Below are 144,179 nucleotides of genomic sequence, written 5' to 3'. Positions count from 1 at the left end.
ATTACTGGCGCCCATAGACGTAAATGCGCTACCCACCTTGAGATATAAGTTCTAAGGTCTCAAGTATAGTTGTTACATCGGCTGCCCCACCCTTCAAACCGAAACGCATTACTACTTCACGGCAGAAATAGGCAGAGCGGTGGTACCTACCCATGCGGACTCACAAGAGGTCCTACCACCAGTTGGTTCTTGCCTGCGGGATTCGAACACTGACACAGTCGCATTTATTAAATATATTATCTATGTCCGATACGAATGCACCGTGCGTCATATCCTGTAGATTAGGTTTAGTCTGTGGCGAAGTTCCCGCCAAAAGGCGACGACACTGTTATGCAAGAGGCACGCGCGCGGTGCGTTGACCGCTGCGGTCTGGGGCGAAAGTCAAACAAGCGGTCACCGTTTGCCACCGGAGCTACTGTCAACTTAACCTTACTTATTTACACTTGTCACTGCGTAAAACCTTTGTTTCCCTAATTATCTTATTTCCGTATTAAACAGAAAACGAAGTGAAACTTTAAAAAAACAATGACAAATAGTCTTAGCATTAAGAAAATCAGTCATGATGAATTTTAATTTTTTTTCTGTGTACAACGTTATCTAATATTGATAATTTATAAGACTTTTTACACGGTTAAAGACGTGTTAAAATTCAGTCGCCCGTGATCATCATAAAACTATAAATTATGCGATACGTTGGAAAATATAATGTAATAATTTTTATTACACAGGTGAGTAAAAACATAACACCTGGTGTTAAGTGATAGTCGGAGGCCATTGATATCCGTACGTGAATGGCGCATTCCACCTTGAGTTATGAAGCCGAAGTCTCGATTGTAGAGTGAAACCGCTGTTCTATCCTTCAAACAAGTTCGCTGATTGCTTTGCCGTAGAAGTAGGTAGAATGATAGCCATCCATGCCGGCTCACATGACGCTCTACCAATTACGCAAACGGTCTTTACGCAAATTATAATTTTTGTGCGGTTGATTTTGATTACCCAACGTTATTCCTCGATTTTGGAAGTGTTTCGCGAAATAACTTTACTATTTCGTTTTGTAAAATTGATAGAAATTGAACATCGGCACAGTCGCATCGGTCGATACGAGAACACTGACTGTCTTATCCCTTAGGCCACGACGACTTCAAAAGTCGTAATCTAAATTATTATTTATAAAAGCGGTCTCCATTAGAAACATTTACATCACTTTTATCTTCTTGCATCGATAACAACAACTAAGCACTAACAACGCCCTTCGCACCCATTATAATATATGCTATTAAAACATTTGATTCCAATTAAGATAATTAAAAATAGTGCTTATGAAATGTCGAGTTTCCAAAAATTATTCCAAAAATTTTAATACCGCTTTTTCTCTCTACAAACAAATGTTAAGTGTATAGTTATCTATGCCAGAAACAGCCACGTCTAGATGGCGACGTTCTTTATAATTTCATAAAATTCAGCCAGCTACTAGAAAGGTAAGAAGTATCGAACCATTTTAGTTCGATTACAGCTTGATCGAAGATTACAGCATTTAAATTTCCCATTAAAGCCTTTTTGCTTACAATGAGTCAATTGATATCAAATTGTCAGCTTAAAATGTGCTAATGTCAAGAAATTGTGATTATCTGTATTGGTTATTGTTTATGGTAATAACATTTTAACAGACAACGTCTATGTAACATAGTTACAGGTACAATCAGGGGGGTGCAACTCCCATACAAAGGAAAAGAACATTCAACTAGCGTCATCTTTAGGAACCGGCGAGGTCATTTTTGAAACGTTTTGGCCTTAATGAACTAATAAACTCACTAGATGGCAGATACGAGTTCTGACTCAATAAAAAAGGTTAGCGTACTTTGAAGCAGTGCTTCCACTTTTAGGGAATTCTCCCTTTTTTAGGGAAAAATAGCTGATATTTTGGATGATAAAGACAATTTAAAAAATACCAGGATTTAGGATATTTCGGGGTAAAAAGCAAAGCCTATACTAGTAACTGTTGTGAATTTTAAAATAAACGATAATTAAAGTAAAACAATGAACATTTTATTTTATGGAGAGAGAAAGACATTAAGTCGAGTTGACAAGTAAAAGAATAAAACAGAGTTGTGTATAAAAACCATAAAGAAGGTTTGATTCAACAGAAACCCTCTAGTAAAGTAAATCATAGATTAAGCCACTGCTTTTTTCTTAGGGATTCCCCAGAATCCCAATAAGTATAATCCGCCAAACTTTTATTTACCTATTTTCGTTGATGTCACCAGAACTTACTTGTATTGTAATATACAGGTACTTCATGTACCATGAAAGATTATCATGGTAATTTCATTTACGAAAACCTTGTAATTGTCATTTCACTTTTGCTAACAGTTCCTTCTTCAAAGACTGAGGTGGAAAGATTATTCAGTGTTCTCAAATGTAAAAACTGACAAAAGAAACAGGCTTTCTAATGAAACCCTGAACGGCTTGCTTCATAGAAAGTTCCCAACTTTGCTTCAAACAATTGCTCAATTTTAGAACCGAACAGTGTTAGGTTGCGTGCAGCAAAAGAATATAAAAGCAATGCGTCGACTTCCTTGAAAATTCTAATCCTATAGATCTATGATCTTCTGGGGGCGTTTATATTATATATACCTACATTAAATAATATGCTGTGGTTTATTTTCTGTATTTTATTTATGCTTTCTATATAAAGGATTTATGAAAGTTGTCTAGGAAATTTTAGGGATAAATTCAAAAGAAACTAGGGTAAAATGTGTTAAAAAAACGTAAGTGGAAACACTGCTTTGAAGTTTTCAAAATTCCAGGGCCGTAAAACAATCTCAAAAAAAAAAAAAAAAAGTTTTCAAAATGTCGTAACGATTTAATTTTTTAAATCGTTTTTTTTTGGTTTTGGTGTGAGTTATTTTACGTTGTAGTATTAATTTAGAGCATCTTTTAGCTTTATGAGAATATTAGACGATTAGACATTGAGAAACTCTGTTTTGAATTCTCTTTAGACATAACTTGGTTCCAATACTTTTTTCTTCGTTAGCGTTTCGTAAGCCTGTGTAACTATTTTCATTTCTTACAGAAAGTTTATTATTAAAAATCAGCATGCCTCGAAGATCGAAAATGAAATGCTATTTCGGATGCCTTGATAACGGTGAGTTTACACTATTTTCCCGGTATATTATTTGCTAACAGAATTATTATTCATAATATAATTAAATGAATTAGCACCAACTAATGGTCCTTCCTGTTTCTGCTGCCTAGCTATCATATATGTTAAGTTTGATCAAAACAGTCGGTGTTAAGTCTCGTACTATCACACACACACCTCAGATAATAAAATTGTCTCGAGTGGGTGGAAGTATTTATGTTTTGCAACTCAGCGTATTATATGCTTATTGTCAAGTGGGCCCGAACTAGTTTTTGGAATGATCAATCAGTCATGCTTTCCTGTTTAAATAAAATACAGCACAATTGATCTCACATCCAAAGTTAGATGATGGCATTCACGTTTTGTTTCCTGGTGTTTGATAACCAAGTGGCCTGTGACCACGTTCATCCTTCTACCCAATATAAAATAATGTTTTTATTTTTGTAGACAAGTTTGTTATTGACAAAATTTTATGGAAAAATTATAAGGGGCACTAAAATGTCTGAAACATGGAAAGATTGATGCACTATATTTGAACCAGAACGTGTTATGTAATATATTAATTTGTAAGTATGATTACATTAACACTAAATTTTTCATGGTCGTATTTTTTCAATATTTGTTACATACTTAAGATACTTTGTTTCTCCGTTTCAGAAGAGAAACTGATTCAGCAAGGAACGTGAACTTTCAAGGGATCTTAATTTTTTTTAAATATGTTTATAATTTATAAATTAATAATTGAAATAGTTCATAAGAACTAAATTGATGCCAATTTTGTTTTAAAATAGGTTGTTTAGTTCTTATAGTTATAGTATTACGTTTGAATAGTTGTAATTAGTAAGTTAGTAATATATGAAAATACTGATATAAATTTTTGTAAATAACCTTTTGTAAATTCTACGAGAAGATGATTTTAATTATTGATGAAAAGTCAACGGTCTTCAAAAGCATTATTTGCAATTGTTTAGATTAACCGTGGAATATATTTGCTAAGTTGTGTTTTCTGTATGAGCAGATATAAATGAAAATGCCCAAACATGATTATGTTTCTTACATTTTCATTATGTGAAATCAATATGCTTGTGACTGAGTATATTAATAATTTATTAAAACTTCAGTGATAGACAGCAACCCTTATGGCACTGCTGAAGTTTATAAGCACTGGTGACCACTTATCATGAGCCGGGTTGCATGCTCGTCTGCTGTTGAGTGCAATAAAAATTTTCGAAACCCTTTCTATTATTTAGATGTAATATTAATGTACATTTAATTTGGATTAAAAGATAAATTTACATTTTATGTTTGCATGTGTATGTTTATAATTCATTTGCATGTAACGAACATCAGTTTCTTTTGTAACAAAATGCAAACTAATGGTTTGTAATGAATGTAATTAACTTTAAGATGATTTTCTTTCAATCTGCTGTTTGTTTCATCTAGTATTACCAAAGCTAAAGCATCAGAAACGTCAGAATAGAAATAATTTAGATAGGGAATAAAAGTATAACTAATGTAATCATGTCTAAAATTACTATAAGCGTCGTTAAGTACAAACTATCAATATTTAAGAGTACTTTAAATCATCATTACATTTTTTAAACATTTTTTGTTTTTTTTTTGTTTGTCAAATCATGTAACAAAACGTTTGTGCAGAACAAAATGTCACATGTTATGAACATGATTGTGGGTTAATCGTTTCTTAAATTTCTAAATATTTATAAGAATGCTAAGATTAATTTAGTATTCACTTTAGTGTGTGTATTATCTCTACAATGCTAGTTTAAATGACAATTATTGTATGACGAAGCATAGGTAGTGTTTATAGATGTAATATTTTCATACAATCTGTCACGATCAACTTTAAGCAAGAACTGCTATCGTTAAGAAACAAATTTATTAAATTTAATTCAAATTGTCTACTATGTTTGTAATGGAAAGCTGACATGTTTATATTTCGCACAAATGACTTAATTGACATTGAATGATTTGATTATCTAGACTTAATTAACTTTTAGATAACTTTCGATTTAATGTGTACGCTAGTAGGATTAATCTAGAGGAGTTATTGTTATTCGAAATTTTATACAATTGTACGTTCATACAATCTTTTAACAGAAAATTGTTTGTAATATAGGGAAATTAAATAGCTTACAGAGAATTACAGCTTTTTATTTTAAAAAACTGTTTTCTCTCTGTATGAAAAGATCTTATCGATTAGAATGCTGAACATAATCAAACATTCCTTAATATCTCATAAGTACTACCGAGAATTTCAGCGATTCTAAACGATAAGATTTTTTCATAAAGAGAGTTATTAAAAATATTAAAATTACTAAAAAAGCCACCTGGTGGGGGGTAGGGAGACTAATAATCGACCGTAGCGACGCCTGCTGGACCGGGCTTTAACTAAAGCAAAAATAAAAATGAGAGTTGCGCATCTATCTCGAATATATTAAGTGTATAATCTATGGGTACAATTAACGAAATAATATATTTTCATTATTAATAAATAAATAAATAATAAATAAATAAATATTTACTAACAATCACACCACGTTAATTGGTCCCGTGATAAGTTCGTAAAGAACTTGTGTTACAGGTACCAGATAACGGAAATAAATGTAAGATTTTTATTATACACATACATATATTTAAGATACATCCATAACCCTGGAAAAGACATTTATATTTATCATACAAATATCTTCCCTTGACGGGATTCGAACCCTATTAATTATTTAATTATTAAGGCTAGAGAATCCATAATTCGTATCTTTTAGTAAGTAGTTTTATTAAGTACAATAAATTTATAATTGCTTATAATAACGAGCAACTCGACGTTTTTCTGTCGCCGAGCTGCATGCAGAATCAGACATTCCTATATTTAATTGACAGAACCACAACGAAACTGGTTTGTTATAGAAAAAAAAAATATATCAATGAATGTTTTCTTTAATTGAATATGTAGATTGTCGCATTACGAAAAACGGCTTGCTCGTTCTACGAATGTTTGTTAATGGCTGTGTGTGAGCTCGCCCACCCATCTAAGTAATATTTTTTTGAATCAGAGTTTGACATAGTTTAGTGCCCATGTGTGTCCATGGAGGTCCACCATAGAGGTACATAAATAAGAATACAAGAATGTCACAGTGTAAAGTATTAAAACAGGACATTAGTCTACCTATATAATGGGTTGGGGAAAAAGTTTCTTAGCATTTTTTAAGAAAATTCACAACATTTTTTAATATAGTTTATTTACATTTAACTAAAGTATGTAGGTACCATTTTGTTCGATAACTTTTTGCCATCTTGTAGGTAGGGACATGATCCCATTGCTATAGAAATTTTGGGGCTTCTGATCAAAATACCGCGACAATCGGTTTTGGCAGTCCTCTCGTGATGTTAACCTGACACAGCCTAAAGACTTCTGAAGAGACCGAAACAGGTGGAAATCTGAAGGTGCAAGGTCACGACTATACGGAGGATGCATTAACACCTCCCAGCCAAGCCCTCTTAATTTTTGCTGAGTGGCCGAAGAGGTGTGAGGTCTAGTGTTATCATGATGAAAAACCACACCCCTTCTGTTGAAAACCTTGATGTTGGTTCTATCTTTGTTGGTGGCTTACACGGAGTTATTAAGAATTTGTTCAACGGCTTTAAAAAGGCTGTTTTTTTTTAATTTTTTATTGGTTAAAATTTATATTATGGTACCTATCATAAATCATAGAGTTGTCAAACATTCGTGTCGTTCTCCCTATTGGTGGCAAAGGGATAATTAATCATACGCAGCCTGAGAGCTGTTAAAAACCACAAAATTGCAAGGTCACATTCTTACCAAACAAACATAGGGAATTGCTTTACGAGCTCCTATTAGCTGTCCGTCCCATGCCATTTTCTGGTGGGGTGGGGTGGGACAAACACATTCTTCTACTTCACAATACATGAATATAAGTTGAAGCCAGTGTGGCGGGTAGCCATCATACAACGCAAGATATTTGACAGATGCGTGAATCTCGCTTACGACATTTTCAAGATAAGTTTGCATATATACAAGTTCCGAACTTACAGCCAGCGTCGGCACCAGTGGTATCACAGTATGACAATTACCTCAGATTTGAAATCAAAGTAAAAAGCAGCGTACATAACTTAACCCCTACACATAATGTCTAAATCGTGACGTCATTACACGAAACGAGAGAACTCGACCACAAGTCATTAAGCGCGATGTAATTACGTAAAAAGACAATGGAGTTTTATCAAATTCACACGCGCCACGCTATGCAGGGGACGAGGATGAAATTAAATCTGCCCTCAAGTGCAGAGACGTATCGTTTGTGGTCGATGAAACATGTGAAACAATTACGCTACTTTGCATTGTGGCACTGTACATTATTATGAAGGAAAAATAAAATATCGGGAATAGCTCGGTTAAATGAATACCTTGTGCTTTGGAGAAACAATTATTAAGAATATAAGGTTTGTTTCTCTCAAGTTAAGCCTTGTGGGAATACATCGATGGCTTTTGTAATGTACGCGTCATTACCAATCCACCCGATCTACTAAAACTGTTATGTGAAACCTGCAGCTCTAACACTGGGAGCAGCCCTATAGGGCTTCCGTACCCGAGCTGGATGAGTACCAGTACGGTCCACGAACTTAGCCCATAATATCAATCCGCTGAGTTTCTCGCCGAATCTTCTCAGCAAGTCACGATTCCTTTGCATTCGCAAAGCAACTGCTCTTGAGCTGCTAGATCTCATTAGACGCTCGGGCAACTGTTAGTAAATCCCACGCCTACTGGTTGACTGCGTGCTCGTTCACGTGTCCTTGTGACGTTAAAACATCGGCAGCTCAAGATGTAGGAATATCCCTCTGTAAGGCAACGCCTCAGCCCTTGGAGCCCTACCGTATACTCATTTTGCTTTGCAGATCACAAATACTGTTATGGCATTGTCTTTAATGTATCCTTATTGACTGTTGTGCTTGGACCCCTCCTGACCAAGCGAAAAGGTCTCTAAACGGGCCGCGATATTTCTCTCTGAAAAAAATTGGTTCTTGGGGTTGAGACTGTCTAGAAGTTAAATTAAATATGAGCCATTATGATTGTGCGTAGAACCTATATCTCATTGTAATATTTAGCGGACCAATCGACAGAAGTATATCTCTCTTCTGATCAGAACAGCGGTCAAAGAAAACACGCTAGTACTTGCGTATCGTAAAACAAAAAAAATAGCTTTAATAAATTATAAAGTGCCCTATTATTAAATCACCTTCCAAGTTGTTAAGATGCATATAAATACATGATTTTTAATAAACGTCAATTGGCGTCACGTTAATTGGCTACTTTCGGTCACACGCTTGCATACCCGGCGGTCATTTTATTATCATATTTAATAATAGTGAAGAAAAATGGATAACGTTTAAAAACAGCGTTTATTCAACGTTGCAATGAATTATTCACGACATAATAACAGTTTAAGGAGAGAATTTATGTCAGGTAAGGTGTAGTGATAGAACAATATTTTATGGTTAAACTAGTAAGGTGTATTTAATTTTATTCAGAGGTTTACATAATTATGGCTGTTAGCAAATAGCTTAAGAGCACATACACAATTTTGTAGCTAAACTCCCAATTGTATTTATAAATTATTAATTAAAAATATAATGCAGATTCTGGCTTTTATCGTCATAGATTTGGACAATAATAAGAAATAGATCAATATTGAACTAGTCCCATGTTTTATTATTTGCATTGGTAACTTTCGTCTTCTTCACTACATAGTAGTATAAAACAAAGTCACTTTCTCTGTCCCTATATGTATGCTTTAATCTTTAAAACTATGCAACGGATTTTGAAGCGGTTTTTTTTAATAGATTGAGTGATTGAAGAGGAATGTTTATATGTATAATAACATCCATTAAATAGTGGAGAAATCAATAATAAATTACAGTTTCCGAAGCGAAGCGAGGGCGGGTCGCTAGTATTACGTAAAATAAAGCAACGGCGTCCGACGATTTCTTCCCGCCCAAATGAAAACGGTCGCAAAGAGTCCATTCGAACGACAACATGACAATAGGAAGAACTATATAAATGCTGGACCAACTCCACGGATACTGGTGGTAGGACGTATTGTGAGTCCGCACGAATAGGTACCACCACCCTGCCTATTTCTGCAGTGTAGCAGTAATGCGTTTCAGTCTGAATGGTGGGGCAGCCATTGTACTGTAAAAACCTTAGAACTCCTATCTCAAGGTAGGTGGCGGCATTTACGTTAAGGGTAACCACTTCACGTCAAGTGGGCCGTAAGCTCATCCACCCACCTAAGCAATATATATATAAATAAATAACCAGTATTTTTTAATTAACAAACACCTGGTACAATGTCGAAATGGATCATTAATTTTCCAAATCACGAAGACTTTTTTTTGACAATTCACGGCACATGCGAACATTTGATTTTGTCACACGATTGAGTAATTAACTGGGTATTTGGAGCGTAGTGCTGAACGGACTAGGGTCAAGTGAGAGGGTAATAATAGCTCTAATAATTATTAATATCGCGGAACTTTCAAGAGTAGAATAAATCAAGAAATAGCAATTGCTAGATTGGTTTTTCGCAGCGAGTATTCAAAGTCTTAAATAAAATTGTATAAATAAATTTTTAATATTTATTTACACTAAAACGACGCGTGAAAATACTGCGTAATTAGATATTTGACGAACTTACATTTTGTATTGTTGTTTTTTTGTATCTTGTACTGCTGTTTCCCAAATAAATAAATGAATTTGATATCTGGTCTAAATAGATATTAGATTAATTCAATTATATAAATGAATTGTAGGCAGACGATCATACGACCCACCAGACGATAAGTAGTTTCCGCCGCCTATGGACGTCAGCATTGCCAAAAGTAGAGTCAAGCCGCTGCCTACCGTTAATATTTTATTTGAATAAGGGCAGAACAAGTTATTTTGTCTCATTTTCAAACATTAGTTTTATTCTGTACTGACGGCATATGTACGTATTCTCTAATTCCATAACATCAAGTTTTGAGTCCCATAATTATTTATTTTATTATATTTAACAAAATAATCTTAAAGTGTTCTTTCAAACTTTACATTTTAAAATAATAACTGGCTGTTCCAATTATTATTATAATATTTGAGTTATTCCTGCATCGTTCCAGAGTTTGCTCCGTAATTTGTTCGAATTCAAATTTATTATGTATATTTTTAAATATTTCCTAAGTACGTCTCTGTGCGATTTTATCGCCTTTTGTCGCTGCCGAGCCGATGTTTGCGTGTTACGTTTTATGCACATTTTTAGCATACATAGTTCTCCAGAACACGATCTCGCTAAGAGGGGAAGACTCTAAAAACATTTCATGCATTGCTCAATGTTTTCCTTGCTTCGAATAAAATTGTTGCAGTAAAATTATCGTATCAAGCACGAAATAGCACATTCTTTATGTATTTAAGAATACAGATTTAGTTGCAGTAAAATATTAGCAAAGCGCTTGTTACCTTTTAATATTGGAACGTATAATTTTGACAATTTATTTGGAGTGACAATTAACATTTACAGCCTTCGAAATCTCATAGCTGTTGAATATTACCTATTTTTAATACGCTTTTATTAGCGTCAGACGCATGTATGTTTGTAACGGAATCTTTTGAACATGATTTTGACCCCCTTCAAAACGTCGGATTAACTCAAAATTTGGTATACTTATTAAGGATCGATGACAATTCAATATTAAAAAAATAATTGAAAATATTGAAATTCAACTAAAAAAATGAAAAATAAATAATAGTTTAAAACAAAACACACTTTTATAGAAAATCCAACTAAAAAATAGAAAATACATTTTAATAAATTTGAACTAAAAATAGTGTAAGAAAAAATGATTTTATTGTAAAAAAACCGTGGGGTGCATGGTATCAATAGTTATAAATATTTTATGAACAGATATGAAGGGTTATTTTGATAATATCCTGAAAAGCAAAGTTAATTTTTTTAAACTATTATTTATTTTCAATTACAAATATTATTTTTTTACATATTCAGTGTGTTTGTTTCTTCGTGTATATGTTCGCGAGTCGTCAATCTGAACAATTTCCACTATAACCTACAATTCACCATAAAATTTTACAAGATTTTCGTAAACAAAGCACGTTTGAAGTGAATATCTCGGAATGTCTTTTAACGCCGTCTATTGACGGTAACAAGAAAACACATTACATATTTTCTTGGTCTATAAGAGGAATTTTGCGGAGCGTGTGACTTGTGAACAAATTGTATTGAATATTGATCGCGCCTTTTTATGTTCAATTTGTGTTAAGATTTGAAAATACATCACTCTGTTCGAATATTTATTCGGCAATTTAGCGTTCTCCAACATTATCTTTTGATTGTTATTTGGAATAAGAACGTTTGGCCTTAATGAGTATAGTATTGTAACTGTATCATATATTTTGTATTCATTATCATTAAGAGCCCATTGTCTGGGCCATTTTAAATCAGTCTTAATTATAAAGTAAGATAAAATTTCAAGCTAAATATTGAGAAAAATCCAGAATGCTATGTACAAATCTGTAAATTTGTATATTTGGTGCCTTTTTACACTCCCTTTCCAAATAATAATCTAAAAAATACAAATACATAAATATAGAAAATAATTTATTGTTATTATTATTATTATTTTTCGAAATATCAGTTTCGAAACAAAAGAAAAATGTGATACAATCAATCGACTAGTTGTTACAATCTACTGATAATAAAATATGTTCGCGTGAAGACCCCGTTCAGAGCCGTTTAGTCTCGACCGAAGTACAAAACACGGGCATATATTATGGTTTAAATTAAATAAATAAGAAGGGGTGTTGTTATTAGCATAAAACACGATCTGGTATCGGGTGGAGTCGAGCCACTACGTTCCAATTAGCACTCAATCTTTGCGCCTACTCGATTTAGCGGCACAGGACCGGATATGCATGAATCCGCTTTTTTTTTGGATTGATGGATTACTGGTGGCCCGGAAGCCTTTCTAGATTTACCAGGACAGGTGGGCGAGCAAAGGCTCAGCCGGGAGGCGTGGGATTTACTAACAGCTGCCAGAGCGCCTCTGAAGGAGACCTAACAACCAAGAGCAGCTGCTTCGCGAAAGAATCTACTACCGGATCGGAATCGCGACCCGCTGAGAAGATCCGGCGAGAAATTCAGCGAGCAGATGTATGGGTTAGGTCGCAACTCGACCTCTTTGTCGAGTTCTACGAGTACAGTTACGGGTGTCCCAAAGCCTGCTCCTAGTGTTAAAGCTGAAGGCGTCATAAAGTCACGCTGTAACAGGCATAACTACACTGATTTTATTCTGTTCATTGGTAAATGTGATTTATTTGACATTTAATTATTAATCTAATATAGTTGAATATCATTGCCTAGCTAACTATACAGCGTAAATCAAATTGTTTTTGTTTTTTTTTTTGCAAAGAAGCAACAGTGAATATTTTCGAAGGATTTTGCCAAATGTATGTGATATGTTAATACATCGGATAAATCTGATAAAATCTTTAGAGATATTAATTTGTTTTTGTCTCTGTGTTTGAAAAAGGTGTCCTAACTTTTGACAGACGGTATTATTGTTAGCTAAGTGACGTATACCTTACATTTCGTCCAGATAAATACAGTGTGCTATTTAATTTCAAATTGTTGAAAAAAACATACGCATACCTGGGTAAAAACAAAATTAAATAAAACAGATTTTTTTTATTTTTACACGTAACTTTTATTTACACCTAATAAGTAGTGTACACAATTTTCAAAAAAATTTCCCCACTTTCCTAACTAGAATTCGGCCCTGTTACGATCTTAAAATAGATTTATATAAATAGTTAAACCGGCCGGCAGCATTGTTAATTGCTGTCTCGACGATGTTTTGTTTATTTTGCTCCTGTAATTGAGTATAGGTTTGTTCGAAAACAAACTTGGAAAAATTAAATAATTCGAAATGATTATTTCGAGAAAGATCTACAGTATTACATTTTAAAACACAATTTAATGTACTCACTAGATTACTGTGTTTTTTTTTATTGCCTTTGTAGGCAGACGAGCGTACGGCCCACCTGATGGTAAGTGGTTACCGTCGCCCATGGACTTCAGCAATGCCAGGAGCAGAGCCAAGCCCGCTGCCTACCGCTTAATAATCTCCACAAGCCTCGTTTGAAGAAGGACATGTCATAGCGCTCGGGAAACACCGTGGAGGGGAGCTCATTCCATAGCCGGATATGTGTTGTATAAATTTGATTTAAACCGTAATAAAAGTGTGTCTACACATCGAAGATGGTTGCAAAAAAATTGATTACTGTTTGTTTGATTCGAAATCACTTTTTTATCTGTCGGTTCGTTTATTTGCATATTCGTTCCAGCATCAATCAGAAACTATTTTGAGATCTTGTTGGCGTAAAATACGAAATCGCATTACTAGCTGACCCGGCAGACTTCTTAGTGCCTCAATCGATAAATAAAAGACCTAAACTTTTGTATAAAATAAACTTAAAACAAACAAAAGGAATCCGTCCGACGGGGGACACATCAAAGGAGAAACAAAATTGTTATTTCTATTTAATTCCGAGCATTTTCATTCCTTTATCTACCTTTTAAACCTTCTCTGGACTTCCACAAATAATTTAAGACCAAAATTAGCCAAATTGGTCCAGCCGTTCTCGAGTTTTAGCGAGACTAACGAACAGCAATTCATTTTTATATATATAGAAGATAGAAGATATTTGAATGGGACCAAATGAGCAGCACCACCATACAAATGAAAAAGATCTTCAAAATCAGTTCGCCTAAAAAAAATAGAGTCGAATTTTTAACTTAGTTTCCGATTTCATGTTTTAATATAAATTTAAAACAGTACTTATAATAAAATTGTAACTGACTTGGTATAGGTGAGTATAAAATAATAATTTCACGATTCTTCTCAGATACGAAGTTTATGAATAAGAAAATTAGTATATGGAATTGTGCACCATTGTAAATAATTCAAATTGAGTATTCATCTTCAAACGACAAACATTTAAAATTCGTTATAGAGAATTAGAGGCTCTATAGAGAGGACTACAGAAGTACATAATGCACTAGCAGTATTTTTCGTCACATACTTTAAGCGACATGTCACAGATTCTCTTCATTTCTGTCACTAAGATAGAACAGCCTTTTAAATAGCATTGGGACTTCGATCACATGTCTCAAGGTGATTGGTGAGAATCATGTAATGCTGGCAACAGTCATCTATGTAATAAACAATTAGGTCTGGCAAGGTTTACACAAAGTAGTTTATATGTTGTAATAAGCATAGATAATACACATAAATTAGTTAGTAATAAGCATGACAAACGTCAAAGATCGCATGGCCTTAATAAATTTTAAAAAAGAAACGTGAAGGAAATTCCTTTGGAAGTCATTGTGTGTTTGACAGTTTTTTTCCTTCGTCCCCGTCTACCAGACGACTAATTGTCAAGAGTCTGGCATCGCAAGCCAGTCTGATTATTCAGTAATAGCCGCCGCTGATTAACCGCAAGACTCATGGAATTCTCTGGAGTTAATTTATTTATAAAACTATGCGGTCTAGACGTTCCATTATTTTGTACAATAGTAATAGTTTAATGTTCAGAACCCATCATTTATTATATAAGCGATATTATTTATAAAATATTTAATATTTATTATACAGTATAGCATTGTAAATTGTAATTGGTCCCGAATTGTTATTTCGTCTTACGTCTTGTGAGTCCGCACGGGCAGGTCCAAGAAGCAGTATTGCGTTTCGGTTTGAAGGGTTGAGCAGCCGTTGTAATATAGAACTCGTGTCTCAAGGTGGGTGGCGGTATTTTCGTTGTTGATGTCTATAACCATATATCCCCAGATGGACCGTGAGTTTGATCACACATTTTAGCAATCAAAGAAGAAATATATCTAGGCAGCCAGTTTCAATGTGAGTTTTCATTCAATATTGATCGAAAATAATAGCCTACTTAAAGGTTAGCAACCAAAAAAAAACCTCGTATCATGAACAGTTACTATACTTAAAATTACAGTGGTGACCCACTGAGTTTCTCGCCAGATCTTCTCAGTGGGTCGCTTTTCCGATCCGGTGGTAGTTTCTGCGAAGCACTGCTCTTGCTAGGGCCAGTGTTAGCAAACCGTCAATTTGAGTCCCGTGAGCTCACCTATACGCTTGGTAAAACTACAATAATCCTAGAAGTTACCAGAAGGTACCAATCGTTTCGTAATATTTGACAAAATCGAAATAGTCGCCAAAGAATCGGACGTTATTTCTTGAAAACTTACGTAACGTATTTACAATGTTGTATATTGCAGATCATATTTGTGTGTGCTATTTCTAAATGTATCGCCTAACATTCAAAACATTTACGATGCGTTATTAAATGAGTGTTTTTGTTTAGGAAAAATAATCCCGTTCCCGACCGGGCGCGCGTGAAGGCAGTTAAAATAATAACCAAGTTCATAAATCTGTGTTTGTTTTTTTTTCTAAACTTGTATAGCAAATTGCTTAAGTGTCTTAATTTTAGTGTGTTATATTTTACTGCTTTAAAATTGTATGTGGTATTTGAGTATTTCAAAGTTTGAGTAGTAGAATTTTTGTCCTTTGAATATTTTTTTTGTTGCCTTTCTTTCTAGGCAGACGAGCGTACTGCCCACCTGAAGGTGAGTGGTTACCGTCGCCCATGTAATTCAGGAATGCCAGAGGCAGAGCCAAGCCGCTGTCTATCGTTAAGTACTCTCCACAAGCCACGTTTGAAGAAGGACAAGTCATAGCGCTCGGGTAAATTGTGAAATGAAGGATTGCTAATACGGATGGATGGATACACACTACGATCAAAAGCTAGTCTCGAAACGAAGTTTTTTTTTCGTAAGACGTGAGCTGACCTGACCAATTATATTTATACTTTTCTTCATAAATGGTGAATAAACCATCGACGGCCGGCTAAAGGTCGTGGGAATCCGCTAGATGTAGACCGCGTAGGATCGGTCATTATGACGAAGCTTAGAGAGATATGTCCAGCAGTGGACGTCTATGGGCTGATGATAACAATGAAAAATGAAACTCGTTCGTATTAGACGCGACGGAAGCTTTCGAAACCTGTGGTGACAACAATCTAAGCTAAAATAAAAAAAAAATTTTGAACCTTACATATAATATGATTTTCGTTTGCTTGAATTTACCACTTCCTCTTTGTTAAGCAGTGGAAACATAGCCAGTAGAAAAACGGACTAGAGTAACTAATATAATGTTAAGCAATGAGTTCAAATCATAACAAGTTCAATGGTTTCCAAACTAAGATCTTCTCCTTTATCGTGGTGTTCTAAGCTCATATACGAGACAAGATCGCACGCCAAATGTCCGACTAAGCTCCGCTGCGCCCGAAAATAATATGATATTCAAGGTTAAATTGCAAGCATACAAGTTAGTTCCAATAGTTGAACACTAAAAATGTTTGTCTACCTACATTTATTGTAAATTGGGGTCATCCATAGTATTTTTTTTTTTTTATTGCTTAGAAGTATGGACGAGCTCACAGCCCACCTGGTGTTAAGTGGTTACTGGAGCCCATAGACATCTACAACGTAAATGCGCCACCCACCTCGAGATATAAGTTCTAAGGTCTCAGTACAGTTACAACGGCTACCCCACCCTTCGAACCGAAACGCATTACTGCTTCACGGTGGAAATAGGCGGGGTGCTGGTACCTACCCGTGCGGACTCCCAAGAGGTCCTGCCACCAGTGATCCAAGAGGTCCTACCACCAGTAGTAGATTTCATACTTCAGTGGGGTCATCGATTTGTAATGAACTTTTACTTGTCAAGTTAAAATAATACACCGTATCGTAGCAATAGTACAAAAAGTATTCCTGTCGTATTATTTCCAGAATTTCTCAAGTTCAAAACGGTTTAATTGAAGCAGGGCCCAAGCTTTACTATCTCTAGTAAAGTAGAATGAAGTAGAGCTGTGTGCTTAGTGCTAGTTTCTTAACGTTCTCGATAGCGTAAAAGTTAACCCAATTTTGGATGCAGTTGGAACAGCGCCCCTAGCGGCAAACGTACAAAAAAGATCCCATTCCATACAAATATGTATTAGCAAACTTTTACGCTATCGGGAACGTTAAAAAACTCACACTAAGCATAGAGTAGTGTCTACTAAAATTCTGGATCACTAAAACCATATCGCGGGGCTATTATCTTATAAAACCCTGCGTCCACTAACGAACATTTGATTACAGCTATTGAAACAAAAGTGAGAGTTGCCTTGCACAAAAAACGACAAAATCGAGACACAGCAATTATATCGGACCGCAATCAATCGGAATCCCCCACAAAAAGTGCTTTTTCACGGCCAATCAATCGTCTTAATTACGATTAAAACTACAGCAGTTTCGTGCCAACGAAAGATCCTTCTGTCTGTTTTTTTTTTTTTTTTTATGATTGAAAGTTTACTGGTGGCCCGAAGGCCTTTCCAGTTTCACCAGGACAGGTGGGCGAGCAAAGGCTCAGCCAAGAGGGGTGGGATTTGCTAACAACTGCCCGAGCGCCTCCGAAGGAGACCTAACAACTCAAGAGCAATTGTTTCGCGAATGAATCTACTACCGGATCGGAATCGCGACCCGCTGAGAAGATCCGGCGAGAAACTCAGCGGGCTGATGCATGGGTTAGGTTGCACGTCGACCTCTTTGTCGAGTTCGACGAGTACGGTTACCGGGGTCCCTAAGCCTGCCCCTAGTATTAGAGCTGAAGGCATCTAATGCAAAGGTTATTGGATCTGATAGATCCGTAAGGACGTGTCTAGGGCGTCGACGGTGACTGGCTCCTGCATGATCAGGATTCGGGGAGTAGTCAGCGGCGGCAACGATAAGGCGATTATCATGACGCATAGCCTTATCGAAGTATCGTTCCGACGCTGACTTCATGTATTTCCGAATTGATTCGAGGCCCAGGTCGTCGTGTAGGTCAACGTTCCTCACGAACCACGGAGCCCCGACAGCTAACCTGCAAAAGCGGGATTGTAGGGATTGGAGGGTGTCTATGTGTGTGCGGGCCGCGTGAGCGAACACCACACTCGCGTAAGTCATGACGGGCCTTATGCAAGTTTTGTAAAGTGTCACCTTGTTCCGAAGGGACATTTTACTCCGCTTACAGATCATGGGGTAGAGTCTACCGAGAATAAACGCGGCACGGTCACGGACTGATTTTATATGCGGGCGGAATGTCATCGATGCATCCAGGGTAACGCCCAGGTACTTGACCTTCCTGGCCCAGGGTATGGGTTGTCTAAAGAGAGTAATCGGGGGTGTGAGATTCCTCCTCCTAATCCGGGAGGAAATCCGTGTGGAGCTTCCCCTCTGAAATAGCACCGCAGTACTTTTCGCTGGGTTGATGTCTATGCGCCATTTTCGGAACCACTGTCCTAGGGCTAGGGCTGCGCTCTGAAGCTTCTTCGCGATTAGGGACTTATTTCTACTAGAATAGTAAACAGTCGTGTCGTCGGCGAATAAAGCTAAATGGGTCGGCGGCGACCGGGGAATATCGTTGACGAATAAGCTAAATAGGAGGGGTGAGAGGACAGAGCCTTGCGGGACTCCAGCTGTGAGAGGTCGTGGGGAGGAGCGGGTTCCCTCGACTCGATATCGAAAAGAGCGGTTCGACAAGAAGTCCCGTATGATGAGCACGAGACTATCCGGCACGCCCATGTTGAATAGTTTGAAAATCAAACCATTGTGCCAGACTTTGTCGAACGCTTTTGCGACGTCGAAGAAGAGAGCTCCCGTGTATAACGGTTTTGGTCGATTAAGCCCCACAAGAATGTGCTCCGTGAGGCGGTGCACCTGTTGAACGCATGAGTGATTTGTACGGAATCCGAATTGTTCATCGATAAGAATGCCCTTGGATGAGACGAAGTCTCTGAGGCGTTTGTAGAGCAGACGCTCATACAGTTTGCCTAGAGACATGAGGAGGCTAATCGGGCGGTAGCTCGTCGGATGATTTTTTGGTTTACCGGGTTTATGTATGCCGATAACGTCCGCTTCTTTCCACACCGCGGGAAAGATACAGTTCGCCATAGCGGCATTGAAAATAGATGCCAACATCACGATGAGTTGGACGGGTAGAAGTTTAATAACGCGGTTGGATATACCGTCGGAACCGGGAGCCTTGCGAGGACGTAGGTCTTTGATCAAGTCTTTAACTTCCATCGGGGTGACGGGTGGTAACGCATCCGATGGTGGCAAGGAGGCTCTGCGTTCTACCTCACTGTCTACTAATTCTACATGAACAGGGTCCACGGATTGAGTGCTGGGCGTGCACTGGGTTTGCAATGTATCGGCCAGCAGCTCTGCTTTTTCGTCATCATCGAACGCCGCGAGTCGGCCTGAGGGGCCTACGAGGGGGGGCATAGTTACTACCGTATCCGATTTGAGAGTACGAGCTAAGCGGTAGTAAGACCTTTGGGAGGGCGCGAGTCCTTCTAAGAAATCAGACCATCTGGCATCTCGGACTTCGGCGATGCGAGACTTTACGTCGCGTTGTAGGGCACGCATTCGAATACGATTTTCCGCGGTAGGATACCTGTCGTAGGCGCGTATCGAGGCGTTCTTAGCTCTAAGGAGTTCCCTAATATCGTCGGACAATTTGAAGCGGTGAAGGAAGTCCTCCGCTACAACTTGTTTCGATGACCTATCTAATGTCGAGGTGATGTGTGACGTTAAGATGTCTATGGCTTCAGCGGTATCCTGAGGAGACGGGATAGAGTCCGGGTTAAACGGGAGCGATGGTGGATCAAATTCAGCCAGGCTGATGCCCAGCGTGTGCCAATCCACCACAGTCCTCGTGACGGGAACGGAATCGGTAGCGCGACCGAGCTTCATAACGACGGGACGGTGGTCTGAATCTAACTCTGAAACTACTTCGATCGAGTGTAAGCGCAGAGTTACGTTTTTTAATAACGCTATGTCGAGTATATCCGGGCGATGCGCGATATTTAGCGGGTAGTGAGTCGGGGTTAGCGGAGCGACGATATCGAAGGCGAGATCATCGACTAACGCGTCAAGCCGCCTGCCATTCGGGGTTGTGGTGTGTGAGTTCCACCTGATGTGTTTACAATTTAGGTCGCCCGCCAGAATGACAGAGCTCCCCATACCGAGCAGCGCCTCGATATCACTGCTTAGAACGATCTTATCCGGTGGAAGATAAACGGACGCGATAACGATCGGCGCGTGTCCCGTCAGTGAGATTCGGCACACTGATGCTTCGATATTAGCGAGCGCGGGAGGATCGAGCGGGACGCAATGCAGGGCTCTTCTATAGTAAATGACGGTACCACCACCACGGGCAGAGAGCCTGTCGTTCCTGACCATGTTATAGTTCGCGATTTTAGGGTCACGGCGCGCGGGCTTAAGTAGGGTCTCCTGCACTAAAAAGATATCAATTTGGTGGTCACGCAAAAAGTCAGAAACCTGATCACGTTGATTTGCGAGACCGTAAGCGTTAAAAAATCCTATCGTTACGGATAGGGGCTTTATTCTACTTATATACGCCATTGATTACCGGCGGAGTGAGGGGAGGACGTACGTATTTAATGACGCGTATACGTCGGCGTATTCCTGCACAACGGCGATAAAGTGTTGTGCAGTGGAGGCAGCGCGAATGGCGTCGCCCAAAGCGTTAACGCGCTCAAAGTTGATCGACTGAAAGAAGTCGATCGCTAAAGCGAGATTGTCGGACGCGGTCGGAGGGCAAGTCGCGGGAGAGGGACGAGTCGCGGGGGCGGGACGAATCGCGGAGGAGGGAGTTGTAGCCGTGTTCGTGTACGGCAGCGGTTTTGCCCAGGCCGAGACACTGGGCACCGCCGCCGGAACGAACGCTGGCTTAGCCTGCGACGCAGAGGGTGCCGAGGCTTTGATGTCTGGGCCGGAAGCTCGGAGGCGGTTTTGGCGGGCGACGCGGCGATTTATTTTAGGGGCTCGGGGGCAACCACGGTAATTCGCGGGGTGACCCTGTGTTCGACACAGGACGCAGCTAGGCGGTTCCGTCGCGGTTTTTTGGTCGCGAGCGCAGAGGGCCGTGGCGTGATCGCCCAAACACTTAACACATCGGGGGCGCGCGTGACAGTTACGGGAAGAGTGCCCGTACAATTGACAGTTATGGCACTGGCTAGGAGTGCCTTTTTTATGGGGGGCTTCGACAGCGATACCAGAGAGCCTACAGACGGTCTGTGTGTTAAAGATTTTCTTACCCTCGGGGGTAGGCTGGAGAGCGACTAGAACCATATTATATGGCTCCCTACCGCGACCGGTGTGCATACGGTGCACAGAATTCACTGGTAGGCCTTGTTCTAACAGGTCGGCTTTTACGAGCTCTACATCTAACTCTTTAGGGATTCCGCGTATTACAACGCGGAGTTCGCGCTCCTCCTGGAGCGTATACGTATGGAAACTTATACGCTCCTTACGGAGGTAAGAAGAGAGGGCCCTATGGTCGTCGGGTGTTTGAACCTTAATTTGAATGCCGTTCGCGAGATTACGGGCATTCGTGAAATTTATATTTTTGGCCTTAAGGGCCAGGCAAACTCGATCCCAAGCTGCCTTCTCCTGAAGGATAACCGGGGGAGGGGTCTGGGTTTTATTTTGTGCCACCGGACGCGGCGACGGAGTGGCACGGGCTGGGGGCGCAACGGGAGTCTGAGGGCGGGGGCGCGACGCGTTCACGGCTTTGCTAATTTTAGCGGCCGCGGGAGCTCGAGACTCCGCGGCACGCTTCTTACCCTTCTGTACCAGGGTGAATCCATCCGTCGATGAGGCGGGGGCGAGGTCGACCTCCATGTCCGAGTCAGAGTCGGAGCACGAGGAGGCGGGTGCAGGCGACCTACGAGCAAGTGTAGGTGTTTTAGAGGGCGCGACGGAGGCCGCGGATGATCGCTCAGCTGAAACGATGGTCACGGCGGACGACGCAGCAGCTTTTCTCGCCAGTATAGGCGACACGGGAGCGGCAGGCACGACAGAGGCTGCGGTGCTCAATGCAGAAGCTCTGCACGCAGGTACAGGCGACGCAGGAGCAGCGAGCGCGGCGGAGTCCTCGAGAGGGCTCGCAGTGTGATTGGCCTTGAAGGCCAAAAACTCCGAGGCGAGCTGTGGGTGGCGAAGTCGGAGGAATTCCGCGAATACAGCGTCCATGATCGCTGAGTACCCAGGTGGGGCGGCCCCGGGTCTTGAAAACACTCGCCTTGCGGCGAGGCCCCAACTTCTCGGACCTGAGCGGTTCTATTGAACACAGGTGGCAATGCGGCGCGATTACTACAGGACAAAGAAAAAGCACAACAAAACAGAAATTACGAAAAGAAACAAAACAAATAAATACTTGCAGGAAACCACTTTGTCGGCAGATGTACCACGAACACAGAAACAACAAAAGGAAACAAAACAAATAAAAACTTCCAGAAAGAGCACTTAGTCGGCAGATGTACCACAAACACAGGCCGCGCGAACAATGGCCGGGCTAATAAAAGCCGGGCGAACAAAGACCGGGCGATCGAGTGGACGATGAGCACGTCCGCACGTGACGGGTGCCTCTATCGGAATGGCTTCTGTCTGTTGGAATACTCTTTGATATGATGCAGTTTGCGGGTTCGGTTTTGATTGTAATTCCACAAATCAAATTTAATAACAGGGTCAATAAACATTAGTAAGTTCTTGCGTTGAATATTGTTTCGAATAAAACCAATTATTTATGAATAATGTTTCGAATTAAGCTTACATCAACTAGCAACTGCAGTTTGTGTTCTGTGTGATCATTGTGGTAAAGGACAAAGTAAACTTTTTACTGGTGGTAGGACCTCTTGTGAGTCCGCGCGGGTAGGTACCACCACTTGAACTTTTTCTGCCGTAAAGCAGTAATGCGTTTCGGTTTGAAGGGTGGGGCAGCCGTTGTAATTATACTGAGACCTTAGAATGTATATTTCGAGGTGGGTGGCGCATTTACGTCGTAGATGTGTATGAGCTCCAATAACCACTTAACACCAGGTTGGCTGTTAGTTCGTCCACCCATCTAAGCAATAAAAAATAAATAAATAAAAAGATAAATTTTAAGCTCTTCTAGGTTTGGTTTTTGATATGGAGAGTAGAAGTGAGGACCACCATCTCAGTGTATTAAAACGTGTCCGCTGACAGGGAGTAAATTAAGGTGCCCTCTTATCTCACCGAGACGGAATCTTGTCGGATCCCCTGGATCCACTCTCGGTGCTTTTAGGCCTCTCAAGCACTAGTTACCGTCCTCGTCAAACTTTCTGACAGACACAGAGTGACTGACAGATTTGGCTAATTTCGCTCTTGAATTATTCGTGGAAGTCCATAGAAGGTTTAAAAGGTGAAAAAATCTGAAAATACTCAGAATTATATAAAAACAAACAATTTTGTTTTTCCTTTGATGTATTCCTCGTCGGACGGATTCCTTGTGTTTGTTTTAAGTTTATTTTATACAAAAGTTTACTTAGTTTAGTTTAGTTAGTTAAACTTATCGATTGAGGCACTACGAAGTCTGCCGGGTCAGCTAGTATATAATAATTTGCTGTTTACAGGTAGACAATTTTTCAACTTGTCCTATACAAGATGGTGCTCCTTACCTCTACTCTCCATGGTTTTTGACAGATTATTGACATTTTTGTGAGTAAAGCCCACAGTATAGTCATTGTGGCTTCACGCACAACCATAGATTATACACTTAATATATTTGAGAGATTGAGATTGATTGCAAACAACGCTAAAAAATGTTTTAGTTAAAATGCATAGCTAATAAAAACAATGTTTTTGCCGATAATGCAACAAACATCATTAAGAGGGTTCGAAATGCATCGGAGAGATTGATTACTTCACAGCGCCTTTGTGAAGTTAACAGTGCGTTATAAAACGAACCATGCGAGAATATACACTCTCGTCGGCAGTCTCCTGTGCAATAAACCCACAATGCAAAGGGATGCCTTGCTAGTAAAAGGAATGTGAGTATAATGAGCAATGTACATATTTATTGTATCCTTTTCCGATTCATGTGTAATTTTTCTTTTTATAGGGTTTCGCTAGCTAAGCTAATGTTATCCTAAAAATGATTTTCTTTTTATTTTAATCCAGGTCTTTATCTCTAGACTTGATTGACTGACTACCATACTTCTCGAATGAAAACCGTTTTAAAATTTTAAAACACATTTGTACTAATTACAAATAATAAATGTTCTGTTACTGGTGGTAGGACCTCTTGTGAGTCCGCGCGGGTGGGTACCACCACTTTGCCTATTTCTGTCGTGAAGCAGTAATGCGTTTTGGTTTGAAGGGTGGGGCAGCCGTTGTAACTATACTTGAGATCTTAGAACTTATATCTCAAGGTGGGTGGCGCATTTACGTTGTGAATGTCTATGGGCTCCACTAACCACTTAACACAGGTGGGCTGTGAGCTCGTCCACCCATCTAAGCAATAAAAAAAATCAGTATTTATCAGAAGTAGTATCAGAAGAGTATTTATCAGATTCTGACCTCATAACATTTTTTTTTTATTTCGATCAAAGTGATACAGGTGCCAGAGAAAATTACTGGTATCAGAACGTATAATAAGCCTACGTATAGTAAGTAGTTCTTGTATATTTCTGTTGCAAGACAGCCATAAGTACGTCTCGGTTTTAAAGTTGAAGCAGCCTTTATAAAATACAAACAACTTATTTTTTACCTCCGAGTGTGGTCAGCAGTATTCATATATCAGTTATAAGCTGTTCAAATCATACAATCATAATCCATATAGAAAATTGTAGGTACATTACAAAGTAAAGATCTTCGAGTGAATGATTGTCGTCGAGAGATTTACGCTAAGCGTGTTTTTGCACGATTTTCTTTGAATTGACATTTTTATTTTTCATGAGTTTTTTTTATTTATCGTTATATCAGTAAATTCCTATTCTGTTACATGAAAAATGCCAAAATGAGATGATGTTCATTTAAATGAAACTAGTGGTCCCGCAGTAGTCGAAATTCGACTATAATTGATTGAAATTATAAGTTTGTACACTAATATGGTTCTATTGTCAAAGACTATGTTATACTTCTATAATCACAGATTTCGCCAAGACTATGTACACTTTAGACAAATATTAATAAAGACAAACAATATTTAACCTTTTCTTAATTTGACCACAGACTATAAGCAATAAGAAAAGTTTGACAATAAAAAAATAGTAGGTATGCATGCGTGTGTGTGTGTAATGTTTTTTTAATTGATTTAATGTATTTTTTATACATAAATTTAAAAAAATATTAACATTCTACACTCCTACTCTATATTCTCTATAAGTGTGAGAAATTTCATACTCGTCCGTCCACAAATTTTTTGATAAAAAGGGGTACAAAGTTCCTGCTTCAAGTATTATATAGATTACAATCAATTGCGATGAAATTAAATGAAACGAGATGAGTTGAATAGCAATGTTCCCGAAAAACTGTGGGAATTTCCCTTAGGAAAAAGTCTTAACTATAGTGGGCATTTTGAAAAAAATAATCGAAAGCGATGTCTAACTTTGTTTCATTTTCCACAGTTGTGCACTTTCGCAAATATTAAGCGGTCAATAAGCTACTATTATTACACGAAAGAAATACTAAATTAACAGAACAAAACAATTCACCTAAGTAGCTATGCTTCCGGGTGTTGGAAGGCCGGCTATCCTCGACCCACGCTGGTTCTGACCCAGCGGGGTATTCCGTAGGATAACTTATTCTAACCGGCGACATCTAGGCGGGCTCCGGATAGCCTACCGACTAAGAGGGCTGGTGGTCGTGGCGCCGATGACCGCCGGTCCGGCGTCCCGAGGGGGAGGGTAATGGGAGAGATGTGCTCCGCACTAAGCACTTCACTTTTCCCCCTTTGCCTTTTCACGTGTTCTGTCTCATGCGAGGTTCGGACGTGGGTTGTTGAGCGACAGGAGGTTTTAGTCAGTTCGATTCCGACTTGCCCCGCCTTCCATCCCCAGGGAGGGCGGAAGTACGGCGATTTCCTCTTGACAAAAAAAAAAAAAGTAGCAATGCTTCTCGTGTTCCCGCCAAAAAGTCACCGTCGATTTTTTTTAATTCACGTATCTCTAAACGAAGACGTGTCAAAATATTATTTTGGTTTTAAAATCAAAAACAATGGACCACAAAACATTGTTGTTTTTATAATAGATCAACGAAAGTTTTTTTCTTTCTTTCTAAAGTCTATCGTAGAAAGTGATACGCGTTTTAGACGTGTAGTGATTTCATTAATAGTTATTTCGATTGCGTACACGCGATCTGAGGATTAAATTCAATAAAACCGTTTCGTTCATTCGAAATGCGACCACTATTAGAGGTATGTTCGGAATGCATCCAAATTGTTGATCGCGTCGAAGTGCTGCGTGTAATAAAAATCAAACCCGCAAAATTATAAAATGCGTAATTACTGCTGGTAGGACCTCTTGTGAGTTTGGTATGAGGTAATGAGGTTGGTAAGAGAGTGTTAACTATGAATGTGGAAGGATATAGAGGAAGAGGTAGACCTAAGAAGAAATGGATATATTGTGTGAAAGACGATATGGGTAAGAGAGGTCTATATATATAGTGAGCGAAAAAATGGTATATGATAGAAGAGTATGGAAGGAGAAAACATGTTGCGCTGACCCCAGGTGACTGGGAGAAGGGCAGGAATATGATGAGGACCTCTTGTGAGTCCGCACGGGTAGGTACTACGCCCCGCCCATTTTTGCCGTGAAGCAATAATCCGTTTCGGTTTGAACGGTGGGGCAGCCGTTGTAACTATACTGAGACCTTAGAACTCATATCTCAAGGTGGGTGGCGGCATTTGCGTTGTAGATGTCTATGGGCTCCAGTAACCACTTAACACCGGGTGAGCTGTGAGCTCGTCCACCCACCAAAGCAATAAAAAAAAAATGAGTATGCGTATTTAAGCTACCAGGTCATTTAAAATTTCTGTCAAAGACAAAATCATTGTTTGTAATAATCATAATTATAATATTCATTTAAGATCAGTGCGTGCAGGACCAGGACATGTGGAATTACTATAAACCAGTGTGCTTAATGCGAGTTTCTTAACGTTCTCGATAGCGTAAAAGTTAGCTCATTTGTATGGAATGGGAACGTTTGCCTACGTTTGCCGCTAGGAGCGCTGTTCCAACTGCATAAAAAATTGGACTAACTTTTACGACCACGTTAAAAAACTCGCACTTACTGTCACTTCTGTCACTCATGACATAAATTAAGATAACGTGGATTAAGATCGTAGTGAAATAAACTAGAATCCTAATGAATAGCCGACTTAACCTAATAGGTTTATGGCTCTAATAAAGAATGAAATAAAAATCCTAATGAATAACTTATCCGCGTGCTATATTCGCACATTATAGCCAAAAAATAGCGTTTCTAGATTAATTGACTTATCCGCTTTCATACGCGCATTTTTGCACGGCCATTAAAACTCATTCTGACAGTAGATTTTATTGAGCATGCCTCAGTAGGTGTTAATACGTGTTAAGTTTATAGCCATGCGTGGATCTGACTGATTTAAAATAACGTTTCAACTTTTCAAAGTAAACACTCTGATCACATATCTGTTTACACAAAACGAATTTGTTTTTGTAATTGAAATTTAATTTTTTATGGTAACTACGTCGTCTTCTTGCTTAGTTGTTTGATTTTTTTAAGTCGTGTCTACTCACTATGCTTAAGCTGCTGCATGTACGCACTAATTAACTTTCTTTATTAATTAATTAAAAATTATAATTAATTTGACCACAACTATATAATAATAAAAAAATAAGTGGGTCAAGTGGTCTTGTGTCATAACAACAGCAAATGTACCTATAGTACAGGGATTACCAAATATAAAAGGTAATGTTGCCCGTTACGTAAGATAGACGAATGAAGAAAAAATATAATAAAATAAAACATTTGAAATTTAAACTAGCTGATTTGTATTAAAATTGATGTAAAATATAGTAAGATAAGAAGAAAATTATACACTATATCAGGTAAATAGCGATTTTTACTAAAAGTAGACACGACCTTATGAATCTTATCTGGAGAATATATAATATCCATTCTTCCATACTAATATTATAAAAGTGAAAGTGTGTTTGTTTGTCCTTTTTTCACGTCGAAGCGATGCAACGGATTGACATGATTTTTTTACAAGCGATAGTTGTAGATCAGGAGTGTGACATCGGTAATATTCAATCGTGAAAAACACTCTGTCGAGAAACCACACTGACACTTTTTTTGACCTCGTGGGCGGAGCCCATGGATAACAATTAATTATACTATTTACTAATTACATAACATAGTATTTTTTGTAGGTTTTTATTTATTGCCCTTGTAGGGAAACGAGCATACGGCTCACCTGAAGGTGAGTCGTTACCGTCGCCCATGGACTTCAGCAATGCCAGGGACAGAGCCAAGCCGCGGCCTACCGCTTAATACTCTCCACGAGCCTCGTTTGAAGAAGAACATGTCATACCGATTGGGAAACACCATAGAGGGGAGCTCATTTCATAGCCAGATGGTACTATTTGATGGCCATATTTTTTGTATTACCATGAGTTTGAAGCACAAGTACCTAGAGCTGCCATTCCATGTATTTTTGCAGCCGAATAAAGCCGTCATACAATATAAATAAAACTTCACCCGTACGTAGGTACGATTTATTTTTATTGCTTATGTGTGGACGAGCTCACGGCCCATCTGATGTGAACATAAATATCGCCACCCACCTTGAGACATGAGTTGTAACGCCTCACTTTCAACAGTACAACAATTGCCCCACCCTTCAAACCGAAACACATTACTGTTTCACAGCAAAAATAGGCAGGGTGGTGTTACCTACCCGACATCACAAGACGTCCTGCCACCAGTAAATTACTATTATTAGGAGGACTGACTGCTTCTAAAAGTAATGATAGGGGAGGATGGTTTGACAAAATTTAAGTTTTCGATCAATTACCTCAAGGCGTTGGCACTAATTCACTTATATCTATGGGCTTCGGTAACCACTTGACACGCATTAAGAGTTAAAAAACAAGAATTAAAAAAAAAAACCGTACACAAATGACCAATCACTCCAAACAAAAATAAATCAAGGTAACAACACTACGAATCTCATTGTATGAAAATCGATTTAGTATGAAATTGATTGGCGATCGTTCTCGCCGTTCCAAGCGCTCGTTCGGATCAATACTTACAAATGACAAACATGCGTCGCGTATTGTACGAATAAATTGGAATGTCATGTTCAGTTAGTTCTCGGTATGGACACCTTCGACCGGTTTTGGTGACATTCATCGTCTGAAGCTAAAGTTTTAAAATAAGCTACATATTTACGACGCAGCCACTAGCCGTTTTGACGTCGTTCTAAGAAGTCGATTTCAATCCGTATTCGAATAACTGCTTCCCTACCTTGTGCTGTTTAGTGACGACTTAGAAATATCTCATTCCCTCAAATTTCCGGAGAATTTACCGGAAATCGGTTTGTGGTATTCATTGAGTATTTCATGATAATGGTTATTATAAATAATACAATATTTTTTTATTGCTCAGATAGGTGGACGAACTCACAGCCCACCTGGTGCTAAGTGGTTACTGGGGCCCTTAAACATCAACAACGTAAATGCGCAACCCACCTTGAGACATAAGTGCTAAGGTCTCAGTATAGTCACAACTGCTGCCCCGCCCTTCAAACCGAAACGCATTACTGCTTCACGGCAGAAATAGGTAGGGAGGGGGTGGTGGTATCTACCCGTGCGGACTCACAAGAGATCATACCACCAGTAATTGAAACCTCATGACTTAAGGTGATATTTATGGACTCCAATAATCACTTAACGACAGTCAAGCGGTAATATTTATTTAAGGCAAAAAAACCCTTATGTAACCTAATTCGAACCGGAATAAAACCAAAAAAAATATATAATGCTTAAAGTATTTTTAATTCGTTTTCAAAGTAGATGCGCTTGTAGGATACCTTCAATCCTTTATTGCCAGGTATAAGTCACTGTTATGTTATTCACGCCATTAACGCAAACACGTGACGCTGCGTACAGATTACACTAATCATATTAACAAAATGACGGTCCATTTATGTACCGCGGCTGTACCGACTTTTGCATTTCCGAAACATATTTAAGCTAGCCCTTATTTACATACGACATAAGGTTTCTATTAAGTCGTAAATGAATTTAGTTTCAAGAAAAGCAATAGACTAGTTCAGGATTCATTGTTCTTATTTTTCTTTCACCCCTCGATATCAAAAAACTTTCAAGCGACATTTCGCTTAATGGGTACCTACGCGACATTTATCTTTGTAATTAAAGGTCCATTTAATTTGATATTTGTTACAACAATTCGATGTTTTAAATTGGACTTAAACTAAGTTTACCCTATTTAAATAATAATTGCTAAAGAAGTTTTATATCATGATATTTTTCCCAAATTTCAAACTTTAAATGGCTCTACGTAAAGTAGGCAAATGTAGCTTAAACTAAACAGCCTTTTATCCCTCGAAATACAATTATATCTGTGTGCAGAAAAACAAAAAAAAAAAAGAACAAGCTGATAAATTGCAAAGGAGAATCACTTTCTGTTATGACTAGGACGGCTTCGAACTGCCGACCCGGGGTTGATGTCCGCTCCGGTAGCTACCGGGAAGTGCCCATACGGCTTTCAAACGACGGTTAGCGCGTGTCCACTAATGTGCCGTCTGTCCATAGCCAATCAACTCGTAATGGGAGGTAGATCCTCGCGCCGAGACTTAATAGCTAACGCGTGCTATCCGACAAAAAAAAATCCTTTTAAAATATTATTTTTCGTGTTCAAGACATTTAACTTGTTTAAGATATAATACGGGAGAAACAATAGGTATTTATTATATTATTATGTATTTACTGGTGGTAGGACCGCTTGTGAGTCCGTACGAGTAGGTACGGACTCACGACCGTGAAGCAGTAATGTGTTTCGGTTTGAAGGGTGGGGCAGCCGTTGTAACTATACTTGAGACCTTAGAACTTATATCTCAAGGTGGGTGGCGCATTTACTTTGTAGAAGTCTATGGGCTCCAGTAATCACTTAACACCAGTTGGGCAGTGAGCTCATCCATCCATGTAAGCAATAAAAAAAAAGTGTGTGTGTCCGCTCCGACGCACGACTGGAGTTTACTGGATATAAAAAATTAAACGAAACAATACGAGAAATAGTTCTATATTACGACAACACGATACACTACAGATTATTAACAAATTAACGAGACACAAAACAAACGACTAACAAATATATGAAAATACAATAATGAGAGAAACGCGCGATCAGTACGAGGCTTTGTGGCGGACTGCCGGCGCAGCAGCCCGGCGTCACCTGCGATAACGCGGCCGCGCGTTGGCTCCTGATTGGCGCGCGCACGCATCACGCAATCAGGAGCCAATCAGGCGCATAACGCATTTCGTGTGACATGCTAGTACGATTTTGATTGGCGCGCGCACGCATCACGCAATCAGGAGCCAATCAGGCGCATAACGCATTTCGTGTGACATGCTAGTACGATTTTGGTCCCCATAATTTTCATACCCCGGGCCTATATATGTAAATCGATTCTAAAGGAGTAAACTCCAAAAAATATAGACCGTTTTTCCTAGTTAATTAATTATCTTAGGATGTTCAATATGAACTATATAGCAAAGTTAGTTTTACCGGAGACATGGTAAGTTTAATTATTATCTATGGAAATGGCGGCGCGCGCAAAGCACACGCTTCAACAACGTTTCTCTGTCTCTGTTATAGAATAAGCAAATTACTTAGCTTCTTTACCTGCCGAGCTAAATTACTGGGTAAATTTAAAAGAAACAGTTACCGACTCTAATGAACTGATATTATCTAGTTGTCATTACGCAAAACTCCTTATATTACATAAGTGGTTGGAGTTACGAGGAACGTGCCAACATCCGGACCGCAGTAGCATACAATTTTAGTACATGCCTTAAACGATGTCTCCTTCAACCCGTAAACGATTATAACTCTATATTTATATCCATTGGCATGTGACATAAGCTTGTATCTACGTAACGGAAGACACATCGTTTGTCAAATATGTCGCAGTCAATTACATGTCTTATCCTGTGAGTCACAGAGTCGTTATTACATCCATGTCGCAGTCAATTACTTAATATCTTATTCTGTGAGCCGTAATTACATTTCGACGTGAAAGTTATTGTAATTCACTTGTGTAATGTTAAAATGAATACCTATTGGGTTTTAGAAATGGTAAGTATCAAAGTTCTGTGATTAATACCTTTTAATAAAATATTTTTTAATACGCTTTGTTGAGCTTGGTATATATATTTATGTATGTTTGTTTGTCTGTAATGGAATTTTACACATTTTCAACATTTTCACTGATTTTAAGTCGTCCGATTAGTTTGAAAATTTAAATGCCAAAAGCTCACAGCACAAGAATAATCTTGTTATCACTGCTTCCTGCGCAATAAATTGCAAAGGATAATTATGTGAAAATAGTTCTAGATAAGTAAGTCGATCACTCGAATAAAACCTATACAGGTTTTATTGAGATGTTACCTTTTTTATTGATCCCATAATAAACTCTTTGGTCGCACTTTTTCTCTCCTATAAAGCCTGTTAAACCACAGAATGTATTCTGATAACAGTTCAATTAAGGCTTAAAGGAGTGAAGAAAGATCAATAAAGAAGGTTCAATAACAGAATGAAATCATTCGTCCCTGAAGCTAGCATAACGAATTAAATTAATAACAAATAAATAAAAAACTTTTAATTTGTATAAAATATTGTATTTTCTTTTTATTACCATTGTGCAATACTTGATTGTAACTAAGACTTTAAAAATCAATTTGAGCCATTGTTTCAAAACCCATTTTTTAATGTTCGATATCACTAAACGGGTTTTAAAATATTTTTGTGGCTTGCGGTATGACTATATCGAGTGATGCACGACGCGGTCATTTGTAATCGAGTTGAATGGAACATATTTCTTATAGGGACTTCGATACGTTAATTAAATAAATAATAGTACGTCAATTAAGGTTTGCATCGATAAAGTTGTTAACTTATTTATTTAGTGAGGCGTATGACAAGCCCTATCTAACATGTAGATACAATATCACTACACTGCCTTTAACAACGGCGAGGCAGACAAGCGTGCCGGATTAAACGGGGAGAGCCGTTAAAGAACGAACTAGATGTCACTAAATAGATGACAACTGTTTATGCTGTAATTAGTGTGAAACAAGAGCTCGAAGATACATCTGTACCAAAAAAATAAAATAGTGATAGAACTCTATAGGTATATACCAAAATACCAAAACTCAATTTAGCAAATAAATAAATAAAAAAAATTAACGTCACACGCTCTCATTCGCGGGAGTCCGTCGCGGCGACGGCGTCTCATGTTTTGATTCAAATCGTATCGATTTACCGTCGTGTACACCATTCATGTCAATTAAACGTAATCGTTTTCCAAAACTAGATCTCACCGTTCGACATATTATCGTCCACTTTCACTGGATACGCGAATATGTACCCAATTAATATTTTAAATGGTCGCCCTGAACGTTACTTCTTACAAGATGGCCGATAGAATATATAAAGCGTAAAACTTAACTATATTTTTTTTTTGTGGGATGTTTTTGATTGCTCCGTATTTTACTATTTAGTGGAGAGCTTCATTAAAAAGAGACAGTATGTAGATAATTTAATAATGGTGATTATGTTCCAGCGCGGTGATAATTTTACGTAAAAATTAATTCGATATATAAATACGTCAATACACCCTGTATAAGGCAATGAATCAATAGACTTTACGTAGTCTAAAATACAGCTGGTATATCCGAGTCGTGTGATATCATTATATCGGGGGGCAATCCTTTTGTACCTACTGTAGGTAGTCCAATAGTATCTACCTATTCAACAGGCTCTTATTGGCTTGGTAAGTAAGAATGTTTGTTTGTATAAAGCGGCATCTTTGAACGTCATTTAAACCGACTTCAAGACGTCCGATTAAGTTGAATATTTGCACAGACATCAAGAACCGATGACAATACAATAATTTTATAATATCACTCTAACCTCCTGACCATTAGCCCACTGAGTTTCTCGCCGGATCTTCTCAGTGGGTCGCGTTTCCGATCCGGTAGTAGATTCTGCGAAGCATGGCTCTTGCTAGGGTTCGTGCTAGCAGCTAGTTAAGTTTACGCTGATATGGTCTCTCTAGACCATCAGCTTAGGTAGGAAAATATAAAGACAAAAACTGACCATTATTTATTGATAGGATGAAAGAAATGGATATTCGTTTGCAAGTAAATGCGTAAGAACGTAACTTAATACGTGTTGAGAAATGACTTGCACAATGAAGGGACAACACAGCTTAATAAAATCGAAGACCAAAAATTTCATTAATAAACACATTTTCGAGTACTCAGGGCCGAATTCAGGGGAGGGCAGCCGGGGCCTCCACAAACGGAGGGCCCCCACAATACTTTGAAAAAAAAAAACATTCAAATTCCGACAAATAGACACTAGTAAACATATTTTCCTTCCTCCGAAATTTAATTTCAGATAATTATTGTCTCCGGTTATCTTTATGTGTCTTTGTTATAATACTAAGAGAATCTACGTGGTTTCACAAGAAATTATTTACTGGAAAACTCGACCGAAAAAATTTCATCTACCATCTTTCATCTGTTTCGATAACACATCGAAAAAAATTCGGTCTATTAAATTTTTTATTACTAAGCGAATTGCTTATTAAAATAAACTCAACTTAATTGTTTCGCACGCAACGGGAAATTCTCGAGTGTGTCCGACCACAGCGACTTACAGATTAGCCAAGACGAGACAACATGTCAAACGATGTCGCCGAGTGAAAATTTACTTGAATTTTTACAAAGAAAAAAGCCCACGTATCGATCGTGAGATAAACAACATCGCAACATTTTATCTTGCAACTTTCTGAAGTGCGACTAGTACAGGCTAAAACTATGTAGTATAAGAATTATGATTACTATCTTAGAATGGAATTGAAACTCTTGGCACAAGAAATAATAAAGTCTATGATAATAATTAATTCATCTTTCCTTTAGCTTTTCAATTAAATATAAATATTGATTTAAGAAATTGATTTAAAAAACTGGTTGAGCTAAAAAAAAATTTAGTAAAAAAAAAATTTTTCAAGATTCATAGTTCATGTAGTTCTTGAACAATAATTAATTGAAAATGTCATCGCTTTCAATGTGACGACATCATCAGCAATAAGTATAAAAAGCGGAGTCGTTGCCTAAAAAAAATTAATCTTTGACATTGTACTCCTTTCAGCTTTCTATCAATGTCACCAGATAATTTATTATTTTAAATTTCTAGCTAACCACTATGTATATCTCTGGAAACATGTACGTACAGATTGTTATAAGCCGCCTTGATGAATATTAAGTCTTAAAAATGCTCAAGTCATGACCCCCTTATGCTTAGAGTTGAAATATAAAAGTTGTTTGTGACTATCAGTAAGGTTATAAAAAAAAACATTTTAGTCACAGAGTATATTAAGATATAAGCGGTATCTGTATAAATTAAGCTAAGGATAACGTCATAATGGGGCAAACAAAAATCGAACATATTTATTTTAAAATATTGATAATTATTGATGATTAGTTTTCATTAAAGAAGGTTTGATATAATCCACTACCCAGTTTCTCGAAACAGTTTTTTAATTAGAGATAAAAAAAAAATTATCTATTCTCATCCTATGCGCATTCCCAATGTTTTATGTTCGACGTTATAATCAAAGTTCCGTGTAACAATGTAGTTCCTTCAATGCCCCACAACAAGTCTAACAGTTCATTGAACATTCGTCTAGTTTTTACTATGAAAAACAAGACATGGCGTGTTCGTTATCGGCAAAGGTGAAACGTGTGTAGGTACTTCTTAGAATGGCTAATGGAGAAAATTTATGATTCAGGCGCTTTAGAGAAAATCACTCTATGAGATCTATGATTAGTTAGATATTAATTAACAAAAGCAAAACTTCTGAATGAAAGTTAATAATAAATTGGGTAGGTACCACCACCCTGCCTATTTCTGCCGGGAAGCAGTAATGCGTTTCGGTTTGAAGGGTGGGGCAGCCGTTGTAATTATACTTGAGACCTTAGAACTTATATCTCAAGGTGGGTGGCGCATTTACGTCGTAGATGTCTATGGGCTCCATTAACTACTTAACACCAGGTGCGCTGTGAGCTCGGCCACCGATCTAAGCAATAAAAAAAATCTATTTAATGACCCCATAAACTGAACTTTCAATAGATACCGCAACTTCGATTACAATTAGTAGATTGTTGATGATAGGCTCTTTGTAGTTTAGACATTAATAAAAGAACCTGTTGAGCCTCTATATAGGGCAAGGATTAATAAGACACGTGTTCAGTTAAGTAAATAAAGTACATTGAGATGATAACTTAACGTGCTATCGACAGCCCGACAATCCCGAGACTGACGTAGCATCACTGCAATATAATTATCGCTAAAACATACATATTAACTATTGCTATGGGGACATTTGTGGTCCCTACAAATTATTTGGCGTCATTCCGTTCCGTATGTTCCGATTTAAAAGGTATGCAGCGCAATTATAATTCTAGATGTTTAGTTATTCAAACAACAACGAACATATCGTTTTAGTTGTATGTTAGTAAATGCTTTTCTTCTGCCGTGGATGAGCCATAGAATAGAATCCCGCCAGCAATCTTGAGTCACGACTATTTTTCCTACCTATGCTGATAGCCTTGAGAGGCTATTTCAGCTTGGCCCTAACGTGTATAGGTGAGCTCACGGGGCTCAAACCGGAGTGTTGCTAACTCTGACCCTAGGAAGAGAATCTACCACCGGATCGGAAACGCGACCCACTGAGAACATCCGGCGAGAAACTCAATGGGCTGTGTTTATGGGTTAATTCGCTCGTCGAGCCCTTCGTCGCAAGCGACGGGTTCGACCAGGACGGTGACCAGTGCTTGTGGTGCCTAAAAGCACCGTTAATGGAAGACACGACTACAGAGCTTCACTCGCTCAGTGAATCTAGTATGACCCCTCGAGGTCACCAGAATAGGTAGACAAAAAAAAGAAGCTTAAATTTCATTGTACTAGCGGTTGCATTACTCTACCGATCGGAAGACACGACTGTTTCGCGGCCGAAATAAACAGAATTGTAATATGCGTACTTTTTTTGTTCCTTGCTTATTCTTTGGTAGCCTAAGGGGCTATTCTAGCTACGCCCGGTCGGGTAGGTGAGCTCACGAGCTCAGCCTCATAGAATTTGCTAACACTAGCCCTAGCAAGAGCAGTGCTTCACAGAGTCTACCACCGGATCGGAATCGCGAGAAGATCCGGCGAGAAACTCAGTGGGCTGTGTCTGTGGGGTATGCGTGCAGAAAAGGCTCTATTAACAGAAAACACGGACTGCGACCAGAGTTCGTGTCATGTCGTCTACGAGACAACTGTAAAATGAAAACGTAAAGCGTCTTCGGTGCATTTATTTTGAATTACCAAAAAAAAAAGAAACCGCGAAAAAAGGTCGAATCGTGACAGTTTTGACTCGTGAAATCGAAGTGTAAGTTTTAACGCTCATTGGAGATCGACGGCACTAAATGTTTCAAAGTTTTTAGTACGGCTCTCGATACAAAAAAAAAAACAATAAACTCTGTCGCCGATTAAGACACGCAATTTGAGTTAAATCAGATTTCTTCCCGATAACAAACTAACAGGACGGTATTATCCGTGCGGGCCGACCGCCAATGCTTAGTGATTCGTAATTCGTAAATAAAAATTTTGAGGCTGAGATGCTGGCTCGATGTGGAACTGTTATTAATGTCTTGTATTTAAGTGCGGGAACTGCGGCAGTCGACATTGATGACGCGTTAAAAATGTAGTATGAAGGTTGCAGTTATGATCTCGGGTTTACCAATTTCAAACAAAATACAAATGGACGAACATTCACCCACCACTGGTTACCGAAATTACTTGTTGTGAACGACGGTCTCATAGTATGATTGGGAATTTATAATATGTTTAAGCTACATCGTGTTTACACAACAAATGGAATAGTCCCACGATTTGTTCTTTCGTGAATAAAACTGAAAATCGTCAAAAGAATTGCTGTTTTAAATAGAAATTGTTTTAATATAATTTTATCGTTTAGTTTTCATTTAGGCAAACGTATATTGAATGTAGGGACAATTGAATATTAAGTAAGTTTTTATACGGTCCCGTTAACGAGTGCACAAGAAGGGCCGCGGTACGCGAGGAATGGCGACGTCTGGTGAAGCGCACCACCAACCGAAGTGATGACCACGACCACTCTGCCAAGAGTGCATACGACTGAGAAGAAGATTGAAATAAATCAAAAGTACGTAATTTTTTTAGTGGACGTTAACCCTGTTTCTTATTTAAAGGTACAACTTTACAAAGAACCCATTTCATAAAAAAAACATTAAATAACTAAACACCGTACAAATATTAACACGTATTTTTAATTTGATTTTCAAAAATTGAGGCAAAGCGAATTGATATTTTGTAAAAAAACGATTAGCATCGTTTACCGTTTTTCCTATTGTAGTCGATAACCGGATACAAATAACTAGAAAATCTATAAAATAGTAAAAAGAACCAAATAGTTAAATTAACAATTCTTGATATTAGCTATTAAGAATATATAATTCATTTTAAAATATCACTATTTTTGTGTAAAGCTAATGCTATATTTATGCCACAGGCATATCTGTGTTGAATTCTAATACCTATGTGTTGCTTGACGGATGTCGTCGACCATTAAATTGGAACGTACGGCTGACTGCCTCAAAGCAGATATGGCAGAACGAGGGACCTACCCATGTGTACACACTACTACAACTTTCCATTCCCGACAGTTGGTAATTCTGTCAAATTAAAAATCATAGAATGAAAGTAATCGATCGTCCTTTTTATAAACTAGCCTCTTTTTTTATCCTACCGAAGCTAGTCACCTCGAGGGGTTATACTAGATTCGCCGGGCGAGTAGGTGAATTCACGGAGCTTTAACGTGAGGAGTAATCTTCTTTGCTGGATCCATTTTTTTAAATAGTAGAATATGTTTATAGTCTATGTTTTTTGATGCGAGAGAAGCCCGCCAACTGTCATCGCTTTTAGATGTCACTGAATATGAACTTTCGAACCCGATAGTATATATCGACGCTTGAAAGGCAAAGGTGACTAAGCGACAATAACTGCTTTATACATAAATGATAGGCAATAATCATATTCGATGCGCAAAAAAAATTTATTTCTAGGTCTATTAAAATCATTTCAATCCTACAGCTAGATTCGTTAAAATAGATTTTTTTCAGGTATTTCAACTTGAAATTAGTCTACCTACTGTAAAGTTCACGCATTTTCGCTTCTTTCAAGCGTCTATATATTCTTAACTTAAAAGCGAATCTTCTTTTCGTTAGTTTACTAAGTAAGGCAGCGTTTATTACTGTTCCGGCTAAGAAAATAGTTACATCCTCTTTGTTGGAAAAAAAAATGCACCTATTATTTTCGAATTCTAAATTTGACTGACTAATTGTGTAGAGCATAATCTCTTTTGTGGAGGTTACGGAAAAATCGAAATTTCATTCACAGACTTCGAGCGTATTTAAATCATCGGTTGAGGATTGATTACCGCGAGAAAAAACAGCACAGAAAAACTGAAATGGTGTTTTTTACGTATCGCTAACTCGCCTGCCTATTTATGGCAAAGAAAAATAGACTATATAATAGAGAAAAATAACACCGTTTTTGTTTGAATATTTTTTTGGATTTTTGGAGAGAAAGCCATGCAAAAAGTGAGATTTAAAATTTGCAGATGAAATAAAAAACGACTCAGACAATATTGCTAACGGTGAACGAAACACGATCTACGAGAATTCAAGAAGTTTCGTAATCATCACGGTTTATGAAAAACAGGTCTGATTATCAATTGTTTTAAACTTTCGCGACTATTACAGTACACATGCATACAGTAAGTATTACATGCAAATATCATTCACACAAGCTCAAACGAGAAAGTTTTTCGGACTCATTTTATATGTTTGCAAAAGAAGACATTTTCAGGTACTAATATCTATTAGGACAATAAAGTATCCGTAAAAAAGACCAATAAAATTAGAAGTTCATATTGTGATAATAAACAAACTATACTTAGTACTTAGTCTCTTTTCTTCATTACACAATCACATTTAAAGTACTGTTTAAATAGTCTGTCTTGTTCAAATAGCGGCAGGCGGAAAGGTTAGTACCCTCACATGTGGTCACTCAGCTTAATTTTTTCTTCTATTTTAAAAACAAACGAACCAAACAAATATCGTTTCTTTAAGATTCCCGTGAGAATAGCGGTCATCGAACATTCTCGAATTAAACATACGATATAACAGACGGGACAAACGAAAAACTCTGCTGTCCAAAAGTCATAAATGATTTGCTAGATGAGGTACCATTCACAACTCGAACGACCCGAAATAGTTCCGAATGAACAGAAAGCACTAAATAATTTTGATAACAAGCTAACAAGAAATCAATTTTACAGAAGCTCAATTATTTTACAAAACAAAATTGAAATATCGACTCCGCCACTAATGAATCAAATTAAAAATCATAAAACGTTTAGACCAAAACTTAACGAGCATTAATCAAACACATAAATCTCATAGTAAATACCTATTATTTATTATTCCCATTCGAATCTAAGACTAGCGGTACCGCGTAAATATTAACATAACCTCAGTTTTTTTTTATCTGTGGTATACGTCAATATTATCCTCAGACTATAAAAGCCGACCATTTATAAAATAGTAAAGAAACCGCTTCGGAATCTATTTGACGGTACCATTACTAATTCTAAACAACAACGCACCTAGCTTTCGACATACAAATGAATCTACTTATTATTCCACGGAAATTTTAAGGAAAAAACGTTTGGCGTCCTCTTCTATTATCGTCGGTTGGCAAGTGACAGTACTAGTGAGCACTAGTAGTCCTAGTATTTCGAATATTCTCACGGATCATGTGAGTGTTTACGTTCTGATACGGTTATTTCGCTACGAGTTCTTTGAACTATATCGTAGACATTTAACTTTACCGAGCTTATTAGATGCACATAATTTTCATGGTTCAGTGCGCGTTAGAATAAAATTGTTCGTTTTTTACATAGCCATTAATTTAGCGAAACAACAAAATGTAAAAACGAATTGAATTGAAACTTAGATTTAAGATTTTTATTTTTGTAGTTGAGCCAACCGACTCATGGTCTTCTAGTGTTAAGTGGTAGTATGTAGTCGTTTTGGCTCACAACAAGTCAAACAATAATAGTATTTTAATTCTTTTTTAAACAACTTCTTGATACCTTAGTCTTAGGAGTTTTATCTTTTATTGATTAAATTCTCATCTAGCAAAGGATATTCATTCACTATGTTTATCAAAAACTATAAAAGTATATATTTTATTATTAAACATTATTATTTATTATAAAAAAGAAACATCATTCCTAGAAATCAACTAGGTCATCCTAGAATTGAGAAAAGGAAAGCCGGAGAAACCTCTACAGATCCACCACAAAAGGAAGGGCCGGTTTTTTGTCTCCCGATCTCAGCCGCAGACCGTTACACTGGAACGGGATCGGTTCCGGGACCGGTTTATTTATTTTTATTTAAAAAACCGGTTTCTCGATTTTTGACGGTACATCCTCAAGGTCAGCTATATAATGTCCAATATGGATTTATTTTGATTGAACTTAATGTCGATAACCCAACGTTTTCGACAATTTCATAATGTATTTAATTGAGCTACTACAAAATTACCCGATGTTTATATTATATTAGATTTTTAATTAAAATTACTTTGGTAAAAACTAACGATTCCATGTACTATACGAATCAAAGATACATATATATTCGTATATATGTTTGAATAAACACCCAGACACAAAAAAAAACCAGTGTGCTTAGTGCGAGTTTTTTAACGTTCTCGATAGCGTAAAAGTTAGCTCATATTTGTATGCGGTTGGAACAGCGCCCCTAGCGACCAACGTATGCAAACGGTCCCATTCCATACACATATGAGCTAACTTTTACGCTATCGAGAAGGTTAAAAAACTCGCACTAAGCTCACTGTTCATTATAAGAATGTTTGTTCGATGCGGGAATCGAAATCACGATCATCGCCACAACAATAAGGGGCTCTAATCACTGCGCCACCGAGTCAGTGAAACATAAAAAAAAATCGTCATAAATAGTATTTAAAATTTTTGTAATAACATCCAAATGCTTTACACAAATCGATACAGCGTCACTTTCCGGCTTCGCGCTGTCAATCAATCATTTTTTTTCTGTCAATAAAAAGTGACACATATCGCGTTTACACGCAAAAAAGCGTCGTCGCGTCCACGATCATTGAAATCATTAACGCATTTAACAAACGAGAACACCTTAATTATATGTAAATAAATCAACATGCGATTTTACATATTCAGTGTATGTAAAAATCTTTTGTCATTGTATAAGTTTCTTTTTTTTCATTCGATCGATTTTCGTTTCATGAAACTGAATTTCTTCATGACGACACGAAAGTTTGACGCACGCGTTGAATAAATAAGTTGATTTTAATTTTAATTATACGAAAATATGTACTTTCTTTCGTTTTTAATAGTGGATCCCAACCACGGCTAACCACGCAGCGTTGCGATCATCGCCAAATGTATTATTTTCTAACGACTTGCGCGCCTTTTAAGGTAAGTAACTTGATCGTACTGAGCCAGAAGCATTAACATAGTGCCAGTAGTAAATCTCAACTCGATCCAATAAACTATGCAGCAAGTTTTATTACTCACACCAATGTGACCATTATGATGTTGTTTTTTGATGCATGAGACAGAACTCATGAAAAGGCAAAGGGGGAGAGTGAAGCGCTTAATGCGGAGCACATCTCTCCCATCACCCTCCCCCTCGGGACGCCGGACCGGTGGTCGTCGGCGCCACGACCACCAGCCCTCTCGGTCGGCAGGCTATCCGGAGCCCGCCAAAATGGCGCCGGTCAGAGCGAGTATGATTTCATGCTAAAATTTTCAAGAGCAGCAGCTTTATACAGACAACTCATAGAAAACTGACTTCAATAAAATAAAATGAGATTATCATCAATGTAGCCGAAATCAATTGAATATGCATTTTTTAAAAAAAAGAACCTAAAAATCGGTTCACTTAGAAAAACGTCGTGAGGTTAACACAAATTAAATAAAAAAACAGTAAAATTTATAACCTTAGCTCTTTTTTAGAGGTCGATTTAAAAAAAAAAACTTCGCGCCGATTCCTTACAAAACATTACCCTACTTACATACAGCCAACGTTCAACAAGAACTTGTAAATGCTAACAGTACAACTCAATGCTCCTTAATAGGCCGCGTTGTAAAATGTCTATAAACAGCTGTATCACTTCTTGTTAACCATTTCCCGTATTAAATTAAAGCTATTCAAGCCTCAATTTAATTTATATTAGAAAGGGCCTTTAGTGTTTTTTTCGCATATTGATTTATGCACGAATAAAGAGCTATTATATTATAATTTATGACAGGTTTTGTTTGGATTGACTTATGAAGGCGAAACTCATGAAGGAGATTTTAATGGTTGCGAGGCTTTAAGGTATGACTACCTGAATTCTCCTACCCTAATTAAGTCTCAATTGTGTGCATAGTACAACGCCTGTTTTGCCCTTTAAGCCGGAGCGCCTTACTGCTTTGCGGCAGACATTTTACAATTTACTGGTGGTAGGACCTCTTGTGAGTCCGCACGGGTAGGTACCACCGCCCCGCCTATTTCTGCCGTGAAGCAGTAATGCGTTTCGGTTTGAAGGGTGGGGCAGCCGTTGTGACTATACTGAGACCTTAGAACTATATCTCAAGGTGTGTGGCGCATTTACGTTGTAGGTGTCTATGGGCTCCAGTAACCACTTAAAACCAGGTGGGCTGTGAGCTCGTCCACCCATCAAAGCAATAAAAAAAAAATAAAAAAAAAAAAAGACATAGGCGAAGTGGTATCTATAGTACAATACAATTTTTAGACCTCATGCCTCAAGGTAAGTAACCACATTTATTTAATGCAGTTCATGAGTTCCGGTAACATATTCTACACATTGACAACATTCTAGTAGGATTAACATGTCAAAGACAGTTTGAGAAAGTATTCTATTGTAAAATGAGTAGTTCTCAATGATTCAGTGTAAGTGTATAAGTGCACTTGAATTTGTTTGCTTGTAGTAGGAACGTATATTTTTAGAACGAGTGTGTGGGTGTGGGAATTTATTTTGACATGATACTTTATTTTTATTTCTTTATGATTGAAGGAGTAACGGAGGTCTTTCCAGTTTCACCAGGACAGGTGGGCGAGCAAAGGCTCAGCCATGAGGGGTGGGATTTGCTAAAAGCTGCAAATGAATCTCCTACCGGATCGGAATCGCGATCCGCCGAGACGATCCGGCGAGAAACTCAGCGGGCTGATGCATGTTGAGTCTAGGTCGTAACACGAAACGAGTTTGATAATGTAAATCGACATAGCCAAAATATTAGTAAAGATTATCAATATCTTTCAAGTACAGATTAAGCAGTGCGTTTTTTTGTAATCTCGTAAGCCTGACATGAAAAAATAAACACCCTACGTGTTGTCTATGGGCTTAGGATTAGCGCGAAATTTTTCGATCGATGTTTCCTAATGAAGTAAGAGTAGAGGTTAGGAGACATCATAAACCGTCGAAATGACGGCTAATTACAAGCCATTTTCTTAGTAATTGAGTTAAGGATAATGTTTCTTTAAGGCCATAGGTTTGTATTGAAACGGTAAACGGAACAAGCCTGAGTTTTATCGGCCTTTTATTAGCTTGACCTCTACGCCAATCCATGCAACGGCATCTTTGAAAGTAATTTTCACTAACTTCCAAGCGTATAATTAATTGAAATATTTACACATGTATCAAGGATCAATGATAAAACAACAATAGGTATTCTAACACAATTTTCACTTTGACAACGCAATCAACAAGATTAAAATTAATTTTTAGTTCAATATGCTAAAGCTGTTACTTGTATTTCTTTTTGTTTTATTTTTATGTTAATGAAACTTTGATAATAACCCATCACTCGTAGAATGTAACGTTCATCACTCTTAGAACGCACTTCAAATTGAATAGCATTTTGTGCATACTAATGTTGTTAATACTAAAAATCTAATATTAAAAAAAAATATCTAATATTTAAAAAAAAAAGACATGCCCGCTGAGTTTCTTGCCAATTCTTCTCAGAACGGAGGCTAGTTCTTGTGAATTGGCGGTAGTTCTTTTGACGTTCAACAAGTATGTACTTTCTTCATTTATGTTGAATAAAAATTTTTTGATTTGATTTGATTTGTTTTGACTAATACAAGCAAGAACCGAATCTACAATCACAGACTTGCTTTCGCTATCCATCTTATTTAACCGTGGAACGAAGGTATACCTAGATTTTATATCTGAAACGACACTTTTATCTGTGGACTATTTAGAGGGCATTAAAACATTTAGAATATGTTCAGAGTGTAGAATAAGTGTCGACCCTATTGGAAGACGATTCACATCTCACAGGGATTTCACACTGATGCGTAGTCTACGAAATTCGATGCATATAAAATCGGATTGTTTAAAGCTATTATTCATCGTTGCAACTCGACTTAAAATGCAAAAACAGAATTACAAGCAAATGCTTGTTGTTGGGCAAGCAGCGACTCGATTGTATCACAAAATCTTGAGAACGATTCCATTGATAATACTGCACTGTTTAAAATATTTTAACGTCGATGAATCCAAGAGAACCAAAGGGAAGAGAAAACACGAAAATAGAGATAGGAAATCAATAATAGCGGTAACTGCTCATAAAATCTAAATGAGATAGCAGTTTTAGGTATTGCTACAACAAATACAGGTAACAAATCTATTGTGTAACTAATGCAAATAATAACAACGAAATGAAATGAAGTCAAGCAACGGATTTTGTATGCTGAAGCATTCCTTTGTTGAGGACAAAAAAACGGAAAGAAATACAGTTATTATATCTGAGAATTCTCATGCCTTTTGCATTATAACAATTTGTTTCCATTTTAACTGTAAACGGCGTCATGAGACTAAAACTTGTATTGTTTCCGGAGTGTCACGTCTTTTCTATTTCCTCCGATGCTGTTTATGTATATTTTTTGGCTGAAAGTTCTCGTTACCAGGCCATAATTATCTTTATAACCTTTATGGACCAAAGAATACGGAAACTAATTTTTTTGTTCTTTTTTTTATTGCCCGTGTAGGCAGACGAGTATATGGCCCACCTGATGGTGAGTGGTTACCATCGCCCATGGACTTCAAAATGCCTGGGACAGAGACAAACCGCTACCTACCGTTAAGTACTCTCCACAAGCCTCGTTTGAAGAAGGATATGTACTGGCGCTCGGGAAACACCGTGGAGGGGAGCTCATTCCAAAGCCGGATGGTACGTGGCAAAAAAAAGCTCTGAAAACGCATTGTGGATGAACGCAGTGGCTCCATGTAGTATGGATGAACTCTAATGTTCAATTATGAAATAAATACTTTTAGACGACGATTAGTGATAGTTACAGGGAATCATTACATGGTTATAAAATCAAATTTTGGCCACAATGTTATACAAAAAAATATATGGTATTAATTTCAGAATAACAAAGAAATTTTTAACGGGAACGCGAGGAGTGAAGTTGTGTCAATTGCTTTATTTTGTTAATTTAGTGTTAATTTTGGTTTAGATCTCTAAATCAACTGCATTTCGTTCCGATGGACGACATCTTGTTAAGTTAACAGAGTAGGTACGTATGTAATCTACTTGACGCTGGCGGCAACGGCATCGCACGAATCCGATTGCCATATTGAATAAACCAAGGAAAAGAACTTTAATAAGCCCGGTTACGAAATCGATGTCTGTTTAATTAATTTAACATAATATTATGTATGTCTGCTTAGAGAGCTCACGGCCCACGCAGTGGTTTGAATCCCACACGACACGTGAATGCAGTCGTCCGCCTCGATAAAAATTGAAATATAGTCGAATTCTCAATTGCATTGATACAACATCTACCTATTAAACAGAAATGCTTGATTGTTTCGAATCAGAAATAGGCTGGGCAACTAATTAAAAAAGTAGTATAGGTACAACATATTATTATCGAGGAGTGAAATGTTATTTGGTTGAAGCGCCAGTTTTACAACTTTACAGAAGAACTATTTAAAGATAAAATTTTGTAAAAAATACCATAACAAAAAAACTTTTTTTTATTTATTGCTTAGATGGTTGGACGAATTCACAGCCCACCTGGTGTTAAGTGGTTACTGGAGCCCATAGGCATCTACGACTTAGATGCGCCACCCACCTTGAGATATAAGTTGTAAGGTCTCAGTATAGTTACAACGGCTGCCCCGCCCTTCAAACCGAAACGCAGTTCTGCTTCACGACAGAAATAGGCAGGGTGGTGGTACGTACTCGCGCGGTCTCACAAGAGGTCCTACCACCAGTAAATATCAAACTGTTGTATCAAACATCAAATTGTTGATGTCAACACCAAACGAAACGCAGCTTTAACTACAAGGATAAATGTCGTTTAAATCAAATATATTTTATGATTTGATTATCTTATACCTTTAAACGAGCAATTCTTGTTTATTAATATACCTATATATAATCTGAATCTCGGAAACGGCTCCAACGATTTTCATAAAATTTAGTATACAGGGGATTTCGGGGGCGATAAATCGATCTAGCTACGATTTATTTTCAGAAAATGTTGTTTTTTTCGTGTTTTCAATAATCAACTCTTCCCGACATCTATTGGCGAATAATAATACTATTTTTCTTAATTGAGGGCAACTAACCGCTTTAAAGACAAACAAGATGGCGTTATAAAAAAAAAAAAAACGAGCAAAGCTCGGTCATCATCTAGTGATATTATTATTTGATATTAATATTCGATATGATCGAAATAAAAATTCCGTAGCATCTAATACTCGTACTGCTCTAATTACACACGACAAGTCATTCTATACAGTTATTGACAGTACAACGTAATTTAATTAATTAGGCACATTTGCAGTGCGCATAGTGTGACAGCTCATAGGAAGTAATTTATCTTAATTAGAATTAAAATCAACAGTTATCCTTAGGTTGTTTTTTTGTTCTAAATACAAGTTAATGTGCGCAAAACAAAGAAATCATTAAAGCGTATGCATAATTTGCACATACAGGATGATAGTGTATTGAACTCGTTACAAGAATTATTTTGAATTCGGTCGCTTTGATACTCTAAGCCAGTGATTCTCAACCTTTTTTTGTTGCGGCACATGTTTAACGATTTCAAAATTTGGCGGCACACAAAAAAAAAAAGATAAAAATTATTTACTTACTACAACACACTGCATAAATAGTTTATCAAAAAAATTTAATATACGAAATAAACTAAAATATACTATACACCATTATTTTTTAACTAGTACAAAATTTTTAAGGACATATTAGAGAAGACATTATTATCACATATGTGACGGAAGAATCTCATAATACCTTTAAATAGCAAAGTTATTATCATTTGTTTATTGTAAAAAATCTCACTGAAATCATGGACATATTATTTTACAATCCATTCATTAGTTCATTGAACTTCATCGATGGTATTCCATCCTACTCATTCGCATTCGTACTGTCGCACTTGTGACGTAGGTAGCCTTAGACAATAAAATGAAACAAAAGAACATGTGATGTAGTTACCTACTTTATTTAATTTTCTAAATTCTAACCTCTCCTTCATATTCATCCGGGCTTAGGACCGGCAAAATTACCTTTCTACAATTAATTAAATACGTATGTGATTAGAAAACAATAAACAAATATCAAAATAAAATAAGGTATTCTGTACTAAAAGAAAAGAGAAATTTTGGCATATTTGTGAAGTTAGAATCAGGTGCTATTTACAATAATTATTTACATAGGTATTATTTACTAAACTTACAAGTATTTCAATTGTCCTTCGAAATGTCCACCACCATTGTCAATACACAGACGGGCTCGTTTCATTAAATTGTTTTTAACGAGAGAAGTACGCTTCTCTGTCTTTTCACTTCCTGAATAGCGTCCAATATGCGCTGTTTTAATCATTCGAGCCTAATTGGCTCGCTTCTGAACACACGTCTCTTAATTTCACTCCACAAAAAGAAGTCCATGGGCGTTAATTCTTGAGATTTCCTGTAGTGATATGGATGTAATCCAGCCATATTAATAATCTTCCAGGCACAGGACTGGCTGATGTTAAGCCGTCGATCAGCGTCATTTGTACTCCGCCGGGATCCTCTTCAAAATACGCTAGTACATCGTCGTACAGATTTGTGACAACGCCGGTCTTCCTCGTTCTTGACTATGTGACCGTGCGTGGAATGAACCGTGATCAAGTAAACGGTGGTAAGCATTTACCACGGTTCGCACATTTGGCTGTCGAGCGTTCGGGTGTCTTCCCTGTACATACGTACAGCTGCACTCGCGTTTTCTCCACTCAAAAAGTATGCACGAAGCATAGCTACATACTCCCGTGATGTGAACTGATAAGCCATCGCGTCAGGGAAAACTTAAATAAACAACTGTTGCAACGAAAAAAAGCATGCACACACTTCCGCTAACAATTTAGCAATGTTTTTTGTCGTTGTTGCGTAGGGGCGCGGCGCGGGCGCAGAGGGACAAGGGGTGGCGGGCTTCGACTTGAGTTTCCCGGAATTTATCAATGGAGCAGCGCCCCGTAGGTACCCAAACCCCGCCGCACGTACCTACTATCGGTCATTGATTGATTTTTTTTATAATTATTTATCGTTTACCAGTTATTACGTATTTTTGTGGACAGTTTTCAGACTTAGTGTTTTTTATTTTTTAACTACACAAATATGATTAGTTAAAGGTACTTAGAGCCCAGTGAAATTTTTTGTATTAATTAAAAAATAGGGGTGTATATATTTTTTATGTGGATTTAAATATATATTCATGTATAAGATATTTTTCTTTTAAAATGATATAATTTAATAATATTAACATTATTATATATTCCCAAAATTTGGCGGCACACAAAAGTGCCGTGGAACAGTGGTTGAGAATCACTGCTCTAAGCGCACGATTTTAACAATAAGGACGTAACCATAAGGGGTATGTACGTTTTGCAAGAATTATTTTAATACGAATTTACGGTTTATACTCGCATTTATTATTTTCATTTTATAATTTCCGGCGTTTTGAAAAGTTTACACTTTAATAGTCACGGACGATTAAGTGTCTTTTTTTGTAACCACGGACGACTAGGCTTACGTTTAAAATAATTATATTATATAGTTTTTATCGTATTGTTACTAAAGTTTGATTTTGGAAAGTCTCTACATAAAATCTAATAAAGATTAAACACAAGTTTTTTTTTTAATTACCTTTTTTCTGTGGACAAACAAACTCACGTCCCATCTGGGTCTAAGGTTACCGGAGTATATAATACACATCCTCACCTGAACTATCTAACTCTGTTAAGTATAGCTTGATATTCGAGACAGTCTTTTAAGCATGGCAATTGGCTTCTTGCGACGTCGTTGTTGCCAACGTCGTGTTTGTAAATGTCTATAAACATATAAATATTCTGTTAGGTATATGAAAAATTATTTGAACCTAAACGAGACGAAGTTAATTAATTTAAGACTTTAATACTTTAACATATTGTTATCGAATTTTAAGTACTTGAATTCATATTAAATTAGTTCATTTTTTTTTAAATCAGCACTACCAGTACACTTTATTATTTGTAGTCATGGATGAGACTCGTTGAACGATTTGATACACTTCGTTTCAGTGATTGAAAAGATGGAAAAAAAAAACAGCGCGAATAATCATTACATTTTTACAATTACAAACACTAGTGTATTGTTTTTTTCTACGATTTACCGCAATGTCCTAACATTTCGTGCACAAAAAGAGTTACAAAAAAGGAATTTTTAGTATGCACGCGACGCGATCTCCGGTTTAGTACAAAAACTTACTTGATACAAACCGTGTGTGCCATGTGAGCACTGCGTTACGCTAAATGAGAGAAAAAAAAGGGTGCGTGTACGCGCGTAAGAAGTTATACTTTATTCTTATAATTTTTTTTTTTTTAAATAATAAATAATAAATATTTAACCTAAATAATTTAAGAATATTTAATATGAATTATATTAAATAATAATTTTGTCATTTATATTACTAAAAAATGAATGCTAATAATACCTTTTTTTTACGAGTGTACATGCGCGAAAGTTCACCTGCGGCTATATTCAGACTCGCCAAGTTACGTCTCGGTCGTATTGTAATGAGCGATTTAGTGGGCAACTTCATTCTGTTAATTTTGTGTCACGGTGCGCGCGCATCGTAAAATTTTACTCTCATTTTTCATAACGCGCCTAAAGAAGTATAACTTCAAAAATTGAAATTTTGTACGTTACCGAGTTTACGGGATTATATTTTTTCGTTACCTTTCATTTTTAAAGAATGTTGCGCGTTCACTGACAAAAACAAATTATTAAAACAATAGGCAATAGGACACAAGGCTTTAGAGGAATAGGTAGACTTAAGAAAAAATTTATGGATTGCGTGAAAGACGATATGTGTAAGAGGGGAGTGAACGAAGAAACAGTATATGAAAGAGGAGTATGGAAGGAGAAAACATGTTGTGCCGACCCCAGGTGACTGGGAGAAGGGCAGGAGAATAATGGTGATGATGATGACACCACTAAGAAAACAATCCGAAACGTATCAAAGATTTACTTAAACTAAAACGATTACTCCATCACATTTTTACCCGTCCGGGCGTCGCTGGAGTAGTCCCTTGGCTACCAAAGAAAAGGTAGAAAAAAAACATATTTTTCCAAACAGGTTTCATAACTAAGTCTCTGCTCGCCCACTTGCCTTGATGAAACTGGAGAGGACTCCGGGCCACCATCACCCTCATTCATAAAAAAAAGGCTCAAACTATTAGAACTATTTTTTGGCAAACTCCTAAAGATCGCATAGAAACAAGCGCATAGCGATGAACAAGGAAACGTCCTAAATAATCTTACACACACATAGAACAAACGGTTCAAGACAACGGTAATCAAGTACAAAAGTTCCGTTGTTTTGACGAATAACAATTAGTATTTGTACAATTAACTAAACGCGGCAGACTTAATAGCTTTTCTCCATTCTCTCCCAACACATTAAACACGACTAATAGTGGTTCTCTTGTAAATGAAATGGACATAAATTAGCTACGTCTACACATCACTGGCAGGGTCGGATTTAGAGTGATTTTTTTAGGGTCCAATTGTAATAATATTATAAATAATACATGTATAAACTAAGTATCGTCTTTTTTCCTCATCACAAATCAAACACAATTCCAGACAGTCATGTTTAGAAATAAGGGCTGTTTTGGTTCTGGACCTCTAAGGCTTATTGGGGTTGATTAGAACACCAATGTTATAGGACACCTTTTGGATTAGAAGTTGATTTGCTTATGAGCTACGGTCGGCCTGATGGTAAGTCATCACCGTTGCTCACCAATACCAGAGGCTAGACCAAGCAATTTTTACAGCTGTAATACTAAACCAGGAATACCGATCACTTAATTTTGGAATTTTAATGAAGTTTACCTTCTTCGGCTACCATTTCCAAATTCGATCCTGGCCACGTATTGGACATCACAGGAATGGTTACAAGCCGCTATTCAAGCTATTAGTAAATAAATAGCTGTTACGTCCGCCTAGTAAAATATTTCTAAGCGTCCCATTATTCTCAGACACATTCAATTCTGCAATGTTTCTTTTAATATATTTCTTAAACGAAATATTCTTTTGTTTTGTAAAAAGGTAAAGGAGAGCGCTACATATAAAAGTATTTTTGTAAATTATTTCAGATCTAACAAATGTCTAAAAAATTACGAGTGACCATAACCTAGAGCTAATAGAAAATAAGCTAGACTTAGTTGCTTACTATCCACCCATAGTGCTATAGCTGTATTTTAGAAAATTGTCCACCTAGCCCTTAAGCTTTTAGCGATCTTAACTACTGAAAGTTGGACGCGTAATTCCACAGGTATAGTCACCATTCTCCTTGTTTTTACTCGTGCATTCCAGCTTAGGGCCAGGATAGGAATTGTGCCAAATGAGAGTTCATTCTGATACCTCGACGTGAGCAGCAGAAATCACGCTGGTGGTGTCTATGGAGTCCAATATTCGCCTAACAGTCGAAAAGAAGCAATATCGTCTGTCCGTATCAGCTAATTAAAAAAAACACTTTTACGGCGAACAAAATTTGTAGATTTACATGATTACTGGTAGGACAAGATTTAGTTAGATAGGACCCTTAAATTTTAATGAAACGAAATGTCATTTATACGAATGAAAAGCTTTTTGAGTATTCACTAACAACTTAAACTACATTACGATTGCTATTTGCATTTGATTGAATGGTTAGCGAGCAAAAAATACCATATCACCAATATTCAATTAATTTTTAATACACACTTTAATTGGTCCGTAATACAAGCTAACTTGTTTATTTTACGATCTCTCATACAACGTTTGGTATTATCATACGGAGTATAAAGTTTAATGACTCTGATTTTTATTAACAACTAATTGATCAGATAGTTTGCTGCTGACAGCAGTATCATCAAGCTCGGCTTTATTTTGCGTAATGATTCTCAGTATCAAAAATTTTAAATTTAAAAGAGTTTACCCAAACAAAAAACACTGACTTTTCTCGTGGATTATTTCCAAAATTCTTTCATAACTTCATCAAACTCTGCTCCGACAATTACGCAACGCAACGACGAAAAGAGATTGCCAAATCGGTGAAGCTATTCCTATGATATTCCCTAATACTTGTGCCAATATAGATGTGTATAATGTCAATGACCTCGCTTAGGTAAAAAAAAAGAAACACTAAAAGGAGGTTGTTACATCCTAATTCTCGCAATAGTAATGACGGACATGTGCGACTAATGATGTGAAATAATATTCTAAGGTTGGCAGATAAACATTATTACTGGTGGTAGGGCCTCTTGTGAGTCTGCACGGCTAGGTACCACCACCCTACCTATTTGTGCCGTGAAACAGTAATGCTTTTCGGTTTGAAGGATGGGGCAGCCGTTGTAATTATACTTGAGACCTTAGAACTTATATCTCAAGGTGGGTGGCGCATTTACGTTGTAGATGTCTATGGGCTCCAGTATCCACTTAACACCATAAGCAATAAATAAATAAAAACTTAAAATTATTGTCGTATTAATAATATAAAATTATGGTATTAACATCTTTTGATCTACATAATTCAAAGAGTCATTAACTAAATCCAAAGGAACTCTGAGATGGAATGTCAATCGGGTTTCTGTAGCAAATATTTAGTGTAACAAAATACAGACGATACAAATAGTTTGAGGTTCGCGACATTTTATTAGCAAACGAATTTAAGGACTAAGCTTAAGAAAAAATAGTTGGGACCTGGGCGGGCCCCCCGGCGCGCACTCTGCGTGGCCGGGGGCTCCGTCTATGGGGGAGTTTTGCTGGACTTCCACCGAGCGCGTCCGTAGGTGGCGGATAACGGGATCCTCTGGGAACAGTCCCACTCCCAGGGGTATCGTCCGATCTTTTTCGTTGCAAGGATTCTTAGGTGTTAGGGAGGTAGGTTAGGAGTAGGGTAGCCTAGTTAGAGTATCCTGTAAAAACTATAGATTGATGCGATCTATGAAAGCAGTTACTTAATTAACTTTTTTTTGCTAATGTACCGTAAATTGTGTAAAATTCAACTAGAACCTGCCAACCCTATACTGTTTCCGCAGTAAGACACGACTCGTATCCAGATTTCGCGGAAACCCTTGGCCACACACACGCGGTCGCACTACACAAACAATCAGACGAACAAACAGCGTTACAATCGTGACGCACGGCTCGATCAAAGTCTCTAGCCGCTTTTAGACATGTGTGAAGAATTCTGTTAATTTAGAGACATTATTCATAGAGTTGAAATTTATGAGTGAACCAAATTCTAATTCCACTTCCGTAAAATAAGACTGCGTGTTTGTAAACTGCAATTTTTTTAATAATTGTATTAATAACATCCGGCCCCAATTTAGGCTTCCTTGCGTTATGGGTGCCACAGAGTGATAAACTAGCTTTTACTAATTATTTTAATTTTTTTAAAATAGAAAGATTTAATAATATTTTAATAAAAAAAGTGTGTGTGTCCGCTCCGACGCACGACTGGAGTTTACTGGATATAAAAAATTAAACGAAACAATACGAGAAATAGTTCTATATTACGACAACACGATACACTACAGATTATTAACAAATTAACGAGACACAAAACAAACGACTAACAAATATATGAAAATACAATAATGAGAGAAACGCGCGATCAGTACGAGGCTTTGTGGCGGACTGCCGGCGCAGCAGCCCGGCGTCACCTGCGATAACGCGGCCGCGCGTTGGCTCCTGATTGGCGCGCGCACGCATCACGCAATCAGGAGCCAATCAGGCGCATAACGCATTTCGTGTGACATGCTAGTACGATTTTGATTGGCGCGCGCACGCATCACGCAATCAGGAGCCAATCAGGCGCATAACGCATTTCGTGTGACATGCTAGTACGATTTTGATTGGCGCGCGCACGCATCACGCAATCAGGAGCCAATCAGGCGCATAACGCATTTCGTGTGACATGCTAGTACGATTTTGGTCCCCATAATTTTCATACCCCGGGCCTATATATGTAAATCGATTCTAAAGGAGTAAACTCCAAAAATAAACCTAAAAATACATGTTATTATCCGCAACATGCTTCGTCAGATTACATAAATACTTTTACTTATATTATTTGGAGTAATTCAGAATGAATAAACAATAAAAGGCTTAATTGCGTTTTCTGTTATATGTATAATAAGAAAACAACATTTGAAGTCCTTAATATCTTTTAAAATGAATGTTAAAAATTGAACAGTAAACAGTATTATTAAACTTATTTAATTAATAAAATATGTTACTGTTGAAAATTAATTTATAAATACCTTTATTATAAAAAAAAAGAACACTATATTCCTAACCTAAAAGTACATGTTATTATCCGCAACATGCTTTTATTAAACTATATAAACTATATAAAACTGAACGTTATTTTTACTGAGTGAAAGATTTCGTGACACCGAAGATAAATTATTTTTAAAAACTAAAGAGTTTTAAATAATAAAGGTTTTACTTTTCTATAATAATATTTTATGTTAAAATATTTACATAGATAATAAACGCTCAGACAAAGAGTAAGCAAACCTGTTCATTAAGCGAATGTTTGCCCGATGTGGGAATTGAATTGCACCACGAGTCGGTCAAACTTTTTTAACGTTGTTATGAGATATGAGATATACAGAGGTGCGTATCAAATATTAAACAGTTCTTCTTCTTAATCGGGCGCTTTTGTCAGAGTGGTCGTGGTTGCGCTAATGATGTACACGCAGAAGAATTCGTTAGGTTCCTATTAGTTTAGAAGAATGGCGTGCGCGTTAAGTTACCAGGGTCAATAGACTCCAGTAATTGCATGCTACCGTCCTATTCGAGATCTAGGTTCGAAGCCACATTGAACCGAGACATCGCTGGTTATTGACAAAAGTGGGTGATTCGTTGGTTCCGAATTTTATTGGTACTAATTAGCTCTAACTCCCTCACTAACATGTTTACAGGCTGATCTCTCTCCAGTTTCCAAACACTCATGTTACAAACCAATCACGCCAAACAAACAATCAATCGATCGAACAAATACGTGACATGGAGGGACGCAAGTATATCGATTAAGGTTTTGAGAAAATACTTCTGATTTGTTTTTTTTTTAACTTTAGTAATTATAGCAGAGCATTTCTTTAATTTTGGCCGCGCAATGCATTTCCACCTCTTATGGTCTAGATTTACACACATCCAGTTTTTAATTATTACTTTTGGAACGAAGTTCCTTATGGGACGATGCGGAGGGTATTTTTATTATAATAATATACTAGTTGACCCGGCAGACTTCGTAGTGCCTCAATCGATAAATAAAAGACCTAAACTTTATTTAATTCCGGGAATTTTCATATTTATCTACCTTTTAAACCTTCTCTGGACTTCGACAAATAATTCAAGACCAAAATTAGCGAAATCGGTTCAGCCGTTCTCGAGTTTTAGCGTGACTAACGAACAGCAATTCATTTTTATATATATAGATTTTTCATAAATCATTGTGAATGAAATAAAGTTGATACCTTTGTAAAGTAGTTTATTTATTTTTTTATCAATAAAAAAATCTTATTGAAAAATGTATACCCGAATAATTATTATCTTTATGCCTCGAATAGAACTTAAAATTAATATTTTTATAATAAGGAACTTCGTTCCTATCCGGTGTCCCACGACACCATACATCCTATTTTTATGATTGAGGGATTACTGGTGGCCCGGGGGCTTTTCCAGTTTCACCAGGACAGATGAGCAAGCAAGGGCTCAATTTTCAGAGCTTAAAAATAAGTCTGATCTGCACGAATATTTAACGATTTTCTTATTCTATTCCAAATTCTAACTCCATTTAAGCTAATTAATGTTGTCGAAAAAATAATTACAACTTAACATATATACCTGTTTTAATTACATTATTCAATTCCTGATTTTCCATTAGGTGCTTAAAATGCTTCGTAAATAATAGGAATTATGTTATGCGCTTAAGTTCTCAGAGCTGACCTGAGGGTTGCGATTGATAAGATCTCGAAGAACAAGTGACGCAATCAAATATTATGATGACGATGATAACCAGGGAATAAGGGGTAATAAGTACCCATGTAAAGAAAAATCATTATTATTTAAAACTCTTTAGTTCTTAAAAAGGATTTTTCTTCAGTGTCATTCAGTAAAAAGAAAGTTCAGATTTTTATATTATATTATTACTGTTTAAAATATTAATTTTAAAAGAGATTATGGGCTTTAAATGTTGTTTTCTTATTTTATAATAGAAAACGCAATTAAGTCTTTTATTGTTTATTCATTCTAAAGTATTCCATATATCATTATAAATATGTTGATTTGATATAAACAGTTAAACGTTATTTCAGTACCAGCTTATAGTACTTTAAAATATAACATTAGATGTCTTTCATAAAATGGTTCATTTAATTGCCTACCAACTGCCTGTAGTCTCGAAGGGCTATTTTGGCTTAGGCAAATGTATAGCCGAAGCTCATGGGACGCCTGACACAATTTGCTAACACTAGCCCTAACAAGAGCGGCGCTTCGCTGAATCGACCATCGGATCTGAATCGCGACTCACTGAGAAGATCCGGCAACTCAGAAGTTGAATGTCGAACCCAGACATCTGCCCCAGAATCGACGAGAACGGTGACCGGTGAGTGAAACACCTAAAATCATCAAGTATGGTACTCTTATAGGAAAAAAAAAGAAATTCGATTGAGAAACAAACGAGAAATTGGTTCTTAACCTACATATGTATGTATGCTTTGAAAATTATATTAATACTAGCTTTTGCCCGCGACTCCGTTCGCGTGGAATAGTTACTTTGACATAATGCTAAATTTTACCCACCACTTTATTTACGTAGAAAGAAAATATTTTTGAATTATAGTATGCTAAGGAGCTGTTTAAACCCAGATTTTGAAACATTATTTATTGGTGCTCTTATCTTAGCGTGATGTTATAAAGCCTGTAACCTTCCTCAATAAATGGGCTATCTAACACTGAAAGAAATTTTCAAATCGAACCAGTAGTTCCTGAGATTAGCGCGTTCAAACAAACACTTTAGCTTTATAGTATTAGTATAGACTAGCAAGGTAATTTCTTTCAAAATTCACTAAGAGTCCCATTTATTAAATTTCCCATTTCACACGTATGTTATATCTTGATGACAAATCATTTGCCTTCCATTGTTCGTAATGCGGAGTGGCCATGGGGCGACCGGCTTTGTGCACGGGGAAATTTGTACGAGAACTTATAGTAATCGGCAAACTTCTTGAGCAAATGACCTTGACTGCGCAGAACCGAATTTTAGGTCACTTTGGTGGTGAGGGTGAGGCGCGACGGCAGGGGAAATCGTATCGAGCGCGTTATTGGTAGATCAGTCGAGCCTTGCGTCCCGCACCGCGCCCTCATTCCGCTTGCTCCCAAAAGTACGCTTGCGTACAGTGGAAAGTCTATCGTTATTAATCGTTAAGTTATTTGTTATAATTGCTTGTGGACTTTGTTGCCATTGCTATTTGTTGAGTGTTTGTTGATTTTTTATAAAACATACACTATGCCGTGACAAACTGGTGTAGTACTTAAAAGAAAGGGTAGAAAATTTGTGTACGACGTATATTGCTTCATTATAAAACAGGGGAAGAATGATATGGAAAAATTAAAACAGACTTCGGAAGCAACAAAAACATCAGTGAGTACTGTTAGGTGCATTATTAACGAAGCTAAAGGCTCTGGCTTGCTCGCCGTGTTTCGGACTCCGGGTAAGAAAAGATCAGGGAAGAAGAAAGTTACCGGAATGGATAGTTTCGTTCAATCTGTAATAAAAAGATGTAATCATAATAACTACATAACAAGCAGCGAAACTCCGTACCGTAGAAAGGCTTCGAAGAATTTAAAGAAGATATAAACTTTAATGGCTCGGAACGAAGCTTACGACGAATTATGAAAGAGCTAGGCTTCAGATGGAAAAAAAGAACAGAAAATAATCGGAAGCTAGTAAATGAAAAAAGTAACATTCGATTACTACGAATCGAATATCTTCAAAAAATAATTAATTATAGACAAAAAAGAAGACCGAATCGACCGAGTTGTAAACTACGCCGATGAGCCCTATGTCGACTCATCACGATGATAGCGACTCGGGTGATGAAAACAGTGATGATGATGATGGTCAAGATTATGATAACGAAAAAAAAATTACAAATACCAGCTTCGCTTTAACTGAACCAAGACCTGGCAACAGCTCTAGTTTTGACTTAATAGAAGGAATATCTATTTTAACCCAAGATTAAATTATTACAATTATTAACCTATATGTTTTGTTGATGTTCTAATAAATATATAAATAAATACATATGTTGATTTTAATAATTTAATAGCATTATGACGCAGAGTAAGTAATGTTTTTGCACGTGAGTGTACCATGCGCAAACTTACCCCCACTACGTCAACAAATGCTCAAGAAGTTTGCCGGTTATTATACTTACTTGGATTTCGCTTCGTAAAAACAATTATTATATAAGACAATCATAAATGCAATTTTGTTTTCGCGGTAACAGCGACAATTTATCACATAATTCAAAATTCGTATGTTGATGACGTTTAAAAATTAAAAAAACAATGAAAATAGGTTAACAAAGATGTAGTACTTTGACGACATATTTATTATGTACTAGCTGACACGGCTTCGTAGTGCCTCAATCGATTTTGTATAAAATAAACTTTAAAAAAAACAAAAGGAATCCGTCCGACAAATCAAAGAAAAAACAAAATTGTTTGTTTTTATATCCAACATTTTATATACGAGCATTTTCATATTTATTCACCTTTTAAACCTTCTCTGGACTTCAACAAATAATTCAAGACCAAAATTAGCCAAATCGGTCCGGCCGTTCTCGAGTTTTAGCGAGACTAACGAACAGCAATTCATTTTTGTATATATAGATAGATAGATAGATTTCGTATTTCGTATGAAATACAAAATCAAATTTAAACGAAAATCAAAATATTCTGCCTATATCTCCCTAATTATTTTACAAAAGCTTAATTGTTGTATTTTTTAATGTCCGCTTCCAGAATATCACCTCACCGGCAGTAACAAAGCTCTACAAAACCTATTGTACTTTATTTAAGTACCGCGGGACGTAAACTGCACTGCGAACCCACAACAATGGTCAAAGGTAATTATTCCGTGTCAAGGATAAAAATATTGAATTCGAATTTTATTTCAAAACTACAAAACACTCACCTCATTAATTCCCGCATTATAACGCTGGCTGGTTGATTATTAAAAAAAAAAAAAGATAATCGAAACACTCTAGAACAAATCGTTCAAAAATTATGTTCAAACACTCGTTATTCGCGAAAACGTCGGAAGGACCGCGTACGATATTCGCGTGCATTCGACACGAAGGCTGCGGCAATTCTGCTGGCGGCCGCGACGCGTGCCTGCTCTTGAACTTGCGACTTGACAGGTTGCATCGGCCTGCACACCGATGCATTTTCGTCGATACTTTTCCTGTGATTCTCTAGATCGCGGACGCGGCCCCCGCGGACACCTGCCAATCAACATGGCGCGGGGGGAGCGGTGGATCGTCTTACGCGTGTCGTTTTAGAGAAAGCGCCCAGTGGACGAACTCAAATTGAGTTGCATATTTACCGACTCATTAATAATCAAGGATTGCGGTTTCGGAATCATATTACTAACGAATTAATTTATTAATGCTGTGTGTAAATAAATTAGCATTTAATGACGCCAAGCTAGAGCTTCTTCTATTATGGGTACTGGAAATTCATGAGACCAGAAGACACAGATCCGAAACACCTTTTTTTTTTCAAAAACCCACCGATTTGAAACGGTCATCGAACTTGGATCCGAAATCGTTTTACTAGTTATTAAACCAAAGAGGTAACTTACACTAACTTCACTTACACCTGTTCTCTCCTCTACTTTGCATAAATTATGAAACCAAAAAGGTTGGGTGACAATAACCTAACATTTTCTATAAAATCTCACTGTCCACTTGGTGTTAAATGGTTACCAGTACCAATACACATCCACAACGTAAATGCCGCCACCCACCTCGAGAAATGAGTTCTAAGTGTCAGATTTTTAGTACAACAATTGCCGTACCCTTCAAACGGTAACGCATTACTGCTTCACCGCAGAAATAGGCAGATTGGTAGTATCTACCACTGCGAGCTTATATGACGACCACACCTAACAAGGCAGCGTTCAGTATCAGCGACTGAGGGCTCTAATGGCGTGAGAATACTTATATTAATTTATCAAGTCCTTGCAACATACTTGGTGACTCACCAAGAGAATCCGTGGTATGGCTCAGTGCATTTCTTTCAACTACATTATAGAATACGGCCTAAAGAATAATAAAAAACTAGTTAATAATAACGTTAACGAATGAGGAAAATATTGCTTTCTTATTAGCATACGCAGAAGGCATAAGCGCGCGACCCACTAAATTTCTAATGGTTGTGATGTATCCAACAGGAATTTAATTCCTAAATTCTTATAACATGAAGTCACAATTGCATACGAATATCCTTTGAATAGCAATAGCTTATCCTTCTTTGCTCCTAATTAAATTTCTCATTCGAAAAATCATTATTCAAGATATTTTCTTTTTTTATTATTGCCTTGGTGTGTGGACGAGCTCACAGCCCACCTGGTGTTAAGTGGTCACTGGAACCCATAGACATCTACAACGTAAATGCGCCACACACCTTGAGATATAAGTTCTAAGGTCTCAGTATAGTTACAACGGCTGCCCCGTCCTTCAAACCGAAACGCATTACTGCTTCACGGCAGAAATAGGCGGGGCGGTGGTACCTACCCGTGCGGACTCACAAGAGTTCCTACCACCAGATACTAAAAACTCTGACATTCAATACGTTTGACAACACTACTGATGGATATTCAGACGGCCCATTATAGTTTAAGATTATCTGGAAATTTCTATGAGTAAAATAACCAAAAATAATTCGTTACTTGAATCGAATAAAATTTATAAAACCATTAAGATAACAACACACTCTAAAATACCTTAGCATCCATTACATTAAAATTTCATTTAAAAAAAAAGAAACACTAAAATTGTTCACAGGTGGAACGTGTAATCATGAATTTATGTACGTCAATCTATCCGTTGATATTAAAGTAAATTAGAAGAGTACGTGCATAATAATGATGGTTATTAAGATGAAACGTTTTTGTTTTACACTATTATTTGTGCATTAACATCTTGTACGCTTACAATGCCTAATTTTAAGAGGGAAAGTGCACGATGCTATCTGCACTCTTAGTTTCCATACATTACATCGATCATCCTTCGCCTACATAAAGTTAATTTCATGCTGGTTCAGACAAAACAATATTTTGAAACATTACAATTTTGGTTTTTTTTTTATGAAGAAAATCTTTTTATTGTCATTGTATGTAGACTAACGTAATGTACTTTAGTAATACCAGGAGTACAGCTAAGTTATTCTCTACCGCTAAGTACTACTACGTTTAAATATTTTTAAACTATTTCATAACTTTAAAACTATACAGCTTATGTAAAATTAATGATTTCATATGATCATATGAGAAATTAATTAAACGATTAGATACACTTATAGAATTTATGATTCAAGCTAAGTTTCCTGATGTGAGGTCTGACCCAGAAAATATCCGACCCCAGGTAAGGATGACAGTGACTATCAGGTTTCGAAAAACATTGAATTTCTTCACCCAGGAATCGGAGTACAATTTCGTGTTTATAGCAATTATCTTAAAACTGTAAAAGTTTAAACGAAAATCGAAATAATTTCTATCTATCTATCTCTTAGGTTTATGGCGTTTCCTTTTAGAATTCGCCAATGTCAAGTGTATATAATCAACGGCGGATCCAGGGGGGGGGGGTCATGAGGTCATGACCCCCCCCCTGAGCTGGTTCCAGGACTTAGGTGAACCACTAATTGAATATAATGATTTTATTTATATATTTTGTCACAATACAGATTTTATGTAACTACATACCTTAAATATTTAATTAATTTAATATAATATAATAACTTTGTATGATGGCAAGCGTTTGGGAACGAGCGCATCGAAAATTTTACTATGTGACCCCCTCCTGGCGCCAAAGCTGGATCCGCCCTTGTATATAATACTCTGCTTTCTATAGCGGGCTTCGTGAACGATTAAGGTCACAAATATTCACTAAGAATTAAGTGAGTAGCTAAGAATGTTTGATGACAGGATCTCTGTTGATTTACCTAAAACAAATAGAAATAATTTCATTTGCTTTTTAAAAAGACAAAATGACAGTTAGCTAGGGTAACACGAAAATAATAAATCACGAAACAAATTGTCAAACTTCACCAAAAAATTCAGGTAAAAGCAAATTTAAACGCATGTTTATCTTTGAAGTAACACTTCTGGTTTTGAATTAATTGCCTACTCGAATTAATACTTCACAATGAAACTAACATACCGACGTTTTTATCAAAAGAGATCGTTTACACGTAATTTTAATAATTACCCAAAATAAGAAAACAATTATCAAACACATGTGAGTAAATTACGGTACATATGAGCGGTAATGACGAAGCGTGATTTAAAATGAATCACTTCTTACTTTCAGTCACTTTTTCCTGTTTTTATAAAACACTAGCGGCCCGCTCCGGCTCCGCTCGGGTCTTTAACAAAAATTTCAACGATATTTGACGTTGTTTTATTTTTTAAATAAAAGAACACTCTTTGCGGCATAACTACAACAGTTAGACCAGTGATTCTCAACCACTGTTCCGCGGCACTTTTGTGTGCCGCCAAGTTTTGCGAATATATAATAATGTTAATATTATTAAATTATATCATTTTAAAAGAAAAATATTTTAAACATGTATATATTAAATCCACAAAAAAAAATTATAGTATATTTTAGTTTATTTCGTATATTAAAATTTTTTGATAAACTATTTAAGCAGTGTGTTGGAGTAAGTAAATAATTTTTCTTTTTTTTTTGTGTGCCGCCAAATTTTGAAATCGTTAAATATGTGCCGCAATAAAAAAAGGTTGAGAATTACTGAGTTAGACATTTGCTGTCGCGACACTTTTTGCAATTAATAATGAGTTCTACAAAGTCGTTGTACATTATTTTACTCTATCATCAATAGTTTTCGCTGGACACGCGATGTAGAGAATATTTTAGGTAAAATTTTTACACAATGTGTCTACTACACACTAATGTCATTGGGTTACATTATTGGAATTTTAGTAAAGATCTCTAATTTTTTCAAAAAAGATTATAGCCTATGTCACTCGGGAATAGTGTAGCTCCTAAACAGTGAAAGAATTTTTCACATTGGTTCAGTAGTTTCGGAGCCTATTCAAAACAAACAAACAAATCTTTCCTCTTTATAATATTAGTATAGACTAATAATAGCATCTTGTTATCCGTATTCCGTTTGACTTCAATTTCTAATCATTTTAAAAACAGATGAATAAATAATTTTAGGAAATAACATAGGTATACTCGTAATTCTTTGTTGATGGATTTTTAGAGCTACTTTAATATAAATCGAATTCACATTTTATAACGAAACTAGCTTTTGCCCGCGACTTCGTTCGCGTGGAATAATTCACAAATAATGCTTTATTTTAGAACAAATTTGGTTAGCATAAAAACGTTATAGTGAGCCAACCTTAACATATAGACATAATATGCTGTCGCGGACTTTTTTCTTAGATCTTTTAAAGGGGAAAAATTATGTCATACATTATTTTAGACAAACTTTAACCGTTTCTGCAGCGCACACAGCGGAAGCTCTCAAAAGGGAAAAATACCTCGATTTCGAAACATTCTTTATTAGTGCTCCGCTTGTATTGGTCTTAGCGTGATGTTATGTAGTCTGTAGCCTATAGCCTTCCTCGAAAAATGGGCTGTCTAACACTGAAATAATTTTTCAAATCGGACTAGTAGTTCCTGAAATTAGCGCGTTCAAACAAACAAACTCTTCTGCTTTATAATATAACTAGCGACCCGCCCTCGCTTCGCTTCGGAAACATTAAAACACACATGAAACAAAAGTAGCCTATGTTCATCAGGGACAATGTCGGCTTCTAATGGAAAAAGAATTTATCAAATCGGTCCAGTAGTTTCGGAGCCTATTCGAAACAAACAAACAAACAAATCTTTCCTCTTTATAATCTTTATAATATATAATATTATAATAATAATAATAATAATAAAGTATAGAAGTATAGATAATCGAATAATAAAATTATTGTAAATAAATAATCTAATAACAATCGAATGTAATCGATTAATAAAATGAGTGTGCATTAGTGCAAGAGTACGGAGTTAATACAGCCACTTTATTGTAAAAAAAACAATTATTTTAGAGACAAGATATAACATAGAATTTTACCACGATTCAATGAACATCAGTTTGATGTCAATTTTATCAGAGATAAATTTAAAGGCATAAAATTTAATAATCCTGCGTCTGTATTTGCAAGCAGACTGAATATAATTAGCTGCAATGCTGTTATTTATTACTCAACAGATAATTAGAGAGAATCATGATTCGTGTTATAAAACGTACCGCGGATTCACATTCCACTGTGTGTACAAGCCTGATTAGTGCCCAGTTTTATACAAAACTATATCATTTTCACGGATCCGCCTGTTAATTTTCTTATTACTGTTTACATTATGTTCTAAGACACAACTATATTACTTACTTTACTGGTGGTAGAACCTCTTGTGAGTTCGCACGGGTAGGTACCACCGCCCTGCCTATTTCTGCCGTGAAGCAGTAATGCGGGTGGGGCAGCCGTTGTAACTATACTTGAGACCTTAGAATTTATATCTCAAGGTGGGTGACGCATTTACGTTGTAGATGTCCTATGCGCTCCAGTAACCACTTAACGTCAGGAGGGCTGTGAGCTCGCCCACCCATCTAAGCAATAAAATAAAAATAAAACTTATTATTAGTATTTTTACTATAGGAACTGATGCCTTCAAAGGTACAATAGCTAAAGTTTGAGGTACAGAAAAATGATTACTAGAAGATATAAAAAAGGGCGGCGAGCAACAAAGACAGACAATTTTATGAAAACAATCATATACATTCGATCATGCCATTTTGCAGTGGTCATAAATCTGTAAAGTAAAGACCTAACTGACCGCTTTGAGACAATATGTTACAAATCGGATATTTTTCATAACATACATTCAAGCATTCAAAAAAATGTAATTTAGCTTCTTCTTTTTTCAAGCAATATAGAAGAATCTAATTCACGAAATAATAAATTTTTTGTGAGCGTAATAATACCACAAACACACTCAACTACCTCGGATTTTTACGCAGATACGTTTTCACCGACATCCGTGGGTGTTTGTTTGTGCAAATACAGCTATTAAACATACCGGTCAAGAGCGGATAAACACTACAACGTCCTATCTTCAGACCGTTTGACACACACGATCAGTTTAAAGGAGAAATTTTTACTTTTATTCTTCTAAGAAATACGTCTTGTGTCACACTGTTGATTAGAAATTGTTTATAGAAAATGTTTTTGAAACAGTATTCTAAAATTGAATATTCTTGGTGGGAACGCGAGGAGCGAAATTGTGTGAATGTTTTACATATTTTGTTAATTTAGTATTTCTTCACGCTTAAATGTATCATAACGTTATTTTAATAATTGTTTATCATTTCCTTTCTTTTAAATTCATCCCAATTGATTACAGTCGTCGTGGCCTAAAGGATAAGACGTCCGGTGCATTTGTGTTGAGCGATGCACCGATGCTCGAATCCCAGGCGGGTACCAATTTTTCTAATGAAATACGTACTCAACGAATGTTCACGATTGGCTTCAACGGTGAAGGAATAACATCGTGTAATAAAAATCAAGCCCGCAAAATTATTATAATTTGCGTAATTACTGGTGGTAGGACCTCTTGAGACTCCGCGCGGGTAGGTACTATCACCCTGCCTATTTCTGCCGTGAAGCAGTAATGCGTTTCGGTTTGAAGGGTGGGGCAGCCGTGTAACTATACTTGAGACCTTAGAACTTATATTTCAATTTACGTTGTAGATGTCTATGGGCTCCAGTAACCACTTAACACCAGGTGGACTGTGAGATCGTCCAGCCATGTAAGCAAAAAAAATGTAGTACATTTGATTTTATTATTAACTAGCTAACCCGGCAGACTTCGTAGTGCCTCAATCAATAATGTATAAAATAACCTTAAAACAAACAAAATAAATCCGTCCGACGGGGGACATAATCAAAGGAAAAACAAAATTATAATTTTTATTTAATTCCGAGCATTTTCATATTTATCTACCTTTTAAACCTTCCCTGGACTTGCACAAATAATTCAAGACCAAAATTAGCCAAATCGGTTCAGCCGTTCTCGAGTTTTAGCGAGACTACCTAATGAACAGAAATTCATTTTTATATATAAAGATAAGGACTTATTACAAGGCTGTACGGGTAAATACCAGCACTTTGCCTGCTTCTCCACTCAAGCAACCACACATTCTACTTTGAGGACTGGGAAAGTCGTTATATAAATCAATTGAGACATTGACCTCAAGGTGGGTGACCACATCCACGTCGATGCCTATAAGCTCTTTAACCAATATCAAGGGGTCGGGGCCGGAATAAAAAAAAACTGTTAGCCTGTCCAACTTATTTGACATGAGAGCTGTCGCCATAGATTATACGCTACCAACGCAGCCGTAATTGACGAACGTCATTAAAATATACATCCTCATTAAAATACACGTTAAGTCCGAAAACAACGAAAGAGAAGAAAGCGAGCGATCAAAAACAAAAAAAATCTTATAAATATTTAAACAATCCACAAGCACAGTTATAATTTAAACAAATAACATCTAGTTTGTACAAAAGGCATGATTCAGAACCGGTGCCACCCGGGCGATACATTCCGTTATGTCAAATTCGTCTCGAAATCGAACCAACACTAATCAGTGTTCAAGTGGATCTTCTTAAACAAAAATCACGAAAGATAAGGAGAGAACTATTAAGAATAATTTCTTACAATTCTACAATTTTATTATCCTCTTGATAGATAAGAAGTTTTTGCAGTTTATAAAATAAATTTTAGTAAGTTGATAAAATTCAAATTACATTTTCACTAACAAATTTATTTGAGAACTAGATCGACTGTTATGACGATTAGATATTTTTAAATCCTTCAAATATATTGTATAAGTTTTGCATTTTTTTTAATAATACTAAATTTAAACATGGAATACCGCTTTAAAAAAACAACCTTCCAATTTCACTTTGTGCTTTTGTTTTTTTAATTCCTATATATAAGCAGAGGGGTTTACGGCCTATAAAAATTTGTTTTCTAGTGCTCAAAAGAGACCCGCGGCTTATTATGGGTAAGAGAATAACGTAATACTGCTATTACAATAACGCGAATAAATTGTAGTTAGTAATCAAACATAATGTTACATACTCTTTAGTAGTGACTGTAGCTCAAAAATGGCGTGAGAGTCATATACCAGTATCTTTTTTTTTATTGCCCTTGTAGGCAGACGAGCATACGGCCCACCTGATGGTGAGTGTTTACCGTCGTCCATGGACTTCAGCAATGCCAGGGGCAGAGCCAAACCGCTGCCTACCGCTTAAAAATCTTTTATTGAAATAAAATTTAACCGGAACTATATTACAATATACTAAAGATAAGTTCACTAAAGACTATATAAGTCGAGCACTATATTATAGCTTCTGGCGCGGTAATGCAGACAGCAGTGTCGGTGTACCTAGTGACACAAAATAAAACTTATAAAAGTAATCACAAAATATCACAAAGTAGACAAATACAAATTTAACCGGTATCATCATCATCATCAACAGCCCACAGTCGTCCACTGCTGGACATAGGCCTCTCCCAATTTACATCACTGAGCCCGGTCTGCGGCTCTCCTCATCCACTTCTTGCCGGCCACCGTGCGGAGGTCATCGCACCATCTAGCCAGGGGGCGTCCCACGTTACGTCTTCCGCTGCGCGGTCTCCACTCGAGAACCCGTCTGCTCCAGCGATAAAATGGCATAAAAATACGAAAAGTACAGCCGTATACAAAGCGTCGCATTAGATCTGCTTTTTCACGTATTTTTGAATTATTTGTCAGAACAAAAAGGCCTAGCTAGCTACCTTAAGATTCTCTGGCGAAATATTGCGATTCAGAAACTCTAAAATAACACCACACATAACTAAAATGCACCAATGTCGTTCACATCACATGTATCATATTATCTAAACCGAAGGCCATTTCCTATTTCAATAAATTCCACGTACACATTTACAGAAACATAAACATCACATAAACGTAATCTCGAGATATGCGCGTCATAAAAATCTTGATTTTCGTTTAATTAAATTCAACCCAAATATCAAAACACGCGGTAAACATGACACATTTATGAACAACCGTTATCTTATGATTTATGGTTTAATAGCAACAATTTGTATGCAATTTATAATTTTATTACTATAATCTGCTATTAAAATAGTTTGAAGGTGTTAATGATCTCGAAATATTAGTTAATTGTTAAGAGAGAGAGAGAGAGAGGAAAGGGTCGATTCTCTATCATTAAAAAAAAAATGCTCTAACGCGCTGTCAAACAAAGTAAATGTACTGAGGACAAGATACTTATTAATCCTAGTAACTATTTTTTGAATAAAAGCTAATCACTCAGCTAGCTGTAATCACATCGAAAATAATGGAGAACATAATTATTTAATGTTAATGGCAATATGAATTCTAGAAATAAAAAAGACAAACATAATAAAAATTGTTTATAATAAATATTGATTTGAGGCAAAGGCTGTCAGTCTCTCCTGCCACGCACAACATAGCGCTCGCTTAGCTTGTCTACCGCCGTATACCAACAAAAATACGTAAAATAAAACAAAGTTCCATTTAACGTACACAATATAACAGCATATAAAGTAAGCCACCGTTACTGCATTCCTAATTTAGCTGAATTCCTACAGAACGTCTGGCAGAGAGCCAGTCAAGTTGGCAGTATTTCGTGGTTCTACGAGTTCTAGTTGTATAGGAGTATTCGACGCAATTAAGTTCGTCTAGTGGCTCCGGTTTGACCATAGATTTTCAAGCTTTCGAAGTTTAAGATAATTGTAGAGATAAAATTAATCAGAATAAATTGCATTCCGACATCGACCCATCTTCTTGGACAATGATAATCTTGATAATAATTTTTTATTTTTTTTATTGCTTAGATGGGTGGACGAGCTCACGGCCCACCTGCTGTTAAATGCTTATCGGAGCCCATAGACATCTACAACGTAAATGCTGCCACCCACCTTGAGACGTGAGTTGTAAGGTCTCATTTTTAACAGTAAAACGGCTGCCTCACCCTTCAAACCGAAACGCATTAATGCTTCACGGCAGAAATAGGCAGGATGGTGGTACCTACCCGTGTGGACTCACAAGAGGTCCAACCAATAGTAAAGAGACATATTATTAAGTAGGCATATTATTCTTCTGGAAGTCTAAGGATTCCAGAATTTTGTATATTTTGAGGATAGGAATTGCATACCGACCCCGCTAGTTATAAATACATTTTTAAACTCTCAGAAAGTTCTAGTGACATTTATGATAGTCTTATTTAAGGCTTTACTGGTGGTAGGACCACTTTTGAGTCCGCGCGGGTATACCTACCCGGCAGAAATAGGCGGGGTGGTAGGGTGGTAGGGTACTACCACCCCGCCTATTTCTACTGTGAAGCAGTAATGCATTTCGATTTGAAGGGTGAGGCAGCCGTTGTAACTATACTTGAGACTTTAGAACTTACTAGATGTTGACCGAGCTTTGCTCGTTTTTTTTTTATAACGCCATCTTGTTGTGTCTTTAAAGCGGTTAGTTGCCCTCAATTAAGAAAAATAGTATTATTCGCCAATAGATGTCGGGAAGAGTTGATTATTGAAAACACGAATAAAACAACATTTTCTGAAAATAAATCGTAGCTAGATTGATTTATCGCCCCCGAAATCCCCTGTATACTAAATTTTATGAAAAGCGTTGGAGCCGTTTTCGAGATTCAGATTATATATATATTAATATACAAGAATTGCTCGTTTAAAGGTATAAGATATCTCAGGTGGCGCATTTACGTTGTAGATGTCTATGGGCTCCAGTAACCACTTAACACCAGGTGGGCTGTGAGCTCGTCCACTCATCTAAGCAATAAAAAAAAAGATTCAAGAAAAATAAAGAAAAAGGCTTCAAGAAAATGCGTTTCAATTTTATGACGAATTTCCTCAGAGTTTTGAAGAGGAATGGGATGAGCGGTCAGTTGTTTCGCCCATTACTCGCAAATCGTCACCCGGTAAGAGGTTATATTCACTATATAAAACTAAACTAAACCGTAGGTACTTTTTAATATTTAAAAATAGAAACACAATGTTGACACAATTATGTTTTCAGCTTTATTTCACACATAATAGATTTATCGCCGAGTTTGAAGTTTAATAACAGCTGTTGGAATTTGGCGGCCATTTTGAAAATAATCGCTTAGAGCGAAGGCTCTATCTATGTGAGAATTTAACTACCCGATCGTGGCTTAATTTTTAATACTGTAATTTAGCAAAAAATAGGATTTAAATGTACATTATCATTGTAATAAACACAAGTAATTTAATAGTAAAATACTCTTCACTTTTACTTAAGTAGGAAAAAACAAATGCTATAAGTATTATTCACAAAAGAGGTGCACACATGGAAAACGTTAGGCAAGGATACAATTTCTTATCTAGCTGACTGGTATTCGGAAATCGAACACAGCTCCGACTTAGATAGATTATTTAATAAGACCTGCGTTGTTATTCGAAATGCACAGAATACAATAATAAAACTATTTAATTCTATATTAAAACTAAAATAATGTTTACTTTAGGAAACTTACTCTTACCGTACTGTTCATATAGTTCAATACATAAAACGCTTCCGTTTATTATCATAGGTTCATTAAGTTAAATAAATCGTATCCAAATAATTATAAAATTACTCGACCTCGTGCGAATTTAATACAACTAGAGGTCCCGCAGTAGTCGAAATTCGACTATAATTAATTGGAATTGTAAGTTTGTACACTATTATGATTGTATTTTATACTTCTATAATCACAAATTTCACCAAGGCTACACTATAAAAAATATTAATAAAGACAAACAATATTTAATCTATTCTCAATTTGACAACAGACGCCAAGAACAAAAGTTTGACAAAAAATAGTATGCATGCGTGTGTGCATCAAATACATGCTATGTAGTGTGTGTAATGTTTTCTTTATTGATTTAATGTATATATTAAGCATTATTTTAAAAAAATATTACCATTGTGCACTTCTTCTCTATATTCTCTATAAATGTGGAAAATTTCATACTCCTCCATCCGCGCAATTTTCGTAAACAAAGTTTTTGCTTCACGTATTAATATATAGATAAACACACTGTGTTTAACGTTTGTCTATTTATTTCAATAGTTAATAAAAATCTCGATTTATTATTAAAATAGCGATGCCGTCAATGATAAAATGCTTAAATTTCGGTAACGTTACCAAATTAAAACAAATATCGTGTAAGCTCTCAGTATTAAAGTCGTCTGGTCAAAGATTCTGCATGTTTCGCTATATTCTAGTTGGCTAAATGTGACAAATATAATAGCTCGGCGAGAGATAAACCAATATTTACTACACTAACGTAAACCTTCATAGCGGGGACCAAGAGAAATTTACAATATACAAATTCTCCACATAAAAAGTCACTGCTTTTTTTCTTGGGAACCCTCACAACTTCTTGAGAACTTTATAAAAGAAACCGTAAGTCAAAGAGAATTTTTGCCGTCAATATTATCGTAGTGGGAGCTCTCGCTATTCATCCGACTGATCCATCATTAGTTACTTACACCATGAACGATGTACAGTCGAACGGTCAAGTCTTACAAAAAATAAATAAAAACGGACTTAGTACTAAAAAAACCTAAATCTTCTTCGGCATTGGCGAGTTGTAGACATAAATAGAATTGCTTTTAAGTTTTAATGTCTCGTTTATTAATGTCAATATATACCTATATATTACTGCCGACGTTTCAAATACATAATCTGTGCTTTTTGTGATTGTCAGCCTGATCGTCGCAGTCATCTGTGAACTTAACAGTATTTTGTTACATTATTGTACATTGGTACATTAAATACTAATTGTATTACACGTCCTTACGGATCCATCAGATTCAATAACCTTTGCATTAGACGCCTTCAACTCTAACACTAGGAGCAGGCTTAGGGACCCTAGTAACCGTACTCGTCGAACTCGACAAAGAGTTCGACGTGCAACCCAACCCATGCTCGCTAAGTTTCTCGCCGGATCTTCTCAGCGGGTCGCGATTCCGATCCTTCAATCATAAAAAAAAAATTGTATTATAACATTTTACACTTATACATACAATTTTTTAATGATTATCGGACACTGTGAACGCAATAAAATATATAATAATAGGCCACAATCGCAGATTTTTATTAATTTAATGAAAGCGTATTTTTATCAGCCTACTCGGAAGAAGTTCGCTAATGTTATAAGATTATTTTTCAAGAAACCATATTTTCAGATTAAATTAAAATATATAAACATTTGTTTTTCATCGCCACTGTAGACCGATGATGACATTGCCAAGCTGCTGCTTATCGAATCCATTAGTTTTGTAGATAATAATAAATGTTCAGGGAGAAATCACACGCTACAGGTGACCTGACTCCAAGCAATGGTAACCAGATACTGATATAGATACTTATATATAATATATATATATATATCCACATACATACTGAACATCCAGTGACAGAGCAAACCTGTTCGTTCTACAAATATATGCCTGAAGCAGGACCCGAACCCACGAACCTTAGTCTAGCAGTCAGGGGGTGCCACGCCTCGATTCAAGGCTAGGCACATTAAAGTTTGTTAAAGGTAATTTTATTTTCGGGCAGCGGGTCGATCCTTTTGCGAGCTTTTCGCATCTTAGGGGCGCCACACCATTTATCACTTTATAATTTAATTTAATTTTTTTTTTTTTCATTTTACATCGATACCAATGTCACGGATTTTTCATCGAACTTGAGTACGTATCTGTACGTAGTACCCATTACAAGTAATGATAGTATGCGTCGTGCCAATCCAGCCGCGAACGATAACAAGGGTAGTGTGGGCCCTTACCCTCGATCTAAGCTTGCGCGCATTCCGATAAATATACGCTTTGAAATTTGATCATGATAATACAGTAATTAATTACGTGATTGATAGTTAACTAGTGTTATTCAAGTTATATATCTCAACATTTAACTTCTGTAATTTATTTAATACTAGATGATTTTATGAATTGCTTGTTTAAAGGTATAATATTATTCGCTCTACATAGATCTAAGTCCATTGTAACGGAATGTAAATTTGGTCTTCTAACTCCTGCCCTCAAACAGGAAGGTTTGGCGGCAGAAAAAAACGACGCGGCAGAAAGATGACAGCATGACACATGATACCTATTGTCACTAAAACTACTTGAATCTAAAGGTAAGATCAATGTTACTCGACTTGTTGTAAGCGATACTTATATCCACGATCCTGCCTTAATTGAATAAAATCAAGTTATGTGTTTTTTGGTCACGTCGCGTCGCCTCAAATATGAGAAGTGGTTAGGTCGGTCGATGAAGGGCAGGGAGTCACAACCCGATATATTCAGATGGTCGATTAAACTCGCCTGATTTCCAACACAAACCTGCATGATGCTTTCCATAACGCCAAAGCCAGACACAGTTGGAAGAGCGTTCTTATTGAGAAAACAAGAGTAAAGAGCATCTTCCAACTGTGTCTGACTTTGGCGTCTGGTCTGGCTGGCTTTGACCTGAGTCTGGCGTTCTCATTGATAATGCTATTAATGAAAGATTAACCTCTCATCGAGGCAATCTGGTCCTCAGTAATTAGGAAGACGACCTGACTAAGAGGACGATGTTAATTTTAACTATCATATCATTACTGTCTAACTGTAAGTACCCTAAAATACTTGACTTCAAACGTATTGAGTATCGAATCAGTAACATCGACCGGGTTGATAATGCTTACAATACAAAATCGAATGCGGTTAATTAAGCGAAACGTCGTGACCGCTGGAAAATTCATAATAATATCGACTACGTGACGTTACGTCCGTTATACTTTCCTTCTGTCAGTCGCAAAGTAGAGCGAAACATTACTGCTAATGCGAGACGCAATCAACTCGAGAACCACGAACTTGATCCCAATAGGGCTGTACTAGAGTAAACCACGGGTATCTACCTCAAACAGAAGACACGGAGGACTATATCAGACGCCAAAAAATCCATAGTAAGTTTAACAAATAATACTAGGTATTCTAAGCAAATACCAGCAAATCCGCTTGGACCACCGTCACTAGGGCACTAGTCAATCGAACTTTTTGATTCGTTGCTCGCCTGGTGTATATTGATTATCGCTGTTCATAGATATGACACGGTTAATATCGCCCACTTGAAATATGAGATGATCGTCTTAGTGGTATATTAGATATTCCATTCCTTCATTCATTCATTCAAATCATAACGCAAGAATATCTGGCTGTAGAAATAGGGATAATGGTGGCTCCCACAGGTGCGGACTTCCAATACGCGTCTTCCAATATTCGGTCTGATGGATTGTGAGTGCAGGTTAATATTACTACTACGAGTTAGAGTAATTTAATATAATGGTAGCAGCTAGAGTTGAGAGTAGAGTACGCTTATCCTCTGAATAGACTATTTATATACCTACACCCCATCCTAGTAAGAGACCTTTTATGAAAATAAAACCCATAAAACTTAGGTGACCACAATATTCCCAATTAAATTACGTATTAATTTGTTTGTAAGTTTATAAATGAAACGATTTATCCCTAACATTTATTTACGTTTTGCTTTAGTTTGATTATCTTCTTTTTTTTGACGTAAATTTATTTTAGTATTTTTAGATATAAACTAGCTCTATCTTGTTTTAGCCAAAAGCAAATCTCAGCCAAAAGTCACCTACTTTTTTCACGTTGTCATTACTCCACGGAGTGCTCTATGTGCTTAGTGCAAGTTTTTTAACGTTCTCGATAGCGTAAAAGTTAGCTCATATTATTATTTGTCTAGAATGTGATCGTTTGCCTACGTTTGTCGTTAGGGGCGCTGCTCCAACTGCATACAAAATTGGGTTAACTTTTACGCTATCGTGGACGTTAAAAAACTCGCATAAACCACACTAGCCTCAGTACTTATTGTACACAGTGGTTACAGATTTATTTTTGCGATGATCTGTTATCAAATACACTTTTGAATTGAATATACTTTGAACCTTTGAAAGGCATTGCCGATTGCAGCCCTGAATTTATGGAGTATTCGTTCTAAATACCGACATATATATTACGTTACCAACTTATGGTTTACAGCATTTTAAATTCATGAAAATAAATTATTAAACACAGCCCTGCTTGAAACGGAATAAACAAATCGACTTGCATATATAATCGTGGCGTAATACACTCGTTAGTTTAGGAAATGCATACAAGGAATCAATCTAAAACTCCATTAGTCATTGGTCAAAGAAATCTCCGTCAATTTCCGTACTAATGAGCTGAACTCATCAGAACAGATTTATGTTTTTTTTTTTTGCATGTACATGTAAATAATTGTCTACATTTAGTGGCAGATATTGGAGATTCGTTTAGTAGGAAAGTGTAGGTACTCTTCAGTTGGAGACCGTCCAATTTACATGGTCATGCCTCACGGGTCTTATCGACGTGTGTTTATAAGTGTCCCATATTCAACTATAGCCCACTGAGTTTCTCGCCGGATCTTTTCAGTGGGACGCGATTCCGATCCGGTAGTGTTAGCAGCACTCCGGTTTGAGCCTCGTGAGCTCACCTACACGTCAAGGAGAAGATGAAATAGCCTCTTAAGGCTATCAGCATATATAGGAGAGAAAAAAATCAGCTAGTTATTTTTATTTGCATAGCACGCCTTAATTGAATTTAGGAGATAATAGCATTCATCGAACCTGTGCTACAGTAGTGAGTCATGAGCCATAAGACCACCGAGAGGCGACCACCAATTTAGGACAGCGGTCCCGGAAATGGCACACCGTCATTTATCCCTGTGGACGAGCTCACGGCCCACCTGATGTTATGGATGTGGTCACCGGAGCCCATAGAAATCTACAACGTAAATGCCGCCACCTACCTTGAGATATGAGTTCAAGGTCTCAGTTTTTACAGTACAATGGCTGCCCACCTTTAAAAAAGGAAAGGCATTACTGCTTCACGGCAGAAATAGGCAGGGTGGTGGTACCTACCCATGGGTACATATTAGACGTTCTACCACCAGTAGTACAATACGTCTTACCACCAGTAACCCATACTTAGTACCTAATACTAGTAACCTCCAGTACCTAGGCGTCACCCTCGATAGAGGGATGACATTCGCTCCCCACATTAAATCAATTCGCGACCGAGTCGCATTCCTACTCGGTCGGCTCTACCCTATGAACTACAAGTGAATTAAATTATCCCTTCATAACAAGATGACACTCATCAAAACATACGTCCCGTCATTACTTAGGCAAGTGTAGTATTGGCTCACGCGCTCCGCATGCACATCACATACACAAGCTCCAGGTCGTCCAATCTCGTTTTTGCAGGATAGCAACGCTTTAACTTTAGAATCGATATGCAATTTATCTTAAGGTAGTGTCAGAACACTACTTCGACTTAACGGCGCGACACGATAATCCTCTTATCGTGGCCGCCGCTAATTATGTACATATCCGATCCAGGCGACGAGGCAACGTAAAGCCGCCGTCGCTTGAAAAATATTTTGTCAAATACCCCGAATCCACTCTCGGCGCTATTAGACTCTTCAAACACCAGTCAACGACGGCACTGAGTTTCTCACCGGATCTTCTCAGTGCGTCGCGATTCGGTGGTAAATTCTGCAAAGCACTATTCGTGCTGTGGCTTTGCTAACACCAGCAGATCCTTTTAAGGTTGAGTTGTGAGCTCACCTACGAGTCCATGCGTAGCTAGAATAGCTTCTTAGGCTGCTAGCAGATAGGGAAAAAAACTTAGCCATACGATATGTATTTGATACGTAAGAAGTCGCAACGAACACGTATCGCACTGTTCGGTTACACTATCTTCATCATTACTGTATAGATATTAGAATAGCCTCAACGATGGCAAACTAAAACCTCTAGAGAAAGGTTGACTCCTGTTAATGCGAAGGTAAAAATAAACCGACTTCGACAAATTAAAACAATAATATCAACAATGTAGACGAAATTCAATTGAGCATTATTAATAAGGATAGCTCAAAAATTACTTGTCAGATATTGATAAAATTGTAATAGGACCGCATGAGATGCGCCAGTCTTAAAAAAAACAAAGTAACAGAAGTCATTAACAAAAAAAAAAAAACAATAGAGTAAATAACCACATCCTGTTTTGAAGTCGATTAAAAAAAAAACACTTATCATGTTTTATTCTGTGTTTCAACATTTATTTATCATATTCATTTTACCGAAAACGAAAATTTGTAAAATAATAAAAAAATCATATATTTTATATAAATAACATTATAAATAATAATGCTAATTAATGATCGCTCGTTATCATGAATCGATTGGAAACGCTATTTAAACTAAGATCTAAGTTAATTACTATAATTAAAACCAACAGGACTGCCGTTAATTACTCGATTTGCTAGTTTCCATTAAAAGGGATTAAATGTATTCGTGTCGCTTTGTAACACAGTTGGAATAGAACATCGCTAAGATGTTTTGCATTCGACAAAATACCCACAATGGTTTGTTATGTAATATAAAGAGACGACTGTGTCTAATTAATTAAATCAAATACAGAGCGTTCAAAATTTTTTTAATTTTTTTTTAAGTCAACTATTTAATGATATACAGAACGTTCAAAATCTTTTTTTTTATGTCTTCTTAAATCGCGCGGTTTTCTTTCCAATTAATCAATCGTTTTTTCCCTACCCATTCGCCGGTAGCCTAGGGGGCTATTCCAGCTACGCCCCGACGGGTAGGTGAGCTCACGGACTCAACCTGAGATAATTTGCTAACACTAGCCCTGGCAAGAGCAGTGCTTTGCAGAAGCTACCACCGGATCGGAATCGTGACCCCTGAGAAGAGCCAGCGAGAAACTCAGTGGGCTGTGTGTGTGTGTGGGTTAGTTCGCTCATCGAACTCTTCGAGTCTTCGTCGAGTTCGACGAGGACGGACCGGTGCTTGAGGATGCTAAAAGCACCGAAAGTGAATCGGAGGAATCCGACAAGACATGTTTCGGGCGACGGCGGCTTTGCTTTGCCCCGTCGCGGTCGGATAAGTAATTAGCGGCAGCCACAATAAGATGATTGTCAAGTCGCGCCGCTTTGTCGAAGTAGCGTTCTGACATTACCTTAAGATACTTACATATCGGTTCTAATTAATCAATCGGTTTTCGCAATCCTACATGTACAGCCGTCCGGTGAGAGATTGTCCCAAGCTGCATTTTCCACTACGCGATTCTCATTCGAGAACATTTATCCGCCATCGGCTATTAGTCTATAATACAATGTTCATTACGATAATTTTACTCACTGTCACACCATAATCCTATTTGACATGGGCATTTAAGTGACAATTGACTATTAAGTATAGTATTACGTATTTCGTCGATTATTATAAACAACGCCTCCGTCCGCTTAAAGACAAGTTATGGGGCGTGCCTAAGCGACAAATAATTGTAGTGATTTTGACACGAAAGCTGATCTACGTACTAATTTGTTACAAATTAAGTTTCTAATCAAACGTTTGCCAGCTTTCTACCGTTAGAATCGTGAACTTGATTTAAAAGAAAAGCCCTATTACACATTTTCTTTCTAATGCCAAGCATTTCGAAAAGAGCTTATTGGAATTATATTAGAAACAATGTAATGGAATAACGTACGATCCTTTCACAGAGATTAATCGTTTAAATCGCCATTTCTATTTTCTTCTCAATCGATATTCGAGATAATCGATTATAAGAATCGTATACCGTATATCGATTATAAGAATCGATTATCTGTCGTACTGCCGTTTTTTTTTTTTTTTTATTAATATATTGCGCGCTCCCCTGACGAGTAATTGTCAGGGACATTTTTTAGGCTATTTTGCTTCGTTTTCCATAATTATATAATATTCGTTTCTGTTCCCTTCTTATACTTATACTTTAATTCCCTTATATTTTACTTATATGCCTATTATTACATTAAAATTACATTTTTTAATATTTCCATTTTTCTTACAACATTTGTCGTGCTGCCGTTGATTCTCTTCACTTATCCATATCTTTTGCTACGAGGAGAGCTTCATTGACCGACATTTCTAGCTGCTGAGTCAGACCGCGGCTTTGGACTTCATACTTTAGGCCATTTGCCTCCTATGTAAAAATAGCGACGAGCCTATCCCGTCTTCTCTGGGTCAGGGTTTCCGCATTCTTCATTATAAATCTATTACACAATAAATATTACAACATACATGAAAATATGTATACACTTAAGTATTATACGTACTTACACAATATGGAAACGCGTAAATTATAAAAAAGAAAATGCACTAATGACTCAATACTTTAATAATGGTGCTGAAGTTAATTAAGTGTCTCTCCAGCACGGTGAAGTCTCGTGTCCTTACATTGTTCAGATATCTATCACCAAATGGGGATCATTGGATCGAGCGCCTGGTGATACAACCCAGGGTAAAAGATGTCAGGTCGCGCAATGGGCGCAGATCAATGTGCTTTGTGCGTTTTTTTTAACGTTCTCGATAGCGTAAAAGTTAACTCAAATTTGTATGAAGTTGGAACAGCACCCCTAGCGGCAAACCTAGGCAAACTTTTACGCGATTGAGAACGTTAAAAAACTCACACTAAGTACACAGATTAGCTAAAAAACTCATGATTGTCTGTCTGACAAGATTATAGCGCCAAAGGACAATAATAATATGAAAAATATATGTTTTCTCATTTAATTGTTTTTTTTAATTGTGTATGTGGCTTTCGGCTCACGTAGTGTTGTGTGGTTATAAGATTCAAACACCGGCACAAGCGGTATACGAACGCACCAGGCATCTAATCCTTTAGGCAATGGCGACTTGATATCTTTGCATCGTACGTTTAAAATGATGTTATTTATAGCACTGATTATAAAGCATTTCATCATAACAGAGATGAATTACTTTTATCGCACTGTTACTTCGGTTTAACATCCGGTTTTTTTTCTCGACACTAGACTGTGACTAAATTGAGAATAATCAGGTAATTCTAAATCACTAGTTCGAAATGCCGATTAAGTATTTAGCCAGTTCGCGGACAAAAACATTTTGAACAATGACACGCTCGCACCGAAACTTATTATGGGAGACAACCAAAAAAAAAATTAATAGGATGGATGTGAATTGCGATTTTTTTTAGCCGACCTAACAAAAAAGAGTTTCTCAATTCGATTGTATATTTTTATGTGTGCTACAGAACTTCTTCCTAGGTGAACCGTACCTATTTAACGATTCTTTTTTTGTTATTATTTGAAAGCTGATGCTTCTCATGAGGTCCCATTTACCAGCACTGACCACAGTAGTTTTTGAGTTCTACTTAATAATGCATTTTTAGTCGACTTTCACTATACTGATGATATACTCTCTACTGATATACACATTTCGTTTTGCTGAAGTCAGTTTTGTTTTTTTATTATTATTTTATTATTATGTTCAACCTAGAGTAGTTGCAATCGCTAAAATCAATCAGACTTTAGCTCGTGTTAAATCATCGTAAGATCACAGTTATTCATCAGGCCACAGCTGAGAACGTATTTTCGCTTTGAGTAATAAACAAAAGAATTTCATTGATGGTTCGCAATTAATTCTCGAAATAATAGAGATGCACGCGCTATTCTGCATTTCGTAGTAACCGATAATTACATACCGTGTTCTCGCAGAAAGAAAAAAAAACATTTTGAAAATGCCTTAAAAGTTATTATAGTTCCCGAATAAAACAATTAATTATAAAACAAGCTAAAGCTTCGAACGATTCGAAAAAGAGTTAAACCGACTAAAAACCTCCTGTCGCTCAACAACCCACGTCCGAGCGTCAGCTATTATTTGTTAATTTCACGAAAAAAAACTAATATTAAAATTATAATATTTACTGCAAAATCCTATAACGGTACAAATTTAATGATCGCAAACCTGATTTAGTTTCAACTCACGCGTAATACCTAACCATTGGACCGGTGTAGAGTACCTACATAACATTTTAATTACCATCTTCCGAAGATCTTAACTTCTTAAGTGTAATGGAAGGTTATTATTTAAAAAAAAACTGTGTACAGTCCAAAAAGGCGAGGTCCGACATGACTTTTAAAACATTTTTTAACTTTCATCAATCAAATGTACACGCCCAAATGAATTTTAATTGATGCAAGTTCATTAAATAAAAACGAAAGCTCTGCTATTAATGTTTCGTGACCGTAAATGTTTATCAAGCTCTTTCATTATAATGCACTTACTTTCTACGTATGTATTATTTTGAAGTTTTATTTAGGTACCAATGATGACCCTCGGGTCTCAAGGTGGGTGGCGACATTCACTTTGTTTTGTCTGTGGATAAACATCAAGTAGGCCATGATGTTCATCCATAAAGTACAAGTGTTAGGCCGTTTTCCAATTACAGCACAAGAGCGCATTATGCGGCATAATGCTCAACTAAGCTTCAGCATAATTCGGCATTGTGCATCACTAAGTCGCATTATGCTCTGTAATTAACCATTACTTAATGGTAGTTTTCTACTTACAGAGCATAATGCGACTCAGTGACGCACAATACCGAATTATGCTGAGCCTTAGTTGAGCATTATGCCGCATAATGCGCTCTTGTGCTGTAATTGGAAAACGGCCTTAATAAACGGTTGTTAAAAGAACTGTTGCTAAATATTCATCAAAACTATTCTCTCCGTTTGTGTCTCACAGAATTCCAACGGAATAAGAAATAAAGAAAAGTTTTACGAAAATGGGAGTCACCAACGACAACGATGATTTAAAAACCACAGAGTTTTAATGCAATCGTTGAAAACAAATTATTTGTTTCTAAACGATATATCAATATGGACTTCGACGGAGTGGCCCGTCGACCTATAGGGCGAACTTCCGTAATTTCTGTAATTTCGTAATATTTCTGTTATTTCGTATTTAATAAAATGATTTTTTTTTACAACACAACAAATAAAACCTCAAAGTTGACCTGCTATAAGACTTTACGGTAGGGCCCCTGCCGCGAGCACTTGTTCATGGTTCAAGATACTTTGTTTGCGTTCTCTCTCTTTCTCACACAGCAACATTCAGTGCTCTATCTCGCTTGAATAATACTTTTATGCCAGCATGGAATTTAATTGTTAATTTAATTGGTACATTAAAAATACGCCCTAACCGCCCTGTAAGCAAAATAACATTTTTTTTCTCTCATTAGGAACTTCTTTTTATTTCGTAATGTCGTATTGTACATAGTTTTTCCACATATTGGTATGTTTGCTTCGTATAGATACTATGATATCGTAATTTGACCAGATTTGCATATGAAAAAAAAAAAAAACAAATACTTTAATAATTTACAGTTTTATAGTATTTTAGACCATACAAGAAACCGATTACTCTTTTCTTTAGTATATGTTATGTAAAAGTTTTGAACGAATGACTATATGGATTTTGACTTCTTGACCGTATCTTATTTATATTTATTAAAGGCTAAAAAAGAGTTTCTGTCATTAATTTCAAACTGTATTAGTTTCTTTTTAATAAATTATATTACATTCACCACATTAACTACAACACATTATACCTTGGCTGTGTGGTGTTGGTGCATGATGACATCCTAGAATAGCCCATTCTTTCCTGTAGACATAGTTAAGGCTCAGTGAATTTAGCCCCCCTTTTTTTGATTTTCGATTTTTTTTATTTTTAATTATTTGTTCGTCGTTTGTTCGTCAATGTTCGAATGTTTTGTTTAATTAATTGTAAATAATAAAATATAAATAATAATAAAATAAATAAAATAATATTTAATAAAATAAAAAGGGGGGCTAAATTCACTGAGCCTTAACTATGTCTACAGGAAAGAATGGGCTATTCTAGGATGTCATCATGCACCAACACCACACAGCCAAGGTATAATGTGTTGTAGTTAATGTGGTGAATGTAATATAATTTATTAAAAATAAACTAATACAGTTTGAAATTAATGACAGAAACTCTTTTTTAGCCTTTAATAAATATAAATAAGATAGTAGTAGCTAGTAGTTCGTAGGAATACTCGAATATTATGTCTCCTGCATATGCCCACTTCTCCCTTATATTTACGTGAGCGATTCTCTTTCATTCGTTCTCCTGATGCTCCCTGCAGATCCAACCAACGTTCTGTCTTGTTAGTCCCTTCCCACAAAACCAATTTCTATTCTCACTCCTTTACTGTGCACGCGGTCAGACTGTGGAATTCGCTGTCGGCTTACATCCGAGTTTGCAAGTCTGTTTCTGTTTTTAAATACAAGGTCAAACAATTCTATCTCTCATCAACCGAATGATCATTGTTCTATACGCTTCGTTTAAACTGTGTTACGTATAATATTTTGTATTCAAGTTTAAGAATATTTGCTATGTGTATGTGCATTACTATAATTCTCATGTTGTATTTGTTATTTTAGTTATGTGTTATTTGTTCTACACACACTCATCACTTTTAATTATTATTCTCATAATCCTCTCGCAGGTCTGCTGGAAGAGATTTCTTAAGGAAATAAGCAGCGCCTTTGTACATAATTTCTGTACTATGTCATCTTTTCTGTATGTACATAAATAAAATAAAGACAATAGTAAATTAAATATGTACTATTGTATTGTTTAAGTTGTTGTATGTTTAAAAAATTTTAGTAGTTGTCTTATTTTTTCAACTGGAAAGGCAAACGTGTCATACCATATAGCCTTAACTTACTTGTCACTAATCAGACAAAACAAAACAAATCACACAACTTCACTCCTCGCGTTCCCGCCAAAAAGTCTTGTCTAATATTATAATATGTTCGCATATTAAATTAAATTATAATATTATATGATCGCTTATTACCTATGAATGCATTCTGCTTAGGTGTACTATCTTTTTTTTCTTCTTTTTTTAAGTATGATAATAAACATCTGATGAAGTAAGGGCTCATTAATATGATGGTTATATATTGAGTATGTGGCGTGCTATAACTACTTCAATTGGCTTTTTGGAGGAACGCTAGAAGCCGCGTTTAGAAATTTTGTTTCATTTTCTTACACTTGAGCACTTTCACAGATGCTGAACACAATTATTTTAAAATTTAACCCTGTAGATCAGATATGCTAAATCTTCAAAATAAAACAATTCTCACAATTTCGCTCCTCACAAACCTTTTTTTGTTGCCTACCTATGCTGATAGCCTTGAGAGTCTATCAGCCTCCCCTTGACGTGTAGGTGAACTCACGGGGCTCAAAGGGCAGTGCTTCGCAGAATCTACCACCGGATCGGAAACGCGACCCACTGAGAAGATCCCGCGAGAAACTCAATGGGCTGTGTCTATGGGTTAGTCGCATACCCGCCAAAAAGTCATGTATTTATACGTACGGTACCACTTAATTCATTTTAATTCTATTCTTTTCGAAATTTTCACGACCATTGCTTACCTAGTTTTTCGCCAAACTTTGTTATTTTGGTTTATTTTGAAGTATTTTCAAATTAGCTGTTAAGTAGGTACGGAGTATAATAACGAAAATGGAATAATTTTTTTTTTCTATAAACCGAAAGCTAATAGTATGTTTTGCAAAAATAAGAAATTGATTCAAATTTCTTTACGGATTTTAGTCGATTTTATCAAGCAACTAATCATCGTTTGTATTACTTAGTTAGGTTTTATCATAAAGTGACAAGGCAAACAACACTATTAAAAAATCATCAAACACTTCACAGACTCTTTGAATTTTCACCACTGAACTAATTTTCACAGATCAACATGGACGACGCGACGTCTGTCAACAGTGTCAACTAAAGAAAAACAAAAAGCTTAATATTTCCGTGGAATTTAGAATATATTGGCAAAATGTCTTCAACAGAGCCTTCGCAAAATAAAACATGGGAGCTATCCCTTTACGAGTTACACCGTACTCCACAAGAAGTGATCACAGACGCGACGGAAATAGCGGTCTCCCCACGAAGTCTTCACAGCGAGCTGATGTGCCCAATCTGTTTGGATATGCTCAAAAAGACAATGACTACAAAAGAATGCCTCCATAGATTCTGCAACGACTGTATTATAACCGCTTTGAGATCGGGCAACAAAGAGTGTCCGACTTGTAGAAAGAAATTAGTGTCCAAACGTTCTCTTCGACCGGACCCCAACTTTGACCTGCTCATATCCAAGATATATCCCAGTAGGGACGAATACGAGGCTCACCAAGAACTGGTTCTGGCTAAACTAAGCATGTCCCATTCACAAGCTTCTCTCGTCAATTCTATAACCGAAGGCATAAAGTTACAGTCACAGAACAGACCTCAAAGATCAAGAAAGAACCACGACGAGAGTAGCAATGCGTCTAATTCCAATGGTAATGTAGAAACAGCTCAAAATGGTAGTAATTCTGCCACTCCCAAAGATGGAACTTCTTCAAGCGGGAATCCTGCACAATCCGGTCAGTCAACATCGAATCCTGCTTCTGTGAGAAGTACACCATCTCCAGTCCCGTCGAATGTTTCATCAGTATCCAAAAACACAAGTACAACTAAAAGGGCCAAATCGGTATTGACTTCAGAGAGAAGTGAAGAAAGTGAATCTAGTGATGGAAGGTAAGCTACCATTACCAGTACTTTCCGTTATAGTAAATGGCTTAATAATCTACTTGCATGGTAGTCAAAAGCAATAATAGTGTTGTTTGACTTGAGAATAATCAGCAGATCCTGAGTTTCTCTTCCCATCTATTTCAACTTCTAATAAAGTTTTTATCCACGACATTGCACAAATTAATATTTTTTTTATATTCAAGGATAAACTTCTGTAAACTTCTGGTTAAGGACTATTTCTTAAATTTATTCTCTTTTAAACTAGTACTTGGCACAGTGGCTATTTAGCCAAGATGTAGTTCTGTGGTAGAATTTATTTATTTATTTCTGATCTTTTTGAAACTATGTATTTGTAACTTTTTATTTATAAATTATTGTATAAAATTACATAGAGATCAATCAATTAATAATAAAATAATTGAACTTTGATTAGTCTCTCAGGTAGAATTTTGTATCAGAAAAATATCAGATGGTAAAGTCCATGATAAAATCACTACAACAGTTCTGACAAGTACATGTATGACCCACCTCAAGGCTTCTCATGTTGCAGAACAGAAGGAGAGAACTCGATGGACACGGAAGGAGAAGGGGAGCCCCTAAACCCCAATGAGATAGAGCTAGTCTTCAAACCCCACCCTACAGAGATGACTGGGGACAATCAACTTATGAGAGCTCTTTGTGACAATTCTGTGAGATATCTAAAGACAACACCCAATGCTTCTGGTGAGCATACGTTTTGCTTTTGTATTGTTTGTTTAGATTATCGACAAAGAACCACATGATTGATATTCTTGGACTTCAACAGAGCCAAGCCCAAGTTATTATTATATAATATTGTCGAAACACATATTTTTTTTAGTTAGACTTAACAAAAAAAAGTTTTGTTGTACTGGATGAAGTATGAGGGAGCACAAGCTCCACGACCAACTGGTGTCAAGTGGTCACTGGAGTCTGTAGACATCAACCTTGTTTATGCCCCTACCCACCTAGAAACATGAAAATAGTCTAAAATAATAATTCAGAAAAACGAATAGCAAATCGATACAAGTACCTAATATAGAAGCTCTTTGATAAGATAAGCATAAGAAAGTAACATTCCATTACTTATTGCATAAGTTCTATAATTGAAGTAAATAAGCAACCAACTAAAAAAAACAATATCCCCAAGGATTCCTATTGGACAATGTAAAAAATATAAATGTAAAAAGTATATATTTTATATTAAATATATGTATGTGTATAATAAAAATCTTACATTTATATCTGTTATCTGGTACCTGTAACACAAGTTCTTTATGAACTTATCACTGGACCAGTTAACGCGGCGTGAAAAAAAAACAAAAACTAGAGCTGAAATATTACTAGGGCTCGCTTTACTGACAGCCCTAATACATAAATTATTGCTAGAAATCAGAGCTAATAATTATTGTGGTTTCATATCCATGATTTTATTAATTTAAACAATACTTGAAATTCTTATGTACTATAGATGTTAATTTGTTTAACTATAATATCAATTACTTTAAAATAAAACATTATCCCATAAAAAATGATGCATTTGATTTCAGTCGATCATCTAAGCAAGTACCTAGCGATGCGTCTCACTTTGGATCTCGATGCAGAGCTACCAGAGGCACTCCGGCTTCTGAACTTTTGTATTTACGTAGCACCTTCGCCTGGACAGTTTGTGCTGTTGGCTGGCTCACAGACCCTTCGTCAGATTATCGATAAGTTCTGGAAGGTATACATTTTCATTTTATTGTTCTTTTGTTAACTCAAAATATATTTGATTTTAATAATGAAAGTGGCCTGTAACTGTGATCTTGATAAACATCAGCACCCTATACTAAAATATGTAGAAAGTTAAACTTTACAATACAGTTCAAACCTCAACCTCATATCAAAAAGTGACCATCGCCATTTAATTTTCTTGTCACTTACTGGTGGTAGGACCTCTTGTGAGCCCGCGCGGGTAGGTACCACCACCCTGCCTATTTCTGCCGAGAAGCAGTAATGCGTTTCGGTTTGAAGGGAGGACAGCCGTTGTAACTATACATGAGACCTTAGAACTGATATCTCAAGGTGGGTGGCGCATGTACGTCATAGATGTCTATGGGCTTCGGTAACCACTTAACACCAGGTAGGCTGCAAGCTCGTCCACCCATATAAGCAATAATTAAAAAAACTTAAACATTTTTCTTTCTACGTCATCATGTTAAGTATATGTCTATGGGCTCTGTTGCATGGTATCAGCAGTTATAAATATTTTATGAACAGATATGAGTAGAAGGGGATATTTTGATAATATCCTGAAAAGCTCCCCACGTTTTTTTTTACAATAAAATCATGTTTTCTTGCACTATTTTTAATTCAAATTTATTTAAATTTTTTAGTTGGATTTTCTGTAAAAGCGTATTTTTTTTGTTTTTTTAAACTATTATTTTTCAATGTTGCATTGGTGCATAATTTAAACAAATGCATAGTTAACATAATATTTGCTTATTCATATTACGAGTAGGTATATCCCAGTTGAAAAATTCACTGTAGTTACCAAGGAGATAGCATTATATTTATGATTATATTACTAGTTAAATGAATCTTTTTCTATTTTCAGGTCAACAAACCTTTGGAGATGTTCTACTCCTGGAAGAAAACCTAGAAGTAGGATACATTTTAGTTATGTGCCTCTTTACATAACTAAAATGGTGATATGCAGTGAATCCAATCTCATAGTGAAATCGAAATATATATAAATAAAAAGAATATTTTTTAAATTGAGACATGGACTCTTATGATAATGTGATAAGAAATGTGACTATAATAAAAAAAAACAAATCACAATACCTATAACATTTGTAAATTTAAAACAAATCAGTAATCTTTTCAACCTAATTATACTAAGGAATATTCTTGAAATTGAAGTAGATTGATGCATTATTGATGTATTAAATAATTTAAATAGTTAAATAGTAACATTTGTCATTTTGAATGAACCAATATCAGTAACGGGACGTGACCATATTGTATAATAGTACACTTTACTCATAAATGGTGTAGTATTTTGTACAACTTTGTGCAATTATTAAAAGTTTAATTCTCATTTAACAGCTTTTTATTTGTCACTAAAATAAAACGTATATTCGTATGTATGTATCCATAAAATTGCAACGGATTCCTGCTATGTTACTGTAACACTGGATAGGTACAATTTTTTTTTCCTACCTTTTTTTAGTTAGGGGTAATCTCGAGGGGTTATAGTAGATTCACAGAACGAGTAGGTGAGCTAACGGAGCTCAAACCTGACGACGTTGCTAACACTAACCCTACCTAGCAAGAGCCGTGCTTCGCAAAATTAATCGTTGGATCGGGAACGCGACCCACTGAAGAGATCCGGCGAGAAACTCAGTGGGCTGTGTCTGTCTGTTAATTTGCTCGCCGAGCCCTTTGTCGTAAGCGACGGGTTCTACGTGAACAATGACCGGTGCTTGAGATACTTAAAAGCACCGTTAGTGGATCCGAAATGGCGTGTTTAGGGCGACGTCGACTGCTTACCAATCGATCCGTAGGATCGGGAATGTGACCAGGTACAGCTAGTCTACTTAAGGAGGGCTAAATACGTGAGCAACATTACCTGAAACTTGAGACCTTCCCACCATAACATAACAGCTGTACTACCCTTCAAACCGAAACTCGTAACTGCACCGCAGCAGAACATACGAGGTAGTGGTGCTTACCCATGCGGACTCGCTCTACCACCACAAATCACTAAAAAATTCTCGTGGGTTTGATTTTTATAACTTAACTAGCTGACCCGGCAGACTTCGTAGTGCTACAATCGATAAATAAAATACCTAAGCTTTTGTGTAAAAAAAACTTAAAACAAACAAAAGGACTCCGTCCGACGGGGGACACATCAAAGGAAAAACAAAATCGTTATTTTTATTTAATTCCGAGCATTTTCATATTTATCTACCTTTTAAACCTTCTCTGGACTAACACAAAATAATTCAAGACCAAAATTAGCCAAATTGGTCCAGCCGTTCACGAGTTTTAGCGAGACTAATGAACAGCAATTCATTTTTATAATAGATAGGTATTTATGCCTTCATTGTGAAGTCATTAGCCACCATTCTTGAACTCTCTAGATTTAAACACCGAAATAGTCTTATCGATACGAATACAGCGGACGTCTTTTCTGACTTTTAGATTGATGTTACGTGTAAATTGTTAAATGAATAAACAAATATCAGATTTATTAAATATTTTATTTCTCACTAAAGCGTCAATTTACAACAAAGAAAAACGTGTAATTTAAATTACAAACAATTCTCAACAAAAATATAGGACGGATTGCAGGAATATAAATTGTGACTTCTAATATAATAATATCACCTACAAATTTTGTGTTAGATTTCTTCTGCAATATTTTTCGGACAATTGACGAATTCATCCAATAAAAAATGAAAAAAAATATGGATAGTGTAAACCGTAAAAATTGTTGTATCTATTTTGTTGTGTAAAAAATCTATCATAAACAGTTACATATTACAATAACAGGTACATAGGCTAAAGCATTAGGCTAAATATTAAATATGAAATATTTTGTATCAAGTAGAAAATGTGACTATTCTACTATAATGGCCTTTTTGGAAATGTGTAACTCTGCACATAGCATGTATATCAGATATGAAATTAATACATTAGAATCTTAGATACCTATGTATTTTTATAAAAATAATTTAAGTACCTACTCAACATTTTTTTTATAATTTATATACAGATCACAAGATTATTTCTGAACAGGTAAGTACTTAATTTAAAGCTATTTTAGTGCACTCGCGTGTATGATGACACATCCATCCTAATTGAAAAGCACTTTTGTTTTAATTCTTCACAACAAAATGTCTTTTAAAAGCATTGTATTCCCGCTTCAAAGCCTTCGCTGCTTCAACTTTGAACAGTTTTAGCACAGTAATAATTTCTTCTCTGTTCTCAGATTCCCGTGCGATACACAGCCTTTCCATGATGGCAAAGTCGAATTCCTCAATTTTTTCCGCTACATCGATTAAACTATCCACACGTTTGAGACATCCCGAGTGTGACGCACTGTGCACTGTATCTTGAGAAGAGATATATTTGTCGACACGCTCCCAAAAGTGTAAAGTTCTAAGTCCATGCCTCATTTTAGCTTCTTCCATAAAATCCCTAAAGCACTGTCTGCCATTGTTATTATTTAATAAGTTCTCAATGTTATCCGTAAATCGATCTAGATCGGTCTTCGTAAAACCGTAGTTTTTAGCACAATTGCAACAGCAGGCCACAAAACATGTATCCATAATTTCATTTGTCCAGCTCTGTGTCCATCTGAGGTATTAATTGTTTTTCTTAAAACATATGAATGTTCTAAAATGTAAAGGTAATAGATAGATAATTACCTTCATTTACATCTATTTCTTCTTTTACTCAGGACAAAAACTGAACTTAATACACTCCATAATGATTTTGATTTGAAAAATCTAGAGTGAGGTTATCTTCCAAGTTAGCAAAGTCCAAAACCGATTACACCTAAAGCTGTAAATAAACTGCGGTCGAGAGTCGTTCTCGTCAAAGTCGTGATAAAACTTAATATAACAGTGCGCATGCTCAGATTTTAACACATTTCGAAAACTCCCGCCGTCACTACTAATTATTTTGCTTCCCTTTGGGTTTGCGTTTGTGCTGACCAGTAACAGGATTATGAGTATTTTAGTTCAAATTATAATAAAACTTATAAACTTTCGAGAAAACCTGCTTGCTGCGAATTGAAGACAAAGAATAACTAGTTTTAAAAACTCAGCATTACATCACACCGGTAAAAAGTGCCGTGACCTCGAATTTTGTGTATTATTCATGGGAAAATATTACAAAGACAATGGATAAGACTGAGACAGTACAGCTTTTCATTGATTGAGTTCTATAGAATTTGAATTACATAGTAAAATATATAAAACAGTAAACAATGTACAGAGCAAATAAATAAAATAATGTAACTTCATAAATATAAACACAAATTCATTGACTGATGACTTAATGCCCAGACCCAGCCGCTGAACTTATAATATTATTATTAACAATATTAAAACAATACAACACTGTCATTGCAGAAATATTGCACAACAATGGTGAGAATTTGACAGTTATAGAAATTAATATCATTAAATTAATAAGCTTTGAATTCATGTTTACTTGACAGCTAGCCGAACGGCTTAATTGATATTCTATTATTCTACTCTCAATATATTTGTAATATTAATTTGTATGAAAATCTTTTATATTGGTAATATTTGCATAATATCATCCCTCACAGAAAGGCCAATAGGGTTGTGGCGTTTAAGAACCCACATTTTTATGATGCGTAAGCCGGAACACACGAGAGGTGGAAAAAAGAATATAGACTATGACACGGGACCTTTTTACCGCCGAAAAATAAAAACGTAAAAATAATTTTTAATGTGTTTAATATGTAACTAATATAATAACCTAGAATTGTTTATGCCGCTGATTGCCGCTACAAGAATAAAATTTTTATTGTTTCAACTGTGGTGTTAATTACATAAAACACGACTTTACGGCGAAATAAAGAAGGGACTCTACATGAACTCCCTCAGGGTGGCTATGTTATTATCTTTAAAAGTAGGTACCTACTCAGTGGTTTCTATAAAAGCCTACTGAGTTTCGATTCCGATCGAGTGTTAGATTCAACGACGCACTGCTCTTGCTAGGGCAGATTTTAGCAAATTTTATCAGTCTGAACCCGATGAGCTCGCTTACGCATTCGGTTTAAATGGTACAGCCCCTCAAAAGTGTTGCCAGATGACCGTGTCAATTTCCTCGCTACTTTTTTCGAAAACCTCCCGAAAATGAGCTTTTTGAAGAAAAATAACCCCAAAACAGTTTTTACTTATTTTAAAGGAGAAATAAAAACCAAAAGGATTTTTTTATTTTTTAATCAAGCTCTCCCATAACTTCAACCATCTCTAAACAATTATTACAATAATATTCACTTTGGTTACTATTATTTAAAGTATACACGTTTTCGAAGTTAACATGTCCGATGTGGGAACAAAATTTATGCGTCTATTTGGCAGTGAAAATCGTATCCTGAGAACCGCTTCGGCAGTTTCTATTGGCATTCGGTTGCGTAATTTGTCCTTTATAATATTGACTTGTGAATAATATAGTAGACTATAATTATTCTAATACTAATGGGAATTGTGTTTGTGGATATGTAGGTATACGACAAAGGGAAGATCCTCCACCGAGCGGGTGATATTTGCTCAGTAGACCGACGGTCCGAATGTTGTTGTTCGGAACTTGTATATATGCGCTTTATCTTGAAAATGTCGTAAGCGAGATTCAGGCATCTGTCAATTATCTTGCGTTGTATGATGGCTACCCGCCACAACACTCCCCTCCGAGACCAGAGGTCGTGTCATTTTTTAGTTATCGTTGTCCGTGCTGAGATTAGCTTGCAAGTGCCAGTGCTGCTCGAAGTCTGGGGTGAGTCGAGACTGAGCTTGAATGCTGCGCGTGTATCGTGAGTAGTCCATGTGTGCAGAGCTGTCATGCCGGAGATGTGTGACCCCAAGCGTTGATGATCCGGTCGTGGGCTGCGATGAACTGTAGTGTTGTGATGAGGCAGTGAAGTTGCGTGCCGTAGGACCAAGAAGCGCGGTGAGTCGTCTGCGATGGTCCTGTTGAGGCTGCGATGCTGGCTTGCTGTGGGACGACTGTCGATGACTTGCTTTTATCTGTGAGAATGCGGAAATTGTGGTAGCCGAAGTTCTTGATGCGCTGATGATGACGTGGGAAGGTTGTAATAGTTCCGTCGCAGGTCACCAGTTGTAGGTATACGACAAAGGGAAGACCCTCCACCGAGCGGGTGATATTTGCTCGGTAGACCGACGGTCCGAATGTTGTTGTTCGGAACTTGTATATATGCGCTTTATCTTGAAAATGTCCTAAGCGAGATTCAGGCATCTGCCAACTATCTTGCGTTGTATGATGGCTACCCGCCACAGATAAATTATTGGTACTCAAAAAACCTCCGAAATTTCTCCCAACTAACTTTTTCCCCCCGAATGTCCCCCCAAAGAATCTTTCCCCCCGAATCTCCCACCCAAGGTCGAAAAACCCTCTGGATTTGCAGGGAATCCCCCCCATCTGGCAACTGTGCCCCTCGAGGTTACTAGCAGTAGCAAAATATGGTAAATTGTTACACGACGAGTACATACGTTGTTTTTATTACATTAAATGTAGTCTGTGTGTTTGCACAGGGGAAATCGATACAAAGAAAATTAGAACCCCATTATGTGCTGACTTTTGATCTTACTAGAGCTAGTAGCTAGCAAGCCAACATGTAAATTCAAAATGTCTTTCGGTACGTGTTATGTAGTTGCCTGATCGAATTTAGCTTTAAAATAAATTAATCGACTAAATTAGTTTTAATACAAAATAGTCTTCATAGAATGGATGCAGCTCTGTTGATGATTGCCAACATTCACGATTTTTGACAGTTGAGTCGGCCATTTTGCAGTTTTTACGGTAACTGCTCTACACGTGTTCGGTAGGTTAATTCATTAAAATAATGTTCAAATACAGTGAAAAATAGTAAAGATTAGTTAAAAGTTGTTTAATTTATTTACAGTTTGCCACAATGGCAGTAACAAAGAAACCGGTGGCTAAGAAAGCCCAATTGCACCAGAAGACTGGCAAAAAAGGAGTGAAGGGTGGCAAAATCCGCGGCAAAGGCATCAAGCGGAAGATTAACTTAAAATTTACAATCGACTGCACGCATCCCGCTGAGGATAGTATCTTAGACGTAGGTAACTTCGAGAAATACTTGAAGGAACACGTCAAAGTTGAGGGCAAAACAAATAACCTAAGCAATCACGTTGTCGTCGCCAGGGATAAGACGAAAGTCGCTATCACCGCAGGTTAGTGCAGCTGAACAGTAAAATGGGATGAAATGAAAAATCTGTTGTTACCTTGTTGCTATATTTACGTATCGGTCATAACCTGATTCGTTGTCATTCCATGTTTATATCATTTTGAGTTTTCTATAGATAAATCATTAGAAGCCTAGTGAACGCTATTGTGTTGATATGAAGATAAAAGAATTCAAAGCTTTCCATGTAATGATAGTTCTGGTCACACAGCACTGTATTGTTTTATGAAAATTACTCACAAAATGAATTCTTACGTTGTGAGCTCTCATTACAATAAACTAATGGTATGGGTTTGATTATAACTTTGCTTTTCTGATGCCCATGAGTAACACTGTAGTAAATTTGTAGGCCACAAGGGTGCCATATCAAGTTTTTTATTACTTCATTGCCAAAACTGGACCATTGCAGCCAATTACCCAATGTTAAAGCATAAATATAGCTCATGAAGAAAAAAAACCTTAAAGCTTCTGCATTATTTGATAGTCTATTAAATTTTCCATCATACAAAATAGAATGTGTTGATTTTATTACAGACATATTTAGGTATACGCATAAGGAGCAGGTAATGAAATAAATCAGAATTCTGATAATATTGATGGATTAGATGTATTAAACTAAACAAGCTTCTATTATTTGAGAACAAAATAACCTTATCAATATGAATATAATGGATGTAATTGTTATTATTCTGATTATCTTCCGAGCTGTTACAAGATTGTTCAGTTTGTCTGGTTCACTTGATAGATCTACAAATTAACTCACAATGTTTTAAATGGGTTTTATATTTTACTGGATAAATGGCTTAAAAAATTTATAGACATCTCAATTTAAATATCTTTATATTTATCTGGACATAGGGACCATGTCAAGTGCATCGTATAAAGTGGTAGAAATAGGGAAGATGGTGTTACTCTCTTTGTCTGTTTGCCTTGATATTTATTTATAAGCGATTTGTTTCTCATCAAGATCTCAACAATTTATTAAGTACTAACAATTGTAAATCCTTAAAAAATTCTTAATTTTTTATGCCAGGAACAATATCATAGTATCTTATTGGTAGCCTTATTTGGTTGTCATTGTGTCAGGAGCTCTGGGTTTATTTCCTAGATATTTGTTTGTTTATGTTAACTTTTTCTTATACAGTAGGTAGCGGCTTGGCTTTACCCCTGGCATTGCTGAAATCCATGGGCGACGGTAACCTCTCACCATCAGATCATCCGTATGCTTGTATGCATACAAGGCCAATAAAAAAAATACAAATGAGAAACCAGTCATTAATTATGTACTTCTTAGTCTCAAAAAGTAATGAAGTACCTAGCATTGAATTTAGATACTGTTCAACTTCATTAAATCTAGTTTTACCTAGTTTTATCTAGTTAATTTACTTAAAATATGTAAACTATTAAAACTTTTTCCTTTTAAAATTTTTAACTTTAATCTTTTGTTAAAAATTAGACTTACCGTTTTCAAGTAATGTAATTAACAAAAAAGGGGCATAATTTTTTTATTTACTATTGCTCCCAAGTTTCCAGTTTAGTCACAAATCTTTATGTAGTTAAAGAAAAGTAAAACAAAAGGCTAACATCATGATATGAGTAGAGGATTGTAAACAATCTAAATATTTTTATAAACATTATGTAACTTACTGTAGTGCATATCGACGCTTGAAAGGCAAACGTGACTAAGCGACAATGCGTGAACTTTACAGTAGACTAATTTAAAGTTGAAATACCTGAAAACAAAATTTATTTTAACGAATCTAGCTGTAGTAGAATCTAGCTAGTAGCTGTAGGATTGAAATGATTTTAATAGACCTAGAAATATATTTTTTTGCTCATCGAATATGGTTATTGCCTATCATTTATGTACAAAGCAGTTATTGTCGCTTAGTCACTTTTGCCTTTCAAGCGTTGATATGTTTTTTACCAAGGTTTCATTTGTATTTGATTTGTAATTCAGAAAAAATTAAGTATATTGTAATATTCTGGAGAAAGAGGTCTTGGATACCTCTTGCGCCCATGCGATCTACAAACTACCAGTTCATTATTATAACCATATCCGTGCTAACATTCAGACTTGAAAGTATTTATTTTTCTCTGCTCAGTTTCTATTTGCTCTCAAACACTTAAAGAAGGATTAATAGACAATAAAATAAACTAATAATTCTTTGGTTTTTCCAGACATTCCTTTTTCAAAGAGGTACCTGAAGTATTTAACAAAACGTTACCTCAAGAAGAACAATTTGCGTGACTGGCTTCGAGTGGTGGCCTCCGCTCATGACGCTTACGAACTGCGCTACTTCAACATCAACGCTGACAGCGATAACGAAGACAATGAGGATTAAGCTATTCATACAATAAAATAGTTTTACACAATCCAATCTTCTTATTTTACTTTTTTTTTCCTACCTATTCTAGTGATCTCGAGCGGGTCATACTAGATTCACTGAACCAGTTATTTCACTAATTGATACTCGAGTCTAAGCAAATGTAATTTGCAGTCTAATCTTGCATTTTTGATTGTCATCATATTGGTTCATAATGTAACGTCGACTTTAAAATATTACCGCTCATTTTTCTAAAAGAAATATTTGTAGACTAGTCATTTCACAAGGATAACAAAAAACTCAAGAACGAGAGGAATCAAAAACGAAACTAAAACAGATTGTCTATGAGTCTTAAAAGCTGAGGGAAATAATATTGCCATGAAAATATATTCTGGTAAAAAAAAAACGTAAAATATGTCATATTGGGGTTTTATCTTAAAATTCCATCCAAAACCATAAGATTCACTTGTTGGAAAATGTCACTCGTACAATTTTTTGACGGTACTAGGGTCAAAATTGTCAATCGATGTAGTATGCACGTCATCTATGGCCCAAACGGCTGGAGCGATTGGGATGCATTTTCAGATCAGATTGACCTAGTAAGTAATCCTGTGAAGTTTGGTAGGGATCGGATTACAGTCAAATAAAAGATTAGCCAGCAAAGCGTGCAGGTTTTGACTAGGTACTAGGTACTAAATAAAGCCTGGTTATCTATAATTTTTTCATGAAATCAGTCAGTCTTCGACACTAAAGTAGAGATTCAAAAGTGATAAATTATGAAGTAAAACAATATATAATAATAAGTAACGTTTATTTCGCAGTACGGTAATTTATTTACATAAATAAAATCCATTTACGATGATTTTAATAATACATTCATGAAAATATTGCAACTTACACTAAATTCATCTATTTGTACTAATATAATTTAATAAGATTCACCGCTGTGACTAAGTATTGTCTGAGAAATGCGCTAATGTACTATTTGAACTATACGATGACACGCTTGCACTGGTTACATTTAATTCCTTTAAAACGATTACAATACAGCCGCGTAAATACAATTTCACACATTAAGGCAACTCGGAACGCACCCAAACAATACGTTTAAGATTGCAGCTATAATAATTCCTTAATTTTTAGATAGGTCCAATGCAAGCGTTAGTTTTAACACTAATTTATTTAGTTTCACTTTCCGGAAGCGATTTCCTTCATTCTGTTGAGCGCCGAGCCGGCCTTGAACCAGTTGATCTGTTGGTCGTTCAACGAATGGTTGAGCTTGATGCGGTCGGTGCTGCCGTCTTTGTGCTTAATTTCGCAGTCCACTGGCTGTAACAAACAGAGAACACCGACTTTCATTCACATTCTATTCAATGAATTAAGTTTTATTTCATTTTAAAGAACCTACTTTTAAAATCAAATAATTTACTTCAAAAACGCGAATGGATGCATTCAAATACTTCAGTTCAAAAAAGTTCAGTTAAAAACATTGTTTTTTTTTATTGCTTAGATGGGTGGACGGGCTCACAGCCCACCTGGTGTTATGTGTTTACTGGAGCCCATAGACATCTACAACGTAAACGCGCCACCCACCTTGAGATATAAGTCTAAGATCTCGGTATAGTTACAACGTCTGCCCCACCCTTCAAACCGAAACGCATTACTGCTTCACGGCAGAAATAGGCAGGGCGGTAATACCTACCCTCGCGGACTCACAAGTTACCGTTGTAACTATACTGAGACCTTCGAACTTATATCTCAAGATGGGTGGCGCATTTACGTTGTAGGTGTCTATGGGCTCCAGTAACCACTTAACACCAGGTGGGCTGTGAGCTCGTCCACCCATCAAAACAATGAAAAAAAGCTAGATATAGATGAAAATTGAGCATACCTTGCCGGGAGCGAGGCTGTTCAGTCCAAGGAGTGAGATTTTATCGTCAGGCTTGATCTTGTCGTAGTCAGCGGCGTTGGCGAACGTGAGGGGCAGCATACCTTGTTTCTTCAAGTTGGTCTCGTGGATTCTGTGAGCGTGTTATTATTATTATTGTATATTGTTTTATATTTATTTAAAATCTTATTAATTACATAATATTTTTAAAAAAAGATATTAAAAATAATTTTTTTAAAAAAGACTAAAAATAGATTGCCACTGATGGCGGATGATGATTATTATTATGTATCTTTATTTCAGTAAATAAACTTGGTTGGTAAACAAATAATTTTGGTTAGTAAGTAGGTATTACTTATAATCTGTCTTAGTAACTTAAAAACCTAACAACTATTTGATTATTTATTAAAAAAAAATCCCAAGTGCTTGCTGCAAAGGCTTTCAATTAGCAGTCCCTATATCTGGCTCTATATGATATATCATTAATATTAGACCAGTGTAGCAATGGACATATTATACTGGATGTTGATTTAGAATATCTGGTAGTCGACCGCCAAAGGGCATTCTGGCACAAATGGCAATTTATAATTGTAGGTGGTATATTTTTACAAGTAATTTATAGATAAATGGTATCAAGCGAACTATTTTTTTTCTCCTACCGACGCCGAAAGTTCGGTTTTCGTCCCGCTGTACAGGGAAGAAAGTGTAACTTTTCCTCCCTGGGTACTGACAAGTGCACATGCGCGTTAGTGTCGACGTCTGCTCTCACGCACCTAAAATTCTCCGCCATTGTTGTGCTCGGGTAATTTGCAATATTGTGTTTAGTGTAAAAGTGAAATAAACAAAAGGCAATAAAATTGAATAGTGAAGTACTAAACAAAGATGAGTTCATTAGACAATTCTTATTCAATTAGTAGTAGTTTATTTAAAAATTAAAAAACAGTTAAATTGTTTTTTTTTATGAGTTGGGGCTCCGCCCCCCCCCCCCCACCGCCTGCCTGGGCTTCCCCCGGATCCCCGCTCGGTACTCCACGGGTGCTAAGTTTTTTTTCAATGTCGAACTTTCGGCCTGGTAGGAAAAATTATTTTTTAGCGCCCCCATTTTTTCACCTACTTCAAAACCACTATAGCGAGAGCTCAGTCGGTATCTAAGAGTCCTCCTAGATGAAATTACAAATTGCCTTTCAAGCCTCTACACAAAACGCCTCATTTTTTTCTCGGTCTATTCGCGCCCCCCATTAGGCCTGCGGCGCCCCCGAGGGGGCGTTATCGCACACTTTGGGAAGGGCTGGTCTAGTTTGAGTTCACCTAGCGAACGACTTGACGATGATGGCGCGGCCGCCGAGGTGTCGCGGCTCGAGCGCGGCGTGCTCGCGGGACGAGCCCTCGCCGTAGTTCTCGTCGCCGACGACGCACCAGCGCACGCCGGCCGCCTTGTACGCGCGCGCCGTGGCGGGCACCGGCCCGTACTCGCCCGTCACCTGGTTGCGGACTTTGTTCAGCTCGCCGTTCTCTGCGTTCGTTGCCCTGTTAACAAAACAACGTTGTAGAGAAAGAGTATTATTGTACACCAACAAAAGAAACAATGCGCAACATTAAATACAAAGAAAAGGACAATTGGCGGTCTTATCGCTAAAAGCGATCTCTTCCAGACAACCATCAGGTGGAAAAAAATCGTTTTCGAAACTAATTACACACAGTGTACCAATCAATTGAAATTACTCAAGTTTTAAGGTCGGCGATAGTTTTAACATCTTAATGTCTATGGATTAAATAAACCAGGCTAGCCGCAAAATGAACCCAATACTAACGTAATAAACATGTTATTGGAGATGTTGTCGAGATGGCCTCTGTACTTCAGCCAGGGTCCAGCCGCCGAGATGTGGTCGGTGGTGCACTTCCCCTTCACCTTGATCAGGATCGTGAGGTCGGTGAGGTCTTTGCCGTCCCACTTGTCGAACGGCTCGAGGAGTTGAAGGCGGTCGGATGTCGGTGAGACGTCAACTTTCACTTCTGTCGAGTTTCAAGAGATAATAGTATCACTAGATGATGTTTATTTTGATAACGTCATCTTGTTGTGTCTTTAAAGAGGTTAGTTGCCCTCAATTAAGAAAAATAGTATTATTATTCGCCAATAGATGTCGGAAGAGTCATAAAGTTGATTATCGATAAAGTTGATTATTGAAAACACGAATAAAACAACGTTTTCTGAAAATAAATCGTAGCTAGATCGATTTATCGCCCCCGAAATCCCCTGTATACTAAATTTTATGAAAATCGTTGGAAAGTACAAGAATTGCTCGTTTAAAGGTATAAGATAGTGGCGTGTACGAGGGAAGACGTGCGTGGGTAGGCCTCCCACAAGATGGAGTAAGGACCTGTTGAGGTTCGCGGGATCTGCTAAGTGCAGGCAACGCAGTACCGATCTTTGTGGCGAGGCTTGGGGAAGGGCTATGTCCAGCAGTGGACGTTTGTGGGCTGATAGAATAGAATACAAAAACTGGGGAAGGGTAGCTCTCTTGTATCGGGGACAAGTTGGAAGTATCCACATGTTAGTGGCAAATAACAAGTCGAGAACCCATCAAAACAGGCAGCATAACCACGCAAATGCAGAAATGCAAGTAAATGCAGTGTGTCGAATTTAAAAATTAAAATGTAATAGCTTTGGGGCGCTATCTTTGAAATTACGCTTTGGTGATACCAAATTACTAATTACCTAGCACTTTGATATAGAATTTTAAAGATAATAAAATGGGCTTTTTTTATTGCTCAGGTCAAAGGCCTCTTTGTAAATTTAACCTAGAAGTTGTCAGGCTTTATTGATTTCGAAGAGTGATGACTGGAGCGGTAACAATCCCGGGTATAAGACGGATATTTTTGAGAGAGGAATTTATATGCATAATGCCAGCGGATGTCTGACCCTGGTATAGGTTCAAGGGTCCCCATCAATGCCCATCACGCTCACCTCCATTCTCCGCATTCCTCTCCCTACCCAACCAAGTTTGATAGGAACCTAAGAGTCTACCTTGGATGTTCGTTCAAGTTTAGAATTTTTAGAGAAGTTCTTGTTCAGCCAAGGTCGTTTTGTAGGTTTTTTTTTATTGAAGGATCATTGATAGCCTGGAGGCCCTTCCAATTTCACTAGGACAGGTGGGCGAGCAAAGGCTCAGCCAGGAGGGGTGGGATTTGCTAACAGCTACCCGAGTGCCCCCAAGGGAAACCTAACAACTCAAGAGTAGCTGCTTCGCGAATGAATCTACTACCGGATCGGAATCGCGACCCGCGGAGAAGATCCGGCGAGAAACTCAGAGAGCTGATATTTAGGTTAGATTGCACGTCGAACTCTTTGCCGAATTCGACGAGAACGGTTACCGTGGTCCCTAAATCTGCTTCTAGTATTAGAGCTGAAGACGTCTAATGCAAGGGTTAGGTTATATAGTAATTTTATGCGTATATATACCTCTCGCTCCCACAGCTTACACTAACATCATGACGGAACAGTTTAGACCGTGAAGAGTGACGTTCTTCGCTTCAAACTAATAGATTTGCTTTTATCCCACTTATCTTACACCCCCCCCCCCGGCGAGACAGAGACAGCAACACATCCTGCCCTTTTTATCCAACTTAATTATATAGTCAGACAGAGACGGCAACACATACTGGATCCGTCGGCGGGCGGGTGCTCGTACGTGTCCTGTCCGGGGTCGAAGCCCTTGGAGGGGAGCTCGTCGGCAAACGGATCTGACAACTTGAATTTCTTTCCATCAGCGCCAGTCAGTTCGTCCTTCAGCGGGTTGAAGTCAAGCCGGCCTGGAGGAAACAAATACATAAGTTTAATGATACGTCATCGAAGTCATCATTGAAGTCGTCGTGGCCTAAAGGATAAGACGTCCGGTGCATTCGTGTTGAGCGATGCACCGATGTTCGAATCCCAGGCGGGTACCAATTTTTCTAATGAAATACGTACTCAAGTAGTTTGAAGTCGTTATGGCTTAACGGATAAGACGTCCGGTGAATTCGTATCTAGTGATGCAACGGTGTTCGAATCCTGCCGGCGGGTACCGATTTTTCTAATCAAATACGTACTCAACAAATGTTCACGATTGACTTCCACGGTGAAGGAATAACATCGTATAATAAAAATCAAACCCGCAAAATTATAATTTGCGTAATTACTGGTGGTAGGACCTGTTGTGAGTCCGCACGGTGAAGCAGTGGTGCGTTTCGGTTTGAAGGGCGGGGCAGCCGTTGTAACTATACTGAGATCTTATAACTTATATCTCAAGGTGGGTCGCGCATTTACGTTGTAGATGTCTATGGGCTCCAGTAACCACTTAACATCAGGAGGGCGGTGCGCTCGTCCACGCATGTAAACAATAAAAAAAATTTAAAAAAACACATGACATTACAACTTGAACCCACCTTCACACATGAGGACTCAATTGTATTTTAAACTATTGTCGTAATCTTCGTCGCGGCAGAAATAGGCCGCATGCTTAGTACTTAGTACCTACCCGTGCTTACAACACGCGTGACCATCAGTAATTATACAAAATAATTTTTTATTTCATTACAAGAATTGGTACACGTTTACGTGATGCAAATACGCATGCTTATTTTATTTTGTCATTTGACTATATATTTTCTAGGTTAAAATATATAAATAATACTAGTCTTATGGAAGTGTCTTCTCGTGTTCTACCAATGAGCTCATTGAAATCTCAGTAACTTCCCACCATTTTACTGCGACTTAATTTCGTTTGATATACATTTCACTTATCATACAACATAATCAGCAAAATTCTTAAAAAAAAAAAAAAACGACGCTGGCAACATTGACATCGATAGGATCCGATTGGATGACTTTTTGGCGGGAACGCGAGGAGTGAAGTTGTGTGATTTGTTTTATTTTGTCTATTTAGTGTTTCTTCAGGTTTAAATGTGTAATAATGGTGGTTTATTAACCGTTTAATATCTGTGAAAGTGCACAAATGTGGGAAAATGAAACAAAGCTGCTGGACGTAACTTCTCGGGTTCCTCCAAAAAGTCCACTGAAAAAATCTCAGTAAATGACCACCATTTTACTGCGATTATATTTCATCCCATATCATTTCGTTTCATTAAATTTCATCCCAGTTGATTAATGTCTCAAATTAATCATCTTCATTTCATTTCACTCCATATTATCATTTTTTATAAAATTAAGAATTTAAAGTAAAATAAGACATGACTTAAAGGTCTTAGTTACCAGGTCATAAAATCTCTTAAAAAAAAATAGGATCCGATTGACTTTTTGGCGGGAACGCGAGGAGTGAAGTTGTGTGATTTGTTTTATTTTGTCTATTTAGTGTTTCTTCAGGTTTAAATGTGTAATAACGGTGGTTTATTAACTGTTTAATATCTGTGAAAGTGCACAAATGTGGGAAAATGAAACAAAGCCGCTGGACGCAACTTCTCGAGATCCTCCAAAAAGTCCACTGAAAAAATCTTAGTAAATGACCACCATTTTACTAAGATTATATTTCATCCCATATCATCTCATTTCATTTCACTCCATATTATCATTTTTCATAAAAATAAGAATATAGATTAAAATACGACATGACTTAAAGGTCTTAGTTACCAGGTCTTAAATCACTTAAAAAAAAAAAAAGGTTCCGATTGCCATATTTAAAAAAATAAACGTATTAGAGGCAGCAGCCTACCCGCGATGGACAGCGCCGTGACGAGCTCGGGGCTGGTGACGAAGCAGTGCGTGGCGGGGTTGGCGTCGTTCCTGCCGGTGAAGTTGCGGTTGTATGACGTCACGATCGTGTTCTTCTCCCCCTTCTTCACGTCCTTGCGGTCCCACTGGCCGATGCACGGGCCGCACGCGTTCGCCAGCACCTGGGGACGAACGCTCAATTACACTATTCAGAATCATTCAAAATCTTCGACGGTACTCGCCAGTGCTTTTGTTCGGATGAGTCCGGTCGGATGAAGTCAGACCTGCGCTTGATGCTCCGCTATTAACTTGTGTATTAATAATAATAATAATAATATAATAATAAATAGCTCTTTCATTAAAGATAAGATTGAAGATGGTGGTTTATTTATTTATTTTTTTATTGCTTAGATTGGTGGACGAGCTCACAGCCCATCTGGTGTTAAGTGGTTACCGGAGCCCATGGACATCTACAACGTAAATGCGCCACCCACCTTGAGATATAAGCTCTAAGATCTCAGTATAGTTACAACGGCTGCCCCGCTCTTCAAACCGACACGCATTACTGCTTCACGGCAGAAAGGTGTAGTCAGGGTGGTAGTCTACCCGTGCAGACTCACAAGACATCCTACCACCGTTACTGTTTTCGTGGTCACGAATGACCAGTGAGTCGTAATGCGTGAGTACATTTGTTTGCGTTAATACTCACGGTGCCTCCGAAGTCCCTGAGGGTCTTGGCGATGCCGTCCCTCTCGATGGTGGCACGGACCTGCTCCGACCCGGGGGTCACGTTGAACGGAATCTTAGACTTCAGGCCGTGACTGATCGCCTGAATGAAAACAACGGTAGATAACATTAAATTCAATGCAAATATAGTTTTAAGGTATCATTCCGAACGTAACATTTACAGTTTTCGTCAATTATGGAATTCGAAACAGAACACGCTGTAGCTGGAACAATACAGGGTGTTCTTTATTCAAAGAGAGCATAGCAGAGTCGTTTGTTTAAGAATTTTTTTTTTATTGCATAGATGGGAGGTCGAGCTCGCAGCCCACTTGGTGTTGAGTGGTTAGCGGAGTCCATAGACGTCTACAACGTAAATGCCGCAACCCACCTTGAGATATGAGTTCTAAGGTCTCAGTATAGTTACAACGGCTGTCCCACCCTTCAAACCGAAACCCATTACTGCTTCACGGCAGAAATACGCAGGGTGAGGTGAGATTTGCAAAACGAACTAGTTGTATCATTGAAAAAATTAAGTTATGGTATAATCTTTTTACCTCTTTGACGATGCTGGCGCACCTGCCCATGTCTTCGTAGGAGGAGTTGGTGCAGGACCCGATGAGGCCGACGCGGATGTCCACCGGCCAGTCGTTCTTCTTGGCCGCTTCGCCGAGCTTCGAGATAGGGTTGGCGAGGTCCGGAGTGAAGGGCCCGTTCACGTGGGGCTCCAGCGTGGACAGGTCGATCTCGATCAACTGATTTACAAGATATACAATTGTTTAAACTACGACATAATTGTGTGCTTAGTGCGAGTTTTTTAACGTTCTCGATAGCGTGAAAGTTAACTAATATTTGTATGGAACGGGATCGTTTGCCTACGTTTGCCGCTAGGGGCGCTGTTCCAACTGCATACTAAATTGGGTTAACTTTTACAAAACTCGTACTAAGGACATTGGTCATTGTTCCATTTGCGTCCTTTACAGAGTAGAACTTTATCCTTGGAATATGATCAGTATAATCTTTTTATTTATTTCCTGCTTAGGCGATGCACAGGTTCACGGCTCATTTAGTGTTTTAAGTGGTTAATGAGGTCTACGTGTCAATTATATCCTAACAACATATTTTTTTTAATCTGCTTAAATTATTATTGCATATTGTTATACCTTTACCTTGGAAGTCATTCGTAAACATGAGTTAAGTATTTCATTACAAAAAATTATACCTGTCTGCGGGATTCGAACCCTGACACTGTTGTATCGCTCGATGCGATTACACCGGAACACTTATCTTATAGGGCAGGAGGAGTTCGCTGTACCTGGTCATAGGGTGCCTTGTTGTCGGGCGTGAGCAGGTGCTTGTAGGAGTTGGCGGTGGCGGCGATGTCGTGGCGCCCGGTCGACTTAAGGTAGGCTTCCATGCGGGAGTTGTACGGGAACACCTGTTGTTTATCGATCGTAAATACAGTCGTGTGAAATGACATTTGTTTTGATTGATTTTTTTTTCCTACCCAAGCTGATAGCCTTGAGAGGCTATTTCAGCGTAACCTTAACCAGTAGGTGAGCTTGCGGGGCTCAAACTTGACGACGTTGCGAACACGAGCCCTAGCAAGAGTCGCGCTTCGCAGAATCTACCACCGGATCGGAAACGCAACCCACTGAGAAAATCCGGCGAGAAACTCAGTGGGCTGGGTCTGTGGGTTAATTTACTCGTGGAGCCTTCTCATTGTGTCGCGTTTCCGATCAGGTGGTATATTCCGTGAAGTACTGCTCTCGCTCGGGCTAGTGTTAGCAACATCGTCAGGTTTGAGGCCCGTGAGCTCAACTACTTATAAGGTTACGCTGACATAGCCTCTCAAGGCTATCAGTTTAGGAAAAAAAAAACTCTAAATTCTGAATGAGTTATTCAAGTTATTCAAGTTTAAGTCTTACGCTAGTGGTAGCACCGATCTCAGCTCCCATGTTGCAGATTGTCGCCATGCCTGTACACGAGATGTGGTCCACCCCGGGTCCGTGGTACTCCACGATGGCGCCGGTACCTCCCTTCACAGTCAGGATGCCGGCCACCTTCAAGATCACATCTTTCGGACTCGTCCAGCCGGTGAGTTTACCTGACAAACAAAGAATGTTTTTGTTTACTTCAGAACGTAAGGTAAAATACTTGCTGGTTTTATTTGTAAGTGATTGGGTCATTTTCCTTGAAAAATCATTTCGATCTAACAAAAACAACAAATCTCTTCTGGAGCTTTTGATGGTATTAAAGACAACAAACACATTTTTATTTTGAGTGCATTTCTTTCTTTAACATAATTGATGACGGGCGATATCAGATTTTTTACATATAAAATTTATTACATTTTTTTAAAGTACTTTTACGACAAGAATTCGAATATTATACAGATTATCGTTGCCTTCGCATAGAAAAATTCCCCAGCGTGTCTTGCGAACCGGCTTTGAGGTCCTGTGATTCCTATTACGCAATAAAACTGCGACTTTTGAGACAAGATTTCTAGTCGGATGGTATTCATCTTCTAATATCAATGAGTTCTGATAATCGCTCATTAGCGAGTGGTCCGTGAGCTCATTAATCCATTTATCTAAATTATTTAATACAGTGTAATTCATTGTAGGTACGTGTGTATTTAAGATAATACTTATCATACAGTTTATGAGCTGCAGTAACAAACAAAATGGACCGAGAAATTAAATGTCATTTTGTGGCTATAAAACAACAATGTCATTTATTGCATTAGCCGCAGTTATGTTGAATATAGGTAAAGCATTGTTCATTTTTGGGATAACATAAAATAGCATCGGAAGATATCTATATATTAATACATGAAGCAAAAAATTTGTATCCCTTTTTACGAAAATTGCGCGGACGGAGGAGTATGATATTTTCCACACTTATAGAGAATATAGAGAAAAAGTGCACAATGCTAATATTTTTTTTAAATAATGCACAAAAGATACATTAAATCAATAAAGAAAACATTACACACACTACCATGTATTTGACATAACACATATGTATATGTATATAAATACACTCTTTGTTTATTGCCAATTGTCAAACTTTTGTTAGTGTTTAAGGTCTGTCTGTGGTCAAGTTGAGAATAGATGAATATTGTTTGTCTTTATTATGTTTTATGTATAGTGTAGTTTTGGCGAAATCTGTGATTATATTATATAAGTACAATATTATTTGACAATAGAACCATAATAATGTTTTAACATAATATTTCAATTGATTAAAGTCGAATTGCGACTTCTGCGGGACCACTAGTTTAGTTATAATTATCTATTATCAGATAGAAACTCAAAGAATTCAAATATATCACAGGATTTTATCAGCGCTATGTTGATCTAAAGAGATAAAACGCTTACGCAAATGCAAAATTATTTGTTTTTCTTGAAAACTCCGTGTGAGGTGACCTTCTAGAGAACGTTGATACATACTCTTACTGGCGGTAGTAAAGCGTATTGTAAGTTTGCACAGATACGAACCAAAATTTTGTCTATATATGGCGTCAAGAAAAAACCTTCATACTAAGAAATAGAGAATGTCTTATAGTGGGTTATGGTATTCACGTGGCGTTCTCTATGGGTCATCATAATATAACCACTTTACAACATTTATTTTATCTACACAATAAAATATTTATAGAACGTCTAACATGCGCTAGATCTGTTTATTTGCTAATACATTTGTCAATGTTTTTTAGGAACTCTTGTGAGTCCGCGCGGGTAGGTACCACCGCCCTGCCTATTTCTGCAGCGAAGCAGTAATGCGTTTCGGTTTGAAGGGTGGGGCAGCCGTTGTAACTATACTGAGATATTAGAACTTATATCTCAAGGTGGGTGGCGCATTTACGTTGTAGATAACCACTTAACACCAGGTGGACTGTGAGATCGTCCACCCATCTAAGCAATAAAAAAATATGCTCAGAATATGAAAGCGTGTAATAAAAGTAAAACAACGGTTCGATTAACGAATTCGGATGCTACAATTGAAATTGGATGGTTAAATTTCAACACCTTTCCGATGACCAAAATAGCTTTGGATCGCACTGTTTTGTGACGTCATTAGCCAGTGAACACTTCGATTGTTAGGTCGATGTTCGTATTCAAAATCTTTACGTCACAGAAAACGAGTGACTTAAAAAAAACCTATGCATATTATTATTGCATTGAATTTCTTTGCTGATATCAATGAAAAACATTGAATTACAAACAAATGTACATCCCTATTGTATTAAATCAGAGAATAAATTAACAGAAAAAAACATTAACATATTATTATGTTAACGCAAGAAACATTTCATTAAAATTCTCATTAGTAATTATTTTCTAAATAGTAGTATATATCTAACTAGTTATTATTAATCATTAAAACATCATTCCATAACACATCAGACCAAAGTACATCGATGTCAGTGCAAATTACTTCACACGTGTATCTGCCAATTCCGTGTTGGCAATATTGGCATTATTTTATTTGTATATCTGAACATTTTCATTGTTATCCATGCAGATGATATTAAAGAAATAAAATTAGTTGTCGACCTTAAGGAAAGCATGTATGTGTTTTGACCTTATCTTCTTAGTGTGTGGGGTAAAGCTATTCTTATGTACTATTTTACAAATAGGAAACGTCTTTCAATGAGGACTGATGAGCATGTTATTGCAAAGTAATAATATATTATCATTTTAATTCGTATCTTATCTAATGTTATAATAAAACATAATGCCTTTTTTAAATAAATAAACACATTTTTAGCAAACTGTTGAGCGAGTATAATTAGCGTCCCTCATTATTTTCTAATGACAGTTTAAGAAAAAGTTCTTACGCAAAGAAATAGAGGGGAGCCTGAAGAATCTTATAGGATGCAGGGGCAGTGGCAATAGCCTGAATCATCCTTGCGTAATATACTAATGGCCCTTTCTACCTTCGTAAATTAGGATAAGCATTTCCTTCGGTTTCCGCGAGTCGTAGGCATAATCTATGATGTGAAACGAAACGTCTAGAAAAGTCTAGAATTTTGTTTTTTTTAAAATAGGCTGTGTTGTTAGCACAATTTTCAAATTTGTTGACATTTTAACAGTTGATGAATAAGAGTTTAGTCGTTAGTGACCACGAGAACTGTAAAACTGTAAAATTATTCGAAACGTCAAAAATAATATGAGTAGGTACAATAAAAAGTTTAAAGTAGTTTTAATTATTGTAAAATAGATTCAATCTATGTCTCCTAGCGGACAGTCCTACATACTGACGTTACGTTGTTTATCAGCTCCGGAAAACACTAGGAAGGTTATTGCAGTCAGTCTCATAGATTATGACCGTGAAACTATTTAATGCTTTTTCCTTTGAATACAGATGAGGTCGCGAATGAAACGCAATTCTATCAACGTCGTTTAAATGAATATTGATTGACCCATCTAAGGAAAAGCGTATTCTTTGAACCTTATTGAAGAAGTTTTTTTGTTTAAACAAGGCAATTTAAATGTTGATGTAGGATTGGTAAGAACGGAACGTATGACAGAGCGTGGAACGGAGCGTTAAGATATGAGTGAGGGAAAAGGGAAAGTAAGGGAATAGAGAATGACAGAGGAAAGGAAGATGGCGAGGGCGGTTAAAAAAATGAGCTAGGCGTAAAAGTGTTAAATATTTTTTTATTATTATTATAAAAGAAGATTTTGGAACAGTGAAAGTTTTATTTTATGCGCTGCGATCCCTATTCTACAAATCTATATTAATGCAAACGGTAAAGCATTTTAGAAGTTGTCGTAGCCTAAAGGATAAGACTCCCGGTGCATTTGTATCAAGCGATGCAACGGTGTTCGAATCTCGCAGGCAGGTATATATAAATTTTTTCGAATGAAATACGTACTGTACGTACGTTTATTACTGGTGGTAGGACCTCTTGTGAGTCCGCACGGGTAGGTACCACCGCCCCGCCTATTTCTGCCGTGAAGCAGTAATGCGTTTCGGTTTGAAGGGTGGGGCAGCCGTTGTGACTATACTGAGACCTTAGAACTATATCTCAAGGTGTATGGCGCATTTACGTTGTAGATGTCTTTGGGCTCCAGTAACTACTTAACACCAGGTGGGCTATGAGCTCGTCCACACATCTAAGCAATAAAAAAAACGTACTCAACAAACGTTTACGATTGATTTCCACGGTGACGGAATAACATAATGTAATAAAAATCTAACCCGCATAATTATAATTTGCGTAATTACTGGTGTTAAGACGCCTTGTGAGTCCGCATGGGTAAGATCGCTGCCCTGCCTATTTCTGCCGTGAAACAGTAATGCGTTTCGGTTTGGAGGATAAGACAGCCGTTGTACTGTAAAACTGAGGCCTTAGAACTCATATCTCAAGGCCGGTGACGGCATTTACGTTGTAGACGTCTATGGGATCCGTTAACCACTTAACACCAAGTGGGCCCAGAGCTTGTTTACCCATCTAAGCAATAAATAAAAACATATTCGTAATTTATTTTTGATATTTGATTTGCGTATATCACAGTATCGTTCGTATCTCAATTATATTTATAACTTTTTTTTATCACGATCGTTTGGTATCAGAGGCACTACGAACATAAACACGCATTAATAAAAATAAATAAAATTACACACACGAATGACAAAATGGAGACTCTTTCGAAACGCAATTTCTAAGCGGCGTAATAAGAAGTATCTATAGTATATAGAGATAAGCGACTGTAGTTTTTGTACGGGTGTAATGTATTTTTGGATTCGATTGTATTTTAAGTGAGCTGTAACGATATACAAAGATCAACCAAAAAAAAAAAGCAATGAATGATTTTGTTTACTCTGTAAGTCGATATGGTGTTCTGATTTTAAAATCTTCTATAAATCTTAAAAGTAATTGAGAAAAAAATATATTGGATTTCTAAGTGGAAAATGAAAATTTTAACTAAATATTCATAGAACAAATAAAAACCGCTTTTAGACGACTAAACTAAGAGATTTTTTATGTAGGTATCATGGAAACTTAATTTATTTGAATCATAGAGGAAATGAGTCGACTATTATCAAAGGCGGCAATCTGACTTTTGGACAATGATTGGTAAATCAGAAAAACGAATTATTGACTTTGTATTCCATTGGCAGTCACAAAACTCTTCGGAACGACATCTTAGATAAATAACAGGTTAACTATTAACCTTTATTTAATGCAGGTTTTGAACCGTATTCTTTGAAGGAGACGATTATATTCAAATAAATCTGTATTGACATATCAATAAAAATGTTTTGTCCAAATGCACAGATTGCCACCTTTGATAATAGACGACTCAAATATACTAACCAAAAAACATCTTTGTTTTATTTCTAAATATAAGCAACTTAGCTGATGATCCTACCGGTGTTAAGTGGTAGCACATAATAATCACAGCTATCCTTGAGATAAAACGTGAAGTATTTATATTTTCTCAATACTGTGCTACACTTTATATTGGCAGCCGTTAAAACTATACTGAGACCTTAGAACCTATATCTCAAGGTGGGTGGCGCATTTACGTCGTAGATGTCTATGGGCTCCAGTAACCACTTAACACCAGGTGAGCTGTGAGCTCGTCCACCCATCTAAGCTATAAAAAAAAAGGTGCCGAATTAAGATCTAATAAAGTATACGTTAAAAATAAAATTTAATAAATCGATGCCTCCAATGAACACTACTCTACACTACTTTTCACACAAATCGCTTCACTATTTTAAAAGCATTACAAATTCATTATTGATGGGGTTCGAAGCAAGAGTGAATCAGCTAGTTACACAAGTAAAAACCATAAATATATCTGCAATAATAAAGATTTTATCAACTTTTTTCGTTTAAACGCTCCTCCTGTAAACCTACGAATTTGGAGTTAGAGTAGTGTTCATTGGAGGCATCGAAATATTATATATCCATACTATATACTACTAGAAACTACGCCTCACAATCGTTAATGAATGTAAATGAATAAATTGTCTGTAAATAGTATTTGAAACGTGCACGCGCCATATCAATGTTCGATATTTTGTTTTGTTATTATTAGGCTAAATTGTAAACGTACACATTACACATGTAAACGATCATAATGCAATACGTACACATTGTTTTTTTTTATGATTGAAGGATTACTGGTGGCCCGGAGGCCTTTCCAGTTTCACCAGGACAGGTGGGCGAGCAAAGGCTCAGCCAGGAGGGGTGGGATTTGCTAACAACTACCCGGGCGCCTCCGAAGGAGACCTAACAGCTCAAGAGTAGCTGCTTCGCGAATGAATCTACTACCGGATCGGAATCGCGACCCGCTGAGAAGATCCGGCGAGAAACTCAGCGAGCTGATTCATGGGTTAGGTTGCACGGCGAACTCTTTGTCGAGTTCGACGAGTACGGTTACCGAGGTACACATTGTTCTATAACAACAAGATATATGTATATATTTTTAACAAACTCTGGGTCTCGCGTGTAAGTGACGTAGAATATTGAGCAAGTTTAGGGTTATTTATGAGTAAATGTACCTGAATAAGTTGAACCATTAAAGTAAGAAAAAAAAAACTTCAACACTTTCTGTAAGAATAAACTATGTATTTATGTAAGGTGAAATCGTTCGGTGTTGGCAACTCCAACATTTTAGCATGGAAAATAAAATTACATGACTGGCAACATTGTTGATGTCAGTCTTTTCCTTTCTTACTTTTCATCGCAAGCGGACGTGTTTATCATATATTAATAAAATATAAAGTGTACGAACATTCAAATAAATCGTAATGCAGCACAAAGCGCAAGTTTTCTTTATATCAGCAACCAGCCCATACAGCCCGCACCGAAACATTCGGGCTTAAATGGATTTCTTGCATTGCTGAAGTCCATGGGGGCATTGCTGAAGTCCATGGGGCATTGCTGAAGTCCATGGGGCATTGCTGAAGTCCATGGGGGCATTGCTGAAGTCCATGGGGGCATTGCTGAAGTCCATGGGCGACGGTAACCACTCACCATCAGGTGGGCCGTATGCTCGTCTGCCTAGAAAGGCAATAAAAAAAAAAAAACTTATAGGGTAAATATATAATCGTTTACTAGACGCTAACTGTATAACTACTCACTGTTATAGTACACTAGTGGCCCGCTCCGGCTCCGTTCGGGTCTTTAACAAATATTTCAACGATATTTGACGTTTTATTTTTTTTAATAAAAGAACACTTATTGCGGCATAACTATAATAGTTAGACGTATGCTGTCGCGACATTTTTTGTTTTGTTTTCGCAGGGCACGCGATGTAAAGAATATTTTAGGTAATTTTTTTACACCTTGGGTTACATTATTGGAGTTTTAGTAAGGATCCCTAATTTTTTTCCAAATAGATTATATCCTATGTCACTCGGGAATAGTGTAGCTTCTAAAGTTCTAAACAGTGAAATAATTTTTCAAATCGGTTTAGTAGTTTTCGAGCCTATTCAATACAAACAAACAAATCTTTCCTCTTTATAATATTAGTATAGATAGTATAGATTACTGATTTGCGGCAGAAATAGGCGGGGTAAAATCGGGGTACACCGACATAATCGCATCGCTAGATACGAATGCTACGTGCGTCTTATCCTTCTTCTCGTCTATCTCTATATATTTAATGAAGTTACTTTAATAATATTCCTATTAAATAATATTGTCATCCTTGAGTGTGTATCGCCCTTAACATTCATTTCTAATTTCGATGTAGTTTTCCTGCCGTGACCTATTCACGCAGCATGTTTCCTTACATTAATTATAAATGCATCTTCCTTATTTACATTTCTATTTCGTAGGTCATAATTAGTTCATATCTGTATGATGTTATATTATTATGTTGTTTGAATATCTCACCCTTTCCTTATATAAAGGCGTTTGTCAGAGATATTCAAAGAGAGATCCTATTTGTCATTCACATAATTCAAACCTATTGTTATATCAAATATCAAAACAGTATCACACTGTTTTAAATATCGCTTACCGCGTAACAGCTGCGATAACTTCCAAAGTGTCAATAGTCTATGCCACCACTCCCCCTACTTAACTTGTGAAACGTGAGCTCCTTAATTCGTTTATTGAGAATATGTCTCCCCTACAATGGAATCCAAATTAGAGGTCAACTTTTATTGGCATTAATATTTAAACGTGCATTTACTATTAATAACAATAAGTGATAGTACGTTGAAATATGCGCCGAATTCTTCGATTCATCGTCACGTCTCGATCATTTAAAATCGATAGCATGGTAGTTGTTTCTTTGGTTGTTTTTTTTTATGTAGTACCACAATCTGAATCTATACTAATATTATAAAGAGGAAAGATTTGTTTGTTTGTTTGTTTCGAATAGGCTCTGATACTACTGGACGGATTTGAAAAATTATTTTTCCATTAGAAGCCGACATTGTCCCTGATGAACATAGGCTACTTTTTTTTATTTTGTTTCATGTGTGTTTTAATGTTTCCGAAGCGAAGCGAGGGCGGGTCGCTAGTATATTATAATTCAAATTTCGTTTTTCTTACTCTCTCATAAAACTAAATATAACCTATAGCCATCATCGACAAGATTAAAAAATAATTAAGAAAAAAAAATTACAACGCGTTTTCAGAGCATGCTAGATAAAGAGCGCATTACATTACGTAAAGAGAGGTTCATATAAATTCTAATGCGAAACAAATTTTAGTACGTACAGACTAAATAAACTTACACGTAAAAAAGTATGTCTAAGAATCAGAGTATTGGTTGGTTACATACAAGCGTAATATTTATATTTTTCATTAAGGCCGCCCATACTAAGCACGTACTCATTTCTCTACGGAATATGTAAGATATTGCCACAATATAACGATATATCTGCATTATTTTGAGCATAATGTTCGTTTTTCAATGTATGCGAGTAAATTTATCAGGGACTTATCATTATAAAGGCATTACGAAATTTTGTGAAAAGAAAAAAATTTAATTTTTCGTCTAGACGGATTTATCTTAACTGAAGGTCACATGGGTTGCAAATGCACTGATTGATCTTATACAAAAAGAATAAAAAAAAACAAACAAATACTGAGATAACACTGCGTACTATGTATGCGACTTTATAAATAAGATTAAAATTATCAAGACTGTAATACACTTAATTACTCTGTTATTGTAATATAAACGTTTTTATTGCGGTGAATTGCAAATTATTAAATTGAATTATTTGCTATTATAAAGTTATTTGTTAATATATTTCTTTGAAGTTTATGAATGAAGATTCTTGATTTTGTAATGTTGGTAGAGTAAATCGCAAACCAGTTTTATGTTACATAATAGTCTATGAGTTAGTCTATGCCAGACGCGTTCGAAATACAAACTACTCTTTTTTTTCAATTACCTACGCCTCCTTACCGATTTTTTTTCATATCACATGGTGTATTACATAATGTAGAACAGTAAACTCCTCAACCGTCATCAACAAACATATTTTTATGCGTAATAAATTATATAGAATCAATTGAGATCATACATAAGCATATTGTATAAAAATAAAATAAGTAACATAAAACACTGACATTGACCGTTTGGCTTACGTCCATACAAAACAAATATCTATTTATATGTACATATTTTTAAGACGGCACATTGTGCTAGAGCAATCTGTGTACAATTGTCGCAAGGTGACCGATACGATGTTCTTTAATGAAAAGGTTATTTTAATTTATTGAGCTTTTCAATAAGACACGTTACGTTTATGTATTATTTTATTTGTACTACACTATTGGTAACTGGTACGGGTAGTCTTTTATTTTATTTTTTTATTGCAGATGGGTAGCTGAGCTCACAGCCGACCTGGTGTTATGTGGTTACCGGAACCCATAGACATCTATAACGTAAATGCTGCCAGCCACCTTGAGATATGAGTTCTAAGGTCTCAGTTTAGTTACAATAGCTGCCCCACCCTTCAAACCGAAACGCATTACTGCTTCACGGCAGAAATAGGCAGGGTGGTGGTACCTACCCGTGCAGACTCACATGAGGTCCTACCACCAGTAATTACGCAAATTATAATTTTGCGGATTTTATTTTTATTACACGATGTTATCCCTTCACTGTGGAAGTCAATCGTGAACATTTGTTAAGTACGTATTTCATTAGAAAAATTGGTATCCCGATTGCGGGATTCGAACACCGCTGCATCGTTAGATAAGAATACACCGGAAGTCTTATCCTTTATGCCACGATGACTTATAAACGGTACCATTAGCATGCATATACTGCCACCAAGCAGTAATGCTTTCTGGTTTGAAAGGTGGCAAGCCGCTGTATGAGACTAAGATCTTATGTCTCAAAGTGGGTGGCGGCATTCCCGTATCCATGGGGCACTGAATATCAGGCGATAAAAAGAAATACAACATTAAAAATTTTGTAACCTTGGAAATATTGGTAATATTAATATTTCCGATCCAAGCTACGTCACGCAATATATTTTGTTGCTTTGCTGTGAGATTCCTTTGCGAACTAAGCGGTACCTACCTACCTACCATGATATTTATGTTACCTATTTAAACTATGATATCTCCATGTGACGTTTGTGTGTAGAATTCATGTGACGAATTACGTAAATTTAACAGAATTTCATCTTTTTGACGATAAAATTAACACTACCATACGATCAAGTCGTCATAATTTCACACGTATAAAAAAAATTATATGGGCCGTTGCTATTATAGGATATGGTGTAAAACATAAAAAGGATATTGACTATGGTGTGTTTTACTTGCGCTGTCGGGAGCAGACGAGCATAACCCAACACCCTAGCGACTGGTAAGAGTTCTCGTCGCTATGGACATCAGCAATATCAAGAGCACAATTAAGCACTGCTTTTTTTTTTGTTTAAGGCTGGGGAATCCGTTTACGTATACCCGGTCGAGACACTTAAGCACTGCCTACCTATGCCAAGTTAAAGAACCATATTATGATTCTTTTAAAATAATTTTATTAGCTTTATTATCTATATAACGAACAAAAAAAAATTTTTTCAGACACACATGTAACTTGAAAATTTTCACACATTCACACCAATCACAAATATATAAAATATTAATTGAGAAATAATGTTTGTTACCTTAATAGATCATGTCGTTTTAAAGTACATTTATTATATTTCAAAGTAATCATGCCTTTTTTATTTTGTATTTTTTTTCATCTATATTATAGTCCATACCAATAAATGTTTAAAACTCGGTAATGATTTACCACTTGTAATAAAATGTTTCTTTAATTTATTTTTGGTAACGATTTCAGCTTTCTCTAAGTAGGCTCAAGTTTTAAAACTTATACCAATATTTTAATATTAACAATCTCAATATCATAAATGTGGTAATTATGAATTACAAAGCAAATAAAACTTACCGGTCAATTTGACGCCGATAACTTTAGGACACTTCAGCTCCCACGGGATGTTGGCCATTACGTCCACAGCATCAGCACCACCGACACCTTAGACATTCCATTTTTTCATTAAAAACAAAAACTACAAAATATATTCTATATTGATTAATATATGTACATGGTACATGTGATTAATAAATTTAATGTTCAAAATTGTATGTAGTGAAATATGTTTAAATAAATGTGAATTTTACAAGTGGTTTAGAACATTTCGTCCTCATTTTCCCTATTTAATCATTGAATTTGGTAGCCTAAGGGACTATTCCCTTACTTACGGACCGGTTTATTGTCCATTACAATAATTGAGATCCATGAAGATTAAAAGTTAAATTAATTTAGTTTCATAATAAACTTTTTTTATCATTTGACATGGTTATTGAACATCTAGTATTGGCTTGCTCTTGGCACTATGACATGACATCTTCAGACGCTCTTTAAGGAAAATGGTTCAAGGTAGCTGTCTAGTTGAGGTCCTCTGGCATAGGTCACAAATTACCATAAGTTGGGCCGCACGTCCTAACATATGCAAGAGCAATAAAAGTTATAGCTGCTAAGCTTAATATATAAGTTTTTTCTGTCAAAAAAAAATCCTTACCAATACACAATCCACCAAGGCCACCTCCATTAGGTGTGTGGGAGTCTGTGCCGATCATGAGTAGACCAGGGAACGCATAGTTCTCCAGAATGATCTGATGGATAATACCAGAGCCGGGCTTCCAGAAACCGACTCCATATTTAGCTCCGGCAGTCTCTAAAAACTTGTATACTTCTTTGTTGAGGTCCTAAGAAAATGATTTACTTTTCATAATGCTCAACCTGTTAGTGGGTCGTTTTCAATTTTGCGGTCAAAAAAGTAACAATTGCATGAATTTCAACTTTCTTTAATTTTCCATTATTTTGTATTTAGGCATGTTCAGAATAAAAAAATGCTTCATCACAATCAAGTCAATCACTAGTTTATTGATAATATTAGATAATATTCATTTATATTTTTTATTTGATAATGTCAACACAGATGACAAATAAATAGGAGCTTATTTAAAAAGCTTACAAATTGTACTTCTTTTGTTTTTAATAATGTTCTAATATCCGGTTAGTTTTCCTCTATTATTGTATTATATACTGATTAAATAAAATTGCCGAATTTCAACACGCAGTACTGGAAAAATAGCAAACACCTTAGAATTTAAATTTCGAACCAGTGATACGAATGAGATTTGAGGTAGTTTTTAATGTATAACCCCTAATTTAACAGTGTTTAAGAATATATAGTTATAGGACCATGTACCTGTTGTCATGACAACAAATTTAATGTACTTATAATTACGGCAACATTAAGGTTATGAGAATTAAATAAAATAACTCAGTTTTGGCCCCAAATTTGAAAACGACCCTAGTATACTATTTATTGACTTGACTGTAGTCACAATACAAACTCAGTTTAAAATTAACATTTTTATTGCTGGTGGTATCAATATTGAACCACCAGCCACTGTAACCCAGGCGGTTTTCTTGTCAGTTCAAATTGTTGAGTTTTTACATACTCCATAGAAGTAGTGCAATCATTACAATATAAGACCAGTGGTTAACTACTGTACTACAGCCATATATGTACACGAAGCATTACCTTAGCCCTGGCCAAATCCTTCTCGCCTCCGACTTGGGCTTCGATCAAGTGATCACAATGAATGGTGGACGGTACAGCTACACGGGGAAGGCCGGAAGAGATAAATTGTAACATTGCCATTTGTGCAGTGGCGTCTTGCATGGCCACACGGTCGGGACGCAGGCGGAGATAACTTGCGCCGCGTTCAATTTCCTGAACAATAACATAGCGATATAAATCTCATTTAGGTAGTTTTTAAATTTTATACTTAAGACTAATGTGATTTATTAATACCAAGGTATTAATTTATTAAATATGATGGTGAACTTTGGGGAAAAGGACATCATCCAGTGAGCAATATTGTTAATAGGTATACTGACGGTCTTAGTGTCTGTAATTTATATGTAAGCAAGTTAATTCCGTTGGCGTCCTTAGGTTTTTTTTTTTTCAAATATTATATTCTATAAGATATTTGATATAATATATTCTCTAAGAGGGTTAAAGTTGAGTGATCTATGATATTTCTATACACACACACTTAATACATATTTATACTAAGAAAGTCTACTCATTTATTGAAATATTTCATATCAGCATGACAATTTAAATTTTTTGGCATGCCATAGTGAGCTGTGGTGTTATCAAGTATAGCAAGGGTAGGACCTATTATAGACTCCTAAAAACCTTCTCCTTATATGGTCTAAAGGCCATAATTAATATTTTTAGTTACTGTCACATAGGCACACAAATAAATAAACAAATAGGCAGGAAATAGTTGGAAAAGATAACTTTAATATTTCCATTGTATGTGTGTTCATGGTCAAGAACATTCAATAATAGAACAAAAATTTCTTTATTCCATGCAAGAATTTTATTTTAAAACTTAAATAACATAACTGATTCATTAGTAATGGTTTCCTATATGTACCTATGTAAGAGCTACTCATTTTAGATAAATTTTTTGCACTAAGATTTAGTTGTTATGTAAGAATAAATTACAACAGATAAATACATATAGATAAATAGAAGAACATAAAAATATTTATATAAACCAAACTAAATAATTGAATAAAAAAATAGTAGATAAAGATATTTTTTGAAAACTTGCTTTTATAACCATTGAATTTATTTTTATTTTTTAAAAGCTTAAGGTGCTTTTATTCATCTGTGATCTATTGTATCTTTTATTTGAATTTAAACTATATAGTTACTGCTGATTGTTTTTTAAAAAGCAATCAAAAGCCAAAAAACCTTCCAAGGAACTTCATACAGGAACTATCCTTAAAGTTTAAATGATGATTTCCAATAGTTTATGTAATTTTTTGGCAAGTTTACTTTATCTTTTTTATATTGCATCTAAGAATTTATTCTTTTAGGTTTAGAAAATATAATATTTTGATTAAATTTTGGCTTAATTTTGATTCTTAAAAAAAAGTGTTTAAATTTGTTTAAAAAAAATATGATCCTTTAGTTTTATGGCAAGAGTTAAACAAAATATTCGACTTACCTGTCCTTTGGGGTCATCCAAGTGAGAATATAGGATTTTCTCAGACAAGGTCAATTCTCTCCCTAGCCTCTTCTTAACCACCTCTAAATTCTTCGTCAACTTTTCGTAAGGCAAGGGTACCTTGTCGAACTTGGACATCGCCACCTATGGTACCAAACATTTGCACTCAGAAAACTCATTTTTCTTAACCACCAATGGTTACATAACATGTTTATGTATTCACAGAAAACACTAATAATATCACTTTTTTCACGATTTCTGTCCTACCTGGGCCGCGGCGGCGGTCAATGGAGATACGCTGAAACATCTTTGTTGGATTTCAGAGAGTACCACCCTTGTCCTGCTACCCTGTAACCAAAAGTTCCTTGTCAGTATAAAAAATTGTATATAACATCGGTATAAACTTATGGTCCCAATTATAAACAGTTTAATTTTAAACAATTTACTCGTAGATAACCCGTAATTAACCACACGCTAACCTTACAAAATCATAGTTTAATTTATATGACCCGACCTTTATAATCGATGGAATTTATCACAAATTTACATATCGGGGGTATGATAAGGTTTTTTTTTCATAAACAGACAATAACAGAATTGTTTGGTTTTATCTCATTGTAGTGTAATTTGAGATGTGAAATTCGTGGAATCATTTATGTATATACCTGGCCATGCAAAACTCTCATACAGTGCGCCATGGTCGCCGGACTTCAGTATATTAAACGAATTAATTTAGAAAAATTTTAGAATCAAATAAACGAGTGCCACATGGGTCAATTTGAAGTGATTTTCTTTTATTTTAGGGCCTGATCACACTGTACTTTCATCCACTGCAACACGTAACTTCTGAATCCATCAGATAAAAAACTTCTATCAGTTCTATCGCAGATAGAAAGTAAATTGCCAAAAAAATGTCAAATAAGTTTGGCAGTTGATAGTAGTTGGCTGTCATTTTGCCATAGACCACCTATTACTTACACTTTACTGTTTTAGTTAAAGTCATATGAAATGATGAAAATGATTTGTCCGGCTCGTTTATTCGTTCCACTTACTATTTCAGAATTTATTTGATAATTTAACTGAAGACGAAGCTTTTCGTGGTTTGACGCTATACTTCTATCAGATGACTTGCCAGCGAACTAAGTTGTCCCTTCGTATTATAGTGACATTCTACAAAACTTGCATACATCCAGTCATGTCTTGAAGTGATATTAAATCGATTTTTTAATCAAATCATCGTTAGTTATTGTTGTTGCAAGATACTTTTTAATTTTTTTTAACAACAACTGATAGGTATGGGTTGGTTCAAATATTTTCAATCATAGGCTCACTTAGCGCTTCTGTAACATTGACCGTTAAGTGTAATCTATAAAAAATGACATTTCCAACGACACAACAACATCGTGCATCACAACAACGACAGTGTGACACTGAAGTAGGAAACCTGTGAGGTCTGTCAATCGTGTCAATCATACGTAGGTAAAATGGGGTGATTAGGGATTTTCAAATTAACTTCTTGTGGTGGTAATTATTTGCCCGGTCACCGTTCTCGTCGAACCCGTCGCTTGCGTCGAAGGGCTCGACGAGTAAATTAACTCTCAGACACAGCCCACTGAGTTTCTCACCGGATCTTCTCAGTGGGTCGCGTTCCGATCCGGTGGTAGATTCTGCGAAGCACGGCTCTTGCTAGGGTTCGTGTTAGCAACGTCATCAGGTTTGAGCCCCGTGAGCTCACCTACAAACGTTAGGGTTACGCTGAAATAGCCTCTCCAGGCTCTCAGCTTAGGTAGGAAAAAAAAAAGGTAATTATTTTAGTGCTAGAAACTTTGCTCTCTTTTATTTATTTGATAATAATAGAAGACAACTGTGATTTATAAACGTTATTTAGTGTTTGAACCATCATATATATTAAATGTAAGTCTCAGTTGTTATTGGTTATAATGTTTGTGATAAAATAGAGGATGAGATAGTTAGTTAAGTTATATGGAAACGACCTAAGTATAAATAGGTACAGGTTTTTAGGATTGTATATGTCGGCGTTAAGCCAGGATTTACACACATAAGTTCTTTTACAATGAAAATACAATACAATTCTATAAAACTTTAACATTACTTGTTTACAACAAAAAGCCACGCCTGAGTTATTCAGTGGTTTTTACACAATTAGCCATTTTGTGTTGGTTATAGCAACTACAACTTACTTTATACAAACAAATGTAATTACTGCGAAACAATTCACAAAACATAGCTTAATATTCAAAATACATATTTTAGTGATTTTACATGACTCACATTTAATTTATTTTACATGAATTACTTATAAGTAATATTAACTAACATTGTTATTATCCAGCCTAATAATAGATGGCGCCAACAACATCATTGCATAACAATTACAATACTTAATTAAATTATTAGTACTGTTAATTATAATATAAATTATTATTAATATTTATGCTTTATTCATATTTAATCATTTATACAGTCATTTGTGTTTTTAAACAATAATATAAACATTAAACATATTCTGAACATTTTCACATCAAAACAGTGTCTGCTAATTATTAAATATGGTAGAATAACAGTTTTGTTGCTAATAATAAATAAATATTAACATAGAATAAACTAAACTATATATTATTATGTTAATTATTGCCAACAGTGGCGTTTGCGCCCATATATATGTAGTATAACATTATTTTTTTAATTAGTTGGTAAGAATTTGGTTTATTCATGATGTTTTTGTCTAGAACTTTTATTCAAAATTATCAATGCAGTGTTATTTTATTGTTTGGCAAATATTTATATTATCAGTTACGTGTTGTTTTCTATTTTTAGATATGCCTTGCGTGTACGTATTAAAGAGTGCAAATCCTTTGATATGACCCCATAATATGAAAAACAGTAATAGAAGTCTATGAAATTAGGAATAAGTCTTTAGTTGAAATAGCTAAGCAATTTAACTTATGTAAGTCGGTTTTGCACAGACATGTAACAAGAACAATGAAATCTCAAGGTGGCCAAAAATGTCTAAGTAATCTATATATATATATAAATGAATTGCTGTTCGTTTGTCTCGCCAAAACTCGAGAACGACTGGGCCGGTTTGGATAATTTTGGTCTTGAACTATTTGTGGAAGTCCAGAGAAGGTTTAAAAGGTAGATAAATATGAAAATGCTAGGAATGAAATAAAAATAACAATTTTGTTTTTCCTTTGATGTGTCCCCCATCAGACGGATTCCTTTTGTTTGTGTTAAGTTTATTTTATACAAAAGTTTAGGTCTTTTATTTATCGATGGAGGCATTGCGAGGTCTGACGGGTCAGTTATTAGATAATAAAATTTATTGATATTTGTTCAGAGAGGGCTTATCCACCTGATTAATCCATGAAATAACGGACACACCTAATCTCTTAACCCAGATAAAAATATCAGCCCCTAAGTACTTATTAAGAACGAAGAAATATAAACCGCTTATAAGAAAGCCCGCTCGTTCGAATTTAGGTGCTTACTCTCCCTACAAAATCATTTGGGACTACAATAATGTCCACGGTAGTGCGGTGTCCGTCAATGTTCATTCGGAGTTGTCTGATTGCGCTGAACTAATTTTAAGTGATGAATTAGATGTTTTTTCTAATTGTCTCACAACTTACAAGAAAAATCTGTCGCGGATAATTTCCCAAGTAAATATAAATTAATCATAAGAAATTAAATGTAATCAAGTTTTAGTTGTATATTTTTTTATTTTTGTTGTTAATGCACTGTCGATTGCACTTATAATTGAGGTGACATCTGCCATGTACTTTTGTCAGTTTTTCAATGTTTTTTATTGATGATCACTTTGTTGGTACAACTAAATAAATAAATTAAAACCAAGGAGTGCCAGCCCTAGCAAATTTCTCTATTTACACTAATTTCGTCCCCAATAACCACAATTTCTGGGTAAACACGGATAACACCTATTTTTGCTTTTTTTACTTAAACTGGAATGCTAATTGCATAGCTTTAATTTGGATAACAAAGATAGCCCCAAGACTCAACCATTTTGATCATGATATAGCATTTTAAACATCAACAACTACCGTAAAACTGTTCAACAAGTTGGAATTTGTCCCTAATCACCCCGTTCTACCGGTATCTTTTATCTATGTTGTCAATCAAAGATGTCAAAAGTCTCTATGAAAAATTAATCAGCTGTGGCTTGATTTATTTTTCTGTAATTAATGTTTTGAAAAATATAAATAATAATCAATTTCAAATTCTTTCATCCATAAATACGCTGGTAGATTAAATGATAATAAATCGAAACCTAACACAGTTGAGGCTTAATACCTTTTATTGCAATTGAATTAGAAAAAAAGAAGAGTATTATTTCCGAAAATGAATGCAACGATTCAGGTAAACTCCCCTTACATAAAAAGTAGATATATAGTTTTTTTCTAACGTTTACGATAATCGGTATGTTAATTAAGTTATTAAAGCATTTAACGTAGATGGTGACAAAATCAATTGTCTTAAATAATTTTCAATCTCCTAGGAAATCGAAGGTATAGATGATTATTGGGGGCCGGCATTCCGATCCGTTTACGAAGGTGAAGGGCACGAAGCATTCGTGCAACAATTAGATGATCGAATAAAGCAGCACGATAAGGAAATTGAGAAATTGTGCAATTTTCACTATCAGGTTAGTGTTTGATCATAGCTAGTGTTTGGATTGGATATACTTGTGGACTCTTGTGGATAGATCCGAAGCACTGTATATTCATGTCATAGTTCGATCCTGGTGCAGGTGCGAAATTTTATATTTAATGTTTTCATCACTCAAATGTACTGAGTTCAAAAATAGCATTAATTTAGTATTAAAAATTTGCTTAGTAAAATGCAACCTGAAATGGTTGGATGCGTACCATATACTGACCATAACTTCCAAATTGAAAAGTTTATTAATTAGTATTATGAACCTTAAAGCAAATGTTTATTGAAGAGATAATGATTTCTATACATAAAATTGCTATTGATATAAAAACTTAGAACATAGAAACACATAATATATAAACTGTAACAAAACATGTAATTGTTTGAATAATAATTTTCAGGGTTTCATAGATTCTATAAGAGAATTGCTGCAAGTCCGTTCTCATGCTGAAGAATTGCATGCTGAAATATCTAATGTAGATGCTAATGTCAAAGAGACTACTGAAGGTAAAATTGATGGTCTTATGAGCAATATTAATTTCCTAACATGAAAAACATTGATACAATACAATATGATACAATTAATCCTTTGCACTAGAGATGTGAAATTAATCCTTTGCACTAGAGATGTGAGTCTCCCTCGCTACATGATTTAATAACAAATGACAAAAAATATATAAGAATGATCGTCCAAAGCTTAACTGTGTTTTATTTAAAAAGCTAACATATTCATTGCTAGTTTTCCCATCGATTCTCTTTCGGGAGTAGTAGACATAATTGAAACTACTTTTATTATTTAATCTTAGGTTTGTTTTAGCACAATACCACCAGTATTCCAAGAATTTTGTCCTTTAAACCACAATGGTTTAAAACTTTTACTGATATGGCCTTATATAACTTAATTTTTCATTATATTCCAGCACTGTGCATTAGAGCAGACGAATTGATCAGGGCTCGAAGAGTCGAACTGAACATTGCAGCTACCATTGAAAAAATGGAACTGTGTTTACCTCTCCTCACTACTTACTCCAAACTCAAATCCCAAGTAGAAGCGAAGAGGTAGGTCAAGAGCGAATACTGTACATTTATATATTAGTATGATTAGTGGAGCTTTTAAGCACTACAAGCACCTGTCACCACCCTCGTCGAATCCGTCGCTTGCGACGAAGGGCTTGACGAGCGAATTAACCCACAGACACAGCCCACTGAGTTTCTCGCCGGATCTGGTGGTAGATTCTGCGAAGCACTACTCTTGCTAGGGTCAGTGTTAGCAACTCTCCGGTTTGAGCCCCGTGAGCTCACCTACACACGCTAGGGTAAGCTGAAATAGCCTCTCAAGGCTATCAATCAGCATAGGTAGGAAAAAAAAAGATTAGTATAGATTACATTTTATCGAGTACCCAAGTTTTTCAAGTGTAATAATGAGTTTTCTATTCATCTAAACTACGCAATTAATTTGTTTACATAATTAGCTATAGGGCATTGAAATTTGAACTTAAATTCAGATGCTTCTTGTAAATTTTACAGATATTATCCAGCACTTAAAACTCTAGAGCAACTCGAACATGTGCTACTGCCGCGAGTCGGTCCATACAAATGGTGCGCACAGATATCTTCCGATATACCACGATTGAGGCAGGCCATACGAGATGCTTCAATGGCCGATTTGAGGGACTTTCTAGAGAACATTCGTAGGCTTAGCCCTCAGGTATTATAAATAATATGATTACGAGCTATAATCTATGAGAATATTGCCTAGATGTGTGGACGAGCTCACAGCCCACCTGGCGTTAAGTGGTTACTGGAACCCATAGACATCTACAACGTAAATTCGCCACACACCTTGAGATATAAGTTCTAAGGTCTCAGTATAGTTACAACGGCTGCCCCACCCTTCAAGCCGAAACGCATTACTGCTTCACGGCTGAAATAGGCAGGGCGGTGGTACCTACCCGTGCGGACTCACAAGAGGTCCTACCACCAGTAACAAAGTTAGTTTTAACCAAATAGATTTTTGGTGACAGTCACTGATATGTACACTTTTTTTTTTTTTTTTATGGATCACTGCTCACTTCCATTTGACTTGTTTTTCACTCTTACGTTCTGAAACGTAATCAAAACCTCCTGAAATGTAAACTTACGAACATGAACGATGTTTTGTTGAAATATGATCTTTAGAAAGAATTCAATAAAAGTAAATACCGGTGGCAAGGCGTCTTGTGAGTCGCACGGGAAGGTGCCACCACTCTGCCTAGTTTTATATATAGTAAATAGGCAGTACGATGACTACTTCAATATGCACCTAATGGAACTAGAGAGAGAGTGAGAGAGATAAAAATACTTTTACTAAAAACAATCTGCATCTTTTTCACGCAGGTCGGTGCGATGGCTCTGAAGCAAACTCAAGATATGATGGGCAGAAGTTTAGCTAACATAATCAGTAAAAAAGGTAAGTTTTGTTGATAAAAAGATAACGGTAGTAATAATGGTACGACGGATTGTTATTGGCACAGGTCATAGTGAGGTTTCTTTGAAGAGCTGAGTTCGTAGCAAGTACATGACTAAAACATGATATTAAAAACAAAAGAAGGCAAAGCTAGACAATCCAGGCACCTTAGTAACAAAAAATCGACATAATTACTTAAGTAGGGCACTGGTGACTTACGTGGCAGTCAAAGGGTTAAGTAAATTGGACGTAATCGGAGTCCGGAACACGAAATACTCGTTTATTTATTTATAACTTTATATACTAGATAGTATAAAGGCGGACTTAATGCCATAGGCATTCTCTAGCAGTCTACCTTAGGGGGGTGCAGAGATGAATCTTGGTAGGTGTAGTGTGATAGTGATATTACCACACATTATCACTATTATTACTCATAAGTGTGTTCTTCGTTTACTTCGCAGATAAATCACAGGGCTTGACGGCTTCGGACGGTCCTCAGTGTCCCCACGAGCTGGTAGACTTCAGTCCTCTGCATAGATGTCTGCACATCCACACCGTGCTAGGAGCCAAGAACGACTTCATACAGTATTACAGGTTAGTACGACATTCACGTTTTGGGCACATCCAGCACGAGGCACCCTTCGAGAATCTAAATAGAAAAACGTCGACTTACAGTGCGACCTCACAAAAATTACATCTCTAAATTATTTACTCCCGTAAATCCTTAACTGTATTGCATGTCTGTGCCAATATTACATAAGATCAATCTTTCTAGAAACAATTTGGATAATATTGATAACCTACTGGTGTTATTATTGTAGATGGCAACATAGTGAGCCCAGAGACAATATTTTTTTTAAAGGGCTCCCTTCATTGTGGGTTTGTGAGCTCTGAATAAAAGCGTGTGACAAGAAATTGTGTATTAATAAATTTTATTTTTATTTTTATTTATTTTATTAGGCTCACAATACACATCACAAGCTAAAAGATACATAAAAAACACAAATAAAAAGAAACAAAATCTGGCTTGCAACATAAGTTATGTGCGCACGACAAAACAAGACATATAGTGCTGAATTTGTATAACAACGTTCCTTACAATTATGACAAAACAACACAATAACAAAAACTAATCTAACGAATAATGTAAGGAAAAAAATTTATTCACAATATAATACATTAAAAAATTACATTAACCTACCTATTTAGTTAGTACGTGGAGGATGCCCTTGAACATTTTTCTAAACGTAACTAACCTACAAGTAAAAATATCTTACTCAGGAGACGACTTTGCCAGTTCGTTATAGGTACGACACATTCGGGTAATGAGATTGTAGTAAGATATATTGTTTTTGTAAATTAGCAATGCAAATTGTTTTGGTTGACCCTCCAAGCACTAAATTTAATGTTTAGTGAAATCTGAGATAGCAGTTCAGGCGAATCCATCTTTCTTTTATTTCATTACTAATCTTACTAGTTAACTAAGATACAACGTTGACGCTTTACAACATATACAACAACAAGTATTGTATGTACAAGTATGTATTGTACTACAACTAGAGTTGCCAGACGTCCCGTATTTCCCGGGGTGTCCCTTATTTTTGGCTTAGTTTCAAATGTCCCGGCGGGACTGACTGTCCCGTATTCGAATCGTACGATTATAATTGTATTGATTTTTATAAATATGTAAAAAGCGATAAAAATATGTAAAATTTGATTTGCTCCTCGGAGAAATATCAGAAAAAATAAAGAATGTCACTATATAATGTTGTTTTTTATTTGTCCCGGGTAAAAAACTAAATTCCCGTAATTTTTTTTGCCTTTTTAAGCATTTGCCCCTTATAGGCTGAAAAAAAATCAGGCAACCCTAACTACAATTATACTATCTATGATAATAAATTTTCGATCGCAGATCTCAGCGCAGGCAACAAGCCCGCCTCGTATTGATTCCGTCGTCTGGCAATCTCCACGATTCAATCCAGGGCATCAGGAACTATCTGCACGCAGTCCTCGGCTTCTTCATACTCGAGGAGCACTTGCTGACCGCCGGGGCCGGGCTGGTGTCCAAGGACTGGTTGCTGGACACCTGGGGCATGTCGGTGACCAAGGTGGCGTCGACACTCCGGACCAACACGTCGCTAGTAACCGACCCTAACTTGATGCTTAAAATCAAGGATCAAATTATGCTGTTCATAAACACTCTTAAGTAAGTTGTTTTAATTGATTATAAATCATTATTTGTAAGGAAAAGTAATTTTTTCCCCTACCGACGCCGAAAGTTCGTTTTCCTCCCGCTGTACAGGGAAGAAAGTCTAATTTTTCCTCCCTGGGTACTGACAAGTGCGCATGCGCGTTAGTGTCTACATCTGCTCTCGCGCACCTAAAATTCTCCGCTATTGTTGTGCTCGGGTAATTTGCAATATTGTGTTTAGTGTAAAAGTGAAATAAACAAAAGACAATAAAATTTAATAGTGAAGTATTAAACAACGATGAGTTCATCAGACAGTTCTTATTCAATTAGTAGTAGTTTATTTAAAAATTAAAAAACAGTTAAATTGTTTTTTTTATGAGTGTTTGCCATTTTTACACGCGGGAGGACAATGTACTATATTATTATATATTCCATGATAATAGTCTTTTCTCTGGAGGTACTAAAGTAAAACTAGCTTTGCCGCGCGGCGTCACCCGCGTTACGACAAAAACCGCGGGTAACAACACAATGTTTCCGAAGCGAAGCGAGGGCGGGTCGCTTGTAAGTTTGACAATAAACAAATAGTATGCATGCGTGCGTGTTAAATACATGGTAGTGTGTGTAATGTTTTTTTTTATTGATTTAGTGTATTTTTTATGCATAATTTAATATAATATTAACATTCTGCACTCCTTTTCTATGTTCTCTATAGATGTGGGAAATTTAATACTCCTCCGTCTGCGCAATTTTCGTAAAAAGGGGTACAAAGTTTTTGCTTTACGTATTAATATAATATAGATGACCATTTGTCTTTTAGTGCCGCATAAAATTTTCAAATTCATTGTAAAAAAAACTTAAATCTTATTACCGCTGTTAGAAACTTCCGCGAAAAATGATCCCAAAAAAGGCTTCGATTGACTTGAATGTCTTCCAGATGCTACGGGCTGCCGACGGACCCGCTGCCGCTGCTGCTGCAGGAGATGGCCGAGCACTACACCGAGGTGCTGATGCAGCGGTGGGTCGGCGTGTTCCGGGACATACTCGACAACGGATCCTTCCTGCCCATCGAGGTACATAGATGACGTTAATGTTTCCTCTACTTGTAAAAATCTTTTTGTGCGAATTCGTGCTATGTTTTCATTAGCGTGCGTGTTACATGTTTTCTAAAATCTGCCGTGACAAAATTAAACTAGTTCAATTATTTAAATAGTTAGGGGAAAAAAACACAATAGATTCCGGCTGAAGGAGTCGCACGAAGTGAAGCTTTCCGTTGTTATTGTTCTATATTTGAAATTAAAAAGAATAATTGGAAAAGCGTTGGAAAAGTCTTAATTACTATCACTATGAAAGGCAATGACAGTAACGAATAGAATGATCATTTGTGAAAACAACGTGGCGCCTGTCGCTGACGTCACCAGTCACTCCGTCATATATATTATGTTGGTGTCTGTACTTATTTTTAAGTATATTGCGCGGACGGCTAGTAGTTTTGCTATAAATAAAGATTTTTATTTACGTTCGTACATTTAAACAAATAAAACATTAATTACCATCGATTTTCAATATCAATTATCAAACTACCATTAGTGTACAGTAAATCATCGAAAAGTGCTAAATTTTATATGAGTGCCTGTATTATAGCTGCTTAAACAATTTTTTTCTGTCAGGTTCAAAATCAAGAGGAATATGACAGCGTGATGGACAAGTTCCCTTACGACGGCGAAGAGCTGGAGACGCAACCGTTCCCCAGGAAGTGAGTCACTATACAAATATATTACAGCAAGTATTTACATAGATTCATAGAGACGACCAACATTACGTCGTTGTGTGTTTATGCAAACAATTTTAAAATCGTATGGTTTCTGCGAGTGAGAGAGAGAGAGAGAAAGAGAAAAAGAGAGAGAAGGGGGGAGAGGTTTAAATGAGTGTTTAAAAAATGTAGTTCCTTATTCGAACCACCTCAAGCGCACGCTATGCATGTTTGTACTCAATTCTCAAATTATAATTTTAATTTACTAATATATTTTTTCAATACATAATTCTCTCACACACGGCATCTTGTTACAAGGTCAAAGCATTCATGTATGGCGCGATCCCCTCTTCCGCTTTTTTTTCTTACTTATTCTAGTCACCTCGAGGGGCTATACTAGATTTACCGAACGAGTAGGTGAGTTCATGGAACTCTAACCTGACGACGTTGCTAAGAGTAGTCGCAGAATTCACCACCAGATCTACTACTACTAGGTGGGCTCACGAGGTTCTAACCTGGTGACGTTGCTAACACTAGCCCCTAGCAAGAGCAGTGCTTCGCAGAATCTGACACCGGATTGGAAACGTTACCCACTGAGAAGTTCCGAAAACTCAATGCTCAAGGCACCCTATCATCATCAGCCTGCGGCAGTCCACTGCTGGACATAGGCCTCCCCCAAAGCTCGCCACTGAACCCGATCTTCGGTTCTACGCATCCAGTTACTGGCAGCTGCCTTGCGCAGGTCGTTGCTCCATCTAGCAGGAGGGTGTCCTACACTACGTTTGCCGGTTCGCGGTTTCCACCCCAGAACACGTCTACCCCAACGATTATCGGTTCTGCGACATATGTGACCAGCACACTACCACCTCAGCTTACTAACTCTGAGAGCTATATCGGTCACCTTAGTTTTTGTCCGAATGACTTACGTATTCGGTCTGGCAATGACAAACCAAGCATAGCTCGCTCCATAGCTCGCTGAGAAACTTTTAGTTGATGGACTAGTCACACGGTCAGCGTCTACGTTTTGGCTCCGTAGGTAACGGGTAGGACGCACTGATTATAGGCACCCTATAACTTATATTTACCCGAACGATAACTCTTGTTCGTGTAGTACATAAGTCAAGCGTTACGCGCCTGCAGGTTTCCGTTCTCGTCCCTGGTGACGTCCGTGTACGTGCAAGTGAAGGAGTTCATATACGCGTGGCTGATGTACTCGGCGGGGCTGGGGCTGGGCGGCGAGCGGCGGGCGGGCGCGGCGCGGCACTCCGCCTCGCTGCTGCTCAGCCGCTCCTTCGCCGGCTGTCTGTCGGCGCTGTTCCGCCGCCCGCTGCCGCTCGTGCAGCTCGTGCAGGTCAGGCCCAGCCCTTATACAAAAAAATAACTTTTCAAACTCGAATGTAACTCTTAATAAGAAAGAACGCATAAACATGTGCAATATTTAATTTAAAAAAAACTTTGTTGATATAAATGTTATCGTCAACAGCTCTTTTAAAACAAGCCACATAATGTACTTGGCGGAATTTTTCCGTAGAAATCAATTTGTATATCCAATGAGCAGAATTTATATAGAGTACTCAAATAAAACAAAAATAATCAATTAAAAAATTAAAATTGGAACTTTTAAGTCATGAATGATCAATATGTTCGAAGCTGGCAACACTCGAATTCGGGAGTGACCCGTAAATAAAACTTTCAGATAATAGTGGATACGCAGTATTTAGAAGACGCCACGGTCTGTCTGTACGAATTCATCAGCAACATAACGGGCTCGGAACTCGTGACCACACAGGTCTGTATCGAATAATTATCATTATTAAATTATTATTAAGGGACTTTATGATCTGTTTACTAAGACCTTTAAGTCATGTCTTATTTTAATTTTATTCTTATTTTTATGAAAAATGATAATATGGAGTGAAATGAAATGAAATGAAGATGATTAATTTGAGACATTAATCAACTGGGATGAAACTAAATGAAAAGAGATGATATTGGATGAAAAATAATATCAGTAAAATGGTGGTCATTTACTGAGATTTTTTCAGTGGACTTTTTAGAGGATCCCGAGAAGTTACGTCCAGCGGCTTTGTTTCATTTTCCCACATTTGTGCACTTTCACAGATATTAAACAGTTAATAAACCACCGTTATTACACATTTAAACCTGAAGAAACACTAAATAGACAAAATGAACGCTTGTTCGCGAATCGATGTGTTATTTAAAAATAAAAATGCTAGTTACGATTTTTGTTTGTGTGGGGCAGGCCGCGGGCAGCATGTTCCAGGCAGCTCGCGACGACGCCGAGCAGCAGATATGCGACAAGCTGGAGAAGAAGGTGGACGAATTCCTCGACTTAGAAAACTATGACTGGCTCTTAGGTAACTCTATATGATAATAAGTTAAAATCCGGGACAGGTCACAGATTATTTGAACCCAAACTAAGATTCCCTGGACCGCAGTGACCAGAGACTATCGCACGTATTTATAAAAACTAGTGGTCCCCCAGGAGACGAAATTCGACTATAATTAATTGAAATTATGTTAGTGGTCGTGGCCTAAAGGATAAGACGTCCAGTGCATTCGTATCGAGCGATGCAACAGTGTTCGGGCGCAGGCGGGTACCAATTTTTGTAATGAAATACATACTTAACAAATGTACACGATTTACTTCCACGGTGAAGGAATAACATCGTGTAAGAAAAATCAGCCTTCAAACCGAAACGCATTACTGTTTCACGGCAGAAATATGCAGGGTGGGTGTATCTACCCATGCTGACTCACAAAAGGTCCTATCATCACAGACCAACAGACTTATTGATCGCACGAATATAATGCGCGATGTAGGAATCGAAACCACAACCAGTCGAGTCCGTCAGTTTTTTTTAAGGTTGATCAATTACTAGCATCGAAAAGGAAGTCTAGCCTGTAGCGAAGTATAGTTCTTCACTCTGTATAGTGAGATTTGGAAATGTCTTGATAACGTATTTTCTTGTCAAAAGCTCAGTCGAAATGTCTCCCATAAATTAGTGAGGGGGTGAACAGTTGTCGAGGTATCGAGCATCACTATAATTTTAATCTGGTCCAGTGGAGCCCATCGGACAAGCCTCGTCCTTCGTGACGGACATGCTCAGCTACTTATCGGGGGTGCTGACGTCACTGGAGCAGCTGCCCGAGCGAGCCAGGTGAGAAACTACTCCACGATAGTCTAACGATTGAAATTCGACCATAGTCATTGACACTTAAGGGTTATATTCGTTTTGTATATAACATTTAGTCTTTTGTTTTAATTTTGGATGCTTCGAAAACCAGTTTATCCCAAAGTTAAAGTCCTTCAACAAGTAACACTAAATAAAAACAAAAAAGTGTTTTTTGTCTTTTTGTACGACTAAGGTCAACGATATCGGTTTGCCTTGAAAACCATAAATATTCTGGAATTTAATAGCAGCGCCACTTATCGGATTCACGAGTAAATAAAAACCATCCAGGTATCTATGTACTTTCTTCTTCTCCATCGCTCCCTCATTGCTGAGGATCGTGACTCCGTTTTAGCTTGTCGACTGTCAGCCTCCATAAAAAATCAACGGAATCGTTACAAAAATTGTTATTTACAAAATATTACGTAGGTTACACATGATACCTGCATGTTGAATTATTTTAAACTAGCGACCCGCCCTCGCTTCGCTTCGGAAACATTAAAACACACATAAAACCAAAACAATAAAATCAAATTATTTTTTAAAAAAGTAGCCTATGTTCATCAGGGACAATGTCGGCTTCTAATGGAAAAAGAATTTTTCAAATCGGTTCAGTAGTTTCGGAGCCTATTCGAAACAAACAAACAAACAAATCTTTCCTCTTTATAATATTAGTATAGATATGTTTTAGCGTGCAATAAAATTTACTTTCTCTTTCCCTCTCTCTCTCTCTCTCTCCCTCTCGCCATCTCTCTCTCTCTCCCTCCTTTTCTCTGCCTCTCTTTTATTTTATAATTTTAATGATTTTGTTTGCTATATTGTTTACATCAAAGACATACGATCGCATGATACGCCTAATGGTAAATAATTAGCGTCACCAACTAGCACCATCAATACCAGATATAGCCAAGGTCTACTGAACATGTTAATGGGCGATTTGTTGTCTATTAGTCTATTTATATGTATATTTATCATGGTATAAACTTGTGACCCAGGGTCGCGGCGGTTCGGGCGGCAACGAACCGCATCGCCACGCGACTCCGCGCCCTGCTGCTGGACCCGGCCGTCAAGCAGATCTCGTCCGGCGCGCTGTACCAACTCGACCTGGACGTGATCCAGTGCGAGCAGTTCGCGGCCGGCGAGCCTGTCCCCGGCCTCCGGGAGGGGGAACTGCTCGAGCACTTCGCTAGTTTGAGGTAGATCTTTGTAAATTTATGAGCTAGCTATTTTTGACGTGACAACGTCTGATAATTCGGTGGAGCCGGCTGCACGCACGAAAAAACATGACTCATGCAGCGTTACCTCGCTCTGAGGTGTTCCATTCAAGGTTTGAAGTGCAAGCGAGAGCGCGCAACGAGCGACAAAGAGGCACAATCGGCCAATATGAAGTTCAGTGAAAAGTGAATGTGGTGTCAATTGCTTGTAGCAACGATAATTGCGATAATTGAAAAATGAAACCATTCCATCAGTATTTTCTTATGACGTTGTCACGTTCAACTATCGTCAGTAAACCGACTTTACAGACAACCGATTTTTTTTTATTGCTTCGAAGGGTGGACGTGCTCACAGCTCTGGTGTTAAGTGGTTACGGGAGCACATAGACATCTACGACGTAAATGCGCCGCCCACCTTGAGATATAAGTTCTAAGGTCTCAGTATAGTTACAACGGCTGCCCCACCCTTCAAACCGAAACGCATTACTGCTTCACGGTAGAAATAGGCGGGGTGGTGATACCTACCCGCGCGGACTCTGAAGAGGTCCTACCACCGGTAAACTAAGCTAACGGTCAACCGGTGGCAAAGTCTTTAGATCAAAGAACTTGATTACCGCCGCCTTGCGACACGAGGTCTGAGCCTCTATTGTGTTGTATGGCTCGTATTCCATCCCACTTCCAAAAGCTTTTTAGCATTGTTATCGTGTATTTGAAAATTTCATCGAACAGTGAACTGGTGGTAGGTTGTGGTGAGTCAGCGCGGGTAGGTACCACCGCCCTGCTTATTTCTGACGTACAACAGTAATGCGTTTCAGTTTGAAGGGCGGGGCAGCCGTTGTACTGTTAAAAGTGAAACCTTAGAACCTCATGTCTCAAGGCTGCGTTTACATTGTTAATCTCTTTGGATTCCGTGTGCTTAGTTGCTACGTTTGCTGTTAGGGGCGCTGTTCCAATTCCATACAAATTTGAGTTAACTTTTACGCGATCGAAAAGTTGAAAACCTCGCACTAAGCACACCGTTATCCCTTTAGTCGGGTGGGTCATGAGCTCGTACCCCCATTCGATGAATCATAATCAAACAGGCAACTACTGGATCTGATCACGGGCTGGGACTGGTCGTCGTACCTCCACGACGTCGGCATCGACGGCGGAAAATACACGCTCGTTACGCCCAAAGACGCGGCCACCCTGCTCGAGAAACTAAAGGAGGCCGAGCAGAAGTCTTCCGTCTTCTCTGTTCTGAAGAAAAACGAGAGAGACAGACGTAAGCTCCTCGACACCGTCCTGAAGCAACTGAAGCAGTTGCAGAATCAGGATTCTTGAAGTACGCAAGGCCCGAGCCCATTGGCGCAGTGGTTGAGGAACAAGCGCGGGGTTCTGGGCTCTATTTCCGGTTCCGGTCAGGGCTGTCTGCTGTGCGTGCCTTCGTTAGGCGCCGGAACCAATAGGCGCTCTTCAATGCAAAGCAATTAGGCAACAGAAGCAAGCATATACAGGGTGGATTCAATCACATAGATAGCCATGCAGAACAACTTAAAAAAATACATGCAAAAATCACATTAATCAAATAATTTAATGTCACTATCGAATAATATTCTCACGCAACAGTTTGTATCACACCCTGTGTAAGTTAGCATCGAATTTGATTTTGGCCTTTGGCAGAGGCTTGAAGCTTGTTATTTAGAACAAAGTTTGGATTCAAATGACATTGGAAATAAATTGTCAAGAGTTTTTGATCGTTTAAGGAGATAACTTGTAAATGTCCCAAGTGTTGCCAACGTTTATTACAACGGTAACTATTACTACCACACTCTGTACCTTCGTCAGAAAATATTTGAAAAACAAATAAACAATTCAATAATAAGTAGAGAATGTATTTAATCTGTGGTGCTTTGCTTTGAACGACGCAGTCGGAATAGAGCTTCGAATCGCGTTAGCTTTAAAATCTTTGTGTAGTTAGAAATATGTTTAAATTGTAAATAGATGAATACGTTTCGTTTTTCATTAAATTTAATAGCAGCCATATAGAAATCGGGGGAAAGCAACGGGTCGTGCTGTCTTCCTGGTACGGGAAGGATGATACCAATGAAATTGTAATTTTACATACTGGACACGCCCAGTCTTGTTCCGAGAGATCTTTTTTCTCCTACCTACGCCGAAAGTTCGGTTTTCCTCCCGCTGTACAGGAAAGAAAGTCTAATTTTTCCCCCCTGGGTACTGACAAGTGCGCATGCGCGTTAGTGTCTACGTCAGCTCTCACGCACCTAAAATTCTCCGCCATTGTTGTGCTCGGATAATTTGCAATATTGTGTTTAGTGTAAAAGTGAAATAAATAAAAGGCAATAAAATTTTATAGTGAAGTATTAAACAAATATGAGTTCATCAGACAGTTCTTATTCAATTAGTAGTAGTTTATTTAAAAATTAAAAAACTGTTAAATTGATTTTTTATTTACCCCCGGCCAGGGCTTCGCCCCTGGAACCTGGCTCGGTACGCCACGAACTTTCGGCCTGGTAGTAGAAAAAATAGTATGTGCACCGCGGGAGAAAAGTAGGACATTTCATCCCGCATGTAAAATTGCCACTCGAGCCGAAGGCGAGGAAATGTCCTACTTTTCTCCCTTGCTGCACAATGTACTATTGTGCCTGAATTCATTCGGAATAAATTTAGACCACCACCAATTTCAGTATTCACTTCAAGGCATATAAATACAGTGGACCCCGGGTAATCCGACAATCGTCACGATAATCGCCTTATCGTTGCCGCCGCTGACTACTCCCCGAATCCTGATCACGCAAGAGCCAGTCACCCCATTATCGCGGGTCCACTGTAAATGTTACTATAGTAATTAAAATAAAAGAGACGAGTTATATGTCGTTTATTTTAGATACTTCAAAGAGAGTTTAGATAATACTAACATATCTCAATTAATAATAAATTTTATAAAGACTTTTTTTTCAACCGTACTTATAATAAGGTTTACGTAGTGATAGAAGAGCATTTATTGTATTGTAATAATTAACTCAATGTACGTAATACACGTGTAATATTTATGAAATAAATTATTTTACGTTTTTTTTGGCTTTTTGTTTATTTATCTAATAACTAGCTAACCCGGCAGACTTCGTAGTGCCTCAATCAATTTTGTATAAAATAAACTTAAAAAAAACAAAAGGAATCCGTCCGAAGAGGGACACATCAAAGGAAAAACAAAATTATTATTTTTATTTAATTCGGGGCATTTTCATATTTATTTGTACCTTTTAAACCTTCCCTGGACTTCCACAAATAATTCAAAACCAAAATTAGCCAAATCGGTCCAGCCGTTCTCGAGTTTTAGCGAGACTAACGAACAGCAATTCATTTTATATATACAGATAATATAATATAAATAAAGTAATATAAAATAAACTTTGTCTACTTGGGTTTTTTTCCTACCCAAGTTGAGAGCCTTGAGAGGCTTTATTAGCGTAGCCTAATTTAACCTACTAGGTTGGCTCACGGGATTAAAACCTGATGACGTTGCTAACGCGAACCCTAGCAAGAGCCGTGCTTCGCAGAATCTACCACCGGATCGGTAACGCGACCCACTGAGAAGATCCGGCGAGAAACTCAGTGGGTTGTGTCTAAGGGTTAATTTCTCGACGAGCCCTTCGTCGCAAGCGACGGGTTCGACTAGGATGTGTGTATTTTTTGAAATAAAATTTATTACAGTAGGCGGTACAGAATCTTTTTGTACATCAGCACAAACCTATAATGAATATTTATGTTTAGTATGTATTTGTAAAATAATGGTGAACATTTAGCGATTATCCTGTGTGATTGGACGAGCTCACAGCCCACTTGGTGTTAAGTGGTTACCGGAGCTCATAGACATCTACAACGTTAATGCCGCCACCCAACTTGAGATATGAGTTCTTAGGTCTCAGTATAGTTAAAACGGTTGCCCTACCATTCAAACCGAAACGCATTACTGCTTCACGACTGAAATAGGCAGGGCGGTGGTACCCGTGCGGACTTACAAGAGGTCCTTTCACGAGAATATAATTTATGAATTAAAGTCGAATGATACAATACGGCTATTAAAATATAAATATTCGCGCACGCATGTAACTTTGACGTGCAGTCACGCTCTTAACCGGTTAATTTGCAGAGAATAGTATCAAAATTATTGATCTATATTGTGCGGCGTTATATCTCGATCTTATCGCGGCTTATCGGAGCGTGCGAGGGCGAGGTCACGACCTCTACTGTGTCAACTTGGATTAAAAAAAAATATTTTTTTTTAAATTGCTGCAGATAATATACAATAGTAGGGTGT

The 144,179-nt window shown here is 36.9% G+C and overlaps 5 protein-coding genes and 2 long non-coding RNA genes across 7 annotated transcripts in view; 4 read left to right on the top strand and 3 right to left on the bottom strand.

The window, feature by feature from the left end:
• Positions 1–61,662, bottom strand: part of LOC101738458 (uncharacterized) — a 72,665-nt gene extending 11,003 nt beyond the window's left edge. Inside the window, exon 1 of the mRNA XM_004932510.4 lies at positions 61,418–61,662. Coding sequence (XP_004932567.1) covers positions 61,418–61,434 — 17 coding nt within the window. The 5' untranslated portion in view covers positions 61,435–61,662. The remainder of the gene's footprint in view (positions 1–61,417) is intronic.
• On the top strand, positions 3,594–5,303 carry LOC134200476 (uncharacterized). Its single transcript, XR_009975431.1, has 2 exons — positions 3,594–3,708; positions 3,800–5,303. It is a non-coding gene; the product is annotated as an uncharacterized LOC134200476 (long non-coding RNA).
• Positions 61,663–87,448: 25,786 nt separating the features above from the next.
• Positions 87,449–90,844, top strand: SCE (E3 ubiquitin-protein ligase RING1). Its single transcript, NM_001201432.1, is given in 4 exon segments — positions 87,449–88,191; positions 88,736–88,908; positions 89,754–89,926; positions 90,800–90,844. Coding segments are annotated over 4 exon segments (1,134 nt in total).
• A 1,587-nt stretch (positions 90,845–92,431) lies between these two features.
• LOC134200474 (uncharacterized) lies at positions 92,432–94,624 on the bottom strand. The gene is made up of 2 exons (XR_009975429.1): positions 93,621–94,624; positions 92,432–93,549 (listed from the first exon to the last, which is right to left on the bottom strand). It is a non-coding gene; the product is annotated as an uncharacterized LOC134200474 (long non-coding RNA).
• A 2,141-nt stretch (positions 94,625–96,765) lies between these two features.
• Positions 96,766–99,547, top strand: RpL22 (ribosomal protein L22). The gene is made up of 3 exons (NM_001043760.1): positions 96,766–96,790; positions 96,872–97,160; positions 99,353–99,547. The coding sequence occupies exons 2-3, from the start codon at positions 96,881–96,883 to the stop codon at positions 99,514–99,516; spliced, it is 444 nt and encodes a 147-aa protein (NP_001037225.1). The 5' UTR covers positions 96,766–96,790; positions 96,872–96,880; the 3' UTR covers positions 99,517–99,547.
• A 745-nt stretch (positions 99,548–100,292) lies between these two features.
• LOC101738186 (probable aconitate hydratase, mitochondrial) lies at positions 100,293–125,310 on the bottom strand. Its single transcript, XM_004932508.4, has 16 exons — positions 125,034–125,310; positions 124,636–124,716; positions 124,369–124,512; positions 122,883–123,074; positions 121,851–122,037; positions 121,217–121,303; positions 109,742–109,920; positions 109,129–109,251; positions 108,371–108,568; positions 107,800–107,919; positions 107,092–107,272; positions 105,047–105,196; positions 103,198–103,399; positions 102,695–102,913; positions 101,390–101,519; positions 100,293–100,827 (listed from the first exon to the last, which is right to left on the bottom strand). Exons 1-16 carry the CDS (start codon positions 125,064–125,066, stop codon positions 100,687–100,689), a joined length of 2,367 nt encoding a protein of 788 aa, XP_004932565.2. The 5' UTR covers positions 125,067–125,310; the 3' UTR covers positions 100,293–100,686.
• Positions 125,311–128,535: 3,225 nt separating this feature from the next.
• On the top strand, positions 128,536–142,934 carry LOC101738058 (exocyst complex component 6). The gene is made up of 16 exons (XM_004932507.3): positions 128,536–128,766; positions 128,906–129,052; positions 129,465–129,570; positions 129,984–130,122; positions 130,591–130,771; positions 131,440–131,512; positions 131,971–132,103; positions 133,422–133,715; positions 134,635–134,770; positions 135,368–135,453; positions 136,591–136,801; positions 137,147–137,239; positions 137,714–137,828; positions 138,536–138,632; positions 139,640–139,840; positions 140,941–142,934. Exons 1-16 carry the CDS (start codon positions 128,749–128,751, stop codon positions 141,179–141,181), a joined length of 2,271 nt encoding a protein of 756 aa, XP_004932564.1. The 5' UTR covers positions 128,536–128,748; the 3' UTR covers positions 141,182–142,934.
• Positions 142,935–144,179: the final 1,245 nt, after the last annotated feature.

This window comes from Bombyx mori, chromosome 17 (assembly GCF_030269925.1).
Source record: "Bombyx mori chromosome 17, ASM3026992v2".
In the NCBI taxonomy this organism is placed as follows: Eukaryota; Metazoa; Arthropoda; class Insecta; order Lepidoptera; family Bombycidae; genus Bombyx; species Bombyx mori.
Note: the sequence above shows the minus strand (reverse complement) of the source record. Positions and strands in the feature narration are given on the sequence as shown.

What these genes read in the sequence shown, in the direction of transcription:
- RpL22 (NM_001043760.1), top strand. Translation starts at nt 96,881, where the DNA reads ATGGCAGTAACAAAGAAACCGGTGGCTAAGAAAGCCCAATTGCACCAG. An exon ending in GAAAGTCGCTATCACCGCAG is followed by an intron (nt 97,161 to 99,352) that starts GTTAGTGCAGCT and finishes TGGTTTTTCCAG; the next exon opens with ACATTCCTTTTTCAAAGAGG.
- LOC101738186 (XM_004932508.4), bottom strand. Translation starts at nt 125,066, where the DNA reads ATGGCGCACTGTATGAGAGTTTTGCATGGCCAG. An exon ending in TGAGAGTTTTGCATGGCCAG is followed by an intron (nt 124,717 to 125,033) that starts GTATATACATAA and finishes TTTTGGTTACAG; the next exon opens with GGTAGCAGGACAAGGGTGGT. An exon ending in AGGATTTGGCCAGGGCTAAG is followed by an intron (nt 122,038 to 122,882) that starts GTAATGCTTCGT and finishes TCATTTTCTTAG; the next exon opens with GACCTCAACAAAGAAGTATA.
- LOC101738058 (XM_004932507.3), top strand. An exon ending in TTCGTAGGCTTAGCCCTCAG is followed by an intron (nt 130,772 to 131,439) that starts GTATTATAAATA and finishes TTTTTCACGCAG; the next exon opens with GTCGGTGCGATGGCTCTGAA. An exon ending in GATCCTTCCTGCCCATCGAG is followed by an intron (nt 134,771 to 135,367) that starts GTACATAGATGA and finishes TTTTTCTGTCAG; the next exon opens with GTTCAAAATCAAGAGGAATA.